The sequence below is a fragment of the Marmota monax genome, unplaced genomic scaffold, assembly GCF_021218885.2.
Source record: "Marmota monax isolate L192 unplaced genomic scaffold, Marmota_monax_Labrador192_F-V1.1 WCK01_AAM20220418_F8-fsc00063, whole genome shotgun sequence".
Taxonomy (NCBI): Eukaryota; Metazoa; Chordata; class Mammalia; order Rodentia; family Sciuridae; genus Marmota; species Marmota monax.
This window is the reverse complement of record NW_026693726.1, coordinates 10,239,310-10,383,488: the sequence shown is the minus strand read 5'-3', so window position 1 is coordinate 10,383,488 and position 144,179 is coordinate 10,239,310. Positions and strand designations below refer to the sequence as shown.

Sequence of the window (144,179 nt, the reverse complement as noted above, 5' to 3'; positions counted from 1 at the left end):
AGTACTTTGCTGCTAGACCTTAGATAAGAACTTTGGAGACATCTTTCACTCTCTCATCATCTTTTCTTAATCTTCTTATTGATTTCCTTATGAGGTGCTGTCATCTCTGCCTTCAAAAGATTGGATTGCTTTCTATATCTTGATTGTTACCACCACAGCTTAAGACACTCATTTCTTTGCCCTTATACCTAAGCTTTTCCTAATGGCCCTCTAACTCCACTTACTACCTCTAAGTTATCCTTCTACTTTGGGTATTACCTGAACACTCTTGCAAAACATTGTCGTCCCATAGCTTTGCCTTCCCCTTGACCCTGTCCTCACATACCTGTACCAGCTCTATAGCACACAGTACCTGTCAACACAACCAATGAACACCATCACTTTTCCCATTTCTCCTTGCTATAACAGCCTTGGATTTTTATTTTAGGGGCAGCATAGATCCCATAATCTTACAAAAGAACAATCTCTGCTCTTTCCCCTGATAATCTAAACCAGACAGTGGTCTAGCTATAGACACTTGACCCAGTTCTGGTCCATGAGCTTTAAGGAAAAAACAACTGGGGGCTTCCATTCCTGAATAAAATGATTGTGCCTCATTAGAAAAAGATATCACAAAAGATATCTATCCCTTCCTCCTAGCTTGCAATGTTGGTATAAGAATGTGATATTTAGACATCAGCCAAGAATCAAGAACAGAATATCAAAAGGACAGAAAACCCTTGGATGTTTGATGTCATCATTGAGATGCTAAACCAGCAGCTCAAGACCTCTTGTTAAGTGAGAATAAGAAATACACATTTAATATATTTAATTTAATTGAAAAAGATCAAAAGAAATTATTCTACTATACGTGATAAATCTGCAAACAGTCTGTATAACATATTGTTCTCCAATGACCCAGGTTTGGAAACATACTGGCACAAAAAGCTACAAATATCCACAATACTTTGGAACTTCATGATAAATTCTCAGAGGAGATGAATAATATATTGCACAGTATTTAATGTCAGGGCATACACTATTTCTAATCCAACAAAGTCATCTGAGAAATATTCATTTAAACAATTGAATCTGTCATGTGCATCTCAGAAGTCCCTGAAGAAGTATATGCCTGACAGTATGCAATGGCATTGCAGGAGCTATTATAGTCAATGCTATGAAACTGGTACCCTGACTCCTCAAGGCAATTTTTACAGAAGCTGATCAATAGAATATGTTTATGGTTTTGTTTTAAAAGATAAGAGAAATGTGAGGAAGGGCTTCTTTTGTTGTTGTTAACTTTTAATACTATATTAAAATAAAAGAGATGCTATTTATACAAAGATATCAGTTGACAAATAAGGATTTTATAACAAACAAAAAGTGGAAATGATCCAAGAATTCAATTTTTACTACAGGCCATCATAATAGACCACAGTATGCTATTCTTATAGAAATTGTAATGTATGAAAATATATAAAGTATTAATATGGCCGAATTTTACAAACCTACACAAATGATTTTTACCAACTTCAAAGAAGCCGTCTTGTAAGGCTATGCTTTTGTTTCATAATCTTTAGAATGTATTCTGCATGGACGTCTTTGATAGTGGCATATTCTTAATCTTTGAGAATGAAATTGTTTTGAAAACAAAACAAAGTCATTAAACTTAATTATTCTCACCTTGTCAAAAGCGTTACTCTCCTTAAAGTCCAGTGAAGCTCAAGTGTCTCATACACTGGGTCCCATAAGCCATGGCCTCACCGGTATTACATGGACCACAGGACTCATATCCTACCCCATTGCTTTTGCATATCCTCATTCTTTCAAAATAGCCTCCCACTGTGTACAGACCAACCCCATCTCAATGTATACATTGAATATCATTCCTACTATGTGATCTAATTCATAGTCTTAATCTGCCAAATTTATGAGATCAATTCAGTCACCTTCCCTGCATTTCCCAAAAGTTCACCCAGTCCTAATCTATCTAGAACACCCTGACCTCATTATTATTCTAGTGCTTCTATCCCATGATCTGTGAGGCCCACGCCTGCACTTCACGAGTATGATCAGCCCTACTATCTTCAATACACCATTTCACATATTCATTTTTTATATGTAGCAGATTTACCCAGAGAGCTTTAGTTGTTACCCTTTTAGGATCTAGTAGATAGGAGGTCTCTCCAAAACATGTGCCATATTGTACCAGGATTTGGGGTCATTACATCTTTTATTCAAAGGCCCAGTTTTCTCTATTGATGACCTGAAGAAACCATACCTATTCTTATCATATACTTTACTATATACCATTGATTGAAACTCCTTTGGATACTACTTACAGGGTATAGGAACTTAGAAATAAGGGGAAAATTATTGCTTTGATACTATAAATTATATGGGCCACATGTTAGCCCTTTGTTTCAAACTTGTACTATATACATACATACATACACACACATATGAACATATATACACATATACATCTCCATATAAAATCTTTGAGTTAATAATATATTCCTTTACTACTCATTCAAGTTCTCACTACTTGCTATCCAAGTCTCCATAATGAAATAGATTCAGACTAGCCACCTGACCTTACCTTGGGCTCTTGCTATTCAAACTCTAGATTCACACAAATAAGGATATTGAGATATATTTACTAGGCTGATGCAAAGCCACAGGAAAAGGACACAATACCTTTCAAGGCCTATAAGACTTGATTAAAACTTGATTTACCAGATTAATACATTGTAAGAAAGAATGTGTAGATAAAAGGGAAGTTGATCAGCCATGAATGATACAAAGAACAAATACCCAACAATATGCCCCACACATGTCCCTGCATTCTCTTCCTAGAATAGAGAAAACTTAAGTATTTCTGGGCTATTATAATTAAAAAGTTGTTTCAATGAAGGATTGTATCTACCTACATAGAGTACATCTTTTTAGGTTATCAGATCCTAACCACTCATTTTCTTTGAGCTATTTCACAATTCTTTATAAGTTGATTAAATCTGCAAATCAAGGTTTTCCAGTAGTTTCTACTGGCTTCCATTATTTTCTATGGAAAAATCCAGTTTTGTCTCAGCTTACAATTCACTTCCTTTATTCCAAATACATTTGTTCCTTTTTATTTTCATTTCAATAAGTTTTTACATTGGCCTGGTTATTTCATTGGATGAGTCACATAAATTTTTATATCTGTATGAGTCATGATATCCTATTCTGAAAATTATCTTTTAACACTAAATAGAAGCATTCCTAATGAGTAGACAGAAGCAGAGTATTAAATATCAATTGACTGTGAATATATCCAGTTTTGCTGGCAAGTCTATCTGCCATTTAAAGCAATATGCCAAACTATTGTAATCTGGTACAAGTACTTGTTTGCTATATCTAATTTCTCTTATTATGATTTGATGTTCACCAAAAATCCGCTGGATTTAATTTGCTTTCTGTGTCAATCTTCCTTTAGATGAGAATGTACTGACCATACAAATATAAGTGTTTCAGTCCAAGGGTAGTTATACATTTTATTATAAACATCAAATAACTTGTAAATCAAATCTAAATGATGAGCACACAAAACAATTGTGAGCAAAGATGGAATAATGTTAAGTATTATGGCATAAAGGAAAGTAAGAGCTTTAAAATAAGGCCTAGGATTTTAAAATGTATAATTAGTTGTTTAAAACCATAGTTAACTAGTTTGAAGGTTCTCAACACAGAGAAATGATAATATTTGAGCAGATGGAAATGCTAATTGCTCTGATTTAATTAATCATCATTACACATTGCATATATGTATCAAATTAAAATACTATACCCCATAAATACAAATAGTATATGTTGATTAAAAACTAAACATGAATAAATGAAATATTTAAAAAGAGTCAGACCTAGGTTTAAATTCTAGCTGTACCAGTTTAATATGCTGTGTGACCTTGGGCAAGTGACTCAATCTCTCCAAATCTGAGTATCCTCATCAGCAAAGGAGTATTCTAATGCATTATCGGAGAAATCAACAAGACAAAATGTCTAATTCCAATGTCAATCAAGATAATCCTTTCTTCTTCATGTTATGATCTCTGGGAAGTTCAGTCCCAAAAAGGCCCATTCCTTGGTCATTTCTCCTTCTAAATTCTTGCTTCTGCCTAACTCCTGATCTCTTCCACAACCTGCCTTCTGCGTCTTCATTCCATCCTCTAATTGAGCTCCCTCACAGAGAGCATAATCCTTTGTTTTTATTTCCCCAAAGCACCATCACTTATCCAAGACCTTTGTGCCTAGTACACATTAACAGAGTATTAATAGTCTCTAAATTTTAGAGATGGTGGGAGCTATTTCCTAATCTTAACCAACTTTCCTACTAAAGTGGGCCCCCCCTCATTCCAATGTTTTCCTCATATCTCCCTCTCTGCTCCCAATCACTGAACATTCTGTTTCATTATTTCAAAAAAATCAGTTGACACTTTTATTCTCACTCCCAAGGACGATCCTGTGCGGCCCAGAGAGACTATTTTTGAGAACTTGGTGGTCAGCATGTAAAGTAATGTTGATTTCTCTTAGCTACAGTCCTAAAATTCCTGGAAGAGCAGACATTCAATTAGTGGTAGTTATTATCATTATGTACATAGATCCCCAAGGTAATGACCTTGAAATGCTATTCTCATTTGAATATATAAATTCTTCTATGTTTGTTAAAAAGGCAACCCTGCTATCTTATTATCACCCCTTACAAATTACCATTCCAGATAACATGCAGGAAATTGCAATGCTTTTATTTCTGAGAGTATTGAAGAATAACTCACTAGGTTTATATTTTTAATTTTTCTCCAATAAATGTACACCTACACCTTGTTTTGCTCCCACTATCTCTTCTCTCCCTATATTGAACTGCTGTGGTTTGGGGAGAAAACACTTTCGGCACTGCCAGCCTTTGTGTCTTTGTCTATAGTCAGGGTACAGACTATGGCCTATGTCCAAGAAAGAGCACATTCCATTCCTGAGGCTCAAATCCTGGCCAGGAATGAACACACTACCTAAATTGAGTGAATCACACCACTTACATGTTAACTGACATTTTGGGGGGAAAGCCAACATGTACACTGGAGCTCTTATAGACACCTTGTTATTATCAAACAAGGGTATATTCCAGAATAGAACCAACCCAGCTGAAGACTATATTACAGAGAGACAGAGAAGAGAAACACCGGATCCTTGTGAAATTTATTAGAACCTTTGGTCAGGCAATATTTGAAACCAATCTTATCCTGATTTTGTTGTTGTTACCTAATAGAATAATTTTTTTTTAAGCTTAAGCCACTTTGGATGCAATTTTCTATCCCCGACAACAGAAAATGATATCTGATAGGCTCACTTCATCTAAAATGGTTTTACATAAATTCAAAGAAATATGTGCACTCATCCAGATAAAAGTAAATAGAGACATGGAAGCACACAATTAGCAAATGAGAAAAAAATTAGACAAAGTTGCAAGTAAACTAACTAAGCAAAACTGCATGTAATTAGTTTCTAGGGGAGAGGTCAAATTCGGGATCTTCCTAATGGTTAACTAATTAATAGTTGTGAAATAAATAATGCCCATGAAATTAAATAAAATCAATGCAGAAGAGGACCTCTGTTTCCCGGTTCAAGAGGTAAATTATGTAATAGTTCTTTAGTGAGGTGTTTTTCATAGAAATTGGTGTCCTCAATGATATACTCACCAAAAATGTATCAATGAGGTTTATTTGACTGTTTCTTGTAATGAAGATCCACAAATCAAAGTAATAACAACAAAACACAGTTCTATATAAGCAGCTCTATGAAAGACCAAACTATTGTGGTCCCATTACACAGCTTTATGATAGCTAACAAACAAGGAGAAGAATGTCTCTAATCAGGGGTTCCCAAATGTGTTAACAGCGGAAACTTTTATTTATATGAAACTTTGTATGTGGGATGAACCATTGACCCATATCTGGAGGCTCAAAGAGTCCACTCACCAATACCCCCTACTTTCCTCTCCCTCTAATATGGCAATTCCTTTAGAATATCAGGCCTCTGACACACTGTTTTAAAATGGATACAGAGAAAAGGATATATGGATATTAATACAGAAATATTTAATAAATTATATTTTTTCTACATTTGAGCTCTCAGAATTTCAGAGCAGGAGACTCAATTTTAAATTAACTGACATTAAAATGGGTCACAACCTAAAAATATTAGCAGTCAACTAAGTGGAAGAGAGAATTTTCATCTTCCTATCCTTCCATGTTCTTAAGAAAATAACTCATTAAAGACACATTCCTTAATATAGTTTGGGTGTTAAGTATTCCCCAAAGTCCCATGTGTTAAATGCTCAGTCCAAGAGTGGCAATACTGGAAAATAGTAGAACTACTTTCTATCTGAATAGAGATGCACCTATATAGTACCTGAAAGAGAAGCCATGGCTTCATAAGAAAATAGTTATGGGTCAACACAAGTACTAAGTACAGTGGACAACAAGACCCAAGAATTCTATCTCAGAGAAGACATCTTAAATCACAGTACTTTGGAAGCATTTCAAACAATGTAGAACTTCTCATAATATATAGCACTCACAGAGTGTCTAACTTTGAACCATGTAATTTCTTAAAGAACTCTTCAAAATAATTGGCTGAAAATATACCTCCATAAAAATGAGTGACTTGATAAAAGATAATTGTAAAGAAGCCAACTAAATGTTGGAGACCATTTTCCAAAAACGATCACTTGAGATCTAGAATGGTTAAATGATGCTGATTCATCTTTTAAGATAATTTGGTAGCAAAATCAATTGTCTGGAACTGTAGACAGAAAACCCATATTATTGATGTAAAAATTATTTATCTTTCTATCCAATACCACACATCTATTTCATCCAAATGCATTTTCAAGTCATTACGAAAGACAAAGTAGAACAAAGACAAAGCTATAGGCCAATTGTATACGAGTTTATTTTCCATGAGAACTTTATCAAATGGGGAATGGCACCAAACAATGTATCCTGTGAGGGGGTCTTAGAATTCAGTTTCTATGTGACCCTTATAATAAGGAGTTTATATTCACTTATATGGCTTTGGATATGAGTCAAAAAACTATAGTCCACAAGTCAGATGCCTAAATATAGCTTTTACTGGAGAGAAGCCAAGGTGGTATATTAAAAATAAGCAGCACTTTCCACCTTCTTCATGGCTCACAATTGAAGCAGCTAAAAACAGCTACTCAGCGATGTGGGTGATAGATAATTCATTGAAGTTCAACAATGGACAGTCAGAAACTTGGAGAGACACAGATATGCTTTCTTCCTCTTCATTTTGAAAACAGAAAGAAAGCATATCAGCAGTGCACCTGCAAGAATGGTCACAGGGCATGGTAGAAGGAAGAGGTACCACAGAGGGAAAGAGAGAGTGGAAAAAATTGTTAGGGAAACTCCTGAAGAACAGTCGGGCAATTTAAACTTAGCTATTCTAAGACCTACATACTGGACTGATGTATGAGAAGTGTGCTGTTTCTCAACTTATAAGTCGGGTGCTGCGGCAGGAAGGTCAAGCTTGATCTTGATGCTTTGAGAAACATAAGTCCCAGCACTTTCCTTCCTTATGGATATCACAACAAATATTACCATGATGTCCCAGCAAGTGTCTACCTTGTGGCTTGTGTGGCCCCGATGGAATGCCACTGAGGAAAGCCCTTTAAAAAAACATATGCAGTGGAAATTCAGGTTGGAGATGCAAAAGAGAGAGGACCTTGCTTTCTGTTCAAGTAAGGAGACTTGGGCAAAGAGCTAAAGAGGGTCAATGCATTGCTGCATGCCAGAATTGGACCTGAGAAGACCATGGTCCTGGGAAATGGATTGCATGGGACCTGCCACTCCCCTCCACCTAGGGTAGAGTTGGCTGCCCCACCCTCCCAGTGGGCTTCTTAAGGGAAGAAGAGACCTAAAGGCACAGCAGAGATCAGCATCATTCTGGACCTGGGAGACATCATCAATCTCATCTGTGTGGAATAAACTCCAGCTGATGGAACTTCTTATTCTATGCTGTCATTGACAGAGAAGAGAAGAATTATTTCAGTCAGTCCCAAACCCCTCCAGCTGGCAGCCTGGGAGGCAACACCAAAAGAGGAAAGAGCAAATAACCCCCAGCCTTTGCTCAATCTAAGCCGTTGCTCTCCCAAGAAGACACAGGGAGAAGTGCAGACTGGCATAGGCAGTGATTATCCACACTTGTCTTCACCATCTCAGTGAAGACCGTGGTCTCATTTTTTTATGAAGATGCTTTTATGTTTGCAGATAGGTTTGTTTTTTGGGGGGTTTTTTTGTTTGTTTTTTTTTCCTTGCGGGGGAATTGCCTTTCCTTTCTTTTTTTTTTCTTTTTTATTATTAGTATTTTTCCATTTTATTAGTCATTGTTGTTATTGTTACTTTCTTTTATTCTCCATCTAACAGTCACATTCTCTCATTCTCTTTTTTTACTTATCTTTAAGGCCTTCACTTTCTTTTTTCTGTTTTTCTCCTTTTTCATTTTTTGAATATTCTAATTTTTCTTTTGCCTTCCTCTTCCCATTTTTTAAATAAACTATTTTTGTTTTCTTTAAAAATATTTAGTTTATATTATTTCCACCCCACCATTCTTGTTGTTGTTGGTGGTGGTGGTGTTATGGATATTCTAGTTAATACCTGGGTTTTACTTTATCTTCATCAACACTATTTCTTGTTGTTTGTTATTGTAATTTGTTTCCCCCTTTCTTCACAATTCTGGGAATCAAGTGCAACACTTGCAGCATGTTGAGTTGATGTTATACCTCTGAGATATACTCCCATCCCAGCCAAGAGACGATGTAGCTCGCTCCACATACAACCCATCCTCGCTGTAACTTTGGTGAACATGTTAAAACACGGAAAGGGTGAGATGAAAACTCTAAGCTGATGCCTAGGCTCAAAGAAGACACAGTTTTGGAAAAGGTCAAGACCCATTTTTTTAACATCCAGCACTCCAACCAAGCAGAGGGCAACAACACAAAGACTGGACACTGCCCTTAGAGAGGGCTTCACGATGGATTGCTCCCATGTGCTTTCAGAACATACATTGTTGACAAAAGAAGTAGTCACAGAGGACACACCCCAAATATTTTTTTATCTACAACATAATGCCCTAGTCTGCTCTTAAGAAATCCACAGAGACAGGAGAATCCCCAGGCTTCAAAACAACATGCACTGCATCCAAACACACTAATCACCACCAAAAAGAAAAAAACCTATGCTATGAAGCCCACTGAAGATATATTCAATAATTCACAATATCTCAGGACATAGCATCAAGAAAGAGTTTTTCCCTAAACTGACTCTCACATGAAAGTAGACGAGAAATCCAATTGTTTTAATCAGCTTTGTCAAAACTGTGAACAAAAGATCTGACAAGAACAATTAGAGGAGGAAAAGTTTATTTCGGGTTTCAGAGATCTCAGTCCATAGAGGGCTGACTCTCTTGCTCTGGGCCCAAGGTGAGGCAGAATATCATTGCAGAAGGGTGTGGTGGAGGAAAGCTACTCAGGACATGGAACAAGGAAGGAGAGAGAGAGAGAGAGAGAGAGAGAGAGAGAGAGAGAGAGAGAGAGACTGCTCCTCTCACCGTAGACAAAATATGAAACCCAAAGGCATACCCTAGGACCCACCTCCTCCAGCCACATCCTACCTGCCTATAGTTACCACTCAATTAATCCCTATCAGCAGATTAATGAACTCAGTAGGTTATGTTCTCATAACCCAATTGCTTCACCTCTAAACCCACTTGAATTGTCTCATACATGAGCTTTGGGGGGACACCTCATATCTAAACCTTAACACCAACAGATGTAAAAATCTCAACAAAGAAATATAAGAATTATGAAAGAGCAAGGCAACCTGGTTTCTCCTCATATTGATAATTCACTAGCAACTGACTCTAAAGATATTGAAGTAAATGCAATGCTTGATAAAGAGTTCAAAAGAATGATTATAAAAAAGATTAAGAAATTTCAAGAGAACACAGAAAAATGACTGAATGAATTAAGAAAGATGATCCAGGATAGGAATGAAAAATCCAATAAAGGGGTAGAGGCTTTTTAAAGAACAAAATAGAAATCTTGGAAATGAAAAACTCAATAAGGTAAAATTTTAAAACCAGGTAGAAAGCCTAATCAGTAGATTAACACAATCAGAAGACAGAATTCCAAGGCTTGAAGAAAGGCTGATGACCTAGCAGAAAATAATAAAGAGGAAAGGCACATTGTTACACACTTGTAACTCCAGTAGTTTGGGAGGCTAAGGCAGGAGGATCACTAGTTAAAAAGCCAGCCTCAGCAGCCAGGCACAGTGGTGCATGCTTATAATTCTTGGGAGGCTGAGGCAGGAGGATTACAAGTTCAAGGACAGCCTCAGCAAAAGTGAGGCACTAAGCAACTCAGTGAGACCTTGTCTCTAAATAAAATACAAAATAGAGCGGGGGATGTGGCTCAGTGGTCGAGTACTCCTGAGTTCAACTCCTGGTACCATAAAAAAAAAAAATGCCAATCTTAGTAACTTAGCAAGGTCCTAAGCAAGACCCTATCTCTAAAAAAAATAAAGATAAAAATAAATTAATAAAAGGGCTGGGAATGTGAATCAGTGGTTAAGCACCACTGGGTTTAATCCCCAGTAACACAAAAAAATTACAAAAGAAGAAAAATTAACGAATTTTAAACAGAATATGCAAGACTTTAAAGACCCAATTAAAAGTCCAAACATATTAATGTTCAGAGTAGACAAGAGTGCCAAGGCATAGGTTAAAAAGCATAGAAAATCTGTTCAGTAAAAAAATAGCAAAATATTCCCAAACTGGAAAAAGATATGAACATCCAGGTTCAGAAGGCATATAGAATCCCAAATACACATAACCAGAAAAGAACTTCCTCATGTCATTTAAAGGTAAAAAGCCAAAATACAGAACAACAACAACAACAAAAGGAATGTTGAAAGCTGTAAGAGAAACACCAAGTCTTTTATAAAGGCAAGCACATCAGAATAAAAGTTTTTTTAGCAGGAGTGATGTATTTCAAGTCTTGAGAGTAAACAACTACCAACCTAGATTATTACATCCAGCAAAGCTATCCTTCAGAATTAAATAAAAACATATGAACACTAGGCGAGCATTTCAGAAGATTACTAAAAAGGAATTCTACACAGAGAAGAGAAAGATAAACACAACCATAAGAACATGGGGGAAAAAATAGTCTCACTAGAAGAGTAGATAAGTAAATAAAAATTAGGAAAGAATCAAACATTAGAAAAACAATAAAATAATAAAAATCAGCACATACCTTTTTTAATACTCTTTTAAGTTGTAGATTGACACAATACCTTTATTTTGTTTATTTATATTTATGTGCTGTTGTGGATCAAACCCAGTGCCTCGCACATGCTAGGCAAGCTCTCTACCACTGAGCTTCAACTCCAGCCCCAGCACATACATTTTGATAATAACCTCAAAAATGGTCTTAATTCTCTAATTAAAAGACATAGTTTTTTGAATTGGATTCAAAAGCAATACCCAATTCTTTGTTGCCTGTAAGAAATACACCTCACTAGCAAAAACATAAAGAGACTGGAAGTGAAAGAATGGAAAATATTTTATAATCAAATGGAATCCAAAAGCAAGCAGGAGTAGCTACACTATTATCCAACAAAATAGACTTCATACCAAAATTAGGCAGAAGAGACAAAGACTACATATTGGTAAAGGGGAACATTCTTCCAAGAAGATAAAACGATTGCAAATATCTATTCCCTGAATGTTGGTACACCCGATTTCATAAAACAAACACTACTGAACATAAAGGAATGGCTAACCTTTTAGACAATAATAGTAGATTACTGCAATATATCCTATTGTCACAAACATATAGGTCATCCAGACAAAAAAGAAAATCAACAAAGACACAGCAGATTTAAATAGTACATTAGATCAAATGGACTTAATAGACATATACAGAATATTCCATCCACAACAGCAGAATATACATTCTCTTCAGCAGTCCATGGAACTTTCTCCAAAATATACAATATATTAGTAATTTTAAAAATTAAAATACTTTCTTCAATCTTATCAGACCATAATTGAATGAAACTGAAAATGAAAAGCAACAGAAACTACACAAACACATACAGATTGAACAATACACTTTTGATTGATCAATGGCTCATTGAATAAATCAGGAGGGAAGTTAAACTGTTCCTAGGGTCAAAATAAAATGGAAACACAACATTCCAGAATTGTAAGACACAGTGGAGACATTTCCAAAATGGAAATTTACAGCTATACATGTACATTAAAAAGTCAGAAAGATTTCAAATAAATAACCTAATGATGCAGCTCAAGAGAACATTTCAAGTATTTATTTCAAGGTATTTCAAGTGCTGAAAGAAAACAACTACCAACCTAAATTATTACATCCAGCAAAGCCATCCTTCAGAATTAAAGAAAAACATATGAACACTAAGCCAGGATTGCAGAAGATTACTAAAAGGAATTTTACACAGAGAAGAGAAAGATAAACATAACAAGAACATAGGGGGAAAAACATAGAAGAATCTATTCAGTACAAATAAAAAGCAGAATTAATAACATAAGGACTAAATAATGACATAAAGAAAATAATGACATAAAAACTAAAAGAACAATGCAAAGGACCAATGAAACAAACAGTTGGTTCTTTTAAAAGTTAAACAAAATTGTTAAACTTTAGTCAAATGAACCAAAAGCAAAAAAGAGATGACCCAAATTTAAAACATAGATATTACAACAAATAGCATTGATATCCAGAGGATTATTAGGGACTATATTGGATCCTTAAGTTCTAATACATTGGAACATCTAGAAGAGATGGGAAAAAATTTTTTCTAGATACATATGACCTACCAAAATTGAACCGAGAGAATATTTTTTTTAAATAAATTCAACAGATCAATAACAAGTGGTGAAATTGAATCAGTAATAAAAAGTCTCTGAATAAATAAAAGCCTGGGGCTAAATGGAGTCACTGCTGAATTTTACAAGATCTTTAAATAAGAATGAACACCAATCCTTCTTAAACTATTTCATGAAATAGAAATGAAAGAAATGCTTCCAAACTCATTCTATGAAACCACTAACATTCCGATACCAAAATCAGAGAAGAATACAACAACAACAAAAAACTATAGACTAACAACCTTGATAAATACAGATGCAAAAATACTCAAACATTCACTTACTAAATTCATTGGCATATTAAAAAGATCATACATCATGATCAAATTGATTTCATTCCAGGAATACAAAAACAATTTAACAAATGCAAATCAATAAATGTAATATACCACATAAGTAGAATGAAGAATAAAAAATTCATATGATAATTGCAATACAAGCCTTCAAGAAAATTAAACATCCCTTCATGGTAAAAGCCCTGAAGAAACTAGATATAGAAGAATCCAACTTAACATAATTGAGGTTATAAACAAACAAAACCCTAGCCAACATCATAGTAAATGTCTTCATACATGAAAGTATTTCCTTTAAAATCAGAAACAAAGATGTTCACTCTCACCTCTCATTCAATATAGTACTTGAAATACTAGCTACAGCAATTAGGCAAGAGAAAAAATAAATAAATTAAAAGGATGCAGATAGGAAAGAAAAATGTCAAATTATCTATTTGAAAATGATATGATAATCTATTGAGAAGACCCTAAGAGAACCAGAATTCTTTTAAATATATAATTAACAAATGCAGCAATCTAACAAGATATAAAATCAACCTACAAAAATCAATAACTTTTCTATACCTTGGTAACAAACAGATGAGAAAGAAATCAGTAAAATAATTCCATTCACAATAGCTTCAAGAAAATAAATAAAATACCTACAAATAAACTTAACCAAGGAGGAAAGAGAGTTCTACAAAGAACACTGAAGAAAGAAAGTGAAGAAGATACTAGAAGATGGAAAGACACCCTATGTTCATAGATGGAAAGAATTAATATTGATACAATGGCCTTATTACTAAACCAATCTACCATTTCAATTAAATTCCCATCAAAATACCAATTGCATTCTTCACAGGATTAGAAAAAAATATCCTAAAAATTTATACTGAAGCACAATGGGCCCCAAATAGCCAAAACAATACTGAGCAAAAGTAATAATTCTAGAGGCATCACAACACCTGATTTCAAAATATACTATAGGTACTAGAATAGAAACAGACACATAGACCAGTGAAATAGAATAAGAGGACACAAAAATAAACTCATGGATCCCTCTCATTCTACAAAAGTAAATTCAAAATGGATCAAAGACCTGAGTGATAAGAACTGGAAATTTAAACTGCTAGAAGAAAGCCTAGGGGAAACACTTTAAGATAAAGGCACAAGCAAAACCTTCCTGAATAAGAATTCAACAGCTCAGGAAATAGTAGTAAGGTTCAACAGCTGGGACTACATCAAATTAATATGTTCCTGCACAGCAAAGAAAACAGTAACCAAGTGGAGAGACAGTCTACAGAATGAAAGAACATCTTTGCCAGCTACTCTTCTGACAGAGGATTAATATCCCAAATTTATAAAAAATTCAGAAATCTTAACCAAAAAAACCCCCAAATAACCCAATCAATAAATGAGCAAATGAACTTAATAGACACTTCTCAAAAGAAGAAGTATAAAAGGCCAATAGTTAAAAATACATTGAGAGTCCATCGCACCCTAGTTAGAATGGCAATCATCAAGAATGCAAAATACAATAAACACTGTCAAGTATATGGTGGAAGAGAAAACTTATACTTTGTTGAATGTAAATTAATGTAGCCACTATGGAAATCAGTATGACATTTCCTCAAAACACTAAAAATACAACTATCTTAAAATCCAGCTCTACCACTCCTCAGTATAAGCCAGAAGAAATTAAAGTCAATATATTACATAGACACCTGCATACCCATGTTTCCCAATTGTTTCATGACACAATTTACAATAACCAGGTTATGGAAACAGCCTAGGTGTAGTGGAAAGTAGATTAAGTTTTCAAAACTCAATAGTTTACTTTAAAAATCTACTCAGATGGGAAAAAAATTCAGATCCCAGAGTTTACAAACTACAACCAGGCCACTGAGTGTCTTCAGGAATTATCCTGCTTAATTTTCACTATTTAATAAGCTACCCTAAATGAACAACCACTACTTACACTATTTAAATATGAAAAAGATTTGGAGACTACAAAGTTCAAGCAACTCTCTTTATATTAAAGTAACTTCCTTTGTTGTACTTTATGAATGTTTACTTAATTCTTGTGGTTACCCCAAAGATATCAGAGCCATCCCAAGAAAACTCAGGGCTTGGGATGAATAGTAAAATTAAAGAGAAAGCATCCATAGAAGTGCTGATAAAAGAAAGAATTAATAAAGGAGCAAACAATTGTGTTTCAAATAAATATCATGAAGCCAATATCTCTTAGCATGTATACTAAAGCTCAAAGCAAAACCCATCTCACTTACACCTGGAGAGTGGATGTAGGTACTTGCCATCTTACTGCTTGCTGAGCCAGAAATGAAGATAGCCAACTGACATTTTTTTTATTTCTTACATACATGACAATAGTGGAGTGCATTTTTGCCAGGCTCACAGAGCCATAAAGCAGCTTCCTATGTAGAACAGATCTCCATTGAGCAAAAAGACCTACACAATAACGCAAGAAACCCATGCCAACTACTATACTAATCAATCCAGATACTCGTAATTTTAAGTATGAAGTAATCATGAGGATCTTCTTAACGTGGAAGGAAAAATCAATAAGGTGGAAAGAAATTGGCAAAAAATGAAAATGGATAATTTTGGGTGAAGCAAAATTATTTGAAGGCACAGAAATCAACTTTGTGGCTGGTTCTAATCTTATCTGATCAGCTACAGTGAGCATTTATATCTGCTCTCTGCCTTTGCTCTCAGCCTACTGAACCCCTGTACCTACCTTAACCCTTTCTTAGTCTTTTTTTTAAAAACAGTCTAATATTTGGTTAATTAATGAATGAAAATGTATTATATCCAAAAAGCAAAACCATGTTGCCATCCCCAAGACAAAAAAAAATCAATAGAAAAAAAAAAGTAGTTATTGTCAAGTGAAACAATATAATTGGGAAAAAAAATAATAGAATTTAGATACTTAAATACTCTTGTAAGCACTGAGAGAAAAAGACAAAAAAAAAGAAAAAGGAAAAAGAAAATGCTGAATCTCATATGAGATGAGTTAAAATTAAGAAACTACATAAAAAATAATAGGGAAATAATAATCAAGATATAAATCCACATCATGTATAAGAATGGGATCCTAATTAGAATAAGTTGTATGTATAATATGTCAAAATATACTCTACTGTCACGTATATCTAAAAAAGAAAAAAAATCCTTTAAAAGTTTGTTCAAAAACATAAAATACAAAAAAAAAGATATAGCAGAAGAAAATATTCAGAGCTGAAGAAAGATGAATGTGATGAACATCTTTATCCAAAGTACATGTATGAAGACATGAATTGGTGTGAATATACTTTATATACAACGGAAGATATGAAAAAAATGTGCTCTATATGTGTAATACGAATTATAATGCATTCCTCTGTCATATATATTTTTTTAATCAATTAAAAAAAGATTCCTGGAAAAAGACTATGCCTGAACATATTCTAATAAAATTTAAGAATATAAACAGTGAAAATTCTAAAAGTTTTCAGATACAAAAAACCAAAAATGAAGAAGAATCATGTATCTCATTCAAAATAAGGCATATTTAAAAGCAATGGAGCAATATCTTCAAAGTTCTGAAGGAGAGGAATCAATATTGGCCCTAGGGCTTCTCACACTATTCACCCAACAAACTATTCATAACATGTGAGAACAAAATAATGTATTTCAGATGCCCAAAAACTTGAAAAGTTTTTCATAGATATATCTTATGGGTAAATTACTACAGAATATAACTGAATAGTATCAAGTAAATTATTCAAAAATTTGACAGCTAAATTATACATACACATACATACACACATACAAACACAAAATCCAATAGGAAAATCGCAAAATTTTGAAACTACAGGAATATACATAATTATTCACTGGATGGACAGATAATGTGTTTAAAAGAGATCTCAAGGTAAAAGAAAAAAATTGTGTGTGTGTATGTGTGTGTCTGTGTGTCTGTGTGTGTGTGTGTGTGTGTTTGTGTGGTACTGGGGATGGATCCTCACATGTTAAGCAAGTACTCCACCACTGAACCACAATCCCAGACCACAAAGTGGAATTGAACAGAAACATAAAATAAGCCAGGCATAGTGGTGCATGCCTATAATCCCTAGCTACTTGTGAGGCTAAGGCAGGAAGAAAGCAAGTTTTTTTTAAATTTTTATTTATTTTTTTTAGTCATACATGACAGCAGAATGTATTTTGACATATAATACATAAAAGCAAGTTTAAGGCCAGCATGGGCAACTTAGCAAGACCCTGTCTAAAAACTTAAAAATAAAGTGTGAGTGGGGACAAGCCACAAGTAATACAGCTCATTGCCCCCTAGGTTCAATTTCCAGTACAACCACCAAAAAAATAAATAAATAAATATATATATATATATATATATATATATATATATATATAAAAGTAGTAATTTTTTTCTCATTTTATATAGACAGGAATCAAAACATTATCTAAAGTCAATTAATTAAGACATACAGGTTGAAGTATAATTTTTAGATGTGGATGAATAACAGTATAATTAGTTAAAATTATAAGTAAAAAGAAAGGTGTGAGGGTAGTTAATGTCTCCTTTTCACACTGGAGTATAAACGGATGCTATTTAAAATTGATAAGTACAGAAAGAGACACAGATATTTAAATACCAGAAGAACTAATAACAGGAATCTCAGGTGAAAGTGGTTTTATCTCAAAAGTAGAACTGCAGTTGATTGATATCATAGATTTTTCATTTGCACTCTTTTGCACTTTCAAATGTGTCCATGGGTGTCATTATTAGAAGAATATTAATGATGATTAAAAAATAATAATCCCAAATGCTACCTCAGATATAGATTTCCTATTCCACTTTGACCACATTCACTTATAGGAAACTCAGTTCCAGAATCTATATTTAATCCCAGCTCAAAGCAGAAGTCATGGCTTCAGATTTTATCTGAGATTTTAAGAAGTAATACATTTAGAATAATTTAAATATGATAAGAACCCAGATAGGTTCTCCTGAATTCCCTATCGCTTATTGCATCAGTGATTTTATTGATGTAGTTTATAAGTTCCCATCCCTTTTTAATCAAGCTAAGAATTAGAACCCTAGTAAGTGGGATAAAGAGTTCTTCTTTTGAGGTAACCAACACAGCATTCTGCAGATCCTGGGACACCAAATAATTACCATTAAAATTCAAAAGTCCTTCCAAACACTTTGCTCTCTTTAATCCTTTAATCCCAGTAGTCCAATCATGACTACAAATAGGCTCTACATTGAGGTTAGTGTGAGAGGACATTGATCACTTTTTGTCTAGGGCAAAGAATCCTTCCTAAGCACGCAATGAGCAAAGAGGAGGTAATTGCAGTTCTTTTTCCCAGACCACCCCTAGGGCTCTATTATATGCTTCCACTCAGCAGGATCAGTTTCTTTCAGTGAAGAATTATTCATTCTGATTTATTCAACTCACCAAAAAAGAAGAGTTCCAGAAATGCAATCTTCACCCTCTGCCATGGACCCCAGGAAGGCTCCAGGGAGCCTGCCTCATCCGGTCATTCAGATGTCCAGTGATAAATATTTCTGCATGGATTACACAAAATCAACACTGATGGAAAGATTGTTGGAATCAAACCAGAAATCCAAGTAACCTACATGCATCTACTCTAGGAAAAACTTTGGAATTTTTCTGTGAAACACAACACCTAGTCGTAAGCATGAACAGTTTAGCAATGGTTTGCTCACCTTTCTGTTCACATTTGACATTTTGCCATTAAAACATTTATAATCAAAGATGAAAAGCATTGTTATGAAAATTGACATAGTATTAAAATCTCTTAGGAAAGCTAATTCATCCAGATATTTACTTTTGAAGCCTCAGTTAAACACGTTTCAGGAAAGGAATCTTAATGAGTAGCAGTTTTGAAGAAATAGAATCAAGCCAATAAAACCTTTTGTCTTAAGATCTGGTAGCTCTTCCACTGCAGCTGTTGTTAAGTGACTTGGCCCAAATTAAAAAAAAAAAAACCAAACAAACAAACAAACAAAAAAAAACAGGATCCATTATATCTACTTATATAAGATAGTTAACAGATATTTCACATCATAATACATGGACTGAAGAGTCTCATGGTGATTTTTACTGACTCCAAAAGAAAAGACTTCACATGGGAAAAGATAAGTCAAGAAATAAATAGAATTGGCATTGTCGCCTTAACAAAAGTGCACTTGCTGTAAAATTCACCTCCTCAATTTAAGAAAACAAAAAAGAAATTGAGTCTCCATTGAAGTTCTAAGCCCTCTGGAAGATGCGTATTTAGAAAGTATCACTTTTCACAATTCCAATATGCATGAATTTTAGTAATCACAGGTTAAATAATACCTGTTTCCCAGCAATACAGATCTACCACAATAGATCAACTAAATAATTGTATAAAGCACAAACTTTGGGGCTAATTCTTCATTCCATAAATCATTATGAAAATAAGTGATACACTCATGATCAGTGAACAGTCACATCACTTGTCTTAAAGTCGGCCGGTGATGGGCCAGTGCTATCTGCAATTTGGTTTACCTAAGGGTGTGATTGTGCTGCCGTCCTGTCTCCCTGTTGCTTAGTAAAAAAAGAAAAAAAATGAGACATTTTATGGAAATAGATACTCAAAAAAAGAGAATTAGCCAACAGAAATCAAAGTGCCATGAAGAAATGAAAGGTGATAGATAACACTAGAAGTGAAATTCAGATCAAAAATATAGTCAAGATATAGCTGAATAGGAATGTTGGCACTTGCCATTCAAGAGACTCTCAACACTCAGCCAGACGTACTGAGTGAAGGTGAACAACTAACTCACCAGCATGAGTGGGAAAAGCATTTGTGACAAAAAGATGAAGATCTCCCAAAAGGAGTGACAAGAAAACGTTCATATTAAAGGAACTCTCAGATATTTCATGACATTGAAAGCACAAAGGATAAAATTCTGGAAGCTGATCCAAACTTAGAAAGCAGTGTGACAATTCACCAAGGCCCAGAAAATATGCTCATTCCATATGTTAAGTTATATGACAAAATGAAGTACCATTCAAACTGTTTTTGAAAATCCTTCTTCACAGACATAATACACTTCAATTCTCAATGTTTCTAATATTTTTGAGTGCTATAAATAAATTAGTCTTTTTTTTCACTTTGCTATATATTGCCAACCTACAGTAACAGAGATTTTTAAAAATGGGTTATTTTTGTTATTGTTTAATTGATACATAAACACATGAAAATTGTATATGTTAGTGGATGTGGTGTCATGAACTGTTTTGTGGCATGGATACATTGTATAAAGTTTGAGTTAGGTTAAACATATTTATTCCCTCAAACATTTATCATTTCTTTATGGTGAAAACTTTGAAAATCCTTTTGTATGGCTTTTGAACGATGTTAAGTACATTTTTGTTAACTATAGTCATCCTACTGTGCATATACCAGAATTTCTTGATCCTATTTGACTATAACTTAGTACCTTGATCAACTTTCCCACCACTCCACCCTCCCTATTCTCCTAGCCTCTGGTAACCACTATTCTACTCTCAGTTTCTGAGATAACTTTTTTAGATTCCACATATGAGTGAGATCATGCTCTACTTTCATTTCTGTGCCTGGTTTATTTCACTTAATATAATGATATTCAGTGTCATCCATGTTGTCTCAAAAGGCATGATTTCCTTCTTTTATGGGTCAGTAGTATTTCACTGTGCATACGTGCCACACTTTCCTTACCTGTTCCTCAGTTGATGGACACTTTGGTTGATTCCATTACTTGGCTGTTGCTAAGTATGTTGCAATGAGCATGGAAAAGCAGATGCCTCTTCCACATACTGATTTCATTCTTTCAGGTATACCTGCAATTGTAGGTGTTTTATTCAGATTTTTTGCCGACATCAAAAGACCTGACAAAAACAATTAGAGGAGGGAAAGTTTGTGTGGGGGCTCCCGGTTTCAGAAGTCTCAGTCCATAGGTGGCCAACTCCATTCCTCAAGTCCTGAATGAGGAAGAGTGTGGCAGAGGAAAGCAACTAGGAACATGAAACCAGGAGGCAGATAGAGATCTGCTCAACAAGGACAAAATAAATATTCCAAAGGCACGCTCCCAAGGGACCTACCTCCTCTAGGCACACCCTACCTGCTTATAGTTACCACCCAGTTAACACATGAGGGGATTAATGCACTGATTAGATTAAGGCTCTCATATCCAATCATTTCACCATTAAAACCTCTTATATTTTCTCATGCAAGCTTTTGGGGGAACATCTCACATGTAAACCATAACAGTAGGGTTGCTTGATCATACCATATTTCTATTTTTTTAACTTTTTGAGGAATCTCCAGACTCTTTTCCATAATGCATATATGAATTTACATTCCCATGAGCCTTGTGCAAGGATTCTCTTCCTCCTTCACCAATGCTTTTATCCATAGTCTTTGACAAATGCCATTCTTACTGGAGTGAAATGTGGTTTGGATTTGCACTCCCCCTGATGATTAGGGATGTTGAGCATTCTTTAATGTACCTATTGATCATTTGAGAAATGTCTGTTTAGATATATTTCCCACTTTTTACATTGGGTTATTAGGCTTTTTGTCTTGCTTTGTTTTGTTTTCTGTATCAAGTTTTTGGGTAAACTAAGAGATTCTGGATATCAACCCTTTTGTCAGATGTAGTTTGCAAATATTTTCATCCATTCTGTAGGTTGTCTCTGCACTCTGCTTGACTTCAGGGCTACACCCTCAGGAAAGCTCTGAAATCAGACTCTCGACTAAATCCTTTTTGGAGAAGGTAGGTTCCATTTAAGACAAATGAGAACTAAACAGGCTCAGATGGAATCCCCAGATTTCCACCACTTTATTCTGTTGAAGCTACCCCTTCTGTTCTTTATATTTCCCTTCTCCTATCCAGCATATACCTCCCTCATGGTCTTCAATCCAAAGAAAGGAAATCAGAACATTGCCTCTCTTTAATGCTGCTATTTGTCATGGCCATGTACAACATTAAAGTGTTCTACTTTTTCCCTACTGTAGCGCCTAGAGTCTTGCAGACAACTGGAGAGTTAGGTCATATACCCCTAGTCCATGTCTACCTGAAACTTTCTTAGTGGTCACTCCTACTTCGTTTTGAAACTAACACCCTAATATGTGCCTCATTCTCTCTTATCTGACTCTCTTCTATTTCTCATTATCTCTCAGGGTAGGCTTTGTCTTTTCCTTACACCATAATATCCTTCTGCTAAGAAAGCAGGTCTTTTGGCCTAGATAAAACTTGATTTTTCTCTACACTCCACAAAGAAAATACATGATCAAAGAACACCAGATTTTGTTCTTGGTTTGCTAAACAAATCACTATACAAAAGCTTAGGTTTTAAGACCATTTTTTGCATTAGCCAATTATCCATTACTGTAACAAACACCCAAGGTTAAGTCAATGTATAAGGATAAAAAGTTAATATTTCTTATATTTTCAGCCCATGGTCGCTTGGTCTCTTTGCCTTTGGGCCTATGACCAAACAGTATAGCACGGAGGGAGTAAATGGTGGAGGTAACTGACTCACTTGTGTCCTCCAGGAAACAAAGAGAGAGAGGAAGGGGTTATGTTCCAATATCTCCTTCAAGGACATGCCTTACATGACCTAACTTCTTTCTATTAGACCCTGCCTTTTAACAGTTCCACTGTCTCCCCAAAACACTACAGGCTGGCAGCTATGACCTTCACCCATGGGCCCTTCAGGAACACCTATTCGAACCATAGCAGTCTTCTTGCAAGAGCCTCTTTTGGGCATTAGATGGTGACTCCTAATGCCTTGCTTTTGTATTCCCATGCTAACGTCCACCCCAGGCTCTGCCTTCACCTCAGTCTCACCTCCAAAAACATGGAAACCTCTATCTAAGTAATAAGATCTAGTCATGAAATTTTAAAGAGAAGGGGACAATAATGTGCTTCAAATACTGTTCCTCTTAACTAAAATAGAGGTTATAATGAGAAATACATCCATGCCAATAGTGCACAAATGCTGTCTGCGAGGGGAAGATGGTCATGGCCCTGAAAAGAGTCATTGGCCAGGAAGTTCCCTGAGAGGACCACGACTTTATGTAAATAACTCTATAAAAAAACGGAAATGCAAATAAGGGAAGTCAGAGAGTATTAAAAAAAAATAGTTCAAGGAGTCTTTCAGCCTCCCCTGCTAAGGAAGTTTCTCTGTGTAGCTTTGACTTTGCCTGAATAAATCATGACTAGTTGACATTTCAGAAAAGTTGAAAATTAAAATTAATTTGCAAGAGTTACACACACATAAAAACCAGTAGAAATGAATTTAAGAAATGAATTTAAAGCTTTAAAAATAAGAAAATTATCAAATATGGAAATAAGGAATTGAAAATCCTGAAGTTTTAGAAGACTGAAAGGAACTGGGCATAGTCGGTGCACACCTATAATCTCAGAGGCTCAGAAGGCTGAGGCAGGAGGATTGCAAGTTCAAAGCCAGCCTCAGCAACTTAAAGAGGCCCTAAGCAACTTAGTGAGACCCTGTGTCAAAATAAAAAATAAAAAGGGCTCTGGATGTGGCTCAATGGTTGAGCACTCCTGGGTTCAATCCCCAATACAAAAAGAAATGATTAACATTAATGAAGCAAGCCAAATGAAATTTTAAAAAATCTAAAACTACCCAAATTCAAATATATAAAATTATTAAGTAATATTAGATAAAAATTATAAATTAGAAGAAGGGAAAGTATGCTTAGGAGTCAGAGAAAACAGAAAATTGCAAAGGTAATTTGTTATGCTGGTCTACATTGCCTACACCCACCTCCCTTCAAAACTTGACATCTATCTTCCCTACCTCCTGTGAAGGTTGTCTGTTGAGCCCTCAGGTAATTGCCTCTATGAAGAGAGACTCTCCATCCAAGACAGCTTCATCAGCTTTGTGAATATAAATCATTGTGGAAAATAAAGGCCAGACTCTATCTTGCCTTCTACAGACATCTCTAATCAGCCATTCTTGTACCAGAGCTTCTCAAGTGTGCTCTGAGTCCGAGTAAGATGTATAAACTTCAGGAAGTGATATATTTATGGATTCTTTAGTTCAATAAAATGGTGATACAGTAGCCTAGAAATCCTGGAAAATCCCCTCAAACAGAAAGACAAATTATGACATCTTTCACAGTCTGCCACAAAGAAGAAAGCACTGTGCCTTGAAAAATGTTCTAGATGCAGTATATTGTACCTAAAAAATACTCTTCTCAAATGTCAGGTAATATCGGCTTTGAGGGAAACTGAGGGCAGGGGACTTTGCACCAGATTTAGAGTGAAAAGTTAGTAGCCCTTGTGCTTAAGCCAAACAACACAGTCCTAGCTTGTGGTGCTAGAGACATCAGGGTTGGGGAAAGATATTGTGTAGAGTTTGTCACAAACCTCAGTGGAGGAATTATAACACAAACCCCTGGTTCTGAAGTAATGCCATGCAATCTTCAGCAGGGGATTATATGCCTTTTGAAAATGGTTCTTTGCATGCTAAGAGAATCCTCAGAGAGAGAAAACATCTAACCATGAGAGACTAAGGAGACTTGCAGCCAGAACTCCACCACAGGAATAGGATACCGTGAGATCAACTAATTCATAAAATCAGACGTACCCATCAGTAATTCATTGCAAAATGTAAGTGGTGCAAATGTGATTGAGCACAAACAGGACAGAAGAGCAAAATCAGGCTGCTTGAGCAAAACAAAAGCACGCTACTTGAGCAGGTAACTCAGACCCCCATATGTCCACATTACTGCACCTATGCCCCTTCCTCTGCTAAAACCTGGGGTTGTATTTGTGCAGAGGATCAAAGAAGGAGAACAGAAAGAAACACATGCTGTTTATCAGTAGATAAGCTTGGTATTTGGTTTCAAGCTGAAAACGGGAGGCAGTTGCCAATACAACCCCACTTGAACTATAAAGTGCTTTGAAAAGAACAGTACTAAGGGGAATTTTCCAAGTAGGCAGATTTTCAGGGAGTGTGTTGGGTCAATCACTTTGAGTGAAAGGAAATGTGATCATATTAGCTCAGCATTTATATGAATTTGTGGGCCATAATAAATACCTTGGTTGTTTGACTGGATGCATAGAAAGAAATCAAAGTATCTCATTGAAATATAAGGAATATCAATAGAATAGAAGAAAGGAATCAGGAGTAGAGAGACAGGAAGGAAAAGGGAAGGTACTGGGAATTGACCAAATTATGTTATGTTCATGTACAAATATGTAACCATGAATCCCACTATTATGTATGATTATAATGCACAAACTTACAAAAAAGAAAACCAATGAGAAAATTATAAACTAGGAAACCTAGGATGGATGCATGGTATAGACCAAACAGAAATCACACAATGGGAAGTGGTTGATACTATATGTTAACATCCGTCAGAGTATCCACCATGGAAAAACTACCAGAAATCCAATGGACACAAAGTCTTGACAAACTGACATCAATCTGTCCCGACAAAAGGAGCATGTGAATGAAGCAAACTGTAGGGGCAAGAGCATGGGATTCAACTTATCAAAGCTAATCTTTCATTTGCAGCTACTGTATTTATAATCTACCAGCAATAAAAACAAATGCAGAGGTGCTGGGGATGTGGCTCAAGCGGTAGCACGCTCGCCTGGCATGCGTGCAGCCCAGGTTCGATCCTCAGCACCACATACAAACAAAGATGTTGTGTCCGCCGAAAACTAAAAAATAAATATTAAAATTCTCTCTCTCTCTCTCTCTCTCTCTCTCTCTCTCTCAAAAAATATTTAAAAAAAAATGCAGAGGCCCAGCCATGATTACTTTGGACTCCTCCCTCTGTTTTGGAAAATATTTTAGCAGGAATTGACACATATTCTGAATATGACTCAATCTTGCCTTCCTTAAAAGCCTCAGCTGAAGACTTTAGAAGTATTTTATTCACCATCAGAGCATCTCACTTAACATTACATCAGAGCAAGGGCCCACTGATCAACAAAGGGCACATAACATGGTACCCACTGGACCTATCCTTTATGTTACTACCCACAATCTAGCTGCTGGACCCACAGGGCAAGGAAACTGCCGGTTAAAGGCCCAGCTGTGGCATCAAATTAAATATCATACCTTTTAAAGACAGTGCCATCTTCTGAGAGACATTATACATAACATAGTAAATCAATGACCATTTTATGTTGCTGAATATCATCCCTTCCAAGAAGCGTAAGAACAATGGGGAGAAGAAGAATTGGACATGCTTACTACCATAATTCCCAGGGACCACTTTGTACTTCCTGTCATCTCAACTCTGAGCTCCATGCATCTAGAGATCCCAGATCCCAAAGGGGTCATATTCCATATATGGGAGCCCAGCTACTGCTGCTATCTCACTTCAGTCCCCTTGGTCCATAGGACTAGCAAACAAGAATTGTCATCCTAACAAGAGAGGTTTTCTCAATGACAATAGTAACCAGAAACTAGAATCCCTCAGATATTGGGTCTGTGCCCTCCATGAAGTCAGCCAATAAACAACTTGTGGTGAAAGAGGAGGGTTAGGAGAATCTATAATAGTAATGGAAGTAGAATGAGTCAGTTGTGGACTCAAGACCACGTACATCAACAACATATATACTGTTGTGTGCATACACACATATTCATAGACATACATTCATATATATTATAGTCTCTTCCAAGAACTCTACCAAACTCCTGGAAAGGTTGTTTGGAGAACTTAAAGTTAGTGGATACTATCAGGGATACAAGGGATAAACTGCCTTGACTACTGGATTGTGAGCCACGCAGAGCCCCCACTGAGATTAAAAGACTTGTTCCCCTAGTTTTGAGGAAGGTTATTGGCTAACAGCTCCCACAATCAGCCTTCTCTGAGGGATTGCCTCAGCTGAAGGGAGATACCAGCCCAAGGGCTTCCCAGAGTATCCTACGTCAGCTCACTGATATGGGAGGTATATAGATCTAGCCACCTGGTATCAACTTGAGACAATTCCAAAGCATAATCACAGATCCTGCTTTTCTGGTCTCTGTTTTGGTGATTGGTACCCAGACATAAAACTGAAATCATCTTTCAGGCCTCTTTCTCCCAACCCTTTAGTGAGTATCCTCAGGTACCAAACCCTGATCCAAGTGCTTTGCCTGCATTATGATCTCCTTTATGTCACTCATGCCTTCTGAGACAGTGACTGGTATTATCCCCACTTTACAGACTAGGACAGTGTGGTTTGAAATGTCAATTAAGTTTTCAAGATCACAAAGATAATCAGTGAAGGAAACATTGACATATCGTCTCTAAAACCCACACCCTGTGTAAATTCACTGTACTGTTTTTGTACCAGAAAAGTCAACATGTCCCTATATGAACTTTGCATCTTCACTCAGTCACTTTTGGGGAGGAGTATTAATAATCCAAAAGCAGTTTTTAAAATGTTCCTGCTCACTAAAAGGAACAAAGTTTCATTCAAGTCACTTCATGCATAATCAACATGATACATAATAGTAACCAATAATGGACATGGGGGTTTCTTGGTATCTAGAAACAGACATGAAAAAAGGCCCCCTTGGAGAGGGGGACAAAGGACAAAAAATAATGAATGCTTAGGAATCAGGCATCTCCAAGACTCCTCCTGTCTTGATTCTTTTCAGCTATAGATTTTTGATGTCCACTCTGGTGATCATCGATCACCATGGTTCAGCTCCCTTGTTTACTTTCTGGGTCCATCTTTCCAGTTATATTTTTTAATGGATTCCTGAATTCTCTCCCCATGTCTTTAGAACTTCTCAAATGCTACTGCCCCCCTGTGATCAGCTGCCCTTAGAAAAGTTTCAATCTGATAAAATGTAACTGGAAGTAGGGAGAAGGGAAGAGGAGTGGTCATCATAGATACAGAACTTAGCCACCCATGCAGGACATAGTGACCTATGCCTAAAGACTGTCTGGTAAAGGACCACTCAGTATTGGGGAGTAGGAAAGGATTCCTTTGAAGAAGATAGAGAAAAAGGCAGCCTTCTTATGTATTTCCTGTCAGAGACATTGTAGATGACATAGCAAGCACAGAGTGTATATCAAACACTTTATGGTTAGAATAAGGCTATTCCTCATCCATTAGAAGAAATGATTCTCATTCTCTTCTCTCTCTTTCTCTCCCCACCCCCAACCCATCTTGGTGATTCTTTACTTACAAAAAAAAATGTAGAAAAATAAATCTACAAATATAAAATTCAAATAGCACAAATTTTTCAAGAACAATACTATTCTCAAAATACTTGATGTCTGCATTCATGTTATATGCAAAATCAGGTATAAAACAATGAAAGACCTAGATGAAATAATCAAATCTATAATTCCTCTGCTAAAGGTGAACAAATGGTCCTTATGATATCTTATATATGACTGCAGCAGTTTTTTCAGATAAATGGAATATTGATCATTGGCTATATCACCTACATAATCTAAGTAGGCTTTAGAATCTCATGATAGCTATTAGAAATATGATTATGCTACAGGTAGAATAAAATGGTCAGAAACAGTATGAGAACTGGTATTCAACTGAATAATTGTCCAAGTAATAGGGAATCAGAAAGGTCCAAGGGACCAAAACTGCAGGAAAGAGAAACACCAGACTCCAAACCGTTGCTAGGACCTACAGCCTGAGATTATTTCCATATATACAAATACAAGCTCACAGTTAACAGAAGTGAACCATCTGTTTATTTGCATTGAAATGTATTATTCACAAAGTATCTTTTTTTTTTACTTTATGTGATTATAAGCTTTGATCATGCCAGAGATTTTCAGAATACACCATATTCCTTTACTTGGCTTTTTTTGGGTGGGGTAGAAAGATATGAAAGTGGTGGTACTTGCCTAACACCTTTAAAGTCATGTTCTGATTTATCCCAATATTTTGATGATAGGACTTTTGCCAAGATTTAGTGGGATTGCCTACCATTGTAACTAAATCATAATTGCCAAGCAGCAAATACTGGTGGTCCACCATTTACTCAGTTATTCCTAAGTACAACTGCTACCACTTATTTTCCCTCATTTCTCTGGTGATGTTTCATTGATAAGAATATAATCCTGAAGGGCAGTATCATGAACAAAACATCGTAAATAAATTCTAACAAAAGAAACCTAAAAATCTTATATAATTCATGATATTGATGGGCCACGACATAATATTTGCTTTGATAAATGAAGTGTTCCAAATTCAGGGTTTTATAAAAATTATCAGCATCATATAAAGTGAAAATACAAAACAAACCATGATTAAATAATTAGGCTTCCTTTATAAACTTAATTAAAGCAAAACTACAATACAGTTTTGTTACTATTTTAAAACACAAGGTTTTAAATTACATTTCTTGAAACTTAAAAAAAAACTACTACAAAACAAATTCTACTTTTTTAAGACCAAGAATTATTTTTCAAGTAGTTTTATCCATAACTAATCAACTCCCCATCCCTCCCATCCCACCTCCAAAGGCCCAAGTAGTTATCTATAGCAGCCCAGAAGTCCAGCTGCTGCTTCTAGAGGATTGCTGTCCTAAAGCCAAAGTTGGATCTGTTGACACAGAAGATGCATCTTGGACAACGACAATGATGATGGATACTAAAAACCACTGATCTCTGCTGCACCTGTGCTGAAAGAGAGGGCTGCTCCTATACAACTTCATGCTTACTCCTCCAAGTCTATCATTCTCTTGTTTATCAATTCATTCCATTCTTCTACTGTATGTTCTCTTTCATTCAATCAATTGTGAGGTATTTGGGGTGATGGGGCTTCTGCTTCAGAAGGATCCTGAGAACTTCATCTATAGAGATTCTTCTAGATGTGCACCTGTGACCAGCATTTTGGATAGCAAATCTGTTACTAAACTTGCTCTATGCTTGTTGTTTTCTGAGTCAGCTGGAAAACATACATCTGGGAAGTTTCTCAGTGCTACCTCCAGCATATTTAGGACTGTTTTCAACATATTTCTTACTGTAACCAACAGTTTCTTCATGAATTCAGGACATGGTGCCTCAAGCTGTTTGACAACTTTATTTCACTGGTCAGTATCATCTGTATGTTGGAAGAAAACTTTGGATCCTTTATCCCACCATGTATCTAACAAACCAAATATCAATTCTTTCCTTGAAGTCCATGTTCAGGATGATCTTGGGCCCTCTAGAGCAGTGCATCACTACATGAAGCATCATCATAAAACTTGTTGTTGAAGTCCCAGTCAATTCAAAATATTTTTTTTTCAAATTGCAGTCTTATGTTACTACTATATTACTGGGCTTTAAGTGCCACTGAATAATTCCAGCAAAGAGAAGGTGCTAGACTCCACACTGCATCTGAAGAGAAAGTAGGACATTCTTTCATGATCTTTCATGAGGAAACACTTGGAAAAAGATTGCATCCATGAACTTCATGACTAAACATCTTCTCCTGGGATATTTCTGTGGTATGCGAACTTTCAAAGTCCATCAAGTTTTTTGTTGTTGTTTATATTATATTATATTATATTATATTAGTACTGAGGATTGAACTCAGGGGCACTCAGCCACTAAGCCACATCCCCAGTACTATTTTGTATTTTATTTAGAAACAGAGTCTCACTGACTTGCTTAGTGCCTCACTTTTGCTGAGGCTGACTTTGAACTTGCAATCCTCCTGCCTCAGCCTCCAAAACCACTAAGATTAAAGCATGCACCACTGCACCCAGCCCAATCAAGTTTTTATGTAGCCTCATTTATTATGAGTTCGATTCTGAAATAGACAGCTCAGCTTCTTAATTGCTACCTTTCTGTTAAAAATAAGTATTTGCCACTTAACAAGTGACAAATACCATTCATTGAACTCCTGCACCTATAGGTTTTAAGCTCTCAAATTTTAGGACTGTGGATATAGAATCTCCAAACTCTACACTATAAAGATTGTCATCGTACTTCTTGTTACGTAATGACTCCTTCCAAAACTTCACCAAGAAGCCAGAAGCATATCAAATGGCAATAAGAGAAGCCCACCAACAGAGATTATTTCTTTTCTTTTCTTCTTTTTTAAATCCCTTCAGTTTGCAGCTTCAAAGCAGAATGTAGGTTAATACTTCAAATGTGTTTCTTAAGTAGGCTTATGGAATGTGAGTACTCAAAAGAACCACGGCATCACAAACTTCAGGGCTGGCTTCTACGGAAAATATAACATGATGGAATAGTCTATTTTGTTTACAGATCTGCTATACATATCAGGTATCAGATGGATGATATGACCAGATTATTGCTTCAGAAAGATCATCTCAACAATGGGGTTAATGAGATATTGAATTAAGAGATTGAAACAGAGCAGTTTGCATGCACTGCAATACCTTAGATTTAAAAAATAAAGGGTCTTACTTAAAGGCAATGGAAACAGAGAGAAGCACACTGGAGGTATTGACAGGAGGTGAAAATTAAGGTATTAATAACAATGATATAATGAGGTAGCATGGAATAGGTGGCAAGAGCAAGAGATGCTGACTCTGACATGAAAATAAGTGAACTGATTGATGAATTTAGGTGTTGATGGACTTTGGCATCTTTCATTAAAGCAGGAAGTCCAGGTGGAACCGAGGCATTTTTTTTTTTTCCTGGGACAAGAATGACATATGACACATTATATTTTGAACACATTGCATTTTGAGTTTTCTTCAAGTGATCCATGTGGAACTTTCCAGAAGGAAGTGTAAATCTGGGTCTGGAGCTTAGAATAGAGGTTGGAACTGGTCATACACATTTGGCAACATATGGTGTATTCTAGCCTTTCCACTTCAAATTTTATTTTCAATAAAGAAAACAAGCCAAATAAAATGTGTGTTTATTTCCTTCTGTGATCAGCTATCCCTAAAATAGAGGCTATCTGGTTTTTTGTTATTTCTTAAAATATATTGAATTTCTAAGGGGGAAAAAAGCCAGTCTCAAAATATTACATGCTAAATGATTTCATTTGCATGACATTTTTTTAAAAGACAATAAATTTTTTAAAAAAAAATAGAAATGAAGAACAGGTGAATGGTTGCCAGAGTTTGGACAGAAGACCCTGAGGGAAGTGGGTGTGATCATAAAAGGGTAACATGAGGGAACTCTGTAGTGACGGACTTCTTATATATAGTGACCATGAATCTGTGCATGTGATAAAATTGTATATCACTAAACACATGCAAATACACGTGTTAATACAGTAAATATTGGGGGAAATGAAGTTAATATTTATGGATTTTATTGATGTGGATGTCCTAATAATATATATTATATATTATAGTGATATAATACTATAGTTTCCAAGATGTTACCATTAGGAAAAACTAGATAAAAGGTTGGCAGGATCAATGTATTATTTCTTACAACTGCATGTGAATCTAAAACTCTCAAAACAAAAACCTCAATTCTAAAAAATATTGAAGCAAGATATGTGGAAAGAAACAAGATTTTTAATATTAAGGCAAATAATTTGTAAGGGGAAAAAAGTACATCTTCTCCCAAATGTTTTCTCCCTATCTTTCATTAATTTTGCTTCCTTGACTCAGAGAAAATTTGTAGCTGACTTGTAGAGACACTATCTCCCAAGTCTAGGAAGAATTTGTCAACATTGAGATGGATCTCAATGGAGAGGGAAGTTGAGATGAAAGAAAAAGTAAGCAGGGCTTGGTGACACATGTCTTTAATCCCATCAATTTGGGAGGCTGAGACAGTATGAGGAATTTAGTGAAATGTATATGACCATGGAAATGTATAGGACAGCATTCCCCTGGTGTGAGCAAACTCCCTGGTGGGGGCAGGGGGTTAACAGCCACCCTGTTTGCCACCCTTAGAATGCCCTGCAATCTCTCCTAGAATCTAGTAATATAGCTAATATATGTGCAATGTCTAGCTGGTATGGCAATGCCTGGAGAAGTCTCTGTGTTAGAGCCTCATCAAGCCTCCACCTTGACTTCAGGCATGTAGCTCCTGGAATAAAAGAACTTGTTTGCTAGATAACTACAATGTTTTGTGAAGCTCTGGTGCTCCTGGATCTGCCCGCCTAACAGTAACTTCAAACAATGGACTTTCTTGAGGACTGCACAAACCTCCTAACATTTCATATTGTAACTGTAAAATGTAACTGCAGAATAAGAAACATTACTGATACTACACAATAATGTAGTTATGATACTAATGACTTAATGTAACCTATTGGCATAAATAAACATGGCCACTTGCACTGAGAGCCACTCTGCCACCTTCCCTACCTCTGCACCTTGTCTCTGTGTCACCTTTTATTATTATTATTACTTACAGAAACCCTGTCTCAAAATTTAAAAAGGAAAAGGTGGTGGTGGGGTGGGAGACTGAGGATGTAGCTCAGTGGTGGAGCACCCTTGTGTTCAATTCCCAGTATTGCAAAAATTGCAAAATAAATAAAGGGAAGAAAGAGAGAGAGGGGGAGGGAGGGAGGGAGAGAGAGAGAGAGAGAAAAGAATAAAGAGTCCTCAGGCAATTGGAGAGAGAGAGAGAGAGAGAGAGAGAGAGAGAGAGAGAGAGAGAGAAAAGAATAAAGAGTCCTCAGGCAATTGGTATAGGAATAAAGGCTATTTCAGCAAAGGTTTTTGTTCCCTAAACCCCCTACTCTAAAGCCTTAGTCACCAGCATCTGATGCTGTTTGGAGGTGGTGAAAACTTTAGGAGATAGGTTTGAGTGGGATAAAGTTAGGTCACTAGGGACTAGGGACATGCCCTTGAAGGGGATATTGGGATCCCATCCCCTTCCTCTCAATCTCTCTGCTTCTGGCTGCCAAGAGGTGAGCAACTCCTCTGCATGTGCCCCTTACCATGATGTGCTGCTTTGCCACAGGCCCAGAAACAACTGAGCCAACCAACCATGGACTGAAACCATAAGCCAAAATAAAACCATCCTCTTTTAAGTTGATTTTCTTAGGTATTTTGTCACCGATAAGAAAAGTTAATTACAGTTCTTATTATTATGATGTTACTTAAAGAACCAGGAGTTAGTTAAATGACAACTGAGCTGTGGTCCACAGAATACCAAAACTTCTCTAAGGAGAGCACATCTCTAGTCACCTAACCACCACTGGCCTTTGAGGGCATCCTTGGTCAGCAACCAGCACCTCATCCTGTAACTACAAAGTAAAGCTTATCCATGACCTGATATTTTCCTGGGCTTGTTCAAATCACTACTCAAAATTTCTAGCATTACTGTTTATAAACCCACATATAAACCCATATGAAGGAAGATGGACCCTGGAAGTCAAGTGAATGGTGCCCTTCTGCCCATGTATTTGAAATGATGTTAAAACAGGACCAGCTTGAGACATCCCTCCCCCAATCTGGCTCAGTCCAACTACAGTTCCACCTTCTCCTTCATAAATACCTGCTGATGAACTACACTTTTCTTGATTTTGTTTTAATATGATTTCCTTAATGCCAATATGTAGTTCTGAATATTCTAGAAATTACCTCTTTTTCTTCTTCTTATGAAATCGGAGATGTCTTCTTTGACATCTGCATCACCAGCAAGTTCTTCCTTACTGGTAAGAATTAGCTCCAAAGTCCTCCATATTACATCTTGTATCTTCTTGGAAAACAAAGTCTCATCAAGGCAATTGAAGGGTTTATCAAAGCCCTGCTTTTAGCAGAATAAGCTTCTAGCAGCTGTCTGGGTGGCTCAAGTTTCATATTACCAGCAGTAATATTCCTGCACCTGTTTCATAGTCTACATGAGAAGCGCATCCTTCCCCTCCTCTAACTGTCCAGTCATCCACAGGGACATCGCATCTGCTTTCTTTTCATCTCTCCTCAACCAGATGTTCTTGGCTGTGTTTCCAAAATCAGGTTTTCTAACTTTCTTCTGTAGAAAGTGTCTCAAGAGACAATGATACCCTCTGACCATCCAATTGGTTTACTTCTTTTGTTCCTATTTAATGTCATTTTAATCACATTTATGGGACTGGTAATGCCTATTAGCACATGTGTATCAATTTGTGGCAAAACCTTCAGTTACATCATTACTCCTTCAACTAATATGCAGGTGCCTGTGATCATAAGTATTCATCGTGATCCTTCTACCTACTTTCCCCTGAAAGTTAGTAAGGCTTTCCTCCTCTAAAGGAGGAGGAAAACACAACAGTGTTTCTTGATAATATCAATATTTTATACAGTTCTTTGGGAACATTTTTCTTCCTTACCCCTAAATTTTTCTTAGAAGATGCTCTTTCTAGCAGATAAGTTAGATAGATTCTTGTTAAATATGTTCTTGTCCAGAAATTTCCCAATGAGTCAGAATGGGCTGAGTTGTAAAACACGAAGAAAAATCAATCTCTTCTCATTCTCATCATTATTGAACTTGTTTGACAGTGTACAAACTTAAAAGAAAAAAAATTCCAGCATTCCTTATACCTTTAAGCAAGTAATTCTGATAGGGAAATTCTGCTATGTGGATAAAGGAGAAACTTTCAAATAAAAATATTTTCATTGTTTACCACATCCCCTTTTCAGTTTACTATTTCAAATGTGCTTTATAAGATGAGGAACAACATCACTGCAGAATCTTCTCCCAGGTGTTCATAGTCCAGAATGGTCAGCTTTTAGTATCACCTCTACTTTAGCCTCACATCATTTCAGAAGTTACCCCACCCAACATCCTTGTGTTATGATGGCTTACGTAATACCAAGTGATTAATGAGTTTTGTGTTGGTTGTTTATACTGATTTTTAATGCATCTTAAAAAAAAATCTCTCCTGTTATACCCAGTCCCACCATAGCTCTTTCTTTTGTTCCTGCTATGGAGCATTAGGGCAGATGTTCAAAACAAGAATGTTGGTGATATCCAGAGAGTAGAAATGTTTCTGGAGAGCAGACTTTCTCTGGTGGACAATTTCTTACCATGGTCACAGTACCTGATAAGGAAGTCTGAAAGGCTCCAAAAATGTGAAAATTTGGTAAGCACAAACATGACACTGCAAATGGAAAATTCCACATCACAAATCATTGTTTTATGCACAAAATTATTAAAAATATTGTATAAAGTTGACTCCAGGTTGTGTATATAAGTTTTATATGAAGCATAGAATTTCATGGTTAGACACGGGTCCTATCCCAAGATAGCTCATTGTGTATATGCAAAAATTCCAAAATCTAAAAACAGCCCAAATCCCAAACACTTATAGTCCCAAACATTTCAACCTATACCAATACAGTAGAGCATAAAGGACTTTTCAACAAATTTAAAAGTATTGGAATCTTGGAGTATATCCTCTGACTGCAATGTAATTATGTTACAAATTGATAAACACAAGATAACTCTAAAAATCCCTTAATATTTTTTAATATGATACATGTATTAACAAACCCATAAATCCAATAAGAAATTGAAAAGTTGGAAATATTTTTTAATTAAAATGAGTATATATCCAAAATTGAACAAATGAGAAAAGACAGGATTTAGGAGAAAATGAATGTGCTTCAATGCCTATATTATAAAAAGTCTGGAATTTAATGAGCTAAGCTTTCAGATCAATAAATTAGAGGGAAAAAATAAGTTAAATATAACAGAAGGAAGTAATAGAGGCATGACCATAAATTATCATAACAGAAAAAATATATACAAATGAGAAGAACAAAAGAAGCTCAATTTATAATTGCTTTGAAAGATTGATCCAGGGGAAAAAAGGAAAAGCACAATCAATTAATATCAGGCAAGGAGAAGAAGCAATGCTACAGTTACTGCAGACATTAAAAAAGACAATAGGGTAAAGCAAATGACATGCCCAAAAATAGAAAACCTAGATTAAATCGATGAACTATTAGAAAAAGATAACTTAGATAACTGACATAAAACCAAATAGAACTTAAAGCATACTCATAAAGAAAACTGCAGGCCTGGATGGCTTTCCTAGTGAGTTGTTCCAAATATTTAAAAAAGAAATAACCCAAATATTTCAAGAAATCTTCCAAAGATAAGGAGAAAAAAAAGGGTATATTTCTCAGATAATTCTATGAGGTCAAGATAACCTTGGTCCAAAACTCCACATGAAAGAAAAATAGCAGTCCAATCTCACAGAAGCAGATTCAAATATCCTAAATAAAATATTAGCAAATTGAATCCAGCTATGCATAGAAATGATGCAATATGACCAACTTTGATTTGCCCTAGAAATTCAAAGTTGCTTTACCATTAGAGAATCAAAGTAATTCAGCATATTTACTGAACATTATGATGATCAGCACAATAGCAGAAGAGACATCTGATAAAAATCAGCATCCTATCGAGATAAATATTAGCAAACTAGGAAAATCAAGCATAACATTTAATGGTGAGGCATTTAAATAAACTTTGTCTTTTTTTTTTTAAGATAGGGGATGGAGAAATATGCCATCATTTTTTCTCTCAGCATTGCACTGGAAATCACAGACAGTGCAGTAAATCAAAACCCAAATAAAATGTAAAAGTATTAGAAGAAAGAATCAAACTGTCATTATTCAGATGATGTGGCTATGTGTAAGAAAACTTCCTCTAATCATTAGGATTGATGAAGATATAACAAATATACCTGATTCAAAATCAATACACAAAAATCAACTGTTCAACATGGTTCTCTGCTTTATGATAATTTATTAAGCTTTAGGTTCATGTTTTGTGCACTTTTTTAAACTAAAGCTTACCCATCTCTAGGACCCCATAGGTGTTGTACTCTTTCTGATAGAAACTACCAGCTTGACAGAGTAAAACTCCAGGTAGCACACATACTTTGAGAAGCAGCTGTGTATTCCCATGAAAACATTTAAAACCTTTTTTAATGGATGCCTTTGGTATTGCCTCCTTTATGCTTGTAATTTTAGCTTCATTCCATTCTTATTTTACTGTTTAAGTTTCTCTTTAAGGCAACAATTTCCTTTGTATCATTGACAATAGACCCCGCAAACATATGACAGGAGCTATTTTTTTCTGCCAAAGCACACTACTTCTCTCCTAAATATTTCACCTTAAAATAGACATTTACCTAACAGTTCTGTGTTCCTAGCTTTCAAAGAGATCTGTATATTTTACCTTGCCCTGGATGCACTGATCTAAATATAAGCCTTTCTCCAAAGGAAAGAATCCCCCAGAAGGAAGGAATGATCGGATGGAACCTCCATTGCAAAGTCATTGTCTGTAAAACTGAAATGTTTCCTTAAAGACGATTGCTTGTCATCCCCTGGTGAATAGATGGAAATAAGTTGGAAACAAATTTATGGGCAAAAACAAATACTGCTTGATTCATTCATTATTAGTTGTATTGAACATTGTCAAAAACCCGTTGGAAATCCAAAGAGCATTAGCAGAAGTGGTGGTCTCTGTGTCACCATCCTTGGGCCTAAAAGCAGAATAGAAAAGCAATATCAAGCCTCAGGTAGGGATCCGGTTTAGAACTCTGGCAGAACTCCCATGCTCCGAGGGTACCTGCTTCCTCTCACAAAAACATCATGTGCTTTAAATGCCTAAAGCATTTTTCTTCTAAAAGATATCATCCTCTCCTGCATAGTTACTATAATAGCCTATATTATATGTTAATTAGACATTAAAAACACAAAACACTGACATTCTTTGCCTCACCTGTTATGGCAAAAGAACACATAAATGTGTCTGTCAAGTAACAAAAGGATTTTGTTAAATATCCCAAAACTAATCTGTTATTATTCTGCCTGTCAGGGAGAAAAAAAAAAAATCAGAAAACACAAATTCATATCATTTTCTGTTAACCAACTAAAAATAGAGGGTAAAATGCAATTCCACCAGAAAAAAAATGAGTAAGTTACTTGAAAACCATCACATTCTCTAAAGGTCTGGCTTTTGGAAACTGTAACCCTGTCATTAAATTATTTCCACAAATCCATTCACACAGTCATGCGCTGAGTCTAAGAGGAGGAGGAAAGATCATTTTTTTCTCCAAATTTGGTATCCAGCTTTCTAAAAAAAGACAAAGGCACATTTTATCATCCTGGAAAAAGTGACTTCAGTGAAGCAGATAAAGTGTCTAATAAGGCCTAATTATCTCATGTTGTGATTCTTTTTAAATCACTTTTAACCTCAGGAAGAATTTTAATTATCTTGTATAATAAAGTCTTTCCTTATTTCACCCCCTCTAGGAGAAAAACATATTAAACCTTATTTTTGTCAAAAGATAAGGGCAATATTAAGTTTAAATTGATGTCATTATGAAATATTTGATATCAGGATTACAAATTTCAACCTTCGTAATTATACGATTGGTCACAAAAAAGAGTATCATTCCTCCACCAACTCCTAGAAAGAGGCCATCAGAGCTATCAGCATGCATGCGATACACCAGGGACAGTGGAAGGGAGAGAGAGAAATGTGTTCTTTCTATTCCAGCAGAGTCTTGTGATTCCAAGGTTAAACTGTTGAAGCAGTTTGGGGGGTACTTTTTAATATGATTTTCAAAAAGTTTTCTCCTCATTATCAACTCTTTAATAAACACTTCAAAGTTTCTGTGAGCTTCTCCATTGGGAAAAATATGAATTCATGAGGTTTCTTCCCAAACACACGCCGAGTTCTCTCATTGGGATTCAAGAACTCAGGAAGGAAATGTATGCAAGTGTCTGCATATGGAAAGACAAAGTTTTCCTTCCTCATTTTCTCAGTTCTCCTACAAATGCATTCCCTTCGTGCTTGGCTCATAAACTCCATCTTGTGCTGATTCTGGCATGAGGTACAGCCTCTCCAACCCAGCCAGGGTCTCTGAACCAAGTTTCTCATCTATCTCTCTCCTCTTCATTTCAGCTCTATATAAAATAACAAAAGTAGTTAGCATTGACTAGGAGCTAGGCATTTTCCAACGCATTTCATCTCACTGAATCGTCACAACTCTACACCAATGAACAAACTAATCCATGGAGATGAACCAGGGGCTTCCCTAATGCTATACAGCTGGTAAGTGGTAGAATTTGAATGCACCTTTATCTGAAGATACATAGCTCATTTAACCATCACACCAACTGTACCATGGCTTTTTTATTCTGACAAAAAGGAAGTAGCTCATTCTACTGTAAAGCTAATTAACTTTTAAAATACTATGATAAGCATATACTAAGCCCTTCACCCAATGGAAAAACTAATCATTGACTACATCTCACCTGTTACCCTGACTCTCCCATTTCTCAGCCTCCCTCCACCTGAGGAAACCGTGGTCCCATGGCCTGAAATAAACATTCCCTGACTGTTCTTTGTATTTTAAAAATATATTTCTATAATTTTTTTGTTAAAAAAAAAGAAGTAGCTATTTTCAAATCTTTTATAAGAATACTATTGGGATATTCATGATTCTTGGAAAAGAATGGCATTTTATATACACCTATGTTTTCTTATAATTTTCCTTGACCCTTACCCTAGAATTGGGTGTGGATAAAACTTAAAAGCAGACCACTGCATAATAAACTTCCCATTAAAATTTATGCTATAGAGGATTAAATGTGAAGAATTCAATTACATTGTATTTTATTTAAGGGAACTCAAATTCCCTTTGACTTACTACAATAGAAGTCTATGTTTTATTGGTAAAATTCCATTAGTAGAGCATAGGATGGTCAGCTTCATGCATCTAGAGATCAGATGGTCCTGGGCTCTGACATCTTGCAAAACTACAACAGGTGCCAACCTGCACCCTGCAGCCCTGGAAAGGAACAGTAGAGGGCTGCAGGAAAGGTTTCCTAGGCCAAAAATAAAAAGGAAAAGACTGGGTGAACAGTTAGCAAGTCCCTTAGGTATACACAGTAATACAAAGTAGATGAAATAATTAAAATGAGAAGAGTTGGTTATGGGAATTTCTATGGCATGCATTGAAACTTCATTTCTTTTTATTAATTTTTTAGTATCTCTTAAATTACTGTTGTTTGTATCTTTGTAAAGTCCTTTAAACACTCTCTAAAAGAAGATGGGGAATTTCATTCAATTAATGAATATCCTATGGAACCAAACAATAATGATTTTAATACTAGCTAACATTTATACAGCATTTATTAAATGCCAGGTACTATCCTAAATATTTTACACATACTGAGTCATTTAATGAAACCATGTATTGCTAGTCCATTTATTAGTCATGTGTAAATAACTCTGCTTTAAACTAGCTTATGCAGTTTTTCTCTGGGAAAGCTAAACCATTGCCTCATTATCTTTTTGAAACTGCTAACTTGATGAAAAAGCCCATTTTCTATTCTCAGTCAATACCAAGGTAAACTTGAGCCAAACATTCATATATAATTCCCTAAACACAGATTGCAGGGCCCCTATCCCAGAGTTTATGATTCAGTAGGTCTGGGATGAGGCCCAAGAATTTGCAGTTTTCTCAGGCCAAACTGATGCTGTTGATAGAGAGAAAAAGAACTTAGTTTGCAAAGGCATGATAAAATCCTACCTAAAGAAAATGGACCCCAGGAGAATGTAAGAGAATGGATTATAAGAAGGCGAAAATTCTGATTTTGATAAGATTCAGAAACAATGTCACTGGATATTTCCCAGAACATGATTTCCAAAAGTCATATAAGCAGACAAGACTTCAGCAGAAATCATATCATATTGAGTGGGTACCTCTGTGCAGAGTAAAAAGATGTTCTGCCTGCTAACGGGCTTGGTGGAGCTTCCTTCTACAAAGAAAATTTCAGGAATTTCTAGGACAGCATCATATTAACAGCAACTTGATATGGAAAAAGAAAGAAGATGGCATACAGGAAAAGATGTCACTCACAGGCAATCTCTGGCCAGGAGGAAGGGATGCTGAAAGAATCAAGAGATGAGTCTCTCTGGAAGCAATTGGGAGGAATGCATTCTCCAATTTACCCGCATAATACATATGGGATAAACACATGCATAATAAGAACACCATCCCTCAGCTCTAGACTGAGATCCAATTTTATAATTTCAGAACAGGGGAGAACATGGCAATGTGATGGATTCCCTATTCCTCTTCCTCCTTGGATAATATTGCTTAAGATCTCTTTAGCTCTCAAGTCAATTTCAGGGAACCTACAAATCATCATTGTATCTAGGCCTTTTAAGTTCCAACTGTGAGATCAGTTTGCAGGACGTTTTTCTAAAATGAATTGTTACATGTTTTGATTTCTGTTTCTGACTCTCTCTGCCTTTGCTAGATTGGTGATTTTGAAAGTCCTGCTTTCACCTTAAATGAGCATCCTGATTCTATCTTTCATGCAGGGAAAGAGATTGCTATCATTATACTCAGCGTTGGTCTTCCCTATACCTCCAAGATTGTGTTGGCTGGGAAATGGTGATCAAGTTCCCTCTGCTCTCTGTTCCTTCCACCTGAAAGGACTGAGAAGGGGATGAGAGTGTCACCAGCAGCACAGGGTCTCATATATTATGGGAACTCAAAGATGTAACAATTCCCTTTAGGAAAAGGAATTGTTCTGTAAGAGTGTCTCTGAGTATCTTTATTCCACCAACCATTAACGTATGGAAAAAGGAAGTCTGGGGCACTAGCTGAGATGGCAAGAAAGAAAGAGTCCATCCTAGCAGTTCTGCCAATGCTAATTCATTGATCCATTTAGCAAATGTTATTAAAGATCACTGTATGCCAGCACAACGCTGGGCTCTGGAGACCTAAGGAGAAAAGGAGGCACACAGATCATCCCCTCATATACTTTATATTCCAGGAGGAAGACTAGATATAACTGCATGCATTATTAATTATGATTGCAATAGATTTGTGGAGCACTACTACAGCTTGGAGAACTGACCTGGGCATGGGATCAAAGAAAGCTTCCCTGTGGAACTGACACTTAAACCAAGTTCTGAGAGATGAGTTGAATTCTCCGACAAGAGTGTTTCAAGCAGAGAAAGGCCCTGTTTGAAGGCACAAAGGTGGTAGCAAACATGGTGCATTGGAAGAACTAGCAGAAGGCTGTTGTAAAGACAATGAAGGAGGAAGGGCAAATAGCATAAGCTGGGATTTCTGGACAGTTCACACAGGGTGGTCACTGCCAGGATAACAATGAATGCAAGAGTTTTCCAACATCGAGAACCTTGTCCAAACTAATGGAAGAGCCATCCTCCAACTACATTTTTAAATCCAAACAATCTCATATAGAGCTCAACAGAAGAAGGTGCTCAATGAATGTAGGTTGAATAATGAATAAATTAATCAAAATGTAAGCTTGTGTATAAAATCCATCTTTCACACATTAGAGTCTGTGCTTTGGTCCATTTGCTACAATATTGTGAGATCATATAAGTGTCTGGGTTCCTTGAATTTGAAAAGGCAGCCTAAAATAATTACTGTATTCTGAGCCACTATTCTATCAAATTAATTCTCACTGCCGCATGTGCATGCTTATCAAGCTTTTCTGGTTTTCTGTCCAACAGAAATTAGTATTTTCAAAAGACATATGGGAGCACTGATATCATATCAAATATCTGAATTTTTTTATTTAGAAGAGCCAGGAGAGACAATGGTATCAGGAGCAACTGAAAACAATATGGACAATGGAATGAAAGACTCCTCCCCACAAAAATTTTCCACTCTCACAAGCATCTTTTCTCTTCTGTCCCTATCTCTGAAGGCATTAAGCCAAAACTTCATAATTTAAAATCAAGAAGTACTTTTTGGGCAGTTGATGCTTTTTCATTCCTTCAAATTGCACTCATGTTTTATTCAGCCATTTATATTTATGGGGCTGTTACTATATATTGGGCATTGTGTTAAAGAGCAGAAAAGCAAAGATGAAGGTAACACATGCTCTCCAGTCAAGATCATTAAGAAGAATACACAGACAATGTGTGTTGGTGTGTCTCCAGTAGAGAAGCTGGATTTGGAAGCCGTGGGAAAAAAAAAATGTTAAAAAGGAACAATCAATTCTACTGGGATAATGTGGAGGGGAACCTACTGAATGTGGGATGGGGGAGAGTTTGGACAGGAATGGCTCATTAAAGAGATTCAAAAAAGAAAAAAGAGAAGTTAGAATCTTGAAAGTGCCCACTATACAAACAAGGAACAGAGAGAGATAAAATTCCAGGCAGAGGAAACAACTAGGGCAAATGCATAGAGATATGAAGAGGCTTGCAGTGTTTGAAGAACTGCACCTAGTTTGGTACAGAAGAGCCAAGGGTTCAAGGTAGAAGAGGAATGAGTCTGGTCATAGGCATCCTGCATTGATGAAAGGGCAGCTATTGCAGGCTTTTAGGCAGGGGAATGAAAAGAAAAGCATTTTATTTCAAAAAAAAAAAAAGATATCTGGTACTAGTTTTAAAAATGGATCAGATGAGATCAAGGTAATTGACATTTATTAACTTCACATTTACCATTTTTGTCTTTAAAATTCAAAATACATTGCATATTGTACACACGTATTGAAGTATCATGCCATACCCCACAAATATGTACAATTATTACCTGTCAATTAAAATTTTTAAAAATATTTTTGAGAACTTAAAAAAAATGGATCAGATGGAAGATAAGATTAAAAGCAAATACCTAGCCGAAGAATTTTATAGAGGTAGAACTGATAGATTAAGGTAGCTTCCTGAAAACTATGTCTAAAATCAAAGAATAGTTACATGATTTTTTTTATATTAACACATTGGTATCTTAGTGTTATAGTTTGGATCTTGAATGTTTGCCCAAAGATTTGTGTGTTTAAGGCTTTGTCCCCAGACCATGGCACAATTGGGAGATGGTGGAACCATTAAAGGTGGGAAGTGAAGTTAGCTCATTGGAGGCATGCCCTTGAAGCCAACAAGAAGATCCCAGTCACTCCTCTTCCTCTTTCACTTCCTTTCCTCACCTCCTAGCCTCTATTAGGTATGCCCACCATGACATGTTGCTTCTCCTTGGGCTCCAAAGCAACAGGCCAATTGATCATGAATGAAAACTTCCAAAACTGTGAGCCAAAATAAATCTTTCCTCCTTACAAGTTTTATCTCAGTTATTTCGTTAAAGTAATGGAAATCTGACTAACATTCTTTGCATAAAATTATTCAAAGTTACCATTGGTTAAATTTAGATGGCATCTAACCCATTGTCCCTAATTTTCTGTGGAATCTTCCAGAGGAGAAAAAGGTCATGGTCATGCAGCCATGTGCTAGGTGTCCTCAATTTGGTCTAGCCCTCCTGTCACTTCATCTCTCCCTACTTTGCTAATCAATTAATGACCAAATATCAAATATTACTACTAGGATGCCATTTCAAGAAAGTAAACAATAACTTCTTTATAAGACTCAAGACTATACTATATAGTGGTGGCCTTCTAAACAGTACAACTAAAATAACTTCAACTCATCATGAAGTAGTTCAAAACTGGTCTCTAACATAAACAAGACCTGTTTTTTTTTTTCTTATACGTCAACACAAGTTTCATCGATAGCTGTTTCCATCTTCCATGAGTCTACGGGGTCATTCTACATATCAAGTTATATTTGAATGAGAAGATTCTCTGATTCTTCACACTCTTTTTTAAAATTTTCCTCTGGTTTTCAGACTCTTCAGGTGTTCTCTTGTTTCTTTCAGGAAACAGAGAGGTGCCATTTTGAAAGAATGGTACCAAACTTACCTGAAAATATCACAAAACTTGTTGAATATTTATTAATGATGCAGTTGAAGTTTTCCAAATACTGAGAAATCCATTTTTTCATTTCCTAATCTAATAGTTAAATGTCAACTTTTATTCTTCTAACAAGATATTCCAATAATTCAAAAAGACAGATGTGGTGAGTACATATCATGTGATGAACACCTTGTTAGGTGTTAGTAATGCCACAGAATTATCCATACTCAAGGAACTATCATTATAAATAAAATTTGTCCCCTGCCCTCCTTTCTATAGGCTGCCTACTGCAGCCAGGCTGCATTCTTGGGAATAGGAGCATCACACCTAGAAAGGGGGCAGATAATAAATAGGAAGACTGTTAGAGTCTGTAAACAAGTCAAAATAACACCTGGCATTTTGCCAGGGGAATGTTAGAGTTCGTAAACAAGTCTGGATGGTGCCTGGCAAAATGCCAGAGGGAGTGGTTTGAGAAGTAACAAAAGCGAGCCATTAAGTGTGGAGATTCCTTATTGGTTGACTGATGTATCTAGTTTATGCTAATTAGATAAGCTGTGTGGAATGTATAAATACTGCTGCTGTCCTGCAATAAACGGCTCCCACTCCTGCTGTATCAATGTACACAAGTTGTGCATCACCCCCCCTCCCCCCGGTTATTTTGCTGCAGCTGGACTGCGGCAGAAGACAAAGAATCTCATGCATACAAACTTAGAAAAGAAACCTCTGAGGACAAAGAACAAACCACTTTCCCCTACTAAGAGAGGAAACCTGTGTAGATAGGGTGAGCATGGAAAGCCACCCTGAGAAGGTAATGACTGAGCTGAGACCAGATTAAGAGCTTGTCATCCATGAGACATCCCAATTATCTCATGATGGGAACAATTTAAGTGTATTCAAGTAGCAGAAAGTAGCCCATTGAGGCTGTGGTTAAGGCAGGTTAATATCAAATGAGACTACACAGAGAAGCAGGGGCAAACTCATGTACCGTGTTATGAGCCATGGCCAAGAAAATATGTGTGTATACACACACACACACACACACACACACACACACATATACACATATGTACTTTTAATGCAATAGGAAATTTCTAAAGGATTTAAAGAAGTGATGTTCAGTGTAATTTTTTATTCCAATGAACACTGAGTTAGAAATGAATTAGAAGGTTAAATAGATGGAGTCACGGGGAAAGAGGAGACAATTAGGCAGCAAATCCGATAACCTATTGTAGAGCCAACACTAGGAAGATGGCATTCAGTTGGACAGACTGAGGGGGCTCTGCTTCAGTTGCAAGTAGTATTGTGGTCTCCCTGATGAATTACCACAATAGGGAAAAATCAAGAATGATGCCAATACTTGTGACTCAAGCAAATAGGTGACTAGAGATGAGAAAGACTGGAGAGGAAATAGTTTCATGAGAGAGGATCTGTTCGATTTTTATTGATCTTATACAGAGACACCTTCCCATGAATAATCACCTTACTGTAAATTAAATTCTAGTAGAGTATCCTTGATCTAGAAGACTATTTTTATGAGCACACAACAGAGAATTGCGGTCATTCCTAAATCACTTTACTCTCTGGACAACAGGCATGTAGTATTAAATGTACCTGATAGAGTAAGTCTAAGAATTGATAATATTCCAAAAGAATTTCATCTCCTCTCCTAGCCCAACTTTGCTTGGTACTAACACAAGCCATGCAAGTTTGCAGTTGAAAGCCAGGCACAGTAGGGCACACCTATAATCCCAGTGACTTGGGAATCTCAGGCTAAAGGATTCAATGTCAGCCTCAGCCACTTAGGGAAACCTTCAACAACTTAGCAAAACCCTGTCTCAAAATAATAAATAAAATGGACTTAGTGGTAAAGTACCTCTGGTTTCAATCCCCAGTACCAAAAAGAGAGAGAAAAATGCAATTGAATTCTTAAATAAACTTCACGTTAGATTATGAAATAAGCAACTGCTGAATTTTGGTGTATCTTTGTGATTACCCCAAGGGATTAGCCTGACTGGTGAAAGAGAAAGGCAGTCAAGGCTGTCCAAAAAGAGAAATCTCTGTCAGTGATAGTACTTCAAATTCCCACAGTTGATGGCTGGATCAGAAATGGGCATATAATTGAATCCTAGTCAATTCATAGTGAAAGAAAATCTATTTATGGACTTTGAGAAACATGTTCCTGGGTCCTAAAAAGGAAACATGAGAAGTGACAGCCCTTTCTTTGTACCCTGGATTTTGACACATCTGGAATTGCTGCCACCATCTTGCTCAGAGCCCAAGAAGGTAGACAACACAAACAGGAGGGCAGATCAAAGAATGCACACAAGTAGAACAGGATCCCCTTGTGTTTCCCTGGATTCCACCCTGCTACTCAGCTTGCCCTTTTATAGGATGAAGTTCCTTGTCACTAAGCCAGTTAGAGTGTAGGTTTTCTCTGGAAGACAATACATGTATCCTTACAGATCTGTCAGTCCTATGACTTGGGGAAATAACTTACTGTACATTCGAATCCATGAAAAAAAAAAAAAAAAAAAACTTCTCAAGGTTTCTTCTACATTTTTGAAAAGCTATACCTACCTCTTTTATAACAAACAAACAAATAATTCTCTCAAGAGTTTGTAACTATAAATCAAGGTGACCAGAGTAACTTTAATAACAAGAAAACTGTCCACAATGACAATACTTTAAAATAATAATTTTTATGTATTGTAGAATAGTTTTCAAAAGAGAAGAGGAGGAAGTCCACAAATTTCAGTTGAAAAAAAATGAAAATTATAAAAGTAAGAACATATTGAAGATCGTCCTTTAGTAAATAACCCTTGAAAAACAGAAAAATAAAAGGACCTACAATAAAGGTATTTTTTTTCTCCCCTCTGTCTATCCTGCCTCTTGATTTATTAGCTACCAAGTCAGATGAAAAGTGAAAGTGGTGCTATTGAAGTTGAGAGAGAAAAACTATTTGGAGGACAACCTCTGAAGTTGTAAACAGCAGGGAATTGTTTGAGCATCAAAAATGTCTTTGGATGGCAAGTTATGAAAAGAAAGGGCTTCATGGGCTTTGTGGTCCCCAAATCCTGAAATGAGTAAGCACAAGATCAGGGAGAGATTAATATGGATCACAAGATGAACAGAAGGTATTTTTTAAAAATCTGTCTTGTGCAGATGAACACTGTGGGCCCTGGAACAGAGAATGACCTAGACCAGAAATATCAATACACTCAACTGGATGAGAACACCTCTCCCTGTATACACTGGTGCACATCACAGTGCACATCAGGACTGGACTCACTCATTTCCTGTATGTGAGGAAATTTCAGCTTGAGTTGTGTAGTGCTTGGACATTATAAGTCTTACATGGTTCAGATACTGATCATGACATAGCTAGTCTATTTTTCTGGTTGTTGACAAAACTATCAGCTTAGGTATAAATATTATGGTAGTTGGAACATTTTTAAAATATTTAACCCCTTGAAAACAAAGTATTTCAAACTTTCCATCATTTAGAAAGTGAATTAAATAGGTCCCTGTGTTTTACCTCTTGAGATTAAAAAATCACAATAATTCATCTCCTTCCTCTATTTCAGAGCATTTGTTGTAACTACAATTTATCAGCAAATATTACACTAAACTTAGTCAAATAGACCCATATGAATATGCACACATGTATAAATAAACAGAAAGATGTGTTTATTAGCACCTAAAATATGAAATGGATACAGTCACCTAGCAAACACAGATATCTGATCTCTTTATCTAAGTTTACAAAATTTCTCATTATAAGATCCATTTAAATACGGAGGTTCTGTGATGACTTTTGATAAACTGACCAATTTATAAACATTGATTTTACATAACATGTCACTGTTCTCTCTAATCTACATCCCCTTCAACATAGCATGAGACTTTTTATGGTGTGGAATGCACTACAAAATTTTGATTATTGTGCAATTGATTTTTTGCCCTTTAAAACTGGCTAAACACATTTTAATTCCCCTGTAACCACAAAAGCAATGGTGACTGTGAATGTGACCAAATAACTTAGGCTTTGAGAAATGTTCCAAGGTCAAACTACCCTAACCTTCTTTTCTTGGAGTCATGGCAAGACCATGCCCTGAGGGACGTGGTAGTGATCTCTCTAAAACGAAAAAGTGGTGGCAATCGATATATCAAGGGGTTGTCCCTGGAGCTGGAAATAAAACAAGACTCACATTTAGACTGAGGAAGTCTTTCTGCCTTTTCTTTCTTTGGAAGGTCAGCTCATATTCGGTGATGGACACAACCTCCAGAAGAAGACAGCTTTTGCTCTTGACCAGAATTCAATGTAGCAGTATCAGTCATGCAGGAAAATGGGGCTGATGGGGAAGCCATGACCTGACACAGCAGTCATTAGGCCCTATAGCTGCACAGGAGTATGAAAAGAGCAAAACACTGTGTATCCAAGATGAGAAGCACCCACAACCCAAGGCCAACAGGACAGCCGCTACTTCCACAGTGGGGCCAGCTGTACCCAACAGATTGCAGCCCACCAGGGTCTTTAGCAGCACAGGGAGCAGTGTGGCAGCAAGATGAGAAGGCTGGTGCAGCAGCAACCAGCAGGTGCACATCAGGAAATCCCTGTCAAGTCTATTCTCTGAGGCTACCTGTGAGGACAGCTGTGAGGCTACTGCTGTAGTTGCCCGTGAGGACTTCTATTGTGAGGACACCTGGGAGCCTCCCCTTGTGAGGATTCCTATGAGGCCATCCTCCTTGAGGAAATTCATGGAAATATTGGGAAACACTTTGAAGTACATTCATGTATATCAAGCTAGTAAGTGTGAGATCATGTTGACAATTCTGCAGATTTAGGGTTTTTTCATTGTTGTTCTCCTTTTCTGAAGTGTTCTTCCAGATAGACACATCTCATCCTTTCTTGTTGGCTCTGAGTGCTCTTCAAATATCACCTTATCAGGGAGCATGACTTGACCACCCTTCTTAAAATAGTAAAAACAAATACACACACACACACACACACACACACACCTCTACTTTAATTTTTCCAGTGCACTATTCTAATGTTGGCTATGACATACTACATATTTTTATTGATTACCTTGTTCCCCTTCTCTGTCCGAGTCCAAGCAGCCCAACAGTCCTACCTGAACCTTTTCACACTCATTTCTCTCCTCTCCTGGTTTATTTAGTTTCTCCCACTGTACGCACTCTTCACCAAGACTCCTTTACTTTCTCCAAACCATCGGTCCTGTCCTTACCCCCAACCCTTTATTGTTTTGGCTCGGATTCCATAGAATCTTATCTCAACAGCAGGTCTCAATGCTCTATGATTTGATTGTCCTGTCCTGTGAGCCCCCAGCTCTCCATTTCTCTGTGTCTTTACCCCACAGCTGAGAATGGATGAACAGAGTCATGTGACAGAGCAGACTAGTGTCCACTGAAATCCTGTGGCCAACTCCTGTGGGTTCTCAAAACTCCCTCTATTATTCTTTCACTTTCAGCAGATGGATCTCTTCCCAGATTACAGAAAAAAATAGAAGTCATCAGTGGTATTCCTTATCTTTTCAATAACAAACATGTAGATCACCCCAGATCTCACACTTGCTACCAACTACCTTAACAACTTGGATCCCTTCCCATTTGCCTTCTGAGGAATTACACCACCACCTCTTCTTTATTCTCTCCCCACGATTTCATATGAGTTTCTAGGACTGCCAGAACAAAAGTCCCACACACTGGGTGGCTTAACAACCAATAGTCATCATCTCACAGTTCTGGAGGCTGGAGGCTGGATGACTGAGGTCAAGTGTTGCAGGGTTGATTTCTACTAAAGGTGGTGGAGACAAATATGTCCTGTACCTCTCCCTGAGCTTTTGATGATGTGCTGGTAAGTAAGCCTTGCCATTCTTTGGCTTGTAGAAACACCACACCCTTGTTTGCCTTCATCTTCTCATGATGTTCATGTGGGCGTATCTCTGTGCCCATATCTTGCCTTTTTATAAGAATGCCAGTCACGTTGGATTAGGGCCCATCTAAGCAGGCATCATTTTTTGTTTTGTTTTGTTTTGTTTTGTTTTCCTTTCTTTCCCTACTTCTGAGGATTGAACTCAGGGCCTCACATATACCAGGCAAGCACTCTACCACTGCACTATCTCCCCAGCCCTTGCACAAATTCATTTTAACCAATTATATTTGCAACAACCCTATTTCCAAGTGAGGCCACATTCTGAGGAACTAGAGGCTAGGAAGTCCAGATGTTAATTTAGGAGGGCCTATTTCAATTTATAACTGATGTGCATCCTTTCCACTGGACATTAAATGTGCTCAAAAATTCTCTCTGTAAAATAAAAAAATCAATAGAGATCACATTTCTTTTAAAATTCTGTTCCTGTATCTATAGCTCTGTTTTTCCTTTAACAGTCATTTTTTTACCTGATGTTTCTATTTCTTTATTTCCCAGGCTCTTCTCAATCCATTCTAAATATTTCTTCAATAGCTCCAACAAAGGTCAACAGTGACCTCCTGTAGATAAACACAATGCTCCTTTTCATCCCCAGCTTATTTGGACCCTCAGAAGCTTTTGGCAGCATCAAACATGTCAATCTTGAAATATTCTCTTCTGTGAAGTGTGTCTTTTCTGTCTTTCTACTTACACTTTTATTTCCTTTGTGCAGTAATCATCTTCTATGCAGCCATTAGCAAGTCTATATTCATGGCTTCTATAACATTTCCTTTTTGGACTCAATACTCTTATGCAAGGACATGCCTGCTTTGGAAAAATATCTAGTGTAGAAGAACTGGCCGCCCAAAGTGGAAGGTATCAAGAGACAGAAGAAAGAGGGAACAAATCTAGGATTGTACAAAATATAACTCACCGGGGACTTAGACAGAAGCATGTGTTGGGCAGCAGCAAGACAGAAGGAACCAGCCCTCGGAGACAGGAGAAAGGGGTTAATATACTAAGCTGAGCAGAATTAAACCACAGCAAACCAGAATGAACTGGGAATTCTCAAATATTATTAACATGTCCTGATTCAGTTAAGAGACAGTTGACCGGTCAGTGCCTAGCACAAAATGCTCTTTGAGCATCTTAACTATTTTTGTTTAGTCTATTCCATGCAGCTTGAAATGTGTGGGCAAGATGGTGGTTATGACCAAAATGGCTGTACTTATGTCACTGGTGGATGAGATGATGGTTATGACCAACATAGCTATAGCTATGTCAAGCTGCATCCCTGCAGAGCCAGTGGCTTCTCACCTCCCAGACAAAGGTGACTTGGAAAAGATATCTCCAGCTCAAGTCTCTCCTAGGATTGCTAGACTTGCGAATCCTACTTGCCTACTTGCTTCTTAAACTTTCACCATCCTCACATTTCTATAACTGTATGCAAAAACATCACCTAACACCACCATGAGTAGAGCAGAGCTCTTATGTTCACAACTGCAGAGAATTAAAACATCACGCAGCCTTGACTGTGGGACCATAGATCAAAACTAGTCTTTCTTTAACTCCATGTTGTTCTTCCATTAAGTTGGGACTAAAAGAATATAACCAAACATGGTGTTGTGATAATTCAAAATGGAAGGCATGATCTTTGTTTTCACACAGAAAATTACAACCTAACTGGAGAAAGAATACTTGAAATAAGAATGCAAAAGAGTCTGTAGTTGTTGTTTTCTATGTTTTACTCTGTTAAGCATTTTACATGTTCATTAACTGTCATAACAATTCTATAAGGTAAATTAATCTACAGCTGAGGAAACTAGGTTTGAAGAAGTTAGTAACTCCCTCACAAAGACCTAAAAAGTACACAAAGAAGCCTTGCTTCAATCAAAATCAGAATCCAAGTCCTTAGTCACATTACTAAATTATGGTTGAGATCATCATATACATTGAGAAAGTGAAAACCCATATCCACTCTTGATTTTGAGGAATCAAAAAAAGTATGGCTAGATACAGAAGTGAGAAAATCATGTTATCTGAGCAGTGAGGATTAAAATGACCCTGACATATGAGAGGGACAGCAAAAATCCATTCCAATAGCCCAGAGTCCCTGTTGAGGACTATTATATAAAGGTGAAGGTAAAAACTAGGGTCATAAAATGGAATTTCTTGAATGCCAGGCTGAGAAGTTAAAACCCGAAACTCTAAGCAATACGAAGTGAAGAGCAGAAATACAATGATTTTGAAAAGAGTACAATAATACAGTCTGTTTTTGTTTCCAAAGTCCTTTCTGATAACATACCAATCTTTAGAGCTATTTTGGGTTCAGAGGTACATTGAGACTTTAACTCTGAGGACATAGACTTTTCCTTCCTGCATTATTACTGATAACTTATGGGTGGACACAATAATGTATTCCCAGCAACCAACATGCATAAATGTGGTTAGGATTCCAAGAATAAATTTCTTGAGACTCAATAGTATTATACAAATTATTTAGGAAATGTGCTTTCAGGGATTCGGTTATCTCTTTTATATAGGAATATATCTTTTTCTCCATCAAATATCTATACCAAAAATTAAATCTGAATAATGAAAGATAAGGATGAGCACTATTGTTCCAGGAAATAACAATAATTCATTCCTTGTGATGGCCACACACATTCAGTTTCCAAAATGCACTAATTCTAAAGCAGGATTGACTTGCCAAGAGATGAACTCGTTAGACCACAGGAAGGTAGAGATCATTCATAGAATGGAAATACCCCAAAGTTTGCTGGGAGCTTCATGTATAAAAAGCAAAACAGCCTTATTTCCATGAAGCTTCCAGACTTTAGAGAAAGAGAACCACTAATCAAATGACCACACACAAAAAAATGATCTTACTGAACACTTATATTTAAACAATTCACTTCAATATAACATGTAAGTTAAATTAAAATTTATTTTGTGATTTTTGTCATAGGCCCTGATATGCAACCCTGAAATTCTTTTAGTACATGATCCATTTGCCTAGATCCCTGGGCTGGTTATTTAATTTCACTAAGGTTCAGTTTCCTCATATACAAAATGGGAACTATGATAAATGGAGAGTTTTATAAGAAGAAGAGAAATAATTTATGTAACAATGTCTAGCATTCTGTCCAATACATACTAAGTATCAAAATTGGTTAGTTGTTGTTACTCTTACAGCAGCTCTCCTTAGGAATTTGTATTTTCATGCTAGAGAGACACAGAATCAGATTAACTAGATGGTTCTTAACTGTAACAATGTCAATGCTGATTCGTACTCGCAGCAAATATTTACGAAACACCTCTTGCAGACAATTCAGGGCATAGAATTCTGGAGCAGGGGAAGAAGAGAACAGTTTAAAATCCAGCAAGAGAAATAGAAAGATGGATATTGAGTAGCATAACCATAGACATGGGATATGAGGTGGACATGCTGAGGTGGCTGAAGATAGAGGAAGCTAGAATGAGAATGATCCAAACTTGAATGATGGGTTATGTCAATGGCATAGAGTCTTACCTGCATCCAGAAGCAGGAGTGATACCCAAATAAAGACAGAAGAGAAGAAAAAATCCAATGGGAAGCATGTTAATTTCACCTCAGCCCCTAACAGGAAAGGCACCATTACCATTATCTCCTACAACCTCTAAGACCAGAAAGAATGAACATAGGTTTCAGGAAATGTTTCTGTTAAAAGCACCACGTCCATGATCATGTTTGCTGCTAGATACCAACTTTAATACAATATGTCTGTGAGACTTATCAAACAGTCCTAAGATCCAAGTGGTTAAGATTTCCTTATATCTCAGAGCTATTTTAAAATCTCAACCTCAGCCGGCTGTGGTGGTGCTCACGTGTTATTCCAGCTATAGGGAGGCTGAGAGAGGGATCGCAAGTTCAAAGCCAGCCTCAGCAATTTAGTGAGGGCCAAAACAATGCAGACAGACCCTGTCTAAAAATGTTTAAAAAATAAAGAAAAAGGGCTGGGGATAGTTGAGTGCTTTAATCCCTGGGAAGAAAGAAGGAGGAGGAGGAGGAAGAGGAGGAGGAGGAGAAAAAAACCTAAAAGAACATACAACTCCAAGAGTGAACCCTAAAGTAAACTTTGGACTTTGAGACATGAACATGTGTCAGGGCTGGTTCATGGACTATAACAACTAGACCACCCTGGTATGTGATAGAGATAGTAGAGGCTGGGTATATGTGGAATAAAGGGGCGATTGGGTACTTTCAGCCCAATTGTTTTGTAAACCTAAAATGACTCAAATAAATAATGTCTACTAGTTTGGAAAAACAAGGTTTCAGCAGACAGATACTGTCAATAGGTGATGAATATGGGAGGGAAGCTTATTTTTTTCCCTATTTATCATTGGAATTTTGCATCATGACAATATTATCTACACAGCAAATAAATTTTTAAGAAATTAAAAGGTAAAAATTGAAATCTACTTCAAAGACATTTGTTTAAAGTATACAAGTAATAGAATAATAGTTAGTCACCTATCAGATGTGGAAAACATGATTGGTAATTCTGAGCCAGTTTTAAGCATGATACCCATTTTATCTCTCAGGGAATAGATATGGGCACATGAAGTGCTTTGCCCAGAGTCACACAACAATGTGTAAGGAACACCTTTATCTGGAGATTTCCATTTTTTCCTCCTGATGATTTGTTAAGCACAAACATCATTGTATAGGCTATTCTAATCTGTCAAAAGAAGTAATAGAGTCAGTGCACCAAATGGTTCAAAACTGAAAATCCTTGAACTGGCTATATATTCTGAATACTTTCACTGCTAAGAAATTATATCTGACCCTTACACTAGATTGCTGGCCTCTGTCTGGCAGCCAAGCTGTATCTTTCAGCTTGGTGAAAGGTTTAAAGGTTATACCATAAAACTTCCAGCAACCCAATAACACAACCCAAAGGCACACTTCCAGAAATTGACAAGATTCTTAGTTCAAGTCTCCAAATAAGGAAATTCATACTGAAAGTAAAGGTCAGGGATAGCAACAATGACTACTATTTATTGAGGAAAAAGACATAGGGGCATTTCTCTAATTATTGTTCAAGTATTAACTCATTTAACTCAAGAAACCACCCTGTAAGATATATGTAGTTGTTGTTTCCTTCCATAGATGAGAAGATAAATGAAGACAGAGATTATGTGACATGCCAAGGTGACCCAGAGATGAAGTCAATCAGAAACTCTGGGTGAAACCCAACACTCTGGACCAGGAAGTATTCTGAGTCATTTCAACACATGCCAGCACTTGAGAATCATTGTCTGAGGGGCCCCTGTGTTTGGTCTGTGTTCTCTTTCCCCACAGCACCCTTTCAGTGAACAATTTGGAGTATCCTTGGAAGCACCTGAGCTCTCCTGACTCTTTGGGACACTTGCCTGGGGCAGGAGCATACAGAGGATAGGGAGACCTGGGGCTATGACTTTTCATTTTTCTTATCTATTTCGAAAGAAAAGAGAGAATGATTTTTCTTCCTTTGAACATGTCAAAGGAAGCAAGAAACTTTTTGATGAAAATTAATCATCACTGAAAAAAATGTTTCAAGTTTGGAGATCTTAATTCTACTCAGACCCCAAGTCACCCTAGCAGCCTTGGCCATTTCTGGAATGGTGAAATTTCAGCTAAATCATATACAGCACACTGCCTGTGTGGGCTGATGTTGCAGACTCTCCCCTAGGCATCATTTGGAAACACAGAACAGGAAATCTCAAAGAACCTTCGGGACCTTCCCTGTCTTCCTTTTCAGTGGAGACAGTTTGTTAAGAAGACATACTAGGGATTGCTCCAAGGGTCTCTTCCTCCCTTTCAGAATACAGGAAGCTGCAGATGCTGCTTGCTGTTCAAGGAAGGAAGTGGTTTTCTTTTTTTTTTTATTGGTTGTTCAAAACATTACAAAGCTCTTGACATATCATATTTCATGCATTAGATTCAAGTTGGTTATGAACTCCCAATTTTACCCCAAATACAGATTGCAGAATCACAGCGGTTACTCAGTTGGTAGAGTGCTTGCCTCACATGCTTAAGGCCCTGGGTTCAATCCCCAGCACCACAAAAAAAGAAAAAAATAAATAGGTGGAATTTCATGTGTAGGAAGTGGTTTTCTGGGAGCCCAGTTCCAAAGAGGATTGTGTTCTTCACACCCCCTCTTGTGGCTACTCGGGGGTAATGCAATCAGGAAAGACCCCAGTCTTCATTCATATTAAAGCCAGACCAAGGGACTTAGAAATCTTAAGAATTCAGGAATTAAGAAGCTTATCAGTCTATAAATTTGGTTTGCCTTGGGCCTGGGGGAATCTATAGAGCTATACTTTTAGGATTTGTGATAATACATCCCAACTAACGCTGTGTTGCAAAAAAAAAAAAGGCAAATAAATATTTGCCTTTTGCTTAAAGAATTTAGAACAACGGGACTGCAGCCTCTGAGGATAACAGAACTACTGTTTGCTTATAGCTGTGTTTACCTGGGGAAAGCAAAGTACAAGAGAGAATTTATATTGGTTACAGGATTATTCATCCATAAAACCAAAAACAAGCTATTAAAAAAAAAAAAAAGCGGGTGTGTGTTGACGTAGTATATGTCCAGTGTGTTCCAGAACAAATTCTTTCCTTCCATTGGTAGATTCTGAAGTGCACTGTCCTACACAGGGCTGTCCTTCACTGAGCAGGTAGGAGGTGTGAGGTGTGAGGACATGGCACTGTCCTTCCCATAACCCTCATTCATCACCTGGAAAACATCTTCCCTTCCCCATTAACCTCCGAGAACATAGAACCTCTCTGCTGTTACATGTAAGATTGGCATGGTTATTTTTCTGGTCTTTCTCTTCTGCATTTTAGTAAAGAAGTCTGCCTAAGGTCATAGGCTCCTAAACGAAGAAACAAGATCTAATTCACTGTGTGGTGTCTAGCTAATCATCTCTACAAATAGACATTAATGAAAGTTTGATAATGGGAAGATTACATTAATTATTCAGTTTCTCTAATTGTCTAGAAATAAAAATGGATTGTCAGAAGCGAGGCAAAAATTTCCAGAACAAGGAAATACAGAGATGGGCAGGGGATTAGGAAGCACAGAGGGATGATTTGGGGCAGAGTGTCTCACCTCTGGCATTTCTAATAATTTGTTGGGTGATTCTCTGCTGGGTCCTACACATTAAAATGCATTCTGCAGTTTACCTGGCCTCAAACAGCCAGTGCCAGTTCCACCATCCCCAATTGTAATAAAAATACCCCCAAACATTGCCGAAGAGCCTCTGAAAACAAAATTGCACCAACTTGGAACCACTGATTTAGGAGGAGGATGTTGGTAGAAAATCATTAAATTTTTCAATGGATAAACCAATATGAGGTAGAAGATGTCTCACTATGGCTCACCATGAGGCAGAGCAAGAGAAGAACTTTGGGGTTAGCAAGGGTTCAAATTAAATGGAGTAACCTTGGGCTTCTTTTACTTGCCCAAGCCTCCATTGTTATACATGCAAAAATAACAATAATAATAATAACATAGAAATAGTAGTAGTAGTAATAATAAGGTTATTGAGAGGTGAAATAAAGTATATCAAGGATCTAATACATTGACTAATATATAACATCAGTAGACATCAGTGTCCTTTCTTCATCTTCAGAAGTTTCCAGAAATAAAACCTAACTACTTTGGGATAATTTAAAATAGCCCTTTGAGCCTGGAAGTGGGTAGTGTGCGAGAAGCCCTGAAATAAGCATCCCCTGTGAATAAAGTCACCTTGCTTCCTTCAGGTGGAACCAGCTCAGGACAGAGGACAGTGCAGATGTGTTACCTCTCCAGATAAATAGTCACTCAGGGCACAAAGCAGATAAGTCTTGCCAAATAGGTAAATGCAGACAGTCCTTAAATGCCCACTTCATTCTCTATTTTTCCAATCAGAAAAGCACAAAAACTTTCTTTTCACATGTTCAGTAACATTCCTATACTTTTGTGTCAAAGAAATATTGGTGAATTTGCAGGAGAATGACATTAACAACAATGCTATTTGTGTTTGGTATATGTCCTTTCTTGAAAGAATGGCAAGGTGTATGCTTAGATTACTCCTATAATGTTTCATGGAAACCTTAAAAAATTTTGTAGAAAAATTTTCATTACTCTTACTGTCCCTTACAGCTTTAATCATTTGTTGACATCTTAAACAAATGCCCTAAAAATACAAAGACATGTTAAAATTGACTTAAAATGCCTAGATCTCAAGAATCAGAGCATTAGCAGCTTATTCTTGAACTTTGCCCCATTAAAGATCAATTCTGTTTTTCCAGAATCCCCTTACTCTATCTACTCACATATTTTTTATTTTCTTCTTTCTCTCCAACGTTTAGGAGCCCTCATTTGAAAAGGAGAACACTGAGAGAGGATTGAAACTCCCCATTTTTTTTAAACTTCACCCATGTCATTAGCACTGTTGCCAATATATTTTAGGTGAAGCCATAAAAATATTATCAATATTTGACTTTTTTTTTCAATGTACAAAAATGAGTTAGAAGTCAGATCCTAGGCCAACATGGTGAGGATTTGGGCCTACTTTTTCTTCTATTAGTTCAGGTCTCTGTTCTAGTGCCTAAGTCTTTGATCCACTTTGAGTCGAGTTTCATGCAGGTTAAGAGAGGTTTAATTTTATTTTATTACATGTGGTTTTCCAATTTTCCCAGCATCATTTGTTAAACAAGCTATCTTTTCTCCAGTGAATGTTTTTGGCACCTTTGTCTAGAACGAGATAACGGTATTTGTGTGGGTTTGTCTCTGTGTCTTCTATTCTGTACATTGGTTTATGTGTTTGTTTCAGTGCTAATACCATGCCATTTTTTTTACTATGGCTCAGTAGTATAGTTTAGGGTCTGGAATTGTGATGACTCCTGCTTCACTCTTCTTGCTAAGGCTTGCTTTGGCTATTCTGGGATATAAAAAATGTGGTATATATACACACAATGAAATATTACTCAGCATTAGAAAAGAATGAAATTATGGCATTTGCTGGTAAATGGATGTAGCTGGAGAATATTGTGCTGAGCAAAATAAGCTATTCCCCCAAAATGAAAGGCCAAATGTTTTCTCTGATATGTGGATGCTAACTCACAATAAGCGACAGGGCAGGTGGCTAGGGAAAAAGAGTTACTTTAGATTAGGTAGAGGAGACTGAAGGGAGGGGTGGGGTACAGGGGTAAGAAGGGACAGTAGAATGTAACAAACATTATTACCCTATATACATATGTGACTATATGACCAGTGGGATTCTATATCATGTATGACCAGAAAAAATGAGAAATTATACTCCATTTATGTATGATGTATCATAGTACATTCTACTATCATGTATAAATAATTAAAAGAAATTAAAAATAAATAAATAAATTTAGGAAAAAAATGAGTTGGTATGGTTCAGAGTCTCCTGCATGCTAGGCAAGCACTCCATCCCTGAGCCAGTCTCAGCCCTCACTCTTAACATTTGATTCTTCTAATGTTTTCTTCCTCATGATATTTTCACCATGGCACTCACCCTGAATAGTCTCTACATCACTTTTGGAGATGTCTCCTAAGGAGAGTGCACACTCCAAACTTCATGCAGAGAAACTGTGCGTCCTGACTCACTATGTATGCACTGGGTGACCCAGAGTAAGCTATGTGACTTCTTCAGCCTCAGTTCCCATATTTAGGACACAGCTGGTTTGAGTACTGGGATAATGGATTCAATACATTACATAGTTTCAATTACATAATAAGTGCTTGATAAATGGTATTTGGGTTTGGATGTGAAACATCTCCCAAAAGCTCACATGTGAGACAATGCAAGAAGATTCAGAGGAAAAATGATTGGGTTGTAAGAGCCTTAACCCAATCAGTGAATTAATTCCCTGATAGGGATTAACTGAGTGGTAAATGAAGAAGTAAGGTGTGGCTGGAGGAGATGGGAATTGGGACATGGCTTTGGGATATATATTTGTATCTGGTAAGTAGAGAATTTCTCTGCTTCCTGGTCATGATGTTAGCTGCTTCCTTCTGCCCATGATGTTCAGCCTCACATTGAACTCTGAGAAATGGAGCCTGCCTTCTATGGACTAAGTTCTTTGAAACCCTTGAGCCCTCAAATAAACTCTTTCTCCTGTATAATTGTGCTAGTCAGATCCTTTATTCACAGCAACAAAAAAAGCTAACGAAAAACAAATGATCATTTTGAAAAACAATTAGTAGTAGTAGTAATGAACTTCTGAGACCATGTCTCACCATGGTTCCTTGCATTCCATAGGTACTCAACAAATAAGAGCAACAAGAATATAATCTTATTTTTTATTGAGTCATGGAGTACAATAAGGCAACTCAATATATGTGTATACAAATTGTAATTTTAAAAATCAGAGTAATAAGTATTTCCATCTCTTGCAACTAGTAATCATTTCTGTTTGTTAGGAATTCCATACTCTTCTAGTAGCTTAATTTTCTTAGGTACTTACTCTGTCTAGTACTGTAGTAAGTATTTTCCTGCATTATATCATGTTATCTTTATAACCATCCGGTAAGACAAATATTATTGTTTTATGACTGTTTTGGAAGTGAGGAATTGAGGCAAAGAGATTAAATGATGTTATGGTTTAGATGAATGGATGATGGCCATACCCATGGAGTCATCTGTGTAGGAATCAAGGTCCTGAGATATCACAAGAGACAGAGATGTTAGGCATCTCTCCAGCTATGCCCTTGATGTACAGAAAGACCTCAAAGACTTCTTCCACGTTGAAATAGTACATCAAATATGATATTCTGTAAATGTTGATTGCTACTTTATTCACTAGATTAATCAGTTGTTCCACTTCCTTTCTTTGTCCCATTTACTCTTTGATATTTCATTTTAATTATAAGTATCTGGAGATTTGTGTCTGCACAGCTGGGCAATACTAAATTGTAGTTAAAATGAATAGTTTGGTTCATTTCAACATTATATCAGCTGTATACAAGGTACCAGTGAGACACAAGTATATTACATGGTCCTCTTATTCAGAGCCATATCATCCTAAAAATTAAACTAGCATGATTGACAATTATGACAGGAAAGGCTCAAACATAACTAAACTTGAAGAATCAGTTCAACAAATATTACATAGTAAATGCCTTTGTGTGCCCAGCCATACTTTGCAAGTACTGGGGGAGCTAAAATGAGGAGTATAGCTTGACTCTGACAGTGAAGAGTTTACAATCCTGTGAAAGATAGGAACATTCACATTTGCATCCAGATGATAATGCAAATCAACACATTCATTCCTTCAACAAACAGAGATTTAGAGCCAACCACCCTCCAGCCTCTGCTGGGAGCTGAGACAAGGGTAAACAGGTTAGGTCTGGCTTTGTTCCATGAATTGTACAATCTAGAATAAAGATTTGTGGGAACGATAAGAATCTCAAAGTTAAGAGAGTTTGATGAGGATTGGAATAACTGGAGAAGGCCTCTGGGATGAAGGTGGAATTTGACTTTGTTCTTCCATAAATGATAGTCAAATGCTATTTGGTTATTCAATTCCCAAATACCAGCAATCAACAAGGCATGGTGTCACTAATTTCTCGATACTTGTGAAAGACATCCAATAAAAAAGAATTACACTCTTTTAATATGTGAATTCCTATTCACATCAACCTTAACAGCATTTTAGTTCTGCATTCCTATTTCATATACTAAACAAAAAAAAAAAAACAAGCTAAAAGTAACCTCAGTTGTGAAAAATATTTCTTATAAAGTTTCTATAGAACTATGTTAAAAAGCCAAAGTCCTACACTAGAGTTAAAATTGAGGTGTTTTCCTTTCAATTCAAAAACTCAGTTTTCAAACCTTAAAATCTTAGACTTTTCAATCACAGACTGTGGGAACTTTGTCACAGAGAACTTTGTTACTAGACAGTGGCTCCTGATAGCAGACTTCTAAAGTACAACTGCTGCCTGTCATCTTCAAATGGTTAAATAAGCAATCCGTAGAAAAATATGTTGAGGAGGTAAATTGCTAACTCAATCGAGATGAAAGACCTGAGTAGGTCAAACTGTTCTATTGTTATTGTTTTACCCCTTTCCTTATACTTCCATATTTCGTTAGTAAAAAGCCCAGCTATATTTTCCTTCATATCATGGTTTGGAAGAGCTTTCCACAGTACAATTTACATGGTATCAGGGATTATCTTTTTATCTGCAAACTAAACAAGATGAAATTATGTCAGCACAAGTCTCTGCAGACAACGTATGTCAAAAAGATAAATTACATAATTTATATTTGCACTCCTTTGCATTTTTAATATTGTTATATTCTTTGCATTTCTAATTATATTTGCATTTTAAATATTGAATTCATTTTTTAATTTCAGTGGTAAAATGACATGATATAATTAGGAATGGATGGACATGGGACATGCTCAGAGCCTTTCCTTTGCCATTGTAGCAATCAAAGACTTCTTTCCTTCCCATGGTACCCCCAAGCACCCCAAAGACCAGAATAATAAAACTAAATGCTAGCTGGTTAATTTGGTATATGTTAGTATTATTCACAATTATTCTTTCCCTCTTCTGTAAGCAGATTATATACCTGTACCCTTTTGATGCCTCCTGTATGCAGACCATATACCTCGGCTCCACCAGTAGGCCTAGCTACCTCAATGGACGCAGAAGGTTTACATATGCCATAGCCTCTTGCCCTCTGCCATGCGAACAACATGTCCCAGAAATGGGCAGTTCCTTCAGCCTGGGTTCAGAAATGAAGACACATGTAGTAGGGTTTCCGATGGCCCACACACAAAGCAGACCTGCATCCAACTAACTCACAGCATCTGCGTAATGTGAGAAATCAATAAAGGTTTACTTTGTAAACCAGTATAACCCTGAGATTGTTACACAGCAAAACTGACTGATACCATGAGCAGGAGATACTATTCTGGCATATTACCATGCTATTCAATTATTAAACAAAAATATCACTCCCCCCCATCTCTGTCATGTGAGATTTCCCTTTTATTCTTGTGACTGCCTCCTATGTGATGATTGGAAGTGGAATAAAGACAGAAATATAAGCAAATTCAGGAATGAGCTGAAGTGAATATTTTCCTTAAAGCGCCTAGAGAAGTGGGCCCTCTTTCTGCGCCCACTCCCCACATAAATTCTTTGTAAGGAACTGGCCCCATAATATGTACCAGTATGCTAACTCACTTGAATTCTGACATTAGAATCCAAGAAAACCGGAAGGGAGCTAAGCACACAAGTCAATGAAACTAAAAGTTGATTCTTTGGAAAAACTAACAAAACTGGCAAACATTTGGCTATTTAGACAAAGGGGAAAAAAAAAAGAAGATTCAAACTACTAAAATAATAAATTAAAATGTGGGCATTACTACTGACTATACAGAAAGAAAAAGGATTATGAGAATATTTATGAACAATTGTACACCAATGAATTGATTGACCTTGAGGAAAGAGATTACTAGAAACACAAAGCCTACCAAGTCTAAATCATGGGGAAACAGAGTCTGAATAGAACTTTAACAAGTAAGGGAATTGAATCAGTCAACAAAAATATACCGACAAAGAACAGGACTGGACCTAACATCCTTCTTAAATTCTTCCAAAAACTTGAAGAGGAGGGAACTCTTTCAAACTAATTTGATAAGGTCAACATTATCTTAATACCAACCCAGACAGTGACACTATATGAACATTGATGCCAAAATCCTCAATGAAATATTAACAAATCCAACTTAACTGCATAGTAAAAGGATTATACAACATAACCATGTGAGATTTTTACCTGGAATTCAAGAATGGTTCAACATGTATAAATCGATAAGTGTAATACATCACACTAAGAAAAATAAGAAAACAACATGATCATCTCAATTGATGCAGAAAAAGCATGTAAAAAATTCACATTAAAAATTTTTCAGCCAGGCACAGTGGTGTATACCCATAATCCTTGCAATTCAGGATCCTTGAGGCAGGAGGATCACAAGTATGAGGTCACCATCAGCAAATTAGGAAGGTTCTATACAACTCACCCAGACCCTGTCTCAAAATATAAAAAGGGCTGGGATGTAGCTCAGTGGCTAAGAGACCATGGGTTCAATATTCAGTACAAAAAAAAAAAACTAAGAGTAGAGGGAAATTGCCACAACATAATAAGAGTCATATGTGAAAAATCCACAAAAAGGATTGTATTCAATAGTAAAAGACTGAAAGTGTTTCCTCTAAAATCAGGGATGTGGCAATAATCTCTGGTTTCACCACTTATAGTCCATATAGTACTAGATGTTGTAACCAAAGTAAATATGCAAGAAAAAGAAATAAATGCATCTGAATTGGAAAAATATTATCTATTCAAATAGTCAATTTATAACATGGTACGATCTTATATATAGAAAACTCTGAAGATTATACACACACACACAAAAAGTTAGAACTAATCAATGAACTCATCAAAGTAGCAGAATACAAAGTCAGCACAAAATTCAGTTGCATTTCCATACATGAACAATGAAAAATCTGAAAAGCAAATTATGAAAACAAGGGCATTTATAATAGCATCAAACAGAATCAAATACTTAGAAATGAGCTTAACCAAGGAGTTGAAAGACTTGTACAATGGAAACTATACTTTTTTAATTTTTTTTTAGTTGTCAATGGATCTTCCTTTAATTTATTTATTTATATATTTATACATGGTGCAGAGGATAGAACCCAGTGCCTCACACATGCTAGGCAAACACTCTACCACTGAGCTACAACCCCAGCCCTAAACTACAATTTATTACTGAAATAAATTAAAGACCCAAACTAAAGTAAATAGAAACACAGGTTCATGAACTGGAAAACTTAATACTGCTGACAATATCAATAGTGACCAAAATTATCTGAAGATTCAATTCAATCCCTATAAAAATACCTGTAATTTTTTAATAAATTTTTTTAGTTGTTGATGGATCTTTATTTTGTTCATTTATTGACATGTGGTGCTGAGAATCAAACCCAGTGCCTCACACATGGTAGGCAAGTGCTCTACCACTGAGCCACAACCCCGACCCTCTGTAATATTTTTTAAGAAATAGAAAAACCCATCCTATAAGTATATGGAATCTAAAGAGACATAAATAGCCAAAATGATCCTGAAAGAGCAAAGCAAAGTGGGAGGACTTCTACTTCCCTATTTTAACATTTACTCCAAATTCAGTCATCTAAACAATATATTACTGACATGGAAACAGGCCAATGGAATGGAGTTGACACCCAAAACATAAATCCTCACATATATGATCAATGATTTTTTGCAAGGACACCAAGACCATTTAATAGGGTACTTAAATGGTTCAGGGATACATTTACATATACAGATGCAAATAAAAGTAGTATGAAGTTGAACCCTTACCTGGTACCATATGTAAAAATTAACTCATACTATATTAAAAACCCTAATGTAAGCCTTGAAACTAACAATTCTTAGAAGAAAACATGCAGTAATAGTTTTAGGACATTTTGTCAATGATTTCTTAGATATGTACCAAAGGTACAGGGAACAAAAGAAAAAATAGGCAAAATGAACTTCATGAAAATTTTAAAATTTAGTGCATCAAAAGACTATGAGTTAGGTGAGGTTACACAGGTCTATAACCTTAGTTATTCTGGAGACTGAGATAGGAACATAGAAATTTTGAGGCCAGTCTGGGTAATTTAGCAAGACCTGTCTCAAAATAAAGGAGAAAAAAGGGCAGGAGTGAAATTCAGTAACAAAACCTTCACCTAGCACGAATGATGCCTTGCATTCAATCTCCCATACCATTAAAATTTACAAATGATGTATTTCATAGGTGATTAATATCCAAAATATATAAAAAAACCTCTAAAACTCAATAACAACAGAAGATGATTCAAAAATGGGTAAAGAACTTGGATACACATTACTCCAAAACAGACAGTGATGGCTAATAAGCACATGAAAAAGGTTTTATGCCTTGAGAGAAGTATAAAACAAAATGACCATGAGATCCCGTTTCACACCCATTACAGCTATTATAAAAACAAACAAATAAATAAAAGAAAACAAAAATTCAGTGTTGATGAGGATGTGAAGTGGTGGAAACCTTGTATTCTGTTGGTGGTAATGTAACTGATACAACCCCCATGGAGAACAGTATGGCTGTTTCACAAAAAAACAAAACAAAAAATAAAATGAAATAAAATCATTACATAATCCAGCAATTCCACTCTGGGGTATATAAAAGAATTGAATGCAAGGACTTGAACAAATATTTTTACATCCATGTTCACAGCAGCCTTATTCATAATTGTCAAAACATGCAAACAATCCAAGAAACCATTGGCAGAAAAATAAGTAAAATGTGAGTAATACATGCATTGAAACATTGTTTGGCCTTGAAAAGGAAGAAAATTCTGTAGAAAAGTCTACAACAAGGATGAACCTTGAAGGTATTATGCTACATGCAAGAATTCATAAAAAGATACACTCTGATTCCACTTATGTGAGGTACTAAGAGCAGTAAAAATTATAGACACAGGAATGGTGGTTTTCAGAGGATTTGAGGTGGAAAGAGAGTTTTTGTTTAATGGCTGTAGAGAGTGAGTTTTCCAAAATGAAAAGCATTCTGGAGACCGATCATGGTTATGGGTGCACAAATTTCTGACTACATTTAATCCCAAACTGTATACCTAAAAATGGTGAAGCCTTTATATTTCACTATAATAAAAATGATCAAATATTGCGAAAACATCACATTATTAGAAATTGGCTGCCACATAAAAAAGAAGGAAATCTTTTTTTTTTTTTTTTTTTTTGCTGAAACTTAAATGAGAACACTTCATGCTCATAATTTAAAAATGTCCTTCCTATCTAAACAACACCTAAGGGGGAAGGCAAATAATAATGATAATTTTCAAAGTTCTCAGAAGCAGAAATCTTATTCTTAAATGGTCCTGAGCAGAAGTTAAATCTTGAATAATACACGAAGAAAATATAACAATAAAGTGAAATTATATGACTACTTTTAGAATGGAAATATAATGTGATTTTTCTCCTCCCATATTTACAATATTTCCATGTTTATACATACCTTAAAATACCTTAAGATTTGGTTTACAGTACCTGAATAATAAAAAGTACGCTTTTTTGCTTTAACTATGTTGGGCCTATTTTTCATCCTAAAAAAAAAAAAAAAAAAAAAAAGACTGTCTCTTTAGGCTTGTTTAAACCAATTTTAAAAATTTAAATATCACATTATTTATTATTGGAGTAACTTCAAAACATATAGTCTTTCTAGGTTATATGATAATTAAGGTAAGATTAAAGTTAAGAAGATACACTGTAAAATCAGAATGTTCATGTTTAGATTCCAGTTCTGCCAGTTAATGTTGACTATAAGAAAATAACTTATTCTTCTTCTACCTAGAGTTTTTATGACAATTTTGTGAAATATGTACTACTTTACATATACTCATGAAAACTCCACAAAATTATCATGAGTATTAAATAAGATATTGTCTATAAAGTACTTAGAATAATACCTGCCACAATAAAGATTCTTAAATCTTGTGTAAACAATCAACTACATTTCAGTCCCTGCAAAAGTGCACACACACAGCATTGGTACCCAATAACTACTGTTGAGTAAATGTTAAGGAAACTCCTGTGTTGGCAAGAAACTTAGGTGTTGTACCCAGTGATTTGTGGCTCCTTTCTCCACCTTCCCCAGAAAAGGTTGGAGCTCCCTCTTCAGGATTCCAACAGCATTGCGTGTCTGCTTTTATTACAGAACCTGCAGTCCCGATGTTCTCTGAGGCAGGGACTCCTTGTTCTGTAACTTCAGAGCCTGCCACAGTGTCTAAGATTTAATAAGTTCTCAATAAATGTTCTTTGAATAATTGAATTTCAATGGCTTCAACAAAGTATAACACTCACTTGCAGGAAAACTATTTTCAGAATCTCCTGGCAAATTTTGTTCCTAGAGAGAAGAGGGACTTTGCTTCGGAATACCAAAATGGATAAGTTTGAAATAAAGTTTCATGACATATGTCCTCAATTATGTGTTCACTAGTTCCTTTAATAAGTACCTATAGTGAGTAAAGTACTGCACAGGATACAAAAATAAAACAATAGTATTTCTCTACCCGAAAAGAGTTTATATTTAATCAGAGGAAATAGCATTTTTACATAAATTCCTCAAAATATTGGTAAATTATTTATAATAATTTTTTAAAAAGAGGAATTTCCCTCTAGTTCAATAAAGATATATATATTCTAATTAAAAGATATTTAAGCTGGGTGTCAAATGTGGGGAAAGGGAGGTACAGGAAAAGATGGAGATAGGATAAGTTAGAAAAAACAGGAAAAAAAAAACCATGGGTAGAAGACAACACAAGACACGTTTAGAAAAACTCCACCTTCTCAATTGTATATACAATATTTTTTGAGTGAACAAATGAATTATAAAACCCAGGTTAGGGGTACTGTTGAGTAATCCAAATGCCAGCCTGGACTTTGTCCAGTGACTTAGGAAAATTAATGTGATGTAGCATGCAGAATGGTTTGAGGGTAGAAATGAATCTAGTGTGAAAATTCAAGTTGAGATAATTAGTGCCGAGCAAGGAATTGAAAGGAAGAGAGAGACAGATGAGAATCATCTACAAGGTCAAATTACTAACACTTGGCAACCGACTGGATATGAGAGTTCAGTGGAGAGAAGGCAAAGATGATTTTCCACATTAGACAGTCAACCTTAGGCCAGGAGATGAAGTATCCCTTCCCTGTGACTCACGCATTACCAGAAGCTTCTGATTTCCTGGAATGTTTGATGAAATTTTTAAGTCTCTGAACAATAATTTTTTAAGTCACAATTTTAACCATTTTTCTTGTCTAACAGTGTCTTTGTGACCATTTTTGGAGCAGAGACTTTCTTTTTCTGTTCCTGAGATTCATCAGACCCAATGTGACCACATTTGACTAATTAGCCTCTAAGTCTGGTGCCTGTGGACAGTGTGTTGCTGACAGTTTTGCTACTAGATGGCAATGAATGATGATCAGGCGAGTGATTCTCTGGTAAATGGGGAAACTTCTAGATGAACTCATGAAAGAGAAGATCAGCCCTTTCATCCTGTTGATTGCAGGTTACCAGTATGTAATCCGAGTGCATACTACTCACTAGAGTCTCTATGTGTGGATTATGAGGCATGGCAACTAGGGGATTACCAGAGAATGTTCAGAGCCTAGGGCATATCTCCAAGTCAGACTTCTCTCCTTAGCCCTTCTCTTCTAGATCCAAGTAAGCACCAAGAAATCCCCACCTTCATGTTCCACAGGTACCTCAAATTCAACATGTCCCAAAAAGGACTCATTATCCTTCACTCAAAACCTACCCTTCTCCCATATCCCTTATCATCTAAGTCTTGGAACCATTTTTCTTCCTTTCTTTCTGTCTTTTTCTACATGCAACCCTCCAGGAAGCCACTGCTTGGTAAATCCTATGCCAACATCCTCCTCTTCAGTCCTATTTTTACTTAGTCCTATTTTGTCTCTGTCAATGATGTCTGTGATCATCACTTGCTTAGGATTTCTGGAATAGCTATAAACAAGTCTCTTGTCCTCTGGACTCAGCCTCCCCAAATTCACAAACTGTATTATAACCAGAGTTATTTCTCTAAATGGGAAATTTGACATTTTATGCTTTTAATTGAAACTTCCAATTTCAAAATAGTACAAAAGTTCAAACTCTTTAATCCAGTTCTGGGCACCAGCACTTGCTAGATTGCTTTATGACTGGCTGCTCTGTATCTGAATTATCCAACACACTGGATGCTTCTAATTGTTCTTGGGTTGAACAAATAAAACAGCATGTTGGATAATTTCACAAAATTATTTACTTCTCACAAGAGCATCATCAAATAAATATTGTTCTGCCTATTCTTCTCAGGATATATAACTTGTTTAAGTAACATAGGATTGTGTGTGATATGGGCTGGGTTGAAGAGAGTCTATTTAACCCCAAAAAACTGTAGCTCAATTCCCCTCCATATCACCCTATATTTATATATGTTTTCTGATTTTGTAACATCCCTAGGTGAGTCTATTATGTAACTCTCATTATTATTTGTATGTATGCAAAAATATATACAAATCATCAGACTACAAGCTACTGAAATTCAAAAGCCACATTCACCTCCACAGCCCTCGGACCTCATGGAACATCTTCTCCACGTGCCTTTAGTTGGTTCTCAACAAATGATTTACTGAATTAAATAAAATAGTACTATGGTGAAGATGATTTTGTTATTTAAGAAATAATGAAACTTAAACGAGTTATAAACATAAAGTAATTTTAAAGTACCATTTAAGCACTGCTGTATATGAGATATACAGTATATAAAGAAAAAATATGGGCTAAATGCATTTACCATTTGTAGCTCATGAATTTTAACTACTAAAGGAGACAATATGTCTCTAAAAGCTTTGGTATAAGTAATAGCTCAGTGTTCTCAGGGCAAAATTTTCCAGTGAGATTATTAATAGGATTTCACTTTGCTTTGGATTCACATCGTCCTTGGCCAATGTCATTATTCAGTCTTTCATCCTGAAGTCTCTATATAGAAAAATTTCTTCGGAATCATAACTCCTACCATTAATGGAAACTTCCAGGGCAGGTGAAGTAATATGTCCTAAAGAAAATGACCTCTTAGAAGACCTCCAATTTTTGCTGAGGTGACCTTAACTCTATATTGATCGGCTCTGTTAGAATGAGTTCTAGAAGGAACATTTTCATGATAAAATTTGAAAGAGCAAGAGAGCAAAATGGAGGTGACTTCGAGGAAAAAGAATGATTTGAGAAAAGACTGGGGAAATTGGAGAAATGATTTAGGGGAGAAGGATCTCTGTATTCCAATATCCCCGTGTGATATTTGTAGGACACTCATATAGAACGGGCTGCCCTGTGCTCTTTTCCTGAAAACTGCTCTTCTTCCTCTCTTGTTCCCACATGCAGGGGGAAGGACCATGATCATGCACACCCCAGACTACAAAGAGCAGATTTCTTCCGGGGGAGAACTTTATCCTCTGGGATTACAGGACAAAGAGGAAAAAGGAGAGAGAGCAGGAAGAGGAGGAGGAGGGGCAAAGGGAGAGGAAGAAGAAAGAAATGGATGAGGACCTGGAACATATAACACTTGGAAGCTACTAGTGATCATGTTGTCTGCCACATGAATTTAAGGAGATCAGAAATGGAGAGAGGCCATGACGGGTAAAAGGAAGAGAAACAAGTAAGAGCAGAGCACTGATGAGAGACATGACTGAATCTTGACCACTTTGAGTCTCCGATTCTGCGTCTCTGACGAGGCCCAAGTGTATTTCTGTCCTTGGATCCCATTAGGTCAGCTCCTTCCAATGAACTTCCTTTTTTCTTAAGCCAATCAAGGTAAGACTTTGGATGTATAGAAAAATTTCTTATTGATACAATTGCTAGAGGGGAAAAAATAGGACATATTTCTGTTTCTAAAGGAATGAAACACAGGATCATAGAAAGTTATACAAATGGAGATACAGTTCAACATACGGAAGAACTACAGAATAGTTACAGAAATCCATAAATACATTGCCATGCAAGCACCCTGTCCCTGGACATGAAAGCAGAGGCTGGATCTAGACTGGAGGAAGATGTGGTAGAGAAGAATTCTGGTTCTTGGGGAACTGGATGAGGTATATTGTCAGGCTCTTTACGACTGTGGCATTTTTGGAAAGTCTTATGAGGAGACATTTTTAATCATCTGCAGGTTCCCTGGTACTTACGTCAAATGTGAAACTGTGTTCTATCACCTGCTAGTGCCTCAGTGTCTCCACCCTATCTCCCGTAGCTGAGCTCTACCCTCTCACCATGCTGAAAATATGATTCTTGGGAGAATGGTTATAGCAACTATAAATGTCAAGATAGCATTAGGAACTTGAAAGGTACTACTAACTTGACACTAGGAGACAAGTCTGTCAAGGAGCAGTACAGAAGTTAGACAAGAAAGGGACTGATACATGAATGAAAAGGGAAACACAAATAGAAGATGGCTATTGAGGATTCATTAGTCCCATGACAGTATGAGGGTCCCCTGTATCTGGACAGTGCCTGGCACATGGTAGGAACTAAGATGAAGCATTCAAGAAATTCAGGTAAAGAAAATACAAGAGGAATCTAAGTCTAATTTATATTAAACTTAACTTGCAGACTTCAGCACAATCCGTTGACGTTCTATCTCTTTAAATCTGCATTGTGTGCATTGGGTCTCATTTGCAATTTCAAGGCTTCCTTCGCTTGGTTTCGGAAGCAATCGTAAGTCTGATCACTAACATAGAGCCCTTATTGCCTTTCAGACATCAGATACAAAACCCACCAAATCCCCATCATAGCCACAGACTCTTTACCACCGCAGCTCAGATCCACTCCCCCAGAGTATCAGACTCGAGCTAACCAATGTTATTCCTCTGTCCTTCAATCTAAAGCAAAATTTAAGTGGGAGAGTAATCTCTGAACTAAACAAGAGATTTGAAAACAATTTTGATAGTTGGAAATAAATTAAGGTACTTAAAATGCCCATTAAAGTCAGTGAAGAGGTTGAGTCATGCTGGCAACAATATAGAAATCAGACACTTTTGAATCTGAAAACTCTTGAGTTACATAAGTGACCCAAGAGTGCTGGAAAGAGAAACCTCAAAGTGCCTTGTTCAGATTCCTAACCAGAGCTCAGGTGCTATGAAGATTAGAGAATAATGAGCTGCTCCTTGCCCCACCACCCTTTTCACTCTTCGCATGTTTAAACTCTTCTTAAGGGATTAAATTTCTTCTCTTTCTTCTTGCAGACTCTGGTCTTTCACCTGTTCCCTTCCTTGCTTGGAAGAATCTGCACTCTGAATTCCGTTTAACACATGTATCAAGCCACAGAAGGCCAAGGAGAATAGGGCAGAATGAGGTCTTTAACCACGGACAGCAGCATATTCATCCAAAGCTCCAACTGGTCCAACCTTCCACATGCTAATTGACCTTCCTAGTTATTTCCCCCTTGATTTTTTTTTTCCTTCTCGTAATCCATGTGATTTTTAAAATACCCTGCTTAGTCTTCAGTAAGGCAGGCAAAATATCATCTTTGGCATTAATGGAGGACAAGGGGGGGTTATGATTTATTTGTTTGTTTTTGTTGGATTCCATTTACTAGAGGAGTTGTATTCAGCAGACTTTTTAAAAAGAGCCAATCCCTTTCATTTTGACACTCAGTCCTAGATTAGTCCCCATTCATGTTGTTTGCATCTGATACTGCAATAATGTTTACCTCCATCCATCTTACCAAGTACTTGTTTATCAAGTCATAGTCAACGCTGTCTCAGCACCACATACAAATAAATAAAAAGGTAAAGTTCCATCAACAACTAAAAAATATTTTTTTAAAAAAATTAATATAAGAATGTTTTTTATACATGGAATTTCAGACTATTACCACATACTGTGTTGTATAGTGAAAGTTCCTAGGTGTCTCAGTGGTCTCACACAATCACACTTATTCTTAGCTAGAGCCCAGTGGGTGACAGAGGTAGAGATCAAGGGGTGCTCGTATCCATATAGTCATCCAGGGAACCAGGCTCCTTTCAAATTCTTGCTCAACTACTCTTTTATATTTTGAGATCCTTTACTGCCATGGCAACCAGGAGATGGAGGAAACAGATAGGAAAAGAGGGGAAAAGAATCTGAAGATTGCACATGAAGCTTTTCTAGACAAGTCCTGGAAGCAATCAGTGTGCTCATTTCTGCCCAACAGCCATTTCACATAGCCCCATTGATGGCCTCACCTATGGCAATGAAGACTGGGACCTGTAGTAGTGGTATGCCTACTACTAAGTTTAAGTAGTTATTATATCATTAATCCTCTTTAAAAATCCCAAAAAAATCTCATTATTACTGACTCATGAATGAGGATTCTTAAGCTAAAGAGTAGTCTAATCAAAGCTATGCTATTATTTACAGCATGCAATCGGGATTAGAATCCAGATGGTACTACTTCTGGAGTAGTATTCTGCAGCCACTGCCCTCTGGCCCACCTCTACAGAGTTCCAACTTCAGCCTTAGAACTATGATATCACTTGCTTCCCACCTCTTCCTATCTGGTCTGGCCTATGTAGCTGAAAGGACTAGTCATTGTTTCATACCGAAACACAGTACCAGATTTCCAATATGAGCAGCCCCTCTCTAAATCTGTTCAAAGTAGTTTCTAAGCTCAGATAGTCCTGCGTTGCTTAATGGAGCAGGTACAGCCATTGATTATTGTTTATTGCTGTGACTAAAGGATCTGACCAGCACAATTATAGAGGAGGAAAAGTTTATTTGAGGGCTCACGGTTTCAGAGGTCGTAGTCCATAGAAAGCTCCATTTCTAAGGGCCCGAGATGAGCTGAACATCATGGCAGGAGAGTGTGGCAGAGGGAAGCAGCTCACATCAGGAAGCAGAGAGGGAGAGACTCTCGCTCCATATACAAAATATATACCCCCATAACCACACCCCCAATTCACTGATTGGTTTAAGATTCTCACAATCCGATCATTTCTCCTCTGAAACTTCTTACATTGTATCACACATGAGCTTTAGGGGGATACCTCATATCCAAACTATAACAACTATGAATCAATAGGGGGAAAAAATAACATTTCTGAGCAGTTAAGCAACCACACACATCAACCTCCATGGATATATCCTGTCTCCTAACTCTCCACCCTTCTGTAGAAGTTACAATTATCTTCCACATGATCTAGCCTTAAAGCCCCACCTTTCCTCTGTTCTCTATATTCACTATTTTCGTTCTCTTTCTCTCTCCAAAAATCACAAACAAAAACAAATAAAAATTCATGGAGAGGAGTGTAGTATTTTTGCATTCCCCAAATTTCCAAACCACATACATATGGATTACATACTTGCAAATATGAGAAGTAAGAGAAAAGGTGATAGTGATAGAATGACTAACTAACTAACTAACTGCTATGACCTAGGTCCTCTGGAATAGTTCTTAAAATATAGCAAGTAGTGTGGAACTGCTGCTGAACAACAGACATTAGAGACAAAAGGGAAAAAGTGGTTGTGGCTTTTGAACTAATTCCCCATTCCCATCCTCCTCCAAATAAAGACGGTGAAGCCTGAGGCCATGAGATTTCAAACCAGTTAAGTGAGCCTGGAGCGTCCTCCTAGGAGCAATGAAATTCACTGCAGGCTCAAGAGAGCCCTTTAATGGATTCAGTTTTTGGACTCAAATGCAAAAGGTGAACTCACATAGGCTTCTCTAAACCTTAAGCTGTTAAACAGGCAAGAACAAAAGCTCACCAAGAGCCCCTTTCAAACTGCTCTCAGCTGCAAAACAGTTTTTCCCAGACAAACCTGCTTTTGGATTAATAGCCAAGGCCTGTCTGTTTAAACTCAAGGCCAGATTTTTAGAAGCCACATGTTGTGAAAAAACACAAGTCTCATACAGTAAAAAAATTTTTTTGTGATTCTCTTTATACCATTAAAGAGGAGTTCTCTGCGTAGCTAAAACAAAATTGCAGGTGGATTTTTTTCAGGAGGAAATCATCACAACTATTTAAAATAAACAACACTCAATAATAAGGGCAACTGATAACAAGATTCACTGAAGGCAGGAAACAGAAAGAAAAGGCAAACCTTTGGCAAATTACATCTTTAGTGCAGTTAAGCATCCATGAGCCAAAATTACTACTGTTTGAACATTTCTAATCCAAAAGTCTGAAATCTAAAATGCAAAATCAGAAACTTTTTTTTCTAATCCCAAAGTCTGAAATCTAAAATGCAAAATCAGAAACTTTTTATGATGCCAACAACTGGAAAATTCCACACCTGACCTCATGTGATACATTATAGCCAAAACTCAGGTGCATGAAAAATATTATATAAAATTTATTATCTTCAGACTATGGTACATAAGGTATGCAAGAAACATTAATGAATATTGAATTTAGACTTCAGTCCCATCTCTCTCCCAAGATGTCTCAATATGTCTATGCAATTATTCCCAAATCTAAAACAAACAAAAAAACTACTTCTGGTCCCAAGTATTTCAGATAAGGGATACTCAACCTGTGCCACAGAAAGACTGAAAGGATCTTCAGAAGTGAGTTCAAAGGGTAAAATAATCCATCTCTAGCTGACTTCTGATTTGCCTTTAAGGATCCCAGCCAGAAGTTGCTGTTTGTGTTCTGCTTTTTCTAAGCCAAGGTGAGCTCTTATCATACCACCTTGGGGACTGGAAATACACAATTAGCAGTTGTCATCTGCTCTGCTACTCACTAGCTGAATGACCTTCAAGCAAGTCACTTTACCTTTGTGGTTTAACGAGGTAGTAATATTACCTAAATCACAAACCAGTTTTGGCAAAAGGGATATATGTATGTTTCAAGTATACTTCCCTACTTAACAAACGGAATTAGCATCTGAAATTTAAAGAAAAGTGACCTAAAACAACATTGGCAGGACTAAAACACTGGGGGTCCTGGAAAGCAAAGGAAGGGGAGAGATTGAGGAGACCTCTAATCATCCTTGAGAACTGCTAGGTGGCAGAGATTAGAAAGCGACTCCTGACATTGACAACTTGGGTCTTGTTTATCACTCCTGCAGCTCTCAAACCGAGAATATGGTAGAAATATGCAATGAATGCATGCATACGTGAGTGAGTGAATGAATGAACATCATCATCTTATAAATCTTTCACCCAAATTTAACTCAGCTTGCTCAGCCTTTCTTCGGCCAGTCGGTGATGGGCAAGACATGGGATGTCCATCTGCTATGGTTAAAATTAAGCAAGTCTTGTGAAAACGGCCAGGATATATCTGTCATCTTGAATCTGCTTCATAAATTTTCCAGAATTCAAAAAAAAAAAAGGCCTAGCTATTTAAAGAAAATGTATTGTCTGACAAGCAGACAATACATTTATTGTCTAACAATTCTTTAAATAAATAACGAAGATAACGAAACCTGTTTAATTAGTACCTGCATATCTAGCCTTCTCTCCCCAGCCTCCTGTGCCCCCAAGCAAGCCGAGGATACTTTTCTCATTATATTCTGGAGCTGAGGGATCTGCTGAGTTGAGCTGAAAACAGGCTGCCTTTGTGGGGGCCCCTCCTCTGCAGCCACATGCCAACAGAGAATCGCTGCAAACACAGGAGAACTGCAATGCAGTATTTTCCTCTGGAACTTTGAAGCTCTATTAAAGATTGCAGACGTACAACAGAAGCATATTTGTTTTCAGTGTTCAAATGCAATTTAAATGGCAGAGCTGTTAAAGGAGGCAGTTGAATTATAGCCAGCTCAGCAGCATTTTTTTTTTAAGCTGGCCAATCATAACGGTATTTTGCTGAACTGAATTATTTTAGGTCCCCTTGAAAATTATTTAGCTCTTCCCCAAGAAGAGTCTGCTTTTCATAACTGGAGCCCTTTAGTACCATTGTGGGGAGCAGAAGAAGAGAGGAGAGCAGTCTGCTGACAACCATCAGCCCCCAGAACCTTCCAGACCCAGGGAAAGAAAACTGATAAAGGATCAGCAGGGAATGCATAGAGGAAACAATGGGAAATTTCTGGCTACCTCTCCTTTGAAAAGATCATTTGTTTTACTCCTACTGATGCTAATCACATGGATTCAGATTTCTCACTGGGGACTTGTATTCTTCTGTACAGTATTGCCCCTGGTCCTGTGCTGCTTCTGCACACTGTATATTCCTGGGTATGCACTGCTGTCTTAACACTCCAGCACATTATTCTTTCTCTGTCTTGCTTGCCTTCTCACATGCACGCTGCTAAAATATTCTCTGATGTCAATATAATAAAAATCTGTCAACACCAACTAGTAGAATACACATCAGTTCCCAATTCCAAAGCCCAATTCTCAGAAAAGCAGAGGAGAGTTACAGCACAGGAAAGGATCCTCAGTAACAGAGCTAAGTGTCATGGGTGACATGTGCAAATGCTAGAGGAGAAAATGTAGCCTCCCTCCCCCTCATTTTCATAGAGTAGATTTTTATGGTCTGGTGTGGAAGATGGAATTTGAGTCTGCACTTTGGAAGGTTGATATTCAGGACCCATGTAAGAGTCCATTAACCCTCCTAACCCTTCAGCAAGATAAAGAGCCAGCAATACGAACTTAGCTTTATAAATATGGAAATGGAATGTTAACAGGTTAGGAAACATGGCCAAAACCACTTGTCAAATTAAGTAGGAAACAATGCCGTTTGTGTGTGTGTGTGTGTTTTGTGTGTGTGCTTCAGAGAGAGAGAGAGAGGTTTGGATTTGTTAGTTATCTTTTTGTCCTCAATGGTTTTTATTACTTCTTTCTTCCTTATCTGCCCCTTTAAAACTATTTGAGCATGTTTTAATTATCTATTTTAATGCATCCACTGGAACTTTTCCTTTATGATTTTGTAAGATACATTTTTTTTACATACATAAATATACACGAAAACTTTTGATAGGACCTTCAACTTAACAGCATCTGCTTATTTCCAGAAATTCATGCAATTTTGTTAGAGTGAGAAAGAGTTAAAATGTCTTGCAGAGATAGCTTTTGTTTCCTTCCTTTCCAACTACCTTTATTTCTCTCTTCTGTTATCTCCCAACTGGTAAAAACCCCAGGATGACTCATCATCAAATCATCAAGCCCAGTCTATGAAATTGGCACTTGGTTCGCTAACATTATCCTGCACTCGGAGGTGAAAATGTTGAATCTTTAATTAACCTGTGCCTTTCCTGCAAGCAGCTAGACTCCTCCTTCGTTTCTGAATGTTAGATCCTAATGCTTTTTTCCCATAAGTAATACCTTAAGAGTAGGTTTTCACAAAGACCAAAGTGCTTCCTCGGTTAGCTTTCTGGTCTCTTCTCGTGAAATTGCTTCTGCCATGGAATACTCTGAATGGCCTTCTCATTTACCACACCTGAATCAATTCATTGATACTCTGTGAGAGCAGCCACATGCAGATACAAGGGGATATATAGCCCTTTGCCCCAGGCACCGCTGAAATGTAGCAATTGCTTAAACTAACTAGCCTATAATAATATTAGCAAGTTTATAGGCATTTTTTGTTAATGAGTAAGATAATGACTGCCTGAAACGGTCACCTTGACTTCTCCCTCTCCCTTAATTCCTTTAGCCTATGATTATGAGGCAAAAGACATGAAATATCTTATTCTGAGAGGCATATAAATCATTGGCACAGCGATCATAGCAGAGATCTGCCTGAAGCAGCACCTGCTGTCCGTGTGCAATGGTGATAGATCCCATCGGCGAATGATGGCACCTGTTCTGATGGCCACAGGGAAAACAGGGCCATGCCTCTGCCATGCATCTGACTTTCTCTACCAGCCACCCTGAGGTTTGTGACACCCAGTCCTCCATTGCTTCCAGTAATCTCTGATGCTATGTCCTGCAGCACAGATACCTCTAGACTGAAGATATCTGGCTGCTAGAAGCTCTCCTTGTTGTATATAAAATAATTACTCAATGAAGCTATATTTGTGGCCCCTCAGTTTCCCAAAAGTATCTCACAGTCCCATAATGAATAAAAATTACAGCAATCACATGTTTCTATTTCCCAAACACATTCAAATTAAAATTTCCAGTCCTATTTTTCTGAGGAGTACTGTTGTACTTATTTAAAGTATCTTCTGAAGCTGGACATGGTGGCACATGCTAATAATCCAGCAGCGGGGGAGGCTGAGTTAGGAGGATTGCAAGTTCAAGACCAGGCTCAGCAACTTAACCAAGCCCTCAGCAACTCAGCAAGAACCCATCCTAAAATAAAAAGGGACGGGGATGAAGTTCAGTGGTTAAACACCCCAAGTTCAACCCCTGGTACCAAAAATAAAAAGTAAAAAAAAAAATCATAATAAATAAAGGTATGTTCTGGCATTTGCATAGTAGGTTCAATGTTGTGATTAACTCATTTCTGTGTTCTTTAACCTTGGAGCAGCTTTTCTCTTTCTACACTCTGACATCTATTTGGGCCAAATAGAAGGGGGCAAGGTAAATGCCCATCAGAATAAAGAAGACAGGCCATAGGAAGCCCTTTCCAAAGAGGAAAAGAAGGAGGAATTCAAAGTTATAAACAGCAGAAAATGATAAAATTGAGAAGTCAAATATGAATATTTTCCCCTTCTTGGGATAGAACCTCAAAGAAAGCCATAATAGAAGCATCCAGAGAGTTAGAAGAAACCAGAGGTCATCAATGGGATGCCTTCCAACCTTGTGTGTATGGGGGAGGGAGTATAGAAAAATCCCCTTGAGCAACCACGTGCACCCTCACACAGGTAAGCAGTAGTTCTCTGAACCACAGAAGTGCTCCTGCCTCTCCCCCTAGCCTGCCCAGTTCCTACAAAAACCCCAGAAGTCTCCATTTGCCTGAGTGTGGCGTGGGGACTGCAGAGTTATTAAATGTACCAGCAAAAGCAATTTCATCACCAGGGCATACCTTAGGAAACAGTAGAGATCTGAGATTAGAACAAATAAGTTTCAATAAGTGACAACTTCATAATCAATAAAAACTATCAAACCACAATATCCAGTAGTGGAAGCAAGCTCAGAGAGAGACCCAGCAGTCAGAAAGGCCCCACGGAGAGCAAAAGGTCCAATGGGGAGGCTGAGGGGTTTGCCTCCCCCCAAACCACCACAGGACCAGGAAGCCCTAAAGGTCACCTTCGCAAGAGATGGGGGAAGGAAGAGAAATTGAACGTTTAGCATCTATCCTGAAATAATCATACCAAAATACACCATTTAAACCAAAAGAGACCAGCTTACCACGAATCAACAAGCTAAAATGTCTCCATTATATACAGAGATTATGTGTTTCATGGGGCTGGGGAAGCTGGACTATGAAAACATTTATTCATTACTTAATAAACTAAGACTCACAAATTCTTTTGCTGTGTAAAAGCCCTAGGGAAAAAAATCTTGCTTCTGAGCATAAAAAAGACACATAAAAGAGCATTTATAGAAGAATTGCTATTGCAAAAATGTGAAGATGGCCCAAATGTCCTTCAATAAGAGAATGGATCAAAAATTGGAGTAAAATCACACAATGAAAAACCATAAAATAAAGTTGTACATATTAATAAATGAATGTTACAAACATAAAATTAAGCAGATTAAGCTACAAAAAGATACACAGTTATATATCATGATATTATTTATATGAAGTTCAAAACATGCAAAATTTTTTAAGATAATAATAACTGCAAACATTTAATGTGGAGCTTCCTAGGCACCAGGTACTATTCTAAGATCTTACATATACTAAATGAACTACTCTTCATAGCTTTAACTAGTTGACAGTAATAGTATCCTCATTTTACAGATTAAAAAAAAAAAAAAACTGAAGTATAGGTGAAGGTGTTAAATAACTTCTACAGACAACACATGTAGTACATATACCCCAGGATTCAATTCCACGCTGTCTGGTTCAGAATCTATGCTCTTAACTACTGTACTCATCAGCTTTTTGTCACGGTGACCAAAATACCCACAAGGACAATTTAGAGGAGGAAGAGTTTATTGGGGCTCATTGTTTCAGAGGTTCAGACCATAGTTGGTGATTCCATTGCTTTGGCTCTAAGGCGACACAGAACATTTTGGCACAATGGTGTAGAAGCTAGGCATGGTGGTGCACACCTGTAATCCCAGAAGTTTGGGAGGCTGAGTCAGGAGAACCGCAAGTTCAAAGCCAGCCTCACACACACAAATAGGGCTGGGGATGTGATTCAGTGGTTGAGTGCCCCAATTTCAATCCCCGGTACACCTCCCCCCCATCCCCCCCAAAAAAAAACAAGAATGGTGTAGAAAAGATGCTTAGCTCATGGCAGGCAGAGAACAGAGAGATAGGGAAGAAGGGACCAAAACATATGTAGCCCAGGATACTCCCCCAGTGACTTACTTCTTCTAGCCATGCCCCACCTGTCCATAGTCACAACCCAGTGGCCCATTCAAATTATTAATCAATCAAATGGATTAATCCACTGATTAGGTTACAACTCTCACAACCTAATCATTTCCCTTCTGAACCTTCTTGCATTGCCTAATACACAAACTCTTTGGGGGACATTTTTAGATCCAAACTATAACAACTACCAAGCTTGACTACCATTCAAACTCTATAAATATGAAGTTAAATGTAAAGAAATATAGAGAATATGGAATGATTCAGTCAAATTCAGAGGGGGTAGTTAATTGTGATAGCAGAGAGAGAAATAAAATGGGGGTGAAGTACACAGGACAGGGAGTAGAGAAACCTCAAGGATCAATGTTATTTAATTTCTTAGGTGTATTTATGTTCACCATAGTCTCCTTCATATCTTTGCCTCCACATATCTGGAATATTTTACTGAAAATGTTTCTGTAGCTGTATTTTCTTTCCATACCTGAGTGTAGTATGAGTTAACTTAAATTGTTTTTACACGTGGCAACATCATTTGAGATATTATTGGCTTATGAATTTGGGTGAAAGTTACCTGACAGGCTGCGCAGGCTGTTGAGCATCAGCAAAAGTAAGCATAGGAGTCAAATTGCCCTTCAGCAGTGATCAAGGTAAGGATGAGATCAAGAGCTCCAGTACAGCCAGATTCAGTCTTTGGGGGCACATAATTCAGAGCAGATGTCACCATGGCATTGAGGTGAAGTACAACTTCTCTATGAGTTATGCCAGATCACTACCTAGAAAGGATCCAAATGAACTGAACAAAAAATCAAAGCATATGGAAGGTAAGCTTGGAGTCATTTCCCCCCATTACAGACTACCCCAAATGGATGACCATTTGTTGAATGCCCAGTAAGAGCCTGACTCAAAGCCCATAGCCTTTTTCACCCACCCTGGAAGACTGACTTCATCACCAGGGCACACCTTAGGGAAACGTAGGCCTGGAGCATCCAGTCCTACAGCAGTGGGGGCCCTTCTGTGGCCAATGCCCAATGCCCATGGTCAGACCAGGGAGGAGAGAGTCAGAGGACAGGCAGCCGGCAGGACTGTATCAACAATGCCCTGAGAGCCCATGGGGGGGGTGGTCCTGGGTGAGGCAATTTGGAGACTAGTTCCAAAATGGTGATCTGGAACTTAGATTTGGGAAAGGGCTGAGAAGGTGATCACTATATTATGCAAGGGCTAAATAAGCCTCCTGTTGTTAATAAGGAAAAGGGAAATTGGTGATTTTCCAGCTTTGGAAACTGCCAGAATTTTTCCATCTTACATTTATGGATGAGCCTCAATCTTGGCCCATTCTTCATGCTGATTCAAAAGGTTTTTTTTTTTTTTAATGTTCCAAAAAATGATAGTAGCCACCCCTCCCGTGGCAAAATATTTCCACTAAACTGTACATTGCTCTCATTAACCTGCTCCCTCTTAGCCCTTGGAGGTAAGCCAGAGCTCTTGACTTCAAGGTTCAGACAGGGTTTTCTGCCAGCTGAAGAACAGAAACCAAATGATCCTGAAAAAATAAAGAAGAAAACCATTTTACTGGCATTGTAAATCTTTGCAACATTACATTTTGTACTCAGAAGAAAAAAAAAGTGGTCTGGGGTCCCATACAAACACATACAGCCTTTTTCTCCTTAGGAAAATGTGTGTGACTTTCAACCTCTATCTTAACACTCCTGTGAATCAACAGAGAGGCGGGGTATATACGGTTCCCATTCTTTCCCATATAGTCAAATTTTTCTGTGCTCAGACCTGCTATCTTTGAAGAAGAAAGAGAAGGGATGCTAGAATAAAGAGAATGAGTCAAATGTCAGAGAATCCAGGGAGGGAGAGGAAATGGGGAATAGTAAGAGGGGAAAAAAAGAAAGTACAGAAGGAAGAAAGGAAGGGAGGGAGGGAGGGAGGGAGGGAGGGAAGGAGGTATGGAGGGAGAGAGGGAAGGGGGAGGGAATGAGTAAGCAAGAGAAACAGGACAAGTAGACTATAATTTTTCCATGTTGGGTGCTGACAAGAAAACCATGACTTTTTGTTCTGTGAGTATGGATCCACTTTTCCCAATTAATAATTGCTCTTAAACCAGTTTCATGACAGCATTGTATGAGTTTTTTAAGATAAGGAGAGATGTAGAATTGAGTTTGAAAAGATCTGAATTCAAAAAAGGTGGAACCCCAAACAGTAGAGATGAGATTTCTCAAGGAGGATGGTACCCTGGGTACATAGCACCTCAAGGCTTATAAGAGCCTTAAGACAGACCACTGTGTGAGTGCTGAAGAGTTTAGGCAGCAATTACTTTTGCTGGGACCTGTGGTACAAATCCTCAAAACTGGGCAAAAGGGAAGTGGAGGCACAGCCTTCAGACAACAAGAAGACATTGTCAGTGCCAAAAGCAAGAAGCAGCCATGGAAACTTGGGATAAAACTAGATCCCTTCCCTTCCCAATTGTACTAAAGCCGTCATTCTCCACCAGAAGCAACTACCTCCTGATGGGGTTTTTGTCAATGCCTAGAGACAATTTTCTGTGTCCCAAATGGTGAAGAAGAGTTCCATCTTCCACACTTAAGCACCCAGATCATACATATGGAATGTGGCTCGCACTTCTGGCATCTAGAATAGAGGCTAGGATTTCTGCCAAACATCCTACCATGAACAGGGCATTTCCCACAAAAAAAATCAAAAATAAATAAAACAAAATAAAATTATCTGGTCTAAAATGGCAGTGATGTCAAGATTGAGAAACTCTCCTCTAGACTAAGCAAGTTCTCTGGATCCTGTATCATCCTGAGGAAACTGGAAAAAGTGGGCCACCAAATAACAAAGATTTAATTTCATGACAGCCTTGATGAGTGAACATCCATTTAAATTTGTTTCAGTTTTGTTTAAAGAAAGGTGTAACATGTTTGGAGCAAATTTGCTTGTTATATAGTAGAAATTTCCCTGCTGATTGCTGCGGATCCTTCTAAGCATAATCTCCCACCACATGTATTATAGTTCCTAAAACTGGAGCAAAATGATCTTGAAAAAAAGGATTGCGACTATTCCATAGCTTTGGAGAGTACTCAGAACTATATGCCAAGTGAAGGGACCAGATCCCATATCTGGCCACTTGGGTCTGTTCTGTTTACCAACAATCTGGTGGCCCCATGTAGACACCATGGCCAGGCAGTGAGGACTGAAATCACTAGAAAAATGAAAAATATCTTTGTTTTGCCAAAGCACAACAATAGTGTATTTCCAAGACATCAGAAAACTACTAAGGAAGAAGTGCTCCCTTCTGCTTTCCTGGTGAAGGAGATGGACAAGACTAGACAGACATTTATTTCATGGTGCTCATGAAAATAATCTACCAAAATGTGAAGTCTTGAGTTCCACTGTGGGTCTTGGAAAAACATGAGCGCTCTAAAGAGAGGCTCTCTAGATCCAACAACAACAAAAACGGTTTCCTGACAGCCATCTCCATTGCTACTACTGATAGCCAGAACTCCTAAGTAGGGTGGGGGAAAGAAAGTTTTAACCCATCTGGTGATGGTCAGCAAGCTGAGGTGGAGTTGACCATAGTAATGGAACCACTTCTTCTACCTGTATCTAAACAATTCACTGGAAAAAACCAGGAAAGAATGAAAGTGGGACTCTTCTATTTACACCAAAGTATACCTCCCTGAATGTGGGGAAAGAATGATTCCAAGGACTGAAAACGCTGTGTGTGGTTAAGTGAGATGTGAACCAAATACTATTTGAAAATCAGAAAACCAAATGGACATGACTTTGTGCCTTAAACACTATGCAGCAAATGTATTGTGTATGTACTTATGAAAAATAGACCAAACAATGCAGAAAACATGAAATAACACAAATTCTCTGATCCATAGGAATAAAAGACTCCTCAGGTATAAAAACAAAATAAATATGTAATTAAATTACAAACATATTTATCTAGTTTTAGAAGAAAATCCTTTCATTTCTCTGTGATTTAATGTTTTTGTTTCCCTTTGGGAGAAATAATAGTTGGTATTAAAAGAAATGTGAGAAAAGGTTTATGTTTCTATTACATAGAAAACAATACAGAAAAATATTGCCTTTCATATAAATCCTAAAATGCCCAAATGCCATTTCTTCAGGAAACTTACTGAACAGAGAATGTCATTTAAACACCAAATAATTACTGCTTAAAAACAAGCATCTCTCTATACAATTAAATCTATCTGCATGACTTAAACTCTATTCAGGACCAGTTTTAATTTATCTTCTCTGTTCTAACATGTCAAGAAACTGACATTACCAAAAAAAAAAAAAAAAAAAAAAACAGAACATTAGCTCAGGTACAAAAAAGGAAAAGTACATCTAACTATCAAATTCATAGTATCATAATTTTTAAAGCTAATAAATTTTTATATTTGTTCTCTACTCAGATTTGAGTTCATCTTTATACCTTTATGTTTTTATAATATAACTGTATATTGTGGATTAATCTATGTAAATGGGATAGTATTTCACAGGAAATGGACATCCTCATGAATCCCAGATCTCCTTACCAAGATGAAAGACCCTGCTTAATAAAACAGTATTAAATTACTCCGTGATAGTAATTGCTTTGCTTCCTTCTGCCAAAGCCAATGGTAATAAGGAAGGTCTCCTCAGACCAATGTCCACTGCCATTTCAAAAACTGGGGCTGTTGGCTTGATTTAAAATTTGGCTGTAGGGCCTACCACTTCTAATTAAGATGACTAAATCTTGATTTAGAAAAGAGGGAGAAAGAGGTTTTAAAAATACAACATGCCCTAATCAAATAAGAAGATAATTCAAAGGTCTTTATTTTGCCCATGGAAATGACTGCCAGTTGAGATATATAAAAGGAAATTTAATCAAGTTGATATAATCTAATATATGGGAACTGACTTGAGCTGCTTAATATATAAAAAAAAAGTTTCTGTGATTCAAGAATCCTACACATAATGAATACTAGGTCAACAGAACTGATTCAGTAATTCCAGTCCTAAATGAATATTTTTAATTGTTTTGAATGTTTTCACTGTAGCTGTTTATATTAATCAAATTTAAAAAAAATAAATGGCACATTATCAGCATGATAATGACTGATTTTTTTACAAGCCAGAGACATATAAAGCAGAGCTACAGAAGAGATAAGAACAGAGAAACTGAGGACACTGGGCAGTGAGTTGCTATATACCTCAGATGACGGAGGCAATCCACTTCCATTCAGATACCTCTTGTGAATTCAGTGAGAGTTAGAAAGAATTTGAAGGTCAGTTCTCAGTTTAAACATGGCATCAATTACAAAATCTTGAGGGAGAAATGTGTTTCTAACATGAAAACATCAGATCTAGGTGAGATAGGGATTCTCCCAGTTGGGTTAAAATCAAATGGTTTCCTGGAGAAAGAGTCTAAAAGGAAGGAAATTGAAGACCACCTTGAACTCCCTGATCATGCTAAGAGTAGCACAACCAGACTATGAGTGTCCTGAGACAGGGATCATAAAGTGGGGAGCAAAATCTACCAAATTAAGCTATGTCCATATGCAAATATACCACAATATATGTGTGTGTATGTGTGTACATATAATTATAGTACACTAATTAAAATAATGATAATAATATCATAGAGATCAGTAGAGAAAGCAAATCAGCAGGAGGAAGGAGTGGAGGGAAAGGGAAGGTACTGGGGATTGATCAAATTATGTTAGGAGCATGTACAAATATGGCACAATGAGTCCCACTATTATATACAATTATAATGCACCAATTTAAAAAAGTTAAAGAAAAAATAATGCATCATGAAGTTCATATTTTTTGTATGATATACAATAAATGGGATGTATTTTTGCCAATAATGTTTAGTATGTTTCCAATCAAAATGTAGTTTCTAACCTGGACATTGTAGGAAATTCCACAGATAAAGTTAAGTTAAACAATAGCAGATAAATCTGGGAATTGACACACTCCACAGAAAAGCTAGCCTGTTTCTTTCAATAAGTCAAGGTCATTAAAAGAAGAAGAAGTAGGGAGGAAGCAACTTCAAATTAAAAGAGACATAAAAAACATAGCAATCAAAGTCTGTAGACCTTTTTGAATTTTGGCTCAACTGGGGAAATCAAACAGGAACTAGGTATTAGGAGATAATAAGATTTCATTGTTAATTTTACTAAGTAGTATACTGATTTCATGGATACTTTAAGAAATTTCCTCATTTGGCAGCTTCATTTTAATTCTTAGAAATTAAGCTAATGATGTCTATAATTTATTCTAAAATATTTTTATAAAGATGTGGATCAAATTCCAGCGATGATAGAAGATTGAAATAATCACGTGAAGCCCCATAGAGAAATGTACATAATGGACAAAGTTTAAGTCAAGATGATTAGAAGATCCTGGAACACTTCCAAACATAAACAAAAACAAGAGGAAAGTTTAATTTTTAAAAACTGCAACCGGAAAAGTTAGGACATTTGAGTCTGTGGCTATCCAAATCACAGCCCTGACCTGCCTGTATGGCTATGGCTTGCTAAACTTTGACAAGAAAAAAACAATATCCTCATTAGCTAAAGGTGCCAGAGATGGAGTTCAGACTTGGAAAGCAAGTAGAAATGTAAAGGAAGGAATCTGAGCAGGTATATAGTCTCAGAAAGAGTCAGACAAGAACTCACAGCAGAAGCTGTCCAAATTCCAGGCTAGCAAGTAAACTATATTGAAAGCCTTGATGGAAAACAAGTTGTCAGAGGCCATAAAGATTTTTATTTTTTAAGTTGAAACAAAAATCAGAATTCTGCATTTGAAGCTCTTCTTAACTGAGGGCATTCACAAAACACATGCAGATTTGCTGCAGAAAGCTGAAGCTGCCTGGGTTGAAGACGCTGAGCACAGAGCTGGAGGTAGGTGGACACTGGTGGAACTGGGGGAGAGGAGGAGGCACGTGGGCAGGAGGAACAGAGAGGATGGGCCGAATGGTGTCAAAATCCTCAGATGGCTGAAAACCTTTTGCAAACATGGTGATAACCAGAGAGTTCAGGTACAATGGCTCCCTTGGGGGATGGGAGTGTGGTTTAGTGGTAGAAAATGTGCTTAACATGTACATGGTGCTAAATTCAATCGCCAGCATAAGAAGAGAGCCTATTATTTGTCACTATTACAGAATACCTGACACTAGATACTTTTTAAAAGGAAATAGGTTGAGGAGTACAAGATTGGCTGGCCAACATCTGGTGAGGGTCTCATGCTGCTTCATAATAGAAGCCAGACACAGGCACGTGCAGAAGAGAGATCAAGAGGGGCTTGACTCACTGACAATCCACTCTCATGATAACTAACTCACCATCTCAAGAAAGGCATTGATTCTTCTTAGTAACATAATCACTTCCTGAAGCCCCCCTCCCAACACTGCCAAGAATGGCAATCAAAGTTCAGTAAGAGTTTTGAAGAAGACAGACCATTTTCTAACATAGCAGTAAGAGAAAATATGATGGATTTAAATAAAATACTTGATTGGTAATTTCTGCAGAAAAATACAAATTATTTTTTCAAAAGCATATTATATGGCCTGGGGGTATAGTTCAATGGTAGAGTATTTGCCCGACATACACAAGGCCCTGGATTTCACCGCAGCACCATCAAATAAATAAATAAATAAATAAATAGTATATCATGAAGCTGAAAAGTAAATAATATTAACAATAACTAAATGAGCTGAAGATCAGAAACAAAATGAGAGGGAAAATTACAGCATAACTGAAGATAGATTCATAAAAATCGCCTTAGCTAAAAAAAAGAAAAATGTTAAATAATAAAGTGACAAAATCATAGAATTTGCAGGGAAATGAATGGCATTAGAGCAGATTATGCTAAGTGAAGCTAGCCAATCCCTAAAAAACAAATGCCAAATGTCTTCTTTGATATAAGGAGAGTAACTAAGATCAGAGTAGGGACGAAGAGCAGGAGAAGAAGATTAACGTTTAACAGGGATGAGAGGTGGGAGGGAAAGGGAGAGAGAAGGGAAATTGCATGGAAATGGAAGGAGACCCTCAGGGTTATACAGTGGAGGGGGTAGAGAGAGAGGAGGGGAGGGGAGGGGAGAGGTGGGGAGGGGGAGGGGGGAGGATGGGAAAGGCAGCGGAGCACAACAGACACTAGTATGGCAATATGTAAATCAATGGATGTGTAACTGATGTGATTCTGCAATCTGTGTATGGGGTGAAGGTGGGAGTTCATAACCCACTTGAATCAAAGTGTGGAATATGATATGTCAAGAAATTTGTAATGTTTTGAACAACCAACAATAAAAAATTAAAATTAAAAAAAATAAAAATAAAAAATAAAGTAACAATACTTCCGAAAGCTCTGGGAATAACATGAAGTGGTCCAAATATGTATAATGAAAACCCCAGAAACATAAAAAGTTGTATATGATGTCTGAAAGCTTTCCAAATGGATTGGAAAACATTAATTTATAAATTCAAGAATCTCCATCAGAATAAACAAACAATCACCCCTAGACATAGCATAGTCAAACTTCTGAAAGCCAAAGATAAAAAAGTAAATATTTAAAGCAACCAGAGAAATATATATTACATACAGGAAAGCTGCAATAAAATTCATGACTAACGTCTCAAAAACTACAAAAGCCAGAAGAAATTGAAATGGAACATTCGAAGTGCTAAAGAAAACACTGGATCAAGAACTCTATATCCATTAAAGCCATTCTTCATATTGAAAGAAAAATAAAGACATTTCCAAATAAAAATTGAGTGGATTCATCCTTAACAGAAGGGAAAAGAGTCAGTAGGAGAAGTCTGAAAGACAATGCTCTTAAATGCAACTCCTCAGATCAACAAGATGAAAAGCTCCAGAAGAAAAATGTGTGGTAAACACAAAAAACTGGGAGATGATAGAAAGATAGATAAGTAGAGAGATAGATATTTCCTTTTCTCTTATTTACTTTGAAGGAAATAATATTTAACACAAAAATAATAATACTGTATTTTGATCTAAGATATGATAAAATAGCACTGAGAAACTGTTTAACAGTTATGATATTATTCCCAAAGCAATGAAAATATTAACGCTGAATTGATTAGAACTGATTTTAAGGTGCATGTTGTAAACCCTAGAATAACCACCAAGATGATAATGCAGAAAATACAGCTGAAAAGACAAAAAAGAAATTAATATGAAGTTCTAAAACATAACAGGTGATCCCAAAACTGAAAACAAAGAATAGAGAAGAAGTAAGAATAATATAAGTCAAATAGGAAAAATGGCAGACATAAAATAAACATGTCAATTATCAGATATTCCAATCAAAAGGCAGGGATTTCCAGACTAGAAACACGTGCAAAACCCCACTATATGCCATCTACCAAAAGATGTACTTCAAATAAAAACGTGGGAACAGACTAAAAGGGAAAAAGCATAAAAAAATAGCCTAAAGAACACTGGAGTGGCATAAAAAATCAGATACTATAAACATCAAAACAGAACATTGCCATGGACAATGATAAAAGATTCAATATATTAGGAGTACATCATAATTATAAATATCTCTGTGCCAGTAAGAGAGCTTTGAAATACATGCGTAACTAAAGAAGAAATAGATCCACAATCATCATTTTAAGATGCTAACATGTTTTTTAATAATTTATAGGAAAACTATACAAAATACTTCCATGAATGTTGAAGACCTGAGTGTCGCTCACAACCTAATTGAGAATTTTAGAACACTATACCCAACAACAGCAGAAGAACATTCTTTTGAGGTACACAGAGAGCATTTACCAAAATGGATCCTATCTGAGCCTCATAACAACTCATAAATTTCAAAATGTTTAAACCTTATACAGTATATTTTCTGACTACAACAAAATTAATAGTTAAAACAAAATTAGAAAAAATTCTAATATCTAAAAATGAAAACAACTCTGCTCTAAAGAACCTACAGATCAGAAACACACACAAATTAGAAACTATTTTAATGAAATGATAGTTTGTTGTCATCTCAGCAAAATTAATATTTAAAGGTGAAATAATACATTAAATGCTTTTACTAAAAGAGAATAAGTATTTCAAGCCAATGATCTAAACTTTCATCTTAAAAAAACAAGCAAAAGAAAAGAAAATTAAATCGACCTAAGTAGCAGGAAGAAGTAATAAATGTAAGGTAATAAATAAATTAAATAGGATGCTGAAAATAGAAAAAAATTAACAAAGCTGAAATTAGTTATTTTCAAAGATTAAAACAAAATGATCAATTTCTAGCAGAGCTGATCAAGCAAAAAGGAAAGAGAAAACAAACAAATTAGGAATACACAAATGAAATTTTATGTTAAAATGACTAAATATAATAGTTATTTAGTCATTTTAAAGTAAATAAATGTATTTATTAAATATAATTAATATTTAAAATAAATTTTAAATGTATATAAAATGACTAAATACATTAAACTGATAATAAGGGAATATTATAAGAAAAACTTTGTCAATAAATTTTAAATGTATTAAAATTTATTATTAAATTAAATTTATTTTGTATTAAATAAGTAAAATAAGTAAACTTAATTGAATAAATTAAAATAAATTTAGTATTAAAATAAAATTTAAATATATTTAAAATTGATAATAAGAGAATATAATAAAAACACCTTATGTCAATAAATTTATCAAATTTAGATAAAAGGACACATTCCTTAAAAATCACAAATTATCAAGTCTTTCTAGAGAAAAAGTACATAACTTAAAAAGTCTGTATCTATTAAAGAAATTTAATTCAAAATAAAGAAAAAAACTTTCCACAAAAAAAAGCCTAAGATCAGAAACTTCACTGGTGAATTTCATAGACATTTAAGAAAGAAATAATAGTAACCTCACAAAATCTTCTCCAGAGAATAACACAGGAGCAAACACTTCCTGACTCTATTAAGCTAAGGTTGCACTGATCCTGAAACTGACCACAAGATTACAAGGAAAATAAAACCATAGACCAATATTCCTTGTGAACTTAAGACATAAAATTCTTAATGAAATTTTAGTGAATCCAGTAGTATATTGAAGGAATAAGGTACCATCATATAATCATTTACTAGGTTTGGCTACCAAAAAGGACTAACATAATCAAACATTGTGAGACTATGGAACAATTAGCGTTCTCGTTCATGGCTGGTAAGAATGTAAAATGATCACTTTGGAAAATAGTTTGGTTTTTTTAAATAAAATTTAAATACAAACTTGCTATATGAGCCACTCATACCTATATATTTGCCAAAGATCAATTAAATGAAAAACGAAAGTCCACACAGAGACATATACCCAGAAACTCATAGCTCTATTCAAAGTATCCAAGTACTGAAAATAAACTCAATGTCCATTAGCCACATAATGGAAAATTTTTGTATATCCATTCGGTAGAACTCTATTCAAGAATAAGAAGGAAAAAACATTGATATGCTTAACATGTATGAATCTCAAAAGCATTTATGTTAAGTGACAGAAGCCAGACACAAAACACTATACTTGATAAGTTCCATTGAAACTCTAGAAAAGTCAAAATTATAGAGAAAGAAAGTAAACCAGTTTTTTAACTGAACTTTAATGAAGGCAAGAAAATGAAAGCAAATGATCACAAGAAAATTTTAGTGATGGAGCCTTTTCTATCATGATTCTGGTACTTGTTGCATGACTATACACATTTGCCAAATCTTGTAAAATCATGCACCTTACAATACACCTCATATATAATTACACCCCAAGAAAAAATAAAATTGTAAACCTAGGGGTAATAAAGTTGTATATAGTCTATATAAAATATAGACTAATATAGTACCATACTAATATTTGCTAATAAAATGTTAAATCCACATGATGCTTAGGACTCAGTGTATTCTTCTTTCTCCCTCCTTTCTCCCTTCCTTCAGCCCGTACTTTATTTTCTTTTTTTTTAAATTTTATTTTTAATGAATTTTTAATAAAGATATTAATATTTTCAGAAAAGACATCCAAATAAACATCAAGTAAAACATTGTAATAAAAGGTTCTTTAACATAGATTATGGCACCACCGTATACAGTGGTTCTTTGGAATGATTTTTTACTCTAGTGGGGACAAAACTGAGGTATCTTTTGAAGCAATCTCATTATCTTTAAAGGCAGAGTCTCAGAAGTAAGGACATAACCAGGTTTTAATATCAGTTGGGTATCCTAATGAAGTAAATAATTTTTTACTGGCTCAGATTCCTTTATTCTCATTCTCTCTCTCTCTCTCTCTCTCTCTCTCTCTCTCTCTCTCTCTCTCTCTCTCTCTCTCGGAAGGGGGTGCAAATCTGGTTAAAGAAGTTTTGGGTTTTTTTTCATATATTCTTATTTATTTTTGATGACTTTCTTTTTAGCGTCTAACTTATCAACTTATTTTCCACTTAACTTCCTAATTGACCAGCTGGTCAATCTAGTTTTAGAAAACAGAAGTAGAAGAGCATGTTTCATTTCTTACTCTCACCAAAAGCACTAAGAAACTGGATGAAGCAAAGAGAGTACAAAGGTTAACATTTAGCAGTTATTAAGAACCTTAGGTTTTCAGAAAGAAAACAGGTTGGGACTATGATGTACTCAGTACTCATTAAAATTAATGACACTGGTTTTGTTTGTACTTACCTCTGGGGGAAAAAAAATGAATCCACAGTTTAGATAGGAAAGCTTTAGTGTTGCAAGTGTTCTGTGAGTGTTAGGAAGCAGGAGAGACTCTCTGAGAGAAAGTGGGCACATGTCAAGCTGTGCAGGAAAGAAACAAGATTGTTGACAACATGATGAGCAAAGAGAAAAGAGAGCTCTGGTTCTTCTGCCTTCCACCACTGCCTCTCTCACTCCTCCGTGAGATACTCTTCCAGAAGTTTGAATGAAATCAATATTTTCCTTCATGTCAAATACATAAAAACATACTTTCAAAGGTAGAAGTTTTTTGTTATCTATTTGTCATGGCAGAAATGATCAATATTTGATGTTGGGAGGCAAAATCATTTACCTCTTGTTTATGTTTTCTAAAAACAACTTTATAAAAAAAAAACTCTAATTCTGTCCTCTTTCCCTTACTTAATAAAAGGAAGAAAGAAAGGGAAGGGTGGAGGAAAGAAAGGAATAAAAGTCTAACTTCTCAACTATGGTAGAAGTTAACTATATGACTCCCAACAGAAGGGTGAAAACATACTATTTCCAGAAAAATGGAAGGACTGAAAGAGTAGCTAAAATATGAAAGTCTCCTGATTTAGACCATGTATTCCCATTCATTGTGGGGTTTGTTTTGTTTTGTTTTGCTTTGTCTTTTGGTTTTTGGGTTCTTTTGGGGGTGTTTTAGTCAGGATTTTTTTTTTTTTTTTTTTGCCACTGTGACTAAAGGACCCAATGAGCACAATTGTAGAGGAGAATAGATTTATTTAAGGGCTCAGGGTTTCAAAGGTCTCAGTCCATATACAGCCAACTCCATCATGGCGGAGAAGTATGGCAGAGGCAAACAGCTCACAGGGTGATCAAGAAGCAGAGAGACTTCAATCATCAGTTACAAATATATACCCCCTACACACGCCTCAGTGAATCACTTCCTCCAGCCACACCCAACCTGCCTGGAGTTGCCACTCAGTTAATCCCATCAGAGATGGATCCACTGATTAAGTTAAGAGTATAACTTAGTCATTTCTCCTCCAAACCTTCTTACATTGTCTTACACATGAGCTTTTGGGGGACGCCTCACATCCAAACCATAACAGGGTTTGTTTGTTTGTTTGTTTTGTGTGTGTGTGTGTGTTTTGCTGGGAATCCAACTTGAATCCAGAACTAGGCAAATGTTTCTCCATTGAGCTACACTCTCAGCCCTCTGCAAATTCCCAACTCAATGACATTGATCTATTATAACATCTAAAACACAATGGAAGCACTTTTGAATGTCTAACAAACTAGACATTCAAGGACCACTCAGATAACTTTTTCTCTTTACAGTAAACAATTACCACCGACTTCTACTTACCTTACTTTACAAAACAAAAATCTTAACAAAACAGATACAGAAATTCCGATATCAAACTTGTGTACATGAGCTACTTTTTTAAAATTGGATGAATATTGGCCACATGCTAGTAAAAATAAATTTTTAAAAAAATCACACATTAGGGCTGGGGTTGTGGCGCAGTGGTAGAGTACTCGCCTCATATGTGTGAAGCACTGGGTTCGATCCTCAGCACCACATAAATATAAAATAAAGACATTGTGTCCCACCTAAAACTAAAATAAATAAATAAATATTTAAAAAATTGTTAACCAAAAAATCACACATTAGGTAAAACTTTTTTAAGTTTATTATCCATATATAATTTGCAAGATAACATCAATGGCAGTTCCATCTCATAATATAATGGAGAAAATTCACCAGATATTTAGTAAAATCTCTATGTGCAGCATTGAATGAGGTCCTGTGTAGCTTATAGAAAAGTACCGCTACTCTTAAAAAGTGTATTGTTTATTAAAGGAAAAGACGTATTGACATAAATTAAATGCAGTAGTGTGAGAAGAGCCACGGGGCCAATCCATAAATGCTAAAGGATGATACAGTCAGTACAATAAACCATGGTATCTCCAATCTACAGAAACTCTGTGAACTTCTCTATTATGTCATCACTGGTTGAAAAACCATGTGTTCTGAATGGTTTATGATACTGATTTCACTTTGATGTAAAACCAGATTTTGTCACTGAGAACCATAGGGTTAGCCTTCCTGAAAATAGAAATAGTAATATGTTTACCTTCATTTATTTTTTTAATGAGGATTAAATCAAACAACTGAAACAGTAAATCTCAAATATATAGAATATGTTTTTTTTTAAGTTAGAAGCTGTAATATTTGTCATTATGGCTGGATCTCAATTATTAACTATAGGATTGCTGTCCCTTGGGAATCTCTTATCACATTTCCTGGCCTAGACTCAAATCACATTTCCTGGCCTTATAGAAAACGACTCTTTCTGGGGACTGCTACAGGATTCTTTGTCTTGCTTCTCATCCCTATCAGTCTGTGCATGAAGCACAACCAATATTTCATCGTTCCTTGACTTCTGCTGGCTTCTAAGCAGAGTTGTGTGAATCAAAGAATGGACTGAGGACAGAGGAGCAGCACCATTACCAAACTCCAAAGTTCCAGTGTCTCCACCCAAATCCTTCCAAGCTATAGTGCAATCTAAGTAACAGCAGCCCACTGGTTTTTTTTTAAAATGCTGCTTTGAGATCAATAACTCCCTTCTGGTTTTTTCACCCCAAAATCTATCCATGTATAGTTAGATTGCATTCACCAGCACCCAGGCATAGGTTGGCAAATGATCCCAGCTCTTCTTCTTGTGACCAGGCTTCCCTCTTTGGCAGCAATTGAAGGGTTTGGTCCCCAATGAGGGTCCTGTGAGCACCAAATAAACTTTTCCTCTTTTAAAACTATTCTTGTCATGTCTTTTAGTCACAGCAGAAAAAAAAAAACTGATTAAAACAGTAAGGCATTAGCAACAACAACAACAAGTCTCTACAAATTCTGGTTTAACAAAAATTTGTTATTCTATTGTCAGGCATTCTGCCATAGAAACGTTGGCAGACAGAGAGCCTCATGCAATTCCTAATACATGACCCAACAGATCTTCTCAAATTACTCCTACTTCCTATCCCCCAAGGCTTCCCATGATCTATCATGCAATATATTTCTTTCTTTCTTTCTTTTTTTTTTTTTTTTTGGTACTGGGAATTGAACTCAGGAACACTGGACCACTGAGCCACATCCCCAACCTATTTTTTATTTTATTTACAGATAGGGTCTCACTGAGTTATTTAGCACCTCACTTTTGCTGAGGCTGGCTTTGAACTTGAGATCCTTCTGCCCCAGCCTCCCAAGTCCCTGGGATTACAGATGTGCACCACCTCACCCAGCTGCATGCTATGTATTTCAATGGCATGTTTTAACAACTCACAATTACCTTCTCCAATTTGAAGCACCAAAATCCTCAAAAATTCCTGCAATTTTTGGAAGGATCTCCCATGGTTTATAAGCAGACTGGTTCTCAGAAAATTCCGTTTCATCACCTGAAACAGTAAATGACAAGAGCTTATTATATAAGAGGAATAATAAATTATTCTTTACATGTATTGTGTCATTTGAATCTCACAATCTCACCCTATTAGGTACTCATTAGTGCCATCTCTATTTCCCAAGTGAGGAAACCAGGACACAGAAAAATAATTTTTTCAAATAACAGAAACACAATCCATTGCTGTCCCTGAAGTTGTACAACATAAAATTATGAGATATTGAAACAATGAGCCTAGTCCTTAATCAGCCAATGTATATCTGCCATAGCCCTTCTAAGACTCTTTATTTTTTTCCAAATAAATCTGTGAGTGGAGGTTAAGTCAAAGAGCAATTTTCAGCATCTTTCTGCACTGGTTTCTCTGTAAGAAAATCCCCCCCATTTTTTTCTTCTTCAACAAGTAACATTGAAAAACATTGATTATGTTCTCAATAAAAACATCCAAAGTCCTTCAGCCTATTCCACAAGATCTAAAGAACTGAATTCATAACTAGTCCTACAACTTTCCAAAATGTTGTACTCCCAGACACACCTTGCCTCAGGCATGGAAGACTCAATTCCTTTGCCAGTTGTGTCCAGGAATTCAACAGTCATGTAAAACTTCATTTCTGGTTCATTCTGGGGTTCATTTACCTTATGTAGTTCAACAATTCCCTGCAATAAAATGTACTCCTGATGATAAAGTCTTCTTAAAAATCTAGAAAACTTGACAAAAGTCCAAGTTCTATAGTTTTATGATAAAGAGTATATTCTATGATTTTTCAGTGTGTGGGGATTATTTTTCAGAGTTTTGCTTTGTTTCTTGTTCTCACATATACCATTACTTTGCCCGAAACCAACTTAAATAGATATATATTATAAGGTTCATCCATTCACTGATTTCCACTAAATACACAAATACACAATAAAAACTGCTACAGTAATTTCACTGAAGATTTGGGGTGAGAGGGGTTAAACCAAGAAATGCTTGATAGAGATGTCCATGTTACTTGATTCATTTTCTCTCCAAGGTAACAATAACTCTTCCTTTTTTCACATTCAGTAACATTCTAAAAAAACTGAGACCCCATTAAGTTTTGGCTTATTAGCTCAAGGATTTAAAAAAATTTTTTTTTAGTTGTAGTTGGATACAATACCTTTATTTCATTAACTTTTTTAATGTGGTACTGAGGATCGCACGTACTAGGTGAGCACTCTACCACTGAGCACAACCCCAGCCCCCCAAGAACTTTTGTAAACACTTTTCCCTTCTTGCTGGTAGCAGGCCCTCCCTGGCCCCTGGGGACTCAACCCCCAGTTCTTTGTTCTGCATGTCAATGTGGCCAGCTCACAAGGCCGTGAGGCGGGCTTGCGGTTTCCGGTTTATCTGCCTGGAGCATATGTGTCTCTCGGGAACATCTTGACCTGTTCGAGCCTCCTGATAGGGGACAGTGACGTGACGGTAACCCAAGGACGCAGTTATTACTCTTCCCTCCTCACTTTTGAGTGATTTCCCGCAGCTGTTAAAAAGATATATAAGGGGAACAAATTGGGCAATAAAGCGCGCACGCTTCCTCCTGGATGAAGAAGCTTGGTGTCCTGTGGATTTTTTAACCCCGCCGTCCCTCGCCGGACTCGGCTCCATTAGCCGGACGCGGCACCTTCTAAGATAAAGAACATAATTTTTGACATAATTTTTTTCAACTCATGAGATGGTGGTTATTATCACAAAGAAAAATATGGTCCATTTCATATCTTTCTAGTTCTTACTTTTGCATTAGGTCTGGGTGAATTAGCAACAAAAGCATAATAAATTAAATTCCATTCATTTTCTGTCATTTCTCAAAGTTGTCTAGAACTGTATTTTTATTTTTAAATTTTTGAAATATTCTTCATGTTATTTCTGCATATATTTCCAAGGATCGAGCTTATAAATTTGTATATGGAGCTAAAATATCCTCACCGTCTATCCATACTTTTCAATAAAATATTGATGCAGCATCTGATTTTTTATGACTCTTGGTCATTTGTTTATAAATACTAATGAAGTTTTTAATTAAGATTAATATTTTAATGAAGACAGTCTTTTCTGTGTTGTACGTATTATATATGCACACAATATGATACACACACATGTATCTCTCATTCTAATATCAACCTCAGTTCTAACCTAACCAGGCTAAGTGGATATATTAGGGACCCCAAAGACCACATTCAAGCTGCATCATTCACTGGAAGGACTCAAGGGACTCAGAAAAGCTGTTACGCTCACAGTAACAGTTTATTACAGTGAAAAGATACAGATGAAAATCAGGGAAGAGAAAGGCACAAAAGGACAAGTCCAAGGAAACCCAGATACCAGGTGAACCCAGACACAAGTTTCCTGTTGTCCTCTCCCAGGGGAGCTACGAAAACTGCATGATTCTCTGGTTAACAATGAGTAGTGTGAAATGTTGTCAACCAGGTAAGCTCATTCGTCCACTGGTGTCCAGAGATTCTCTCAGTAGTCAATCACTTAGGCATTCAGATCTTAACTGCTGGGTCTCCAGATCCCCAGCCCCAAGAGACCAAACTGAGAGCCTCAAGCAGATGAAAATATCCATTCACCATAAATCATCCTGTTAGCATGAACTACCAGGTGTGGCTCAAGACCTCGGTTGTACAGAGAAAACTATCAGATACTATAATCCAAGGTGCAAAGATCATCTCTTGTGGGGAAAGCCAAGGGCCAGGCCTGATGACATTGGCAATGAGCAGTGTTTGAGCAATCCAGGTCTGCTGAATTAACCTTTCCTGCTCTATTGAGTAATAGCCCCCAAAGAAATCCGTGTCCTATTCCCTGGAGTCTGGAATCTTACCTTACATGGCAAAACAGATTTTGTTTATTTGAATAATTTAAGAATACTCAGAAAGATTATCCTGGATTATTTGAATGGGTACTAAATGTTACCATGAGGGTCTTTGTAAGAGAAAGCAGAGAGATATTTTACTTCAGTCAGGGCAATATGAAGACTGAAGCAAGAGGTAAAATTTCTGGCTTTAAAGATGAAGGGGCCATAAGCTAAGCAACGTAAAGAATACAGTGAGAAACGGCAGAGAAAAGGGGTATCGCATAGAGCTTCCAGAGGGAGGCCATGTTACCACCTTGATTTCAGTGCAATGAAACTGATTTCAGTCTTCTGACCTCTACAATTATCAAAAGAATAACTGTACCTAGCCTTAAACCACCCAGCCTGTGGCAATTGTTTCAGCATCCATAAGAAACTAAGGCACTTGGGGACAAAACATTATAATGAGATTGCTTTGGCATTTCAATTATTAAATCTTCTTGGAAGTCATACTTTCATTCCATTCAGCTCTAAGAGAATGAACTGTTACAGCAAGATGTCAGTATATACATGAACACGCATGCACACATTTAAAATGCAAATGATCATTAGTACAAAACATTTCAAGAATTTGAAAGCCTAAAGAAATAGCAGGCAAGTTCTCCTAAACCAGATGGCTAACTAATGGATTCAGCAGTTGTCCTATAAGGATATTAAATTCAAATATCAAAAGCTGTAATATCCTGAGTACTGTGACTTGAATATAAAAAATAATTGCTAACACAGAAATAAAAAAAAAGCAAGCTGGCATCATATGAAGGGTAAGAATATCAAATGGCATGGAAAATATCAATGAACTTTACTGTGTTCCTGGTCAGAATTTCCATATTCTATAATAGACCTTAAATCTACTTAAAAGATCTTGTTTCCTGTTTCTAAAGATGGAAATAGATGGTAATACAATCACATTCGGTTCCCCGATGATTTGCCTGGCTTCAGTTAACATACATATATTCTTCTCCATGGGTGTAGATATTTTTCACTTCTAATTCGCATGCACACATTTTAACTTAGATCAGAACAGGTTTTTTCCCTCCAAGTACATCAGCAAATCTTCTGAGTTTTCTCTCACTAATGGGATTTACCTATTATGATATTTTTATAATTCATTAGTTGATTTTCTATTCATAATCTAAGCCAATGAAACAATCAAATAACTAGGATGATTTTCCTAAACCCTACTTTTGGGGTACAGGTAAGTTGTCAAATACTAATTTTTAATATTAAGTTAAAATAATAATTTTAAGAGGTAAGGAGGAATGCCTATCCAATCTCCTCCATTTTTAATGTATGTGTGGATTCTGTATTTTGAAAATTTAGTTTCACAATACACTATGCACATTACATTATGTAACATAATTTGATGATTTCTGAATCATCAAAAACTAAATTGTATACAGTATAACTTTAGAATATATTATATTGTATAAAGCTGTTTGAAAATTAATGGAATATATATTGACTCGGAATATTCATTTTTTCCAAAAGTCCGATTTTTGATCATTCATAGTAGTTGTTCAATTAATGTTAGTTATATTTACTTGTTGATATACTTCAGTAAACACTTTCACTGTATCAGAGTAGAGCTCATCTTCTTTTTTTTTATTGGTTGTTCAAAATATTACAAAGCTCTTTTTTTAATTTTTATTTATTTTTTATTGGTTGTTCAAAACATTACAAAGCTCTTGACATATCATATTTCATACATTAGAGTCAAGTGGGTTATGAACTCCCATTTTTACCCCAAATACAAATTGCAGAATCACATCGGTTACACATCCACATTTTTACATAATGCCATACTAGTGTCTGTTGTATTCTGCTACCTTTCCTATCCTCTAGTATCCCCCTCCCCTCACCTCCCATCTTCTCTCTCTACCCCATCTACTGTAATTCATTTCTCTCCTTGTTTTTTTTCCCCTTTCCCCTCACAACCTCTTATATGTAATTTTGTATAACAATGAGGGTCTCCTTCCATTTCCATGCAATTTCCCTTTTCTCTCCCTTTCCCTCCCACCTCATGTCTCTGTTTAATGTTAATCTTTTCCTCCTGTAGAGCTCATCTTCATATCCCCACTTCATTGAAATTTTATTTAATAAATTAGGAACAAAAGCAACCAGAAACTAGACATCTTGGTCAATTCTCCACTAAGTTATTAGGAGAGACTAGACATAGTTACAAAGTTTAACAAAGATATATGCATACTCTTAATTGACCATGAATTATTTGAGAATATATTTCCCATTGAATATCTTAAGATAAATAAGATTCAGGCTTTCTTTCTTTCTAAGTAAAAGATTGGTAAATTTTTAACTATCTGGAAAAATTCATATGTATAAAACTTACCAACAGAATTATCAAATATATAAGTTTGAATTAAGTGGAAAGGTTAATATTTGATCCAAAATTAGGTGAGGTTATTAAAATATTAGATGAAATATTAACATAATTAGATGAAATTAGACTAACGATATCTGATAAGTAATGTTTCTAAAGAAGTGTTCCACTTAATTACTAACCCAAATATCAGATTTACTCAACCATCTGAATGGCTATAGACATTGGGCCTGGAGAGAGGTTATGGCACCTTGCAGTTATTTTCTCAGTGGTGATTGGCTCTGGGTATCAAGGGGAAAAGTGGCCTCTCTCCTCAGAGCTCAGACACATATAGCCATTTCTACTACTATTTCCATGGAAACCACTGAGCAAACCAACAACGAGGCAGGAAGCTTCTCAGATAACTGCACTTCACATTCAATCTTGGATGGACAAAATGAGGGCCATGCAGTTACTTAAAATCCAGTAACTTATATGCTAACCAAGACTCAAGTAAAGATCTTATAAAACTAGCGTGAGGGTGGCCTTGAGCTTCCTCTCTCTACTGTCATAGCTATCTTTTTTCACATTAGTGCCCATCTCAGAGGTGGGGGGCTTTACAACAACTAAAAAGTAACAGCTTTGGGAATTTGTTTTTGTATTTTGCATGAATATAACGGCTGGCCTTTATATACTACTTTTTTCCAAAGAGACCAAATACAGTATAGATACTTACTTTTGTTCTATGATTATAATTACCCTCTCATATTGTAAAATTATTTAACATTTTAAAATAATTTTTCAGGGCTGGGGATGTGGCTCACGCGGTAGCGCACTCGACTGGCATGCGTGCAGCCCGGGTTCGATCCTCAGCACCACATACAAACAAAGATGTTGTGTCCACCGAAAACTAAAAAATAAAAATTAAAAAATTCTCTCTCTCTCTCTCTCTCTCTCTCTCTCTCTCTCTCTCTCTCTCTCTCTTTAAAAAAATAAAAATAAAATAATTTTTCATTTATATTACTGTCTCTCACTTTAAGTCTATAAGGTAGTATTCCCAATTGGTACTAATAGAATGTTTCAATAAATTTGAAGCCATTGAGTATCTATGAATTGACATAGACACAAGAGGACCAGAAAAAGTCACACCTACATCATGATCACCTGAAGCCACTGTTTCATCCTTAGAGTATAGATGGCCTTTCATATCCATGGGCTACATCAACAATTCAACCAATTGTAGATTGGAAATAGTCAGAAAAAAAAGTGTGCTTGTACTAAACATGTACAGGTTATTTTTCTTGTCATTATATCCTGAGCAAGAGTAAAGCAACTATTTATATGGTATTTACATCATTTCATATATGATAAGTAAGTTAGAGATGGCTTGAAGTATAGGGGAAGATGTGCAACCTTTTATGCAAATACTACACTATTTTATATAAGGGGTTTGAGCAGCCATATATTGAAGTATCCATGCAAAATAGACAATCCTGGAACCAATTCCCATGGATGCTAGGGAATAATTGTACTTACTGAGCACCTACGATGTGCCATGCACTACAATGAGTGCTATGAATACAGTGGTTGTCAAAGGCCTAATGTTCTGGTATGCAGATGCTAACACAAAATGGGGAGGGTAGGGAACAATAGAAGTACTTTGGATTAGACAAGGGGAAATAAAGGGAAGGGAGGAAGGTTGGGAATAGGAAAGATAGTAGAATGAATTGAACATAATTTTCCTATGTTCATATATGAATACCCAACCAGTGTAACTCCGCATCATATACAACTACAAGAATGGGAAGTTATATTCCACGTATGTATAATATGTCAAAATATATTCTAGTATCAGGTATAACTAAAAAGAACAGATAAAAAATTTAAAAACAAGAATATTAGGGTTGTAAGACAAATGTGATCCATGTCTTCAGAGAGCTTTCTGACTATGGTGTTCCATATTTTGTGCAACCCAAACCTTCTACTTCTTGGGCAAAAAAGGCAGGGAAGCCATCATGTAGATAGAAGGAGTTGTTTCTTCTAGTTATAGTAGTAAAACTTATCTAAGGTACTTATCTTTCTAGTTAGCCCATAAACTATTGCTTAGGGTAAATAATGCTAACTGTTATTTTAAAAATAATGTGAAATCTCAGTTCCTCACTTAGCTCACACCAGAGAGGGATCAGGGTGCCATGTGCCATGATGTTTTTCCAGATCTAGGCTACTTCCATCTTGTGGTACCACACTCTCCCCCATCCTTAGAGTTTTATCTTTTTAGCAAGTGCAGGCAAGGGGCTGGGTGGGTGGGTAGAGCAGTATGGATGGGAAGATTTTGTAGACCAGGACTGGCACTGAGCACATGAGTTCTGTTCACATTCCATTGGCTAGAACTCAATCCCACAACCACATCTAACTGCACAAAGTCTAGGAAACAGAGCCCAGCTGTGCACCCCGCAAGAAGAGGAACATCCTGAGTCTGTCTCCATCCCTACCAGTTTTCCCATGTTCTCTGTATTCCATCAGCACGTAGGGAAAGAGAGAAAAAAAGGTACAAGAGAGCTTTTATGAGCTGAGCCTAGACATGGAACTCTTGACACATTCCATTGGTCAGAAGTCAGCTTCCGGCCACGTGGAACCATCTGGGAGACTGAAAGTTTGAAAATAGATGTGTGCCCAAGAGAAGAACACAGGAATTGGAATTATTCAACCTACCCACCACAAGCTCCCTTTAAATCATTATTAAGACAGTGATGAAAATGTGCCTTTATTTGTTTACATACATTCTTTTGCTGTCCCTGTGCAATTTTTTTTTTATTTTAAGACAGCCCCTGACATCCTTTTTCATTTTTTCCTATTTAAATGAGAAATAACAAGACTCCAAAGGCAAAATGGTAAATAGTCCAGAGTCACGCAGCTAACCAAAAACAAACGTGTAACTAAATTCCAGGTCTACTGATCTACAATCCATTTAGTTCACTTTTATTAAATAGCCACTTGTATTTACCACTATGCTATATATTTTGGGGATAAGAAAGAAAGGCCTAATATTTCCTCTAGGAACTTTGAATTTATTCTTGAGAAACAAAACATTTCTATAAAAATAAATGCACATATGTAACTACTCTTAAAAGAAAAATACAAACATGCATTCACAATTGCACACGATGTGAGGGTAGCCTCTGAGCGTCTGTGCCAGGAAGATTTGCAGACAAGAAAGATCTGTGCAGAGGGTGAGGCTAGAGAAGGCCTCACCAAGTTCAAGCTTGAAAGATGGTAGGATGCAGTTGAATCGAGGAGGTAGAACTTTATAGAGACAACACTTGGCCTAGGAGAAAAGCAAATTCTTCTCTGAACATTATGGGGCAGTCGGTGTGGCTGAGGAGGAGAACTGGTGTTGGGAATCTTGGAAGTGGGTGAAATTATCTTGGGACCCCATCAGAAGGGATTCTGAGATCAGGAGCAGTGGGAGAACCACAGTATGGATGTGGGCCAGTCTTACTGTGCCTGTCCCAGGGTTTAAGAAATATTGCTCCACCAACATGCAAAAGGCAGAGATGGATCTTTGCAGAAACCAAGGGACAGAAGGACAAGAGACTTCTGTTCTCATGTCTCTCTCTCTTGCACTGTGGTGCAAGAGAGCCCTTATGAGGAAAGAACAGGGTAGGAAAGAACACCCCCTCTCCACAGACTCTTGCATTTATAAAATGTCATAAATATCTCAAAGATGTTATGGAATCAATGCCCAAACCAATAATTCAGGCTGACAAACCTACATGGTGGCCTGCTCCTAGAGAATCCATGCATTTGTGTCCTGTTTAGATTTTTATTGTAAAGGGAAATTATATAACCATCTAAATAAGACCCTGTGCTCTCTCCTCAAAACAATAATTTTTTGGCAAGGACATTAAGTAAAGCCACAAGCCTATTAAGAAATGCAAGATTATACACATTATCTCTTACAGGCAGGCAGTGGTGTTTGTAATACACTGAGGAGATATCTTCTCAAAAGAAACAGATGTTCTTAGTTGACAATAGGAATGTAAACAGCATGTTACAGAATTTTCTCATCATTTGGCCTATCTATTTATTTATATACTGCCTTTGCTAAAAAAAATGTACAAGCTTACAGAGATAAAATAAAGCACGATTTTAAAAAAGCCAAAATAGATAATGGAATCAGGGCAAACGAATAATAAAAGTTGAAAAAAGTAAGATAGAACGACAAGTAATATTGGTATATTAAAAAAAAAAGATAGGGTAAAGCCCTAGACACTACCTAGAAATGAATCCAAAAGTTAGTTCTGAACTTTCTATCCAAAATAGAATTTTTTTAATATTTATTTTTTAGTCGTAGTTGGACACAATACCCTCATTTCACTTATTTATTTTTATGTGGTGCTGAGGATCAAACCCAGGGTCTCCCATGTGTAAGGCGAGGGCTCTACCACTGAGCCACAACCCCAACCCTCAAAATAGAATTGTTTATGTGATACCCAGGACCCACAAAATAAATTATTCATTCATAATATAAAAAGGCATTCCTGGATCTGTGACCCAATAGAAATGTTCTCTTGAGGACTCTTGAAAAAGAGTTAAAAATATTAATATCTTCTGTTGATCAGACTTTTTTCATTTCAAACAGTAAAAAACCCGACTCAAACTGGCTTAGGCCTTTGACTTGAATAACTAAAACTGCATAAAATTAAAAACCTAAAACTTAAGTTGTTGGTCTGTAATTTCAAGCCATGTCATCAGGACACGATCCCTCTACCTCACTTTCGTCTTCATTTGCATGGCTGCATTTTCAAGGATACTCATCACCACCTAGAAGTCAGGATGTCTACCAGAGATATGTATTCTAATAGATTAGGGACTCCAACAGAAATGGAGCCCTCCTTCCACAGGGTTCTGAGTCAGGACTCTGTTTACCCCAGCATCCATCACCTGCCCACTTCTGAACCAATCACTGTGGGCAAGGCAAGGTTCTCATGTCTCCCCAGGGAGGGGTAGAAATAGTGGCACCTAGATCACCATGTGGACTCCACATCAGAGATGGGTGATTCCTTGGAGGAATCCTGTCCAGGGCAAATCACGTTCGTGTTCCCTGCACGTATCAACTAAACAGTCAAGTGTGTTTTTAACAACGTGGTTTCTTATACATGCTCCTTGGTGAGCTGAATATTCTCACAGCAGATCTCCACAATCCTGCAGAGGTCACCAGTAACCATCCAGATACACACCTCTCTTTTGGCGTAACTTTGTTGGGTTTTATATCATGTTTCTGGAATTAAGTAGAATTCAATCGGGTGGTATAAATAAACAGACTTCAAAGAAAAAGCTACTTATGATGATATAGGAAGGGATGAAGGCAAGTGTCAGAGGTGTCCAGGGTCCCAGAAACCATTAAGAAGTTGTTCAAACTCATACATCTGAGAGGGCATGCTTTTGCCACTGAAGTATTAGATAGAAGCCACCCAGATGGTGGGTGGGGACAGCAGCCCTAAAACCAGTCCTTGGTAGGGACAGTAGAACCCCAACCACTTTGTCTTCCTCTCTCTTTCCCTCCCTGTCCATGAGTAGAGCAGTTTTGTTCCTCCATACACACCTTCCATGATATGCTGCCTCATCACAAGCCCAGAGCAGTAGGGCCAGTCAGTCATGACCTAGAACTTCCCAAACCGTGAGCCAAAATTAATCTCACATCTTTCCAAGTTGGTTATCACAAGTATTTGTTATAGTGATGGACAGCTGACTAACAGGGCCAGAGAAGTTAAAAATGAGCAGGTGATAGCTTCCTGTGACACAGAAAGGTAAAATTAATATGCATCTAGGGCAGTAAAGAGAAGAAGACACCCTGGGATAGATAGTAGGCACAAACTCAAGGTGGCCCCTGAGCTGGCCATTGACCACACCTAGGTACACACACCCTGCCTGATCACTAGATTGATCCAAGGACAAACACACCTGAATACCTCAAGCAAATGAAATTCTCCTCCCTGTCTTAAAGAGACAGAGTCTTCAGGGCATAGGGACTTAATCCTCTTGTAGCAGTGTCCTAGAAGGAAACCCCTTCTGTCCCTGCTGCTGAAGTCCCCTGGGGTCCCCTGAATTCTATGCTTCCTAAAGCTTGGTTTCTTAGTTACTTCTCCAATTGCAGGAGGTACCCCCAATATTATTTGAATAAATCGTGTTTTTAATATTTAGCCACAGTGATTTTCTGTTGCTTACCACAAAAAAGAAGAGGTTAATTGAAATTGTTGACGTAGTTTTTTGTTTTTTGTTTTTTTTTTTAGCATACACATTAAAGGGAACTGGATGGTTCTGTAGCCTTCAGTTTGTCTCCATAGATACAAATTCCCTTCAGTGAGGTTTTAACACACATGGTGCTGTGTTAAGTTTGAGCACAGACATTGTTTCTAGTTAATGCCCAGACCTGTGTTCTTTAATAGTCAATGCAGTGACATCAGGTCAAAGTTGAGGAGCTTTAATGAGGACAGGTTCCCAAATATAAAAGCACTATTTTCAAAATGAGATTCTGCGAAGGAGAACCATAGTCAAACACGAAATTTATCTCACAGAGCAATTTCGAGTTAGTTCTAACAAAGGTGAATGAGAAGCCAAGGACACAATAATTTGAATTTGAAACCATTCAGAAACTGTTCTATTCAACCATTCCACTCTTCTGCAAATGGTTTATGTATAACAATCAGTTTGTAGTCTGTTCATGTTTGTTTTATCCTCAGTGAGCTGGCCCAGGTTAATACTGCACTTTTGGTTCACCTGCAGCCTTCCTGTCTTCTCATCTGCTAGACATGGTGAATGGCACTGAGCCAGGGGCAGAGAGATGAGTGAGAAGTTCCTGGATTCATGGAGACTACAATTTAACACAAACTGAACCTAAAGCATGGGCTTCTTGGAACAGAGGAAGAGGGAGACATATAAATGTGGGCAAAGCAAGCGTCTCCCAGGGACATTCTGAAGTCAACTTTGATCCTGACATTGAAACCCAGGAACATTATAACTCAACAGAATTGACTGGGGAAGAGCTTCAGAGAGGTAGACATCCACTCAGCATTATATCCACTTTCTATCCCTATAACCATCAGAAGCCATAATAGCTAGCCAACAAAATGAGACCTTCTGGAATGTCTGGAAGAGAATTCAAAACCGTGACCTTGCTGAATCCTCTAGGGGTGAACATGGCTTAGTTCAGTCCTTTTAAAGAAACAATTCTAACCAACCTGCTTACCACGGCCTAAATTCATGCCGTTTTCCTCTGTGTTCTCTGTGACAAAACCACAATATCACATTTCAAATTAACAGTGGGAGAGCACTGAAGCCAGACAAAGATCGGTAGATCCTCCTATGACTCATGCCACAAGGAAAAATATCAGACACAACTGCTCAGGCAGACTGTGCATGGTGAAATCCTGAATGGATACCAGATGGCTTGTGGGCATTTTTCAGCTCCCACGCAGCTCTTAGATGCCATCAATGAACAGCATTCCCCAGTGAGACTGGATACCTCTAGATGTGGACTTCACCCTTACCTGATGAACTACTATTTACTTTCCTCCTGATACCCCCTCCATTCCTCACACTTTCCCAGTAAAGGAAATTCCTCAGGATTCAGAGGCTGAAAGCTTGGCTTTTACTCATTATATATTATGTTCTGTCTTAGTACCATTCATTTCTAGTCATGGTAAAAATGATCTGTAATTCTGAGCTATACAATACAATAACCTAGCCATATTAGCTACCAGGCACTTTAAATGTGGCTGGTATTGGCTTTTTAATTTTATTTCATTTTAGTTAAGTTTAAACAGTCACACTGCTATGAGCTAATGGCTATTATATTAGCTAGTGAAGGTCTAGCCCTTGATGCTTAGAAGCTAAAAATTCATATCTTTTATTTTTCCTCTTATTTCTTTGTAACACCTCTAAGAAAACAAACCTGGAATGGTCCACAGTTAAAATTGAATTTAAGTTATAGAAAAATGAATGTAGACTTATTCCTTATCTAATGTATGGTTACATTATTGTTGAGACTGTTATTGTGACACATATATATTTTTCTTATATTTTATTTCCTCAAAAGTGTCCACTAAGAGTGGAACACAAAGATCTTGGGAGGATTTACCATAACGCATCTCCTTATACAGATCTAATAGGTTAAATTAATATACTGAGTAGCTATAGTGTTGGGTTTCTAGTGTTTTCCCATGAAGAAAGGCAAATTAAACTCAAACTGGAAAACTATAGTGAACAAAGATTTAGAACTTTACTTGGGGGGGGGGGGAACAAACACTTTTTTTTTTTTACTGATGTAAAAGATATATATAACATAAAATTTACCTTTTAACCATTTGGGTACATAATTTAGTAGCACTAAACACACTCACATTATGGTATCACCATCACTATCATTGTCCCAAATTAAAAATCCGTAGCCACTATTAATAACCTTCTACCCCTCCCTCCCCTGAGCCCCTTGAAACCATCATTCTAGATTATGTTTTGATAAATTTGATCCTCTAGATGCCTCATATAAGTGAAATCATACAATGTTCTCTCATGTCTGGTTTATTTCATTTAGCTTAATGTCTTCTAGGTTCATTCAAGTTGCAGCATGTACCCAAATTCATTCCTTTTGTTTTTTAATATTCGTTTTTAATGTTCAGCACTATTCCAGTATAAGTACATATCATATTTTGTTTATCCATTCATTTTTTGATGGGCATTTGGATTCTTTCTACCTTTTGGTTTATGTGAATAAGACCACTGTGAACATGGTGTACAAATATTTCTACTGTGTATCCATGCCTGGTACCCCATGGCCATTCCCTAAACCCCAGTGTAACTGAAGGAACTAACATGACTCATCATACTAACATGTCACTCTCCAAATTGATGTGCAGAGAAGATTCTTCTATTCCTGATAACTTAATCATTACAAGTTACCCAAGGAAGGAAATATCAAATATTCCAACAAGATACAGGGGAGCTACAGATGCCCAGTGTGGACAAAAGACCTGAACAAGAATTCAAAACATTCCATTTCTAATCAGAAACAATCACTAACTAGCCAGAAAACTTTTAGTGAGCCATGTAATTACTCTGGGACTTAGTTTCCTCATTTGTGAAGTGTTAGATAAATTTCTTTCACTGAAAAACCTGGCTGATTCTATTTTCATCTATATAAACATATGCATGTTTATGAGTAAATTAAAATAATTTATTTCTATAAATTTTGTGCCATTTCTAAGGTGTGTCCTATCAAATCATTTATAAAGCCAAAATAGTGGAGTTTGGTGCTAGTGCAGAAATAGGCAAGCAGAACAGGAAGCACAGAAATAGATCCATAAATACAAGCTAAAAACTAAATATTGTTGAATCACTCATCATGTGCCAGATATGTGCTTTGTGTATTATCATTACTCAATTTATCACTTAATCCTTGCAACATGATAATTTATGTAAGAGGGTGATTTATTGCAAAAGTAACAGGTGTCTTGTTATTTGTTTTCTCTCCTTGCTTGGAATAGAACCAAAACCATTTTTTTTCTTTCTCCCCAACAGGAAAGATAACAGGACCTATATATATTGCTAAATCCTAGTCAGAGGTTGCAACAGTGACCCATGCTGTAAATCTAGCTTCTGAGAATGAAAACTCCAGCATATTTTTTTTTACATGTAAAGTTGCCAACATTTAAAAATTAGAGATGTATTGTGGTTTGACTCTGGAATGATGCCTCCCCCCAAAAAAATTTCAGTATGCTGAAGGCTTGATCCCCAATGTTCAAAAGTGGGGTATTTAGGAAATGATTGGATCATGAAGACTCTGACTTCATCAGTGGATTAATAATTTAAAAGCATTATTGGGAACTACAGGAGGTGGGACCTGTTTGAAGAAAGTAAGTCCCTATATATTTTGTCCCCAGCCCTCGTCTCCCTGCTTCCCGGCTGCCATAAGCTGAGAAGCTTTTTTCTGCCACCTCATTTTGCTGTGATGTTTCTGCTTTGGAACCAGCTGACCATGGACTGAAACCTCCGAAACCATGAGCCAAAATAAACCTTCCTCCTTTAAATTGTTTATGTGAGGTATTTTGGTCATGGTGACAAAAAGCTGACTAACACAGGATGTTTCACTTTTTTTTTTTTAAGAAACAAATTTTCAACTTCTCTTGAAAAAGCAGAGGATTGAGCAACACTGAGCCTTTATTCTCAAAGGAGATTGGCAAGTCACGGGTAGCACTGCCCCCTTTAGACTGAGCATGCTCTCTGCAGCTCAGCACACACCATTCTGTCCATCTGTGGGTTACTTCCTAACTGTACCTTTGGGGCAATTCAGGTTGTGCCTTTTGAGACATAAGGTACCAGCTCCTATGGTTTAGACTCTCAAGAAAATCAAATGAATCTCTCAGATGGGGAGGTGGGGAAACCTGCCTGCACCAAGATGGGGAGGAACCAACCCTTGGTGGTCATTAAATGCAGAACCTTGGGTAATGGAGAGGTACACTTTCCACGAGGGTGTGAAGCCCATGGAACTCTGGGGGAGCATGTCCAAAATACCAGAACTTAGCTGGACAAAGGAGCACAGGCCTGTAATCCCAGATACTCAGGAGGCTGAGGCAGGAAGTTTGTGGGTTTGAGGCCAGGCTGGGAAACTTAGCAAGGTCACATCTCAAAATAAAAAAGGACTGGGGTTGTACCTCAATGGTAACAGTGTCCCTGGGTTTAATCCTTAGCACCCCCAAACAGCAACAGCAATAAAAATAAACCTCCTGGGGAACAGGGTCCAGGGAAGCTGACTCAATAATGAACCTCATGGTCTTAGAAGCCTATACAAGGTCTGGTGGTGGTTCCTCTCAAGAGATCCTCACTACTGAAGCAAATAGCATGGCAAGACAGACCAATCCCCATGAGGTACAACAAGGCCTGAGGGCCATTCAGTAGACAAGAGGGACAATGACAGAATCTCCTGGAAGACTGCAGAAGCACCTTGGAGTTCTTTACCCTCTGAGAGAACTGGAGAGCACCCACAAAGAATAACTATACTCAACTGTTTACCAAGCTGAGTGAGTGGGCCAGGTGTGGGGGTGAGAGGGGGAAACAGGAACCCTTATTTTCCACAAGCTTTCCTGGAAATTATGCTATATAGACTTTTGAGGGAGGACCCTGGTTCTACCTGTTGGCTCACTAAAATTCCTTACAGCCCAAATTTTATGATCCTTGGATTACTTTTGCATGAAAACATGCCCATGGATGTTAGAAGAATGAACTTATATGCAGAACACAGTGGTTAGCAGGAAAATTGACAGATGTGAAACCTCAAAAAAATTAATGACGCCTTGTAAGTAGTATGACAGAATTAGCTATTGTTAGCTACACACATAATAGCCCCTCTCCTGATGGCACCCTGATTTCCTCTGGGGAATTTACATTTCCCCCAAAGTTTTTAGCCTCAGGATACATCCTAGATTGTTTCTTTGAGAGCTCATTTAATAAGAGAGGTTTCTCTCACAACATTCAAGATGGTGGCCCAGGCCTGAGCGGAGTTCAACAAGGTTGGGCACATAGCTTTCTTGCATTTTTTTCTGCCATCTTGTAGGTATTGCTTTTGTCCTCAAGGTCAAAGATGGCCCTCCCTGATCTTTATATTCAGTCATAAAAAGGAAGTGAGAAAAGGGGAGCCCAAGTACTTTTCCTTTCAAGGGTATGACCCAGAAGCTGCACAAATCATTTCTGCTCATATAATCTCATTGACCAGAATTGAGATACATGCTTTTGTGTGAAGGAGGCTACAAAAATGTAGTTAATAGCCCAGTTGAAACTTTTAATAGGAAAAAAGAGGGAGAGAAAATAATGGGGAGATAGTAACAATCTCTGCCACAAAGGATAAATTGCTGGTGCCAGCCCCCACTGTGAAAGTCAAATAGTGCCATCCTTTCTTTACCATCACCAACATAGTCAGGGTTAGGCATAGAATGAACATGGCCCATGGGATGCTTTCACCTAAGCTTTGACTTTCAAGTAAGTAAGTCAAGAAGTAACACTGGAAGTCCAGTGTCGTGGCGGTGGTGTGCTGATGCAGGTGGCTGGGAGAACTCAGCCATGTGTCCTCTCTGGGCTCCAGGAACCCCACAGACTCCTGTGGGTTCCCAAGACCAGCCTCAAATCCTCCTGTTGATTCTATGACTCCATCAACACCATCCTCTGGATATCTTTCCAATATATTTCCTTTTGCTTCCATTAGCTAGATGTCACGTCCTCTGCTTTCACTGAAGAACACCATTTTAGTCTCATTCTGGGGAAATGAAAAGAGACCCATAACCAGGAGTTTGGATAAACACTGCCATGTGCTCCCAACCTCCTAACCTACTGGAGACTTAGAATCACGTCACCATGGCTCACTGTTTCCCTAAACCTGGGGCCCACTCTAGAATTTAGCATTCCAATTATGTTCCCCATCTGTGATAGTCACTATTGCTGCATAAAAACTAAGCCCAAATTTTGGCATTCAAAACAATAAACATTTTGGGTTTTTTTTATCTCACAGTTTCTGTCAGAAATCTGAGCATCACTTGGCAGATTGCCTGTGGCTCTCTGGAGGAAACAGTCCATCCATCAGGCAGAGCTGTGGTCTCCTCTGGATGCACAGTTGGATGGTGCAGGGAGGCAAGGAGATCTGTTTCCAGGGTCACTCCTGTGGTTGTCAGCGTGTCTTGGCCCTCATCATGGAAGCCTCTCCACAGGGCTACTGAGAACGTGGCACCTGGTTTCTCCCTGTTAAGAAAGCAAGAAAGATTACCCTAGATGGAAATCATGATCTCTCTCAGGACAGAGACACCCCCTTATTTCTGCCATATTCTATTCCTTAGAAGTGAGTCCCTAAATCTAGCCCATGGTTAAGAGGTGAGGAGCACATGAGGACAATAGCAAGCAGAGGTCACTGAGGTCATCTTACAGCAGGCCTGCAACACCACAATTGTCATCCATTACAAATAAATAACCCTCAGTCAGGGGAGGAAGACAGGGCCAGAGCTTACCTCAAAGTGTGACTTCATTTTTTTTCCCCCCCATGAAATAGCCTAAGAGACATTTGTGACTATTTTGCTTTCAAAATATCAGGCAGCAATTGTCAGGCGCAGCCCATTGTTGCCAATTTCTTTTACTATACTATAATTTCCTCCACACTGCTACAACTGCTATTTTATATGACATTCCCAAGGATATTTTAAACAATGATAAAAAGACCTTTATATCAATTTCTTGTATTTTATTATTATTATTAACAATAATAACAACCAGATGAGCAAAAAGAGGTAATATGTCCCTTTCTCCATTTATCTTATTTCAGTCCTCTATTATGATTTCCTTAGCTCCCATTGTAGCTTTCAAAAAGCAAGTTCAATTACTGAAGCACTACCCATTAAGTGAGAAATGATAAGTTTGCCAAAGAAATCAGCTATTATTTAGAAATCAAAAGCACAGGCAAAGACGCTGCTAACCCTCAGTGAGTCTCCAGAAGAGTTAACACCTTTTCAAAGCCACTGTGAACAACAGAACTAACTTGATGTTTTTGAAATCTAACAAATCGTGAAAGGCAGAGAAGTGACACTATCTGTAAATAGCTAGATTTTCTCAATTATCTAATAAAGAATTTTATGTGCAAACAAAGTAACATTTCAGCATCCACCTGCCAATCATTCAAGCATTTGGGGTCCTCTTTCCTTTTCATAACCCCCACCTGAACAAGGACAAACCTTCCCTGCAGTCTCTCTTGGGTGGTCGTCCATGGTGAGAGGGCATGCCTTGCCAAGAAAATGCTTTATCTCAATATATGAAAGGAAAGAGAACACTTACTATCAGGGTGCCCAGACTGCCCTTTATCAAACACATTATCTCGTTTGATCTGAGCTTAAATGTCATTTTCCTCAATCAAAACTTCCCTAACTGCCCTCTCTGAAGAACCTCAGATACCCCTTCCCCATTGTTCACCACCCCATGTCCTATTCATTTCCTTCATAGTACTTCTTTTATTCTTTTATTATATATTTTCTCATTCGCTATCCTAAATTGTAAGTTCCATGATGTTATGATTTGGATATGAGAGGTTCCCCCAAAAGCTCATGTGGCAAATGCAGGAAAGTTTAGAGGTGAAACAATTCAATTATGAGAGCTGTAACCTCATCAGTAGACTAATGTGTTTGATGGATTAATAGTTTGGATGGATTACTGGGTGGTAACTGTAGAAAGGTGGGGTATGGCTGGGGGAAGTCTGTCATTGTGGGAGTGCCTGTGGGGATGAGATTTTATATTTTATTTTGGCTTCCTTCTCTCTCTCTCTCTCTCTCTCTCTCTCTCTCTCTCTCTCTCTCTCTCTCTCCCTCCCTCCCTCTCTCTGTTTTCCTGATGTCATGCATTTTGAGTAACTCCCTACACCCTCTGCTATACATTTCTACCATGATGCTCTGCCTCATCTCCAGCCTAGAGCAATGCAGTTGGCTGACCTTTGGCTGAGCCTCTGAAGCCATGAGCCCAAAATAAACGTTCCTAAACTTTCCCTCCTCCAAGTTGTTTTTGTCAGGTACCTCAGTCACAGCAACAAAAGCTGACTAATAAAATGATGATAGCCTCCACTCATACCACCAAGCAATGCACTGAGGGTCTAAACACAGAGCTCCTAGATCCTGACAGCCTGAGTTCCAGTCTGGGGTGTGTCAGTCGACAATTATGTGACAAGTACAAATTTTGTGACTTCTTTGGAATTTACCTTTGCCATCTGTAAAATGGGAATCAAAGCATCATACTTAGTAAAAATAGCTTAAGTATTAGCTATCATTGAAAATGCCTAGTGTGGGACTCAATAAATACAAGTTTATGAATAAATGCAATTCTTAACAATAGTTCTGCCAAATAGATACCGTTGTTTTTAAGTCTACAGATAAGTAGTTCAAAACTCAGCAGCAGCCAGTATCATATATTTTTATTTAGTAGAATACATGTGTAAACCCAGGTGATCTATATTTCCTAGCCAAAATTGTCTAATTTTGTGTTACCCTTGATATTAACATTATTTTCAGTTTATCTAAGATTTCAGTGAAGTCTTAGATTAACCATATTTGGGGAATTAAAGGAAAATTAGCCAGAAGTTAGGACTCATTCATTTTGAATACTTGGCAGTTTTCTTTCGATATTTTCTGCTAATTCTCGCAAGAACCCTGCTAATGGGTATTAATACTGTTGTTTTACAGAAATATTGTGGAGAGGTCGATTAATTATAATTGTAATTGTGTGTCAGGCCTCCAAACTGTAGTGGTCCCATGACTGAGCTCTAGAGTCAGATCCCTGTGGCTGTGAATCCTGGCCCACTCTCCCAGCAGCTGCCATCAGTTATCTTAACTCCTCTGACTTGGCTTCCTAATCTGGAAAACTTACCTGGTAACTAAGTACCTCATTGACGTCTGTGAGTTAAACTCTGTACATGGAAAGTGCCCTCCCGTATTCCCTGTCACGGGGTATGCTCCATCTGAACAGCTCTTTAGTGAGGGTGGTAATGGGAAACAGTGGCAGGAGGAAGAGTTGCCTGAATGGACAAGAAGAAAGTGGTCAAGAGGCCATTCCTATGGAAGAAACCGCCTGTAGAGGCCTGGAACAGGAGGCCATTTTTTAGCAACATGGGTAAAGAAGAGACACAGCCTCTAAAGGTTCAAAAGTTTGGGATTGTTGTGGAAAAGAGTTTTAAGTAGAAGAGAGACACAGGCAGATGGGCACTTAATAATATTGTCCTAGAGCACTGAGCCCCAAGGGTTGAATAAGACAGGACAAGGATGAAGCCCAGGACACCATTCATACTGAACACCTGAATTGCAGCTAGGCTTGCAAACAACGAGAACAGACTTAATTTAAAATATTGGGAAGCAGACTTGACCTGAAGGAATCTGGAAAGCAAGGAGTCTGGTATCCCAGTTGTCCAGTACAGGTAACCAAGTAAATGGATCAGCATTAACAGAGATAAGGCAGTCTGAAGGAAAACTAGTGGTAGAGCCCTCACCTAGCACACCTGAGGCCTTGGGTGGGTTCTGCAGCACAGCACAAGAGAAAAGGAAGAACTTTGGAAAATAGTTGCAAAATGCATAATTTCCAGGATAGAACAAATAATTTTTTTAAGTAAACTGTGAGACATTTTTTAAGTCTATTGAATGGAATAGAATATGTGATTTTGACGCTCATCCTCGTTCATTTCTAAAATATACTCTGATGAGCTCTTCTTTCACAGTGAAAATGTTTACATTATTCATTTTGCTCCTTGTATTCTTATTTCTATTCCACTTTCAAATTTTTATTCTAATGCATTATTGTATTTTTATTGTTCTATCACAGTTACTGCAAAAATTTTCAAATTAAACTTTCTTGGGGCTGGAGATGTGGCTCAAGCAGTAACGTACTTGCCTGGTATGCTCGGGGCACTGGGTTCGATCACATAAAAATAAAATTAAGACGTTGTGTCCACCAAAAACTAAAAAATAAATATTAAAAAAATTCTCTCTCTCTCTCTCTAAAAAAAAAACTTTTCTTATTTTCTGTAATTATATAGTGCTAAGTGTTAAAGGCAGCTTTATTTCACAATGTTATCAATTTAAATATTACTACTAACAACAATGAATCAAGACCACATAAATACATTAAAGGTGTTGATCAAATATCTTTAAGTATGACATGTAAATTCTTGTCTACCATTGATGCTGCAACAAAGTGCTACAAATGAAGCAATTTAAAACAATACTCATTTGTTATCTTACTGTTCTGAGCTACAGAAGTCTCACTTGGCTCACAGTCCTGCAAGCCCCCATCAAGGACCGCAGAGCTGTTTCCTTTGGGAATCTCCAGGCAAGAATCCACTTTCAGGTACATTCAAGTTGTTGGCAGAATTCAGTTCTAAGTAGCTGTAGGACTAAGGTCCTATTTCTGTATTGACTGTGGGCTGGGGACCACCCTTAGCTCCCAGCACCTTCTCTCTGGACCTCGCAAGTAGATCAGACCTCCATGTCTCAGGACCAGCAAGGGTGTAATGTATTCTTCTCATGCCACCTCCTCTGCCTCTTCTGCAGATGCACTGGAGTCTCTAACTGATGCTTCTGCTTGTTTAAGGGCTCTTGTGACCACTTTTCCTCAACCAGAAAAGCTAGGATAATCTCCTTATTTTAGGTTCAAATGATTGATTAGGTGATTAATACATTTAATTCTACTAAGTTGTTTCACAGCAATTTCTAGATTCTCGCCTGACTGAAGAACCAGGAATCAGGAAGCTGAGGGGGACAATTTGAGAATTGTGCTAACTGAAGTAATCTGTCATTACAGAAACAGCTCCTAATGAGATAGATGAGGCTGTTTTATTTTTTCATCAAGTCTATGTGTGGATGAATATTATTCACCACCAGGATGAGACATGTTCAGCAAAAAAAAAAAAATCGTATTTCCATTTTTCATTTTCAAATATGTAAGTGCTGAGAAACTTTACTCACACAAATAAGTAGATGAGAATGGAAAGAGTTTTTTATTATTAACAATAGAACTGATGTCTTTAAGTATTTTCTAAATTATTCTCTGAAACTATCATGTAGTGATATATCATTTGATGTTACTTTTTTTAATGATTTATCAACTAAAGAGCCACTGAGGGCCTCCTTTAATTCTTTAGAAAGCAAAAGATGAAAGCCCATATAACTTGCAATAGATTCTTTATTCAATCATCCTCATTCTCAAATTCTGGTACATAAAACAAGAAAAGCAAAAAAGTCTTTATAAGATGTATGTGGGTGCTAAGAGCCACAGCCAAGTAATATGATGCATGGCATTTTGGGTCGAAAGGTGACACCAGCTAGCCATTGAGATGATATGATTATGTTAAGATTTGCATTCATATGGATATTGGGCTCCTGCTGTTCACCTCGGCCTGCTCCTGGAGAGTTCCCATTGGTTGGGGAAGTGCGGTAGGAGGGAATTCCGGAGGAGGGACTTCCTCTTGGGATCTGGGAGAACATCGTGGCAATCTTCCCGGGAGCTTACGGGGCATTGGCGGCAGTTTCAAAAAATAAAGTTTGTTCCTGCTTGAGTGGCTCGTGATTTTGTGCCCAGCCAGACTGCGGCATGTGGGTATGTTTTTTTACCATACCTATCATTCTTTTACTTGTGAAAACAATGGAAATCATTGTGGTGGCTGAAGAAAAACAAACAAATTTGGAAAGAAAAAATGTTTCCCTATCTAGAGTGTCATTATGGTTTGGATCTTGAATGTCCCCAGACGCCCATGTTAAAGGTTTGGGCCAAACTGGTGGCACTATTGACAGATAATAGAGCCTTTAAGAGGTGGATCTAGTGGAAGGGAGTTAGGCCACTGGAAGTATCCCTAGAAGAGGACACTGGGACCCCAGGCACTTCTTCCCCTTATCTTTGGCTCTCAGCACCCTGCTGTAAACAGGTCTACTCTGTCACACACTTCTGCCTTAATTTATTTTCTCACCACAGGTCCAAAAGCAATGGGGGGAAGCAACCTTGGACTAAACCCCCTGAAACCATAAACCAAAATAAACTTTTCTCCCTTTAAATTGATTTACTCAGGTATTTTGCCATAGCGATGGAAAGCTGAGTAATAATATATTTTTTAATGTAAATACTTAAATTCTATAGGTTGGAATTGTCCCTCTCAAGAACCAAAAAACCCCTGAACACAGCAAATAACTAAGGCTTTAAAAAAAAAAATTATACACTTAGTATCAAGGAAAGATTCAGAAGTGGTTTAATCATAAGATCTGAGCTAACCTAGAATAAGAAGTATTTTTCCTCAGAAGGGCAACAATAACCATAATAAACAGAATGCCCTCAATACCTCTCAGAATTAAATATAAATATCTAGTCCAGTGAGTAAGTTTCTTCAAAAGGAACTCAATCCCTGCTGCAGTCTGGCTGGGCACAAAATCACGAGCCACTCAAGCAGGAACAAAGTTTATTTTTTGAAACTGCCGCCAATGTCCGGTACCGCCCGGGAAGAATTTTTTCCACCCATGCCGCCTCCTCCCGGACCCGCAGAGAGCTCCTCCCCCCGAACTCCCTCCTACTGTACTTCCCCAACCAATGGGAACTCTCCAGGAGTCCCGTAGCCGGCCTAGGTGAACAGCAGGAGTCCAATATCCATATGAATGCAAATCTTAACATAATCATATCATCTCAATGGCTAGCTGGCGTCACCTTTCGACCAAAAATGCCATGCATCATATACTTGGCTCTTAGCAAAGCCCAATAGAGAAGAAATGGCAGAACAAAGAAGAATGTTCAGAATTGCATGGGATCTATGATATTGTATCAACCTCTTCACTGAGAAGCCACACATATAGAACCAAATCTAGAACTCTTCTAGCCTATCTTGCACATTACCAGTCACCATCTTAAGAATATCCCTGTATCAGTTATCAGTTTACTGCCTCTCATATTACAGCAATACATGCATACTGATGTTTATAGCAGCAGAATTCACAATAGCCAAAATATGGAGGCCACAGAGGTATCCATGAAGAAATGAATGGATAGAGAAAATGTGATATATATACACAAAGGAGTTTTAGTCCTACATAAAGAAGAATTAAACCATGTCATTTGCAAGAAAATGGATAGAATTTGAGAGCACTATGTTAAGTAAAATAAGCCAAACACAGAAGGTTAAAGGTCATGTGTTTTCTTTCATATGTGGAAGCTAGAGAGAAAAGGTGGGGGAAGTAGGGTTAATCTCATGAAAATAAAAGGCAGACAAGTAGAATAGTGGAAGGCAACCAGGGTAAGGGAAGAAAGAAGAAAATGGGGAGGTACTTGGGGATGAAATTGACCAAGTTATATTATTAAATAGTGTGCCTGCATGAATATGTCACATGAATCCCACTATTATGTATAATTATAATGCATAAACAAAAAAATTTTTCTTGAAAATTTTTGCCTCATTCCCAAAATCACCCTTCATTGCCTGCTCTGCAAAAATGGATATGGATCCTTTAGGGGTTTTTCTGCAGAGTGGCACAATATTAAATTTTGTCAGTAGAGGATGCTAGAGACACATTACAGGAAGAAGTGGTCTTCTTTCCTGGTTGGAATCGCTTTCTAAGAAGGCTTCTGAAGTGCAGGGGGATTCTCTAGCACCTGGCTCTGGCAGTTTTTCTCTGTCTAGCTCCTGAAATACACAGCAGCCAGCAGTAACCGGTAGCCAGCAGCTTCCCTTAATAATCCCTTCTTCAGGAGGCTTTGGGGCCAACCACCTCCACTGAGACACTTCCCCATCAACTTCCCCTGATGCCCAAGAATGGATTTCTAATAAGTTCCAGAACATGGATTTCCAGCAACTTCCACCAGAGCAGGACCACAGCTTGCCTAACCTTCAAAGATCATGCCTTCCTCTAACAAGGACTTCATCTGCACCTGGGGGACAAGGGACAAGCCTCTTTCTTGAGGATCCTATCTGAGCCCTAGGTATAATACCACTTCATATATCTGTCATTATTCTTTTGGCCTTCTCTTTCCTTCTTCCTAGCCAATCTCTGTGATTCCAGCTCCTTGTTATAATTAATAATTCTTGGCATTAAACTTTTCCTATAAAAATTTCAGTGTGGTTTCCCTCTAATGGTGGCACCCAGCCCCCAAAATCAGACAGTTACAAGGAGGCTTCCTTTAGCTCATCTAAGAGGGGTATGTTCCTTTAAGATTTGCAGAGAAGAAAATTTTCTAAAGGTGTTGTAGTTTCTCTTTTTAACACATCACTTTGTCTGAGACAAGTTAATATTATTTTTAGCAGGTTCCCTTATGATACAAGATGAACAATCCCAATCCATTTAACCTTTCCTCACAAGCTCTTATTTGAGTGGTTCCGTACTCTTCATTGGTCTTTGGGGATCTCCTGAATGTGATCGGGGACTGTGTGATCCAGACACGCCACCATGCACCTCTGTTATCACAGTCACATTTTCACAAATTATGGGAAGTGAGAAACATGCTGATACAAAGGGAAAATTATTTTAATAGGTAGAAAAGGTACTCTTGAGTTCATCTCTCTTTATTAAAATTAGAAGTGTAAAAAAAGAAGAGAGACCACAAAATGTGAAACAACCTAATGAAAAATAGAAAAGAAGAAGGTAATGCCTAAATAATAAAACGACAACATGTAATTGAGAGTAAGGGATCTACAGAGCATTTAAATCTGAACTCCAATTTATTTTCTTAAAGATTTCTACTTGCCTTTGAAATTATCTTATGGACTCAAAAGTACATATTAGCCCATCATGTGAATCAATCCTTTGTCTTTTGAAACAAACCCAGAGGATTCTTCAATAGCATTAAGGTCATTTTCTGCAGCAAGGGCGATAGAATTCTGTAGCCAATGTAAGTTGATACAGCAGCTGTAATAACATGCAGCCATCTGCAGCCCTACATTTAGTATGCAAATGAGAAAAAGCAAAGGTCTGGCATTAGATGCAAGATCTTAAATTCTGTATTTCTTTCTAGCCTTCTGATTACCTCCGGTAACATCTGATTCGTTCATTCTACATCAAATAACGAAGTTACTGAACATCTGAGAATACAGACAAAAACTGGGATGATAGGAGGAATGTGCTCTGGCCACGTACCTGACTCTTTCCTATTCCTTTAGTCTCCCATTCTCTTTTGAATTGACCTGCCTCCCTATAGAGTCGGAATGAGCCAATGGTTTATTTCCTCTCTACAACCACCAAGCAAGCTGCTAAGCACCAGAACTGTCTCATTGAATTTGCCAGTCTTCTCGCCCCCAGCCCATTCCTGAGTTAGCAACTCTCAGAACATGATCTCACACTCTTTGGTGGAAGCCTGAAGCCATACAGCAGTAAACCCTTCAACTCTCTGTCTTTCCTTCTCTGTGTTTAATCCTGATCTTTCTCCTTCATTCCCTCGACCGCCTCCTTCATGTCTAATCAATAACACCTACGTGAAAGAATTTTCCTAACATTTTTAGAATTCCTAGGAGAGTTTCCTAACATCTTTCAGATGATCTCTGTGTATTTCTAGGTTTTCCCAAGATGCCAGCCCTAAGCAGTTCTGCATGAAACCGTGGTAGTGTGTTCACTGATATCATCTTGTACTGTCAGAATCTGAGTTGCAGGGAACAGAATCTCCACATATTGAGTAGCTCACAGAATCTCCAGAAAGGCTGGGCATCCAGTTCTAGAATATGCACCCAGAAACAATGCCCCACCGTACCACAGGGGCTGCTCAGTAAAAGCTCACATGCAATCACCATCTGGCAACTATGAAGATGAAGACCAAAGACTGGAGACTCAGTTCCAAAGAAACAGGTGGGTCTGTGTTTGTGCTGGCCATAAGAGCTCCTCCAGTTGCTCAATTCCAAATCCACGTCTAGCACAGGCACATTTGAATCATGGAACTGATGTCACACCCCTGTACTCTAGCGTCAAGGGAGTCTAGGAATGTGTTTCCTGAACGGAAGTTTGGGAAAGCAGGAATCATGGTATGGGATATCACCAAAATGCTGGCAGGCATTTGGCAATGCTAGGCTGCCACAGAGGCAAAGACCACTAAATATATTCCTTCAATCCATATTTTAATCTGAAACAGATGTATTTTATTCCTGATTTTTTAAAAAAATAACTTTATGGGTTCCCTACCATCTGAAGATTCATTTAAGCTGCTAAAATGATGTATGAGCCCTTTGCATATCATCTTCTTTCCTTCTATTCTCTCTCTGCTGTTATTTTGTACATAATGTAAACATTATGAGATTTAAACAAAACAAAACACTGGTGAGCCATGACTCCCTGTCCTTGCATGTGCTTTTCTCGGCTGCATAGAGTGTTCTTTGTCCTCCCTGCTTCCAAATCCCTGCTCAGAGTGTATGCTGCATGCCAAACCATGGAATACGCACTAGCAAAGCAAAAATTCATAATGGAGTTCCCACCTCAAGGGACTTAGTGGGGTGAGAGAGATACATAAGCAAACAGATAAAAACATAAGGTAGTAGTGCTACTGCTGGGTGTCCTGATGAATCCTGTCCAGAGAACCATGTGGACCTAAATGGGGGGTAAATCACTTGTTTGCAGTTGTAGAAATAGAATCCAGAAAGGCATGGCAGGATAACATGTTCAAATATGAATACTTAGGATTTTATTTTTTACTCCTTAATATTTTCCTCCCATGTAAAGAGAAATATATAAGTTTTATGGATTTTCTTGTTCAAAACTCTAAACTCTAAGGACTTAGGTCACAAAACCAGCAACCTATGGGATGCATATACCTAATTTGTTGGGCTCGGTGTTTTATTAATTTATAATTGATTATCAATATTTTTTAAATGGCAATTTCATATAAGACACTAAATTTCTGAAACTTTTACAAACTTTACACCCACATGCTTTATGGCTTCAATAAGCTGGAGCTGAGCGGCTGCCCCTTCAAACAGATTTAGAACCTACTACTCCCTACTGTCTCCTACACTGCCCTGCTTCCATTTCTTACCTTAATTATCATACCCAGTGGGCATTTGAGATTCCAGTGTATGCCTGAGAATAATTGAGAGGGTTTTCAGAGGAATTATATGGGGAATAGAAAGTGCAAAAAAATACTGAGATAAATATGAGCAAGACTAGGACTTCTGACCCCATTGTGGAAAGAGGTGCTGCCTGGCTATAAATGAGTAACAACAATGTGTGCAATCAAGAGCAGCAAGAATGTAGCCCATTTTCATGGCCATAATGCTCAAGAGATGCCAAGAAATCTCCCCAAGATGAAAGATTAGTTGTGATTCTGTGATCAAGAAGCACTGAGAACCTGACCTTAACCTCTGTGCCCCAAAAGGACACACAAGCAGTGAAGAGCTGGGGTCACCAGGGAAAGAACACAGATGCTTGTCGGATACCTGTAGTGACCCAGCCATGTCCCAACCAAGTACCTTAACTCCAGAGAAGAAAAGAATTCTAAAAAAAAAAAAAAAAAAAAAAAGACTCTGGTTAGATTTCTGCTAGCCTGGTAGAAAGGGGAATAGAGACAGAAATTGTCTTGAGGGTCTTGAGGTGTAGAAAAAAAATTACATGAGAATCTAAAGACGCATCTGAGTTCGTGGGCAGTTATAAAAACTTCAGAGAGGATCTAAGATTCACTTTGAAGTCCCAGAGAGAAGTGGCTCTGCACGGAAGCGTCAGGGATCCTTTGGGTTGTGGTCCAGAGGTCAGGATGGGGAGAGAAAAGGTTGAAGAAGCAGGCAAGAGCCTGATTGTGGAAGACAGAAGAGAACAGTTAACTTGCAGTCAAGAGAAGTAAATAAACAGAAATCTAGGTGTTCAGCAAGTTGGAGTAGGCACAGAAAAAGGTTTGATTTTAGACATGCTGGCTCTGAGATATCTCAAGGACATCCAAGTGGCTCTGTCTGTAGGCATATGGATGAATTAATCTGGGACTCAGGAAAGAGATCTGAGTCTCCAGTGCATAGATGGGCCCCCCTCTTAGCCTGTTGGTGGTAACTGAAGCCATGGAAACGAATGGAATCATTCCCGGAGTTTGACAAGTGGGAAGGGAAGAGAGCGGGGACTTGAGGAAAACCTACATTCTACCTTTAATGGTGGCCAGATTAGGAGGAACCTGCAAAAGAGATTAAAAAGTAAAGAGAAGGCAATGTTGTGTTTGGATCTAAAGGTCCCTGAAAGTCTCATGTGATCAGAGGTGGGACTTTTGAAAGTTATTAGAACTTTATGGGATCCGACCTCATCAGTGGAGCTATTGATGGCTGAATGGATTACTGCTTAGACTGAGTTGGAGGAAGTAGGTTACTGGGACACATGCCCTGGAAGAGTTGGTCTTCTCTGTGGCTAGCTGTTCCTCCTCCTCCTCCTTCTTCTTCTTCTTCTCTGTTCCACCTCCTTTCTGGCTGTGAAGCTAGATGACCATAGACTACTTTGAAACCATAAACCCCAACACTCTTTCCTCCTCTAAGTTGTTCTTGTCAGGCATTTAGGTCACAGGATGAAAACCTGACTAACACTTAAATTTTCAAGTGCAGAGGAAAGATCAAGAAAGCTTTAAAATATATGTACATTGGATTTGATGACGTGACTGCATGGATTTTCACAGCAAGATCAACTTCAGAGGATTGTGGAGCAGACACCATATTCTTATGCATTGGGAAGTGAGGGGGCAGTGAGAAGGGAGTCAGTGTGTGGAGATAACACCAAATATATTTAGCTACTGTGGGGGGCTGGGAGACATTGAGCTCTAGCCAGAAGGACTTTGGAAGTCACCAAGGGTGATTTGTTTAACATGGGAGAGAACTGAGGGTGTTGTAAGGAGTCACAGGAAAACTCTGGAGGGAACTTTTTTCTTTAATTCTATCAAACATTTATATGGCACATACTATGTGCTCTTTTCTAATTACTTTATCCATACTAACTTATTTGATCTTTATAACAACACATGAAATAAGTCCCTTTGTACCAATTTCCAAGCAGGGAGACTGAGGCATAGGGAAGATAAGAGAGTTGCTCAAAATTTCACAAGTGGGGGGCTGGGGATGTGGCTCAAGCGGTAGCGCGCTCGCCTGGTATGCGTGCGGCCCGGGTTCGATCCTCAGCACCACATAGAAACAAAGATATTGTGTCCGCCAAAAACTAAAAAATAAATATTAAATAAAAAAATTCTCTCTCTCTCTTAAAAAATTTTTTTTTCACAAGTGGTAAGAGACAGAGCTGGGATCCAGTCCCAGGCAGTGTCTCTAGGGCTCCTGCTCTGTGATGTGCTACCTCTTGAGAGAGAGGGATGATTAGGCTCACTCCTGAGAAGGCAGAAACAGATGGAATCCAGGGTATAGGTGAAGGATGAACACTCAGAAGGAGCATGCCTCCTCCCTGGTGACAACAGGTAAAGAAGGGGCAGGAGAAAGGAAGCTTAGAATCATGAGGTACTCTTATCTGGTGACTTCTATTTCTTTTTCCCTAAAGTCACAGATGACCCTGTTTGCCAAGATGAAGATGGAGGCAGAAGGAGCATAAATTTGGGAAAAGTAGAACATGTTTAGCCACTGTGAACAACGGGGAGACAGCTGGCTGGAGAAACACACAGCTGGCTGGCTGGCTGTGCTGAGAAACCAGCTGAGGTTAGTAACTGGGTATTTCTGAGCATTGCAATCAAGGCCAGCTGCAGTTGGAAAGCCAAATGCAAACTGAAAATGTGAGGTTTCTTGTTTCAAAAGCAGGAAAAAAAAATACCACTAAAAGTTCTAAAATATATGACTTTTTCCCTTTCTTTCATAGTCTCTCTCTTGACTTGTCCTAGTGTTTTTTATTTCTTATTTAACTTTGCACTTTCTGGAGTATGGGGTGCACTGGATGAATCCTGCCCCGTGATTTTTTGCTGGTGACTGAGTTACCCATGGATTACTGGGTGTCCCCATCTGCTAGCCTCATGAACACAAATCTATTCCAACCTAAGGTAGATAGGCAACCCCCAAATACACTCTCAAGCCCAGCAGAAGCTGTAGGAGAACAGGCTTCCCAACCTAGTCACTAGACCAATGTTCTGTGGCCTTGTCCTCGGGGAACAAGGACAGTCACAGCCGTTCCTCACCCTGGATGTAGCTGGAATTTGTTCATGATCTCTGGGATTAAAAAACAGAGGGTTGGTGGCTGGGGCTGGGGCTCAGTGGTGGAGCATTGGCCTAGAACGTGCTAGGCCCTGGGTTCAATCCTCAGCACCACATAAAAATAAATAAATAAAGGTATTGTGTCCAACTACAACTAAAACATTAAAAATTAAAAAAAAAAAACAGCTGGCTCAGGGCTGCGGAGCCTGCGGAAGCTGCTTCTTGGACCCTGCTACTATCAGAGCAAACACCAAGCACTAAGAAGCCGAATTCCGGCTCCCGGAACTGAGCCCGCGGGGACTGCTTCTTGGAGCTTACACTTATAGGAGCTTACACCGAGCACGGAACGGCCGAGTTCCGGCTCCCGGAACTTCCCTGGACCGGGGCTAGGAGCCCGCGGAAACTGCGTCTCGGTCCGGGTCCTGCTGAGGGCCGGTCAGGACTCACCCGTTGCTTGGGTTGCCCGGCAAGGGGAACGAAATGCTGCCATTCGCATAGGATACCAACATGGCAGAGATCTGATGTCAGCAGAAAGCGGTGGAGGAGAGATCTTCATCAATACCAGCGGTGACATAAGCAGTTGGTCTCCTGGTAAGGGGGGTGAGGCTCAGTCACCCAAGTCTCCTCAATTTGTCCTCGAGCCAGAGGGGAGGAGCCGGGCCGCCGCCAGCCCCCGGAGCAGGCCCAGCGGCTCGCCAGCGTGGTGACCGCGTGACCCCAATTGGAGAGGGGGCGGAGCGGAGCCGCCACCCACACCCGCCAGGTGGGCAGACCCACGACCCAGTAGTACATGGGCGTGGTAGGAGGGGCAGGGCAGAGCCGCACTTCGCGCTTGCAAGGTAAACAGACCTGTGACAGCCTGGCGGGTCAGGCCCAGTGGCCTGCCAGTGTGGTACACACGTCACCCCAACTCGAGTAGGGGCAGAGCAGATCCTTCTCCCACGCCCGGAGCAGGCCCTGCCGGTGTGGTGGTCACGTGACCCCAATTGGAGTGGGGGCGGAGCGGAACCGCCACCCGTGCCCGCAGGGTGAGCAGACCAGTGATCAACCTGCAGATCAGGCCCAGGGGTCCGCAGGCGTGGTAGGAGGGGCAGGGCAGATCCGCCGCCCGCGCCTTCAAGGTAGGCAGACCTACAACAGACCGGCGGATCAGGCCCAGGAGCCTGCCGGCGTGGTACAAACACCACCCTAATTGGAGTAGTGACAGAGCAGAGTCGCCTCCCTTGCCAGGAACAGGCGGGGTAGTCACAACACCCCAATTGGAGTAGGGGCAGAGCAGAGCCTCCACCCGTGCCCGAAAGGTGGGCAGATCTGCGACCGACCAGCGGGACAGGCCCAGTGGCCTGCTGGTACGACAGACACGTCACCCCATTTGGAGTAGGGGCAGAGTAGAGCTGCCGCCCGCGCCTGCAGGGTAGGCAAACCTGCAACCGACCGGCGGATCAGGCCCGGTAGCCTGCCGGCGTGGTACACTCGTCACCCCAATTGGAGTAGGGGCAGAACAGAGCCGCCACCAGCTCCCAGAACAGGCCCAGTGACCTGCTGGCGTGGTAGCCACGACACCCCAATTGGAATAAGGAGAGAGCAGAGCCGCCACCCGCACCTGCAGGAAAGATACGCAAGCAGTATGAAAAGACAAGGAAAGAAAGGACCACAAGCAATGCAGGTCAACGCAACTTTAGAAGAGGTAACAGCTGCAGCAGATGGAATGTCAGATAAAGAATTCAGGATATACATGCTTCAGATGATCTGGAGTATCAAGGAAGACATTAAACAGCAAAATCAGACAATGAAAGATCACGTCGACAACGAATTACGCAAACAAATCCAGGAAGCAAAGGATCAACTATACAGGGAGATAGAGGTTATAAAAAACAAGCAATCAGAAATCCTAGAAATGCAGGAAGCAATAAACCAACTTAAAAACTCAATGGAGAATACTACCAGCAGAGTAGAACACTTAGAAGATAGAACATCAGACAATGAAGACAAAGTATTTCAACTGGAAAAGAACATAGACAGCTCAGCAAGACTGTTAAGAAACCATGAGCAGAACATCCAAGAAATATGGGATAACACCAAGAGACCAAATTTAAGAGTCATTGGGATACAGGAAGGTACAGAGCTCCAAACCAAAGGAATGAGCAGTCTATTCAATGAAATAATACAAGAAAACTTCCCAGACTTGAAGAATGAGACAGAATCCCAAATCCTAGAAGCCTACAGGACGCCGAATGTGCAAAATCATAAGAGATCCACACCTAGACACATTATAATGAAGATGCCCAACATACAGAATAAGGAGAGAATTTTAAAAGCTACAAGAGAAAGGAAGCAGATTACATTTAGGGGTAAGCCAATCAGGATAACAGCTGATCTTTCAACACAGACTCTGAAAGCTAGAAGATCCTGGAATAACATATTTCAAACACTGAAAGAAAATGGGTTCCAACCAAGAATTGTGTATCCAGCGAAATTAAGCTTCAGGAAGGAGAATGAAATTAAAACCTTCCACGATAAACAAAAGTTTAAAGAATTCGAAGCTAGAAAACCATCTCTTCAAAACATCCTCGCCAAAGCATTACAGGAAGAGGAAATGGAAAATAACAATGAAAACCAACAGTGGGAGGTAGGACAGTAAGGGGGGGGGGGAAATAATCAAAGAGGAAAACAATCACTGTTTAGTAACAGAAATAAACAAATATGGCTAGAAGAACAACCCATATCTCAATAATAACCCTAAATGTTAATGGCTTAAACTCACCAATTAAGAGACACAGGCTAGTAGAATGGATCACAAAACAAGACCCAACAATATGCTGCCTACAGGAGACGCATTTGATAGGAAAAGACATACATAGGCTGAAGGTGAAAGGTTGGGAAAAATCATATCACTCATATGGACTTCGGAAACAAGCAGGCGTGTCCATACTCATATCAAATAAAATAGATTTCAAGCCAAAGTTAATCAAAAGAGATAAAGAGGGACACTACATACTGCTTAAGGGAACCATACACCAACAAGACATAACAATCATAAATATTTATGCCCCAAACAATGGTGCAGCTATGTTCGTCAAACAAACTCTTCTCAAGTTCAAGAGTCTAATAGACCACCACACCATAATCATGGGAGACTTCAACACACCTCTCTCGCCACTGGACAGATCTTCCAAACAAAAGTTGAATAAGGAAACTATAGAACTCAATAACACTATTAATAACCTAGACCTAATTGACATATATAGAGTATACCACCCAACATCAAGCAGTTACACTTTTTTCTCAGCAGCACATGGATCCTTCTCAAAAATAGATCATATATTATGTCACAGGGCAACTCTTAGACAATATAAAGGAGTAGAGATAATACCATGCATCTTATCTGATCATAATGGAATGAAACTGAAAATCAACGATAAAAGAAGGAAGGAAAAAGCATACATCAATTGGAGAATGAACAATAGGTTACTGAATGATCAATGGGTTATAGAAGACATCAAGGAGGAAATTAAAAAATTCTTAGAGATAAATGAAAATACAGACACAACATATCGGAATCTATGGGACACACTGAAAGCAGTTCTAAGAGGAAAATTCATTGCTTGGAGTTCATTCCTTAAAAAAAGAAAAAAACAACAAATAAATGATCTCATACTTCATCTCAAAATCCTTGAAAAAGAAGAGCAAAACAACAGCAAAAGAAGTAGAAGGCAAGAAATAATTAAAATCAGAGCTGAAATTAATGAAATCGAAACAAAAGAAACAATTGAAAAAATTGACAAAACTAAAAGTTGGTTCTTTGAAAAAATAAACAAAATTGACAGACCCTTAGCGATGCTAGCGAAGAGAAGAAGAGAGAGAACTCAAATTACTAGCATACGGGATGAAAAAGGCAATATCACAACAGACACTTCAGAAATACAGAAGATAATCAAAAACTATTTTGAATCCTTATACTCCAATAAATTAGAAGATAGTGAAGGCATAGATAAATTTCTTAAGTCATATGATCTGCCCAGATTGAGTCAGGAGGATATAGAAAACCTAAACAGACCAATATCAATTGAGGAAATAGAAGAAACCATAAAAAGACTACCAAATAAGAAAAGTCCAGGTCCGGATGGGTATACAGCAGAATTTTACAAAACCTTTAAAGAAGAACTAATACCAATACTTTTCAAGCTACTTCAGGAAATAGAAAAGGAGGGAGAACTTCCAAATTCATTCTATGAGGCCAACATCACCCTGATACCTAAACCAGACAAAGACACTTCAAAGAAAGAAAACTACAGACCAATATCTCTAATGAACCTAGATGTAAAAATCCTCAATAAAATTCTGGCAAATCGGATACAAAAGCATATCAAAAAAATTGTACACCATGATCAAGTAGGATTCATCCCTGGGATGCAAGGCTGGTTCAATATACGGAAATCAATAAATGTTATTCACCACATCAATAGACTTAAAAATAAGAACCATATGATCATCTCGATAGATGCGGAAAAAGCATTCGACAAAGTACAGCATCCCTTTATGTTCAAAACTCTAGAAAAACTAGGGATAACAGGAACATACCTCAATATTGTAAAAGCAATCTATGCTAAGCCTCAGGCTAGCATCATTCTGAATGGAGAAAAACTGAAGGCATTCCCTCTAAAATCTGGAACAAGACAGGGATGCCCTCTCTCTCCACTTCTCTTCAACATAGTTCTCGAAACACTGGCCAGAGCAATTAGACAGACGAAAGAAATTAAAGGCATAAAAATAGGAAAAGAAGAAATTAAATTATCACTATTTGCAGATGATATGATTCTATATCTAGCAGACCCAAAAGGCTCTACAAAGAAACTATTAGAGCTAATAAATGAATTCAGCAAAGTGGCAGGATTTAAAATCAACACGCATAAATCAAAGGCATTCCTGTATATCAGCGACAAATCCTCTGAAATGGAAATGAGGACAACCACTCCATTCAAAATATCTTCAAAAAAAATAAAATACTTGGGAATCAACCTAACAAAAGAGGTGAAAGACTTATACAATGAAAACTACAGAACCCTAAAGAGAGAAATAGAAGAAGATCTTAGAAGATGGAAAAATATACCCTGTTCATGGATAGGCAGAACTAACATCATCAAAATGGCGATATTACCAAAAGTTCTCTATAGGTTTAATGCAATGCCAATCAAAATCCCAACGGCATTTCTTGTAGAAATAGAGAAAGCAATCATGAAATTCATATGGAAAAATAAAAGACCCAGAATAGCAAAAACAATGCTAAGCAAGAAGTGTGAATCAGGCGGTATAGCGATACCAGACTTCAAACTATACTACAGAGCAATAGTAACAAAAACAGCATGGTACTGGTACCAAAACAGGCGGGTGGACCAATGGTACAGAATAGAGGACACAGAAACCAATCCACAAAACTACAACTATCTTATATTTGATAAAGGGGCTAAAAGCATGCAATGGAGGAAGGATAGCATCTTTAACAAATGGTGCTGGGAAAACTGGAAATCCATATGCAACAAAATGAAACTGAATCCCTTTCTCTCGCCATGCACAAAAGTGAATTCAAAATGGATCAAGGAGCTTGATATAAAATCAGAGACGCGCCGTCTGATAGAAGAAAAAGTTGGCTACAATCTACATTCGGTGGGGTCGGGCTCCAAATTCCTCAATAGGACACCCATAGCACAAAAGTTAATAACTAGAATCAACAAATGGGACTTACTCAAACTAAAAAGTTTTTTCTCAGCAAAAGAAACAATAAGAGAGGTAAATAGGGAGCCTACACCCTGGGAACAAATCTTTACTCCTCACACTTCAGATAGAGCCCTAATATCCAGAGTATACAAAGAACTCAAAAAATTAGACAATAAGAGAACAAACAACCCAATCAACAAATGGGCCAAGGACCTGAACAGACACTTCTCAGAGGAGGACATACAGTCAATCAACAAGTACATGAAAAAATGCTCAACATCTCTAGCTGTCAGAGAAATGCAAATCAAAACCACCCTAAGATACCATCTCACTCCAGTAAGATTGGCAGCCATTAGGAAGTCAAACAACAACAAGTGCTGGCGAGGATGTGGGGAAAAGGGTACACTTGTACATTGCTGGTGGGACTGCAGATTGGTGCAGCCAATTTGGAAAGCAGTATGGAGATTTCTTGGAAAGCTGGGAATGGAGCCACCATTTGACCCAGCTATTCCCCTTCTTGGTCTATTCCCTAAAGACCTAAAAAGAGCATGCTACAGGGACACTGCTACATCGATGTTCATAGCAGCACAGTTCACAATAGCAAGACTGTGGAACCAACCTAGATGCCCTTCAATAGACGAATGGATAAAAAAAATGTGGCATTTATACACAATGGAGTATTACTCTGCATTAAAAAATGACAAAATCATAGAATTTACAGGGAAATGGATGGCATTAGAGCAGATTATGCTAAGTGAAGCTAGCCAATCCCTAAAAAACAAATGCCAAATGTCTTCTTTGATATAAGGAAAGTAACTAAGAACAGAGTAGGGACGAAGAACAGGAGAAGAAGATTAACATTTAACAGGGATGAGAGGTGGGAGGGAAAGGGAGAGAGAAGGGAAATTGCACGGTAATGGAAGGAGACCCTCAGGGTTATACAGTGGAGGGGGTAGAGAGAGAGGAGGGGAGGGGAGGGGAGAGGTGGGGAGGGGGGAGGGGGGATGATGGGAAAGGCAGCGGAGCACAACAGACACTAGTATGGCAATTTGTAAATCAATGGATGTGTAACTGATGTGAATCTGCAATCTGTGTATGGGGTGAAGGTGGGAGTTCATAACCCACTTGAATCAAAGTGTGGAATATGATATGTCAAGAAATTTGTAATGTTTTGAACAACCCACAATAAAAAAAAAAAAAAAAAAAAAAAAAAAGAGGGTTTAAAAAGGGAGAAATCCAGGCCAGGTGTAGGCATGAGGATTTGAGAGCTGGCCACTCAGAGAAGCCCTAGGCAGCTGGAGGGACCAGGCCTGACCCAGACTCCAAGTTCCAGACTTTACAGTGAGTTTAGCATGTTTCCATTGCTTTATTTTTTTCTTTCTTCTTCTTTCTTTTCTTTTCTTTTTTTCTTCCTTTTTTTTTTCTTCATGGATGATTTGTAGGAGTGAGATGGGGAAAGGAGCATATATACTTGCTAAAGCACAGAATTATTTTTTGGAAGAACAATATTTTTCTAATAAATTTGTTTTTTTGTAGAAAGGACAAGGGGGCTAAGGATATGGAGTGGAAAGAAAATTTAGTTTTCTTTGATACCTCTTTGCATCATTTGATTTTTTTTTTACCACATGCATGAATTTATTTTTAAATTAAACAAAATAGAACAATCCACTAAAAATAAAAGAAGTGAGTGGTAGGTGAGATAATAGAGACATTGAGTCTCTGTAGATTTGCTATGATGGGATGAGGATGCTTTAGAGCATGCCAGAATGTAAGGTATAGTGAATGCACTATTAGGGCAGATGAGACTCATCGTCCCAGGTTTCTCACCAACAATGAAGAGCAAGAATAACAGAGGGGTTCTGCACCCAGGTGAATGGGATCCTGGGTTGCAGAGCAGGATACAGAGGGTGCCAAGTCAAAGAATACACCTGGAGAGAGGCTACATAAATTTTCTTCTGAGATTGGAGGACGGAATGTTCACAAGGAGCATGAGAATAGGTAACTCCATACAGAGGAGACCAAGGCTTGATTCCTCATGTTTTCTCTGAAAGAGATGGCAAGTTCAAATTGGGGAGGGGAATAGAAGGAGAATAATAATCTATGGAAAAACAGTGAAAGAAATACATCAAGATATACATTGGTGGATTTGAGGGATACTTTAAATGCTTCTTTGTAGTATTGTCTTTTTTCTAAATTCTTTGTCACTTTTTTAAATTTTATTTATTTATTTTTATTTGTTTTAATCAGTTATAAACAGTAGAATGCATTTTAATATGTCATAGATAAATGGAGTATAACTTCTCATTCTTCTGATTGTACATGATGTAGAATCACACTGGCTGTGTAGTCAGATGTGCCCGTAAGATAATAATGTCCGATTCATTCTACTGTCTTTTCTACCCCAAAACCCCTCCCCTTCCTTCACTCCCTTCTGCCTAGTCCAAAGTACCTCTATTCTTCCCTATAACACCCCTACACACACTTATTGTGATTTAGCATCGGCATATCAGAGAAAACATTTGGCCTTTGGTTTTTTGGAATTGGCTTATTTTGATTAGCATGATATTCTCCAGCTCCATCCATTTACTGGCAAATGCCATAATTTCACTCTTGAATTTTTTCTTAAATATACTAGTCACCACTTAAACATGCTCTCACTTTCTGAAGTTTCCGTTAACCTGCTATCAACCATAATCAGAAAAATATTAAATGGAAATTTTTAGAAATAAAGAATTCATAAACTTTAAGTTAGATGCTGTTCTAAAGTAGTGTGGTTAAATCATGCTCCATCCTACTCTGTCCCATCTGAAGCATGAAACAACCCTTGTCCCAGTGAATCCACACTGTATAGGCTACCCACCCATTAGTCACTTACTAGCCATTTTGATTATCAGAGCAGTTATTGCTGGATTACAGTGCTTGTGTTCAAGAAACCTTTATTTTGCTCAATAATGTCCCTAAAGTGCAAGAGTAGTGATGCAAATGAGGCACCAGGACATCAAATGTGGAAGCACAGATAAACTCTGGTACTACGTGGAACACTACAGAATATATAGGAAAAGACAGAATACCTAGGGTTCAGTACTATCTGCAGTTTCAGGCCTCCAGAGGGGGTCTTGGAACGACTTATCTGTCATGAATAAGGGAGAATAACTGTCAGGTTTTTATTTTTTTCCCAAACTGTGCATGAAGTTGTCAAGAATGTAAAATGATAACACTGCTCTCATCCAAGTATATAGTTCTGTGAGATCATCCCAGGGAAGAGAAGGGTTGGTACTACAGACCCTCAGCCATCAAAACTGTAGAGCCTCTACTCTGCCTAACCTGGTAGCACTTTACAGCCTGTTTTTCTGTGGGCACTGCTGGGCTTTAGTCAGAGGATCTTCAAAAGAAAAATCACACTGGGTGCAGTGGCACATGCCTGTAATATTGGCAACTTGGAGGCTGAAACAAGAGGATCACACATTCAAGGCCAGCTTCAACAACTTAGCGAGGCCCTAAGGAACTTAGTGAGACCCTTCCTCAAAAAAAAGGGGTCGGGGGGCACTGAGAATGTAGTTCATGTAGCTCCATGGCAGAGTGCCCCTGGGTTAAATCTCCAGTACCAAAAGAAAAAAGAAAGAAACTAAAAGTCATAAATAGACTGAATGTGCTTGTTCCCATGTGGACTTCAGGAGAGACCAAACAATGTCTGTCATTACACCAAGCTGCCACTTAGGGAAAGGACTTTCAGATTCTAGCTCTCCAGCCAAAACATGTTCTACCTTCCCAGCTAGAGAATCCATATCATCCAGTCTTGGGGCTCCTTTCACCAGGATGAGCTCTCCAAAGGACCCCCGGGTGCCAGAAACAAGTAACTGAGCATTGACCAACACATTTTCAACAAATGCACATATAGAGATACACCAAAACCCAAACACTATATAGTTTCCCACCTGACCCAAAAGAGAGATTATAAAACAAAGGTAGTTCAGAGATACTTGCGTTTTGGGAACTCTTCCTAGTTCCACCCTTGCCATTTAATTTGCACACCCTAATAACTGTCAGTCATCAGGAAGCTCACCTTGTGGTCCTCTAGCCTTGTGCAGAAGATCTTGTTCTCCAAAACCGAGGTGGAAAATAAACCTATGAATGCCTGTACTGGATTCTTATCTGGAGTCTGAAATTCTGTGTTAGTTTTTCATCTGTTTCATTGCTGTGACCAAAATACCTGACAAGAACAACTTAGAAGAGGAAAGATTGATTCTGGATCATGTTTTTAGGAGTTCAGTGCATGGCCAGCAGTTTCCAAGGCAGAAACAGCATGGTGGAAGGGCATGGAGAAGGAAAGCTGTCAGCTCATGGCTTCCAGGAAGCAGAGTATGTGTGTGTGTGTGTGTGTGTGTGGAGTGGGGGGAGACCAGGGAAAGGATAAACCCTTCCAGGGTGTGCCCCCAGAGCTCTACTGCCTCCAACTACCATTTAGCTATCAGCTAATTAATCCACTGATGAGGATGGAGCCCTTGTGATACAATCACTGCCTAAAATTCCCCCTCTGAACCTGGCTGTACCAGGGACCATGCTTTTCACACAGAAGCTTTGGGGGCAACATTCCAAATTCAAACCATAACAGCTGCTAACTAATCTGGATTTGCTAAATTCACGTCTCCTGGAACCACCTGTGAAGTCCCTATCCTAATCCAACAGTAGATGCTTCCCATTTACTTTATTTCCCAAATCAGCTTTCATCCTCAATTTTGACAAACTTAATCCATTAGGAGTTTTAACTGTTGAGTTTCATTTAATTCCTTTAAATGAGGAGGAACTTCTGAAGCATTTCCAAGTAGGTTCAGTTTACAATATTTTAATAACAAAGGAGTCATTTTTGAGGGGGAAACTTCTGATCCAATGTTCTCAAAAGAGTCTGTCCAATTTTTAAAACTCTTTGAAACTTTAGAAAGGGATTGGAAAGTGAAAAGACCACTCTAAGCATCATGTCATATCATACTTTCTCTGTGGAGTCTTAAGACAGATATGAGAGTATTTGGGTGGTTGTATTTCTCTTCAAGATCAGCAGAGAAAAATTAGTAGTTAGGCAACTTAAATAAAAAATAAAATAGCTTTAAAAATTATAGACCCTTCCAAAATTGACTGAATTTATAGGGGGAAAAATGTGTATCTTTTTATTACCCCTGAACTCAAGGAAACTGAACTGAATGAATGCCTATACTGAACCAAGAATACCTGTCTATTTAAACTACATGAAATAGTGCTGATTTTCATGGCTCTTAACTAAAAATTCATTTCCCTCACTCTTAAGCTTAAATCACATTCAATTCCCTTACTGTATGGAATGATTGCGACTTGAATACTTTTATAATCTAACTTTTGCTGATGACCTATATGCTCTGAAAAGCTGAGCTGCCTTTTCCCTAAGAGAATTGGCAGTGGGGTTAATCCAGCTTATTTGAAGGGCTGCTAACTCCCCATCCCCATCCAACTTGGCTTAATACAGGCCACAGGTATAAGCATTTTTCTTAGAACCTTTGAAGTAGGTGAGGCTTTAGAGATCAGCCAGTACAATGTCCCATTTGCTTCATGAATTTCACACACTTGCAAGTGAATCATTCTTTTTCCAAATGAGCAACAAGATACAAAAAAAAAAAAAAGTAACCTTGGAGAATCAGAAGTGCATGACTGGACATGTAGAAATAGCAGGCATCTTCTACATTGATATATATGCACATACGGAAAGAAACCCCTTGTAGTTTTGAAATTTTTTAAAGATGAGCTCATAATTGATTATTAAATTCTAAATACTACATTTTACCCCAAATCAAACCAGTATTTGTATCATATAAACACTGTATATGTGTGTGTATCCCATCATATAATAGATGGATATATCTCATCATATAAAAAGATTCAAAATAATGTGAGCTCACTCTAGTATTTCTCCCAAAGAAGCATGTCCTGCTTCCTTCTTAACAGAAGAAGTCTTGATTTTTAAATAATGTCCATGTTATAGTAATTTTCCTTTTTAGTACATAAAATGGCCAACATTGGGGAATTTCTAAGGGTTCAAAATAGAATCTCACCGTATTCCTACTTTGGAATATGAGACAATTCCGGCAGCAGCTGAGCACTGTTGAGCTGCCTCCTTCCTGAAACCCTGAGCCCACCACTCCCCTTGCAGAACACCATCCTCCTTTGCTTAACCCCGGCTCCTTGGCTTTTGCTCTTCCTTCCTTGTCTTTTCAACTTCTCAGTGCAGAAGTATCCCAGAACTCTTTCCAAGGTGGTTTCTCTTTTCCACTTCTTCCTTCCTTCATTCCACCCAAGCGCATGGCTTTAAATACAATCTATTCACTGGGGATTTCAACCCTAACTTTACATTCATGTATCAAACAGCCAGCTTGATATTTCCATTAAAATAGATTGTGGTTTGGTTCTTAAATGTCTTCCAAAGGCCATCTGTTGGAGTTCTGGTCACCAGCCTGTGGTTCTGTTGGAAGGTGTTCTATCAGAGGTGGAGCTAATGGAGGGAAGTTAGGTCATTAGGGGCATACCCTTGAAGGGGATTTTTGAGACTCTGGCTCCTCCCTCTCTCATGCGCCCTAGACACCATAAGGTGAACAAATTTCCTCTGCTATGTGCGTCCACCATGATG

General features: G+C 37.6%; 1 pseudogene; it reads right to left on the bottom strand.

Moving 5' to 3' along the window:
* Nucleotides 1-30,000: 30,000 nt before the first annotated feature.
* On the bottom strand, nt 30,001-120,617 carry LOC124103878 (mitogen-activated protein kinase 8-like; annotated as a pseudogene).
* Nucleotides 120,618-144,179: the final 23,562 nt, after the last annotated feature.